Raw genomic sequence first — 101,640 nt, forward strand, 5'->3', positions numbered from 1 at the left:
AAATTCTTATTCTAGCTCTTTCCTGAGGCCTGAAGCATTGGGACCTAGGTCTCCTGAGACAGACTGCTCTCTCCCACATCCCTGTGGACATGGAGGATCTGGGATCTCAGAAACTGTCATGTCCCCATTGAGTACTCTCTGGGGATAAACTATGACACCTTAAAGGCCAGGCTATCTGAGGTCAGGGGCACTTAAATGAGAAAGCTCTGAAGCTGGCCTTGCAGCTCTGCCTACAACCTGAGCTTTGCCATTCTTGGAAGTTACATGAGGGATTTGTGGTCATTCTTAGATCATCTATCACTATTATGGCCTATAAACACTGAGGACTGTGAAAGCCTATGATCATTCCTTCTGAGATTTGTCTGTTAGTTGCCATGAGGCCACATCAGTGCCAGAGACTCAGATCCTGCAGGCCCAGACCCACTAGTGTTAAACATGGAACTCTTTCAAAGGTGGTATTTTAGTTAGTTCCAAATATTATTTTTAGGAAATTTTCTAAGAAAAATGGAAACTGAAATATAAGGCTGGGTACCCAGGCCATACTGAAAAAAGTTAAATCCCACAGATTTTCAGTCTGCTTCTGTAGCAGGTATTATTTCAGTTGGAGTGAGAGACTGTGCCTTATACTGGGTCAGAAAGGTTACTCCAAAGGCCCTAGTCTAGGGTGGAGAAGAAGGTTGTAAGAGTGAGAGCAAGGATTGAAGGTGGGCCTTATGTAAGGGGCTGGAAATAAAACAGGGTTCAGGACTGGGGAACCAGTGGGGAATATTTAGCCTGCATTTAAACTAGAGGGGGACAGAGAAGCGGGCATTAGAAATTCCACTGAATAAAACAAAAGGGGACCCCAGTGGGGAGCAACCACCAGAAACCAGGAAAGCAGCTACAAGGGATTCACTGTGCAGAGAGGGGAATCCCTAAAAAGTTGGCCCCATTTATGCTGCAAAAGGTCCTCCCAGGTTTGAGGATGTAAAGGAGCTGCTGAAGACTGCACAGTTGATTAGGTTTGTCATCAGTGTTCCATAGTGGTTAGGAGTGGGTGTCCTGTGTGTCAGCAAGTGACTCTAAACTAGTCCCAGAAGGGGACTTCCCTAGTGGTACAGTGGATAGGAACCTGTCTGCCAATGCCAGGGACATAGGTTTGATCCATGGTCCAGGAAGATTCCACATGCCACAGAGCAACTAACCCTGTGTGCCGCAATTATTGAGCCTATGCTCTAGAGCCCAGGAGCTGCAACTACTGAAGACCCCATTCTGTAATTACTGAAGCCGACACACCCTAGAGCCCTCATGCCACAGCTACTGAGCCAGCATGCTGCAATCACTGAAGCCCATGTGCCTAGAGCCTGCGCCCCACAACAAGAGATACCACTGCATGAGAAGCCCATGCACTGCAATGAAGAGTAGCCTCAGCTCGCTGCAAATAGAGAAAACCCATAAGAAGCAGCATAGACCCAATGCAACAAAAATAAATAAATAAAAAGAGTCACAGAGGATAAGCAAAGACTGGGAGACCTGAATTGCTGAAAGAAAAATCAGCAATTCTGAAGATAAGTCAATTGAGATTATCCCATGTGAGGAACAGAAAGAAAAAAAAAATGAAGAAAAATCAACAGCGCCTAGAAGACCTGTGGGACAACATCAACTATACCACACACAAAGAGTGGAAGTCCCAGAAAGAGAGGAGAGAGAGAAAGGGGAAGAAATAGTATCCAAAAAAATAATGACCCAAACTTTCCAAGTTAAATGAAATACTAGTCTACACATCCAAGAAGCTTAACAAGTTCTAGGTATGATAAACACAAAGAGGTCCACATTTAGACACACTAAACTGTCAGAATATGACAGACAATCTTGAAAAAGGCAAGAGAAAAGTGACTCATCATGTATAAGGGATAAGATTAACAGCTGATTTCTCATCAGAAATATGAAGGTCAGAAGGCATTGGATGACATACTCAAAGTTCTGAAAGAAAAATTCTATAATCAAATCACCAAAAATATCCACAAAAATGGGAGAAAAATTAAGGCCAGATAAACAAAACCCAAAAATCCATTGTTAGCAAATCTGCTCTACAACAAATACTAGTAGAGTCTTTTAGGGTGTATATATATTATAAGGAGATCCTCAGTTCAGTTCAGTTCAGTCCCTCAGTCATGTCCAACTCTTTGCGACCCCATGAATCGCAGCACGCCAGGCCTCCCTGTCCATCACCAACTCCCAGAGTTTACCCGAACTCATGTCCATAGAGTTGGTGATGCCATCGAGCCATCTCATCCTCTGTCATCCCCTTCTCCTCCTGTCTCCAGTCCCTCCCAGCATCAGAGGCATTTCCAATGAGTCAACTCTTTGCATGAGGTGGCCAAAGTATTGGAGTTTCAGCTTCAGCATCAGTCCTTTCAATGAACACCCAGGACTGATCTCCTTTAGGATGGACTGGTAGGAGATCCTAGACTCCTACTAATATGATCCTGATCCTAGATTATATATATATAGATAGATAGATAGATTTTATATATATATATATCATATATATATATCATAAATATATATCATATGTATATATATATCATATATAGATATAGATTCTATAATATATATATAGATTATATATATATCATATATATATGATGCATATATATATATATATATATATATATATATATATGGTGCATGCAAGCATGCTAAGTCACTCAGTCATGTCCAGCTCTTTGTGATCCTATGGACTGGAGCCTACCAGGCTCCTCCATCCATGGGATTCACCAGGCAAGAGTACTGGAGTGGGTTGCCATGCTTTCCTCTAGGGGATCTTCCCAACCCAAAGATTGAACCCATGTCCCTTATGTCTCCTACACTGACAGGCAGGTTCTTTACCACTAGTACCATCTGGAAAGCCCAAAGGAAAATCACCTAGAGGAGGGCATGGCAACCTACTCCATTCATTCAACAACTCATTCTTGCCTAGAGAATCCCATGGCCAGAGGAGTTTGGCAGGCTCCAATCCATGGGGTCACAAAAAGTCAGACATGACTGAAGAGACTTAGCACACACACATATGTTATATACATATATGCCAAAGCCTTCGACTGTGTGGATCACAGTAAACTGCGGAAAATTCTGAAAGAGATAGGAATACCAGACCACCTGACCTGCCTCTTGAGAAACGTATGCAGGTCAGGAAGCAACACTTAGAACTGGACATGGAACAACAGACTGGCTCCAAATAGGAAAAGGAGTATGTCAAGGCTGTATATTGTCACCCTGCTTATTTAACTTATATGCAGAGTACATCATGAGGCACGCTGGGCTAAAAGAAGCACAAGATGGAATCAAGATTGCCGGAAGAAATATCAATAACCTCAGATATGCAGATGACACCACCCTTATGGCAGAAAGTGAAGAGGAACTCAAAAGCCTCTTGATGAAAGTGAAAGAGGAGAGTGAAAAGGTTGGCTTGAAGCCCAACATTCAGAAAACAAAGATCATGGCATCTGGTCCCATCACTTCATGGGAAATAGATGGGGAAACAGTGGAAACAGTGTCACTTTATTTTTTTGGGCTCCAAAATCACTGCGGATGCTGATTGCAGCCATGAAATTAAAAGACACTTACTCCTTAGAAGGAAAGTTATGACCAACCTAGATAGTATAATAAAAAGCAGAGACATTACTTTGCCAACAAAGGTGCATCTAGTCAAGGCTATGGTTTTTCCCGTGGTCACGTATGGATGTGAGAGTTGGACTGTGAAGAAAGCTAATCGCCGAAGAACTGATGCATTTTAACTGTGGTGCTGGAGAAGACTCTTGGAGAGTCCCTTGGACTGCAAGGAGATCCAACCAGTCCATTCTAAGGGAGATCAGTCCTGGGTGTTCACTGAAAGGACTGATGCTAAAGCTGAAACTGCAATACTTTGGCCACCTCATGCAACGAGTTGACTCACTGGAAAAGACTCTGATGCTGGGAGGGATTAGGGGCGGGAGGAGACGGGGACAACAGAGAATGAGATGGCTGGACGGCATCACCAACTCGATGGACATGAGTTTGAGTGAACTCCGGGAGTTGGTGATGGACAGGGAGGCCTGGGGTCGCAGAGAGTCGAACACGACTGAGCGACTGAACTGAACTGATACAGAGAGAGACAGACAGACAGACAGAGACAGAGTCAACATAAGAAAATCAATCAATGTAAAACATCATATTGATAAAACAAACAGGGAAAAAAAACACAAGATCATCTCAGATGAATTTTTAATGCCAGAAACTCAGAAATAAGGAATAGCAGGAAAATTCCTCAACATGACAATGAATATTTATGTTTTTAAAAACCCATAGCTAGGACTTCCTTGATGGTCCAGTGGTGAGAACTCCACGTTTCCAATGCAGGGGGTGCAAATTTGATCCTTGATCAGGGAATTAAGATCCCACATGCTGCACAGTACTGCCAAAATAATAAATAAATATAAAATAATATTTTAAAACCCACAGCTAGCATCATACTCCATGGTGAAAGACTGAAAGCATTTCCCCTATGATTAGGAACAAAACAAAGATGTTCACTTTCACAACTGTCATTCAGCATTATATTGGAAGTTCTCCCTGATAAGAAAAAAAATAGAAGTCATTCAAATTGAAAAGGAAAGGTGAAACTATTTTCCCTTCACAGATGACATGATCTTATGCATAAAAAATCCCAAAGAATCCACAAGAAAGCTAGGAGAGCTGTAAATGAATTCAACAAAGTTGTAGTGTACAAGATTAACATAAAAAAATCAATTGTGTTTCTCTATACACTGCAAATAAACATTTTTTCCAAAAAGGAAATTAGCAAGCAATTCCATTTTTAATAGCATATACAGTATCAAATACATGGGAATAAATCTAACCAAGGAGGTTAATAACGTATATGCTGAAAACTACAAAACATGGCTGAAAGAAATTAAAGAACTATATAAACAGAATCCTGTGTCTATGGAACAGAAGACTTAACATTGTTAAGATGTCAGTATTGCCCAAAGTGATCTACAGATTCAGCATAATCTCTATTAAAATTCCAAATACCTTTCTCATAGAAATAGAAAGACCACCCTTAAAATCATATGGATTTTTGAAGAGTCTCAAATAGCCAAAACAGTCTTGAAAAAGAAGAATGAAGTTGAAGGACTCACACTTCTTGATTTCAAAACTTATCACAAAACTATTGTAATTTAAAGAGTATAGGGCTTCTCTGGTGAAACAGCGAAAGTGTTAGTTGCTCAGTCATGACCAACTCTTTGCATTCCCATTGACTACAGCCTGCCAGGCTCCTCTGTTCATGGAATTCTCCAGACAAGAATACTGGGATGGGTAGCCATTCCCTTCTCCAGAGGATCTTCTCGACCCAGGGATCAAACTCAGGTCTCCTGCATTGCAGGCAGATTCTTCACCATCTGAGCCTCAAATAACCAAAACAATCTTGAAAAAGAAGAATAAAGTTGGAGGACTCACACTTTCTGACTTCAAGACTTACCACAAAACTACATTAATTAAAATAGCATAGGGGTTCCCTGGTGGCTCAGTGATAAAGAATTTCCCTGCCAATGCAGGAGACACAGGTTTGATACTTGATCCTACATGTTGCAACTAAGCCCAGGTGCCTTGACTATGGAGTCTGTGCTCTAGAGTTCAGGACCTGCAACTACTGACCCACAAGCTGCAACAATAGAAGTCACTGCAATGAGAAGCCCACACACTGCAATTAGAGAGTAGCCCTTGCTCTCTGCAGCTAGAGAAAGCCTGAGCAGCCAAAAATAAATAGTAAAATAAAATTTTAAATAAGTAAAATTTTAAAGCCACAATGAGATACCACTTCTACCAAATAGGATGACTATAATAAAACTTTAAAAAAAGAAAATAAGAAATGTTTACAAGGATATGGAAAAATTGGAACCCTTGTGCATTACTGATGGGAACGTAATAGTGCAGCCACTGAGAAAAACAGTTTGGTAGTTTCTTAAAAAGTTAAAGGTGGGGACTTCCCTGGTGGTTCAGTGACTAAGACTCCATGCTCCCAATGCAGGGGGTCTGGGTTCGATCCCTGGTCAGGGAACTAGATCCCACATGCTGCAACTAAGACTCAGTGCAGTCAAATAAATAAATAAAAATAAATATTTTTAAAAAGCTAAAGTTGGAACTACCATATGACACAGCGATTTTATTCCTAGGTATATATCCAAAAGAATTAAAAGCAGGAACCCAAAGTTCATAGCAGCATTATTCACAATAGCCAAAAGTTGCAAACAAGACAAGTGTTCATCAACAGATGAATGAATAAACAAAATATAGTATATATACACACAATGGAATATAAGTCAACCAAAAGAGAAATTAAAATTTTCATATATGCTACCACATGGGTGAATCCTTAAAACATGTGACATTAACTAGACACAGAAGGGCAAATATTATATGAATCTACTTATAAGAGGTACCGAGAGTAGGCAAATTCACAGATAGAAAGTAGAATAAAGGCTACCAGAAGCTAGGGTTCTGAGAGGGCGAAGAAGAGAGAGTTATTATTTAATGGGTACATAGTTTATGTTGAGGAAGATGAAAAAGTTTTAGGAGTAGATGGTAGTGATCATTATACAGCACTGTGAGTGTATCTAATTCCTGAATCTGAATTGTACACTTACAAATGGTTAAAATTAGAAATACCATGTTATGTGTATTTTATTATAATAAAAACAATGAAGTCTACATCTAAAACTAATACAATGTTGGACTTCCCTGGTGGTTCAATTGTTAAGACTCCGCACTCCCAATGTAGCAGGCACAGGTTGGATCCCTGGTTGGTGAACACTACACAGTACAGCAAAATAAATAAACTAGTACAATATTATGTGTCAACTGTATCTCAATAAAAATTAACTAATTGACTTAAAAGAAACAACAACATTAAACATCAAATAACAATGAATCAAAGACCTAAGTGTAAGAATTAAAACCATAAAACTCTTAGAAAAACTCACAGGAGAAAATCTTCATAATTTTGGATTTGGCAATGGATTCTTAGATATGACACCAAATTTGTGAGCAACCAAAGGAAAAGTAGAAAAATTGGACTTCAACATAATTAAAAACTTTTATGCTTCCAAGGACACTATCAAGAGAGTGAACAGATAACTCAAAGAATGGGATAAAGTATTTGAAAATCATACATTTATAAGGGTTTAGTATCCAGAATATATAACATACTCTTAAATTCAACAACAAAAAGACAATCTACCCAATTTTAAAATAAGCAAAAGACTTGAATAGAAGTTTTGCCAAACTATAACATACTTATGTAGCCAACAATCACATGAGAAGTGTCAACATCATTGGTCAAGAGGAAACTCTTGCACATTGCTGGGAAATGCAAATATTTTGGTGGAATATTATTCAGCCATAAAAAAGAAATGAAGTAGTAGTACAAGCTACAACAAGGATAAACTTTCAAAATCTTATGTTATGTGAAAGAAGCTAGACACAAAATTTCAGTTATATAGTCCACTTATATGAAATATGTAGAACAGGCACATCCAGAGAGACTGAAAGTATATTAGTGATTGCCAGGGGCTGGGAGAAGGGAGGAATAAGCAATATGTCAATGGTATAACTCTTGTTGAAATGAAGAATTTGTTTTGGAATTAGTGGTGGTGATTGCACAACCTCAAGAATATAAAAAAAAACTACGAGTTGTACACTTCTTAGGGTGAATTCTATGCTATGGGAACTATATCTCAATTTTTAGAAATAATATTTTTAAAAATGAATAAGAGAGATTCATGTGTAAGAGGTTGATATCTTGAGTCAGGAGTCAGGTGAGGTAAAATAGTCCAGACACAAAGTCTAGCTAGAGAATAGGACCTGAGTGTGCTCTGAAGGAAGAGGGGAAAAGGCAAGTGTTAGAGGAGGGAGATAATCCAGTAAGAAAGTAGGAATCAGTGGCAAAAAGGTCTGGTGGCCAAAAGGTGGTGAGAGTAATGAAAAGACTGGTTATAAAAAGAGTCTCAGTCTTGAGAGTTTGAGGGGCATTAGGGTCTAGAAGCAGAGGTCCTGGAACAAAGATTAAAGTTAGGAGTGGAGTGAAAGAACGTTAAGTGAATAAAAAGGCAAGGAGGGTACCCAGTGGCCTGGAAAGCTCCACAGGAGGAAGAAATAAAGTTTCAGAGGATGAGAAAAATAGATCGGTGAAAATATGGGGGTAAATGTCAGAGTGACTTCTAATGACAGAAAGAAGGCCACTGATGTGAATTATAAGGGTGATGTAGGCCTGAGGTGATGTAGCCCAACATCGCAGTTGTAGCCTAACTGCGATGTTGGGCTACAATTAAAGGAAGGGAGACAATAAACTAAGGTGGGTACAGTGTGGGAAGATGTGTTTCTGTAGGTCCTCAGGCTGACAGAGGGATAAATAAGACAGTGTGAGAGGGCTCACTCAGAGGGGCTCTTAATTGGTTTTTAAAAGGGTCTGGTGAGAGTGGGGATGCTGGAGAAGGGGAGAGAAGTTGGCTCAGGCAGAAAACCAGGGGACATAGCCAAAGGGACACAGGAGACACAGCAGCTTCCTAACCTACTTAAGAATCAGAAGATCAGCTTCCATGGTCACCCTATCATGATCCTCTCAGCAGGGATCTTGCTACAAACTGCTCTCATCAAGAAGTTTTCCCAGATGGCTGCAGAAGACAGGATGCACAAACTGAATGGGGATAGAAGGACACAGCAAGCCTGGCAGAAGTCACATTCCCCATGTCACTGACTTGAAGATGCTTCTTTTATTCCTCAAGGAGGGGTTTCTCTCACATTCCCTTCCCTATAGGATTACCTTCTCATGTCAACCTCGGCTGCATGGGGGCCCTGCAACCACAAGAGACCATGCTAGGAAGAAGGGAACAGGAGAAAAGATTCATCAATACCTGCTTTCCCAAAGAGCAAGCAGGTCTCATGTCACATGCACACTTTCTGGCAAATTCTCCTAGGTAACCAGGAGACTTGGTCAAATGTAGTGAAGGTAGAAGCAAAGGATCTTATAGGAGGCTCAGCAAAACTATTCTCTGGGGGAGGCTCTTGGGAGACTAGACTCCAAGAGCCCCAAGTATTAGTACACAAGGTCAAAGAGTGACGACAGTAGACAGGCTCAAGTATGGAATAGTGTTTTGTACTTTATCCCATCTGATCCTCATAACCACGCTGTGAGCGATGAAGATCAAGTGTAACTCAAGGAGGAATCTGAGCCTTCAGTTCAGTTCAACTCAGATACTTAGTCGCATCCGACTCTTTGCGACCACATGAATCGTAGCATGCCAGGTTTCCCTGTCTATCACCAACTCCTAGAGTTTACCCAAACTCATGTCCATTGAGTCAGTGATGCCATCCAGCCATTTTATCCTCTGTTGTCCCCTTCTCCTCCTGCCCTCAACCCCTCCCACCATCAGGGTCTTTTCCAATGAGTCAACTCTTCACATGAGGTGACCAAAGTATTGGAGTTTCAGCTTCAGCATCAGTCCTTCCAATGAACACCCAGGAGTGATCTCCTTTAGAATGGACTGGTTGGATCTCCTTGCAGTCCAAGGGACTCTCAAGAGTCTTCTCCAACACCACAGTTCAAAAGCATCAATTCTTCGGCGCTCAGATTTCTTCACAGTCCAACTCTCACATCCATACATGACCACTGGAAAAACCATAGCCTTGACTAGACGGACCTTTGTTGGCAAAGTAATGTCTCTGCTTTTTAATATGCTATTTAGGTTGGTCATAACTTTCCTTCCAAGGAGTAAGCATTTTTTAATTTCATGGCTGCAATCAGCATCCACAGTGATTTTGGAGCCCAAGAAAATAAAATCTCTCACTGTTTCCAATGTTTCTCCATCTATTTGCCATAAAGTGATGGAACCATATGCCATGATCTTAGTTTTTTGAATGTGAGTTTTAAGACATCTTTTTCACTCTCCTTTTTCACCTTCATCAAGAGGCTCTTTAGTTCCTCTTTGCTTTCTGCCATAAAGGTGGTGTCATCTGCATATCTGAGGTTATTGATATTTCTCCCGGCAATCTTGATTTCAGCTTATGCTTCATCCAGCCTGCCTTTTTGCATGATGTACTCTGCATATAAATTAAATAAACAGGGTGACAATACACAGCCTTGATGTCCTCCTATCCCAATTTGGAACCAGTCCATTGTTCCATATTCCATTCTAACTGTTGCTTCTTGACCTGCATACAGATTTCTCAGGATGAAAGTAAGGTGGCAGGTAAAGCAGTCTATATAGGGTATACAAATTTGACAGCTAGCAGTATATATGCAGCAGCAAAAATCATAAAAAGGCTTAAAGATACATACACAAGTAATGTCTTTGCTGTTTAATATGCTATCTAGGTTGGTCATAACTTTCCTTCCAAGGAGTAAGCTCCTCTTAATTTCATGGCTGCAATCAGCATCCGCAGTGATTTTGGAGCCCCAAAAAATAAAGTCTGACACTGTTTCCACTGTTTCCCCATCTATTTCCCATGAAGTGATGGGACCAGATACCATGATCTTTGTTTTCTGAATGTTGAGCTTCAAGACAACTTTTTCACTCTCCTCATTCACTTTCATCAAGAGGCTTTTGAGTTCCTCTTCACTTTCTGCCATAAGGGTGGTATCATTTGCATGTCTGAGGTTATTGATATTTCTCCCTGCAATCTTGATTCCAGCTTGTGCTTCCTCCAGCTCAGCATTTCTCATGATGTACTCTGCATATAAGTTAAACAAGCAGGGTGACAATATACAGCCTTGACATACTCCTTTTCCTATTTGGAACCAGTCTGTTGTTCCATGTCCAGTTCTAACTGTTTCTTCCTGACCTGCATACGTTTCTCAAGAGGCAGGTGAGGTGGTCTGGAATTCCCATCTCTTTCAGAATTTTCTACAGTTTATGGTGATCCACACGGTCAAAGGCTTTGGCATAGTCAATGAAGCAGAAATAGATATTTTTCTGGAACTCTCTTGCTTTTTCAATGATCCAGCGGATGTTGGCAATTTGATCTCCGATTCCTCTGCCTTTTCTAAAACCAGCTTGAATATCTGGAAGTTCACGGTTCGTGTATTGCTGAAGCCTGGCTTGGAAAATTTTGAGCATGACTTTACTTGCGTGTGAGATGAGTGCAATTGTGCAGTAGTTTGAGCATTCTTTGGCATTGCCTTTCTTTGGGATTGGAATGAAGACTGACCTTTTCCAGTCCTGTGGCCACTGCCGAGTTTTCCAAATTTGCTGGCATTTGAGTGCAGCACATTCATAGCATCATCTTTCAGGATTTAAAATAGCTCAACTGTAATGCCATCACCTCCACTAGCTTTGTTCATTGTGATGTTTTCTAAGGCCCACTTGACTTCACATTCCAGGATGTCTGGCTCTAGATAAGTGATCACACCATCATGATTATCTTGGTCGTGAAGATCTTTTTTGTACAGTTCTTCTGTGTATTCTTGCCACCTCTTCTTAATATCTTCTGCTTCTGTTAGGTCCATACCATTTCTGTCCTTTATCGACTCCATCTTTGCATGAAATGTTCCCTTGGTATCTCTAATTTTCTTGAAGAGATCTCTAGTCTTTCCCATTCTGTTGTTATCCTCTATTTCCTTGCATTGATGGCTGAGGAAGACTTTTTTATCTCTCCTTGTTATTCTTTGGAACTCTGCATTCAGACGCTTATATCTTTCCTTTTCTCCTTTGCTTTTTGCTTCTCTTCTTTTCACGGCTATTTGTAAGGCCTCCTCAGACAGCCATTTTGCTCTTTTGCATTTCTTTTCCATAGGGATGGTCTTGATCCCTGTCTCCTGTACAGTGTCACGAACCTCCATCCACAGTTCATCAGACACTCTATCAGATCTAGTCCCTTAAATCTATTTCTCACTTCCACTGTATAATCACAAGGGATTTGATTTAGGTCATACCTGAATGGTCAAGTGGTTTTCCCTACTTTCTTCAATTTAAGTCTGAATTTGACAATAAGGAGTTCATGATCTGAGCCAAAGTCAGCTCCTGGTCTTTTTTTTGCTGACTATATAGGGCGTCTCCATCTTTGGCTGCAAAGAATATAATCAATATGATTTCGGTGTTGACCATCTGGTGATGTCCATGCATAGTCTTCTCTTGTGTTGTTGGAAAAGGGTGTTTGCTATGACCTTAGGAAAGTAAAACAATTTGTCCCAAACCAGGACCCAAAAGGCCTGCCTATAGATATCCATTCCACTGTGTCTCACACTGCCACCTGGTGGGCAAGACCCACTGGCCAGCTCCACCATTCTTCCCCTTCCAGGACGGACCTAGCAGGGAACCGACCAAGTGTGCTTGGTTCTAACTCCTTCCCATGACTCTCCCTGAGGAATGCTTTGTTTTCTAAGAGGGTTGAGCTCTAGCAGCTGACATCCTTAGAGACTATGGATGTGGACCTGGGTCATGAAAAGGAGAGATTAAGGTTAACCCTTGAGTGCTATGGACTGAACAGTCAGAACCTTACCTACCAAATGCTCCCTCTTTGTTCCTCTTCCTTCTGCACTGATGCTGAAAAACAAAAAGGAATGAGGGGCTTGGACTCAATTCTTATTCTCCTCTCTCTAGGCACATTGCAGACATTTATTATATATGAACAATATGATTTTCTACATTGAATTAATGAAATTCTGAGCTCTTATCCAGAAATCATTTTTTAAATGATTAAAGTATTTTCTGTTTTTCCTTTGAAAATCTCAAACAAATGTTTTTTGTATGTGATCCTCAGTTGATTTTTCAGTTAGTAGTCCTTAATGATGGAGAAGGAAATGACAACTCACTCCAGTATTCTTGCCTGAAAAATTCCATGGACAGAGCAGTCTGGTGGGCTACAGTCTATGGGGTCACAAAGACTTGGCCATGACTGAACACATCACTACAATCCTTAATGAAAAGGGTAATCTCAGATCAACAAGGCATGAATATTTCCATTCGATAGGATTTTACCCCCTGATAGAGCTTAGACTCTAGCGTCTCAGCACTGCTCTCCAGATCAGCTCAATCACAAAGGAAACATGTGAACCAGAGATATCTGAGGTGTGTGATGAATGTGTGTTGAAAGACTATTCTCCTATAAGTATCGTGAACTATCTTCATAATTTAACACTGTGTTATCACATACAGTAGCTGCTAGCCACAATGGCTGAAGCACTTTGAAATGTGGCTAGTCTGAACTAAGATGTGCTGTAAGTGTAAAATATACACTGGATTTTAAATACAGTACCAAATAAGGATGAAAGATGTCTCAGTAATAATTTTTTCATATTGCTTACATGTTGAAATGCTGTTGAAATTTCTGATCAAATTTTCTCTTTTTTTTTTGAAGATTTTTTGATGTGGACCATTTTTTAAAGTCTATTGAATTTGTTACAATACTGCTTCTGTTTTATGTTTTGGTTTTTTGGCCCTGAGGCCCCACGTGGGATCTTAGATCTCCTACCAGGGATTGAACTTGCACCCCTTGCATTGGAAGGTAAAGTCTTAACCACTGGAACACCTGGGAAGTCCCTCAAATTTGCTCTTAATGCCTCTTAATATTTGCTCAAATGTCTCTTAATATTGTCAATTGAAAATTTTGTATGTGACCACCAGCTTTTTCATTTTTCTCTGCTGTACAGCATTCTTTTAATGCTTATCACTCAGAAACACTCTTTCACAACAGAACTTTGCAGCACTGGTGATGACCCTCATTGAACCTTGGGTCTCTGTAGTCAATGTGAGGATTCATTTAAAAGTGAATTTCCTCTACACAATATAAAGGAAATCATTTATCAAAGGCAACTTCAGTGTACATTATTACACACAATATTATGGGGGCAATAATGGCATAATAACTATTAACATGCCAAAGAATACACAACAATTGTGTTTGTTGTTAAAAACTTGAGATTTCTATATAAATACTTTAAAATATTTATGAGAAAACGGATCATGTCCTACAGAAAAGAAAAAAAGATGTGAACAATGGAAAAAATAGCCAAAAGAACATATATTTGTTACCTCTGATAAGCAAAGCTTGAGGTAGAAGAAGGTGGGAAAAAAAAAGCATCTGTCTTTTCCCCCCAACTTGGCCACTCTGCTTGGCTTGTGGGATTTTAGATAACCAACCAGGGATTGAACCCAGGGCCCAGCAGTGAAAGCATCAAGTCATAACCACTGGACCACCAGGGAATTCCCAAGCCTGCTTTTTATTAAAAGAAATTACTATCTGACTTTTAAAACAAAATGCATACATTACTTTGATTAAAAACAACAACTAATTTAAAATCCAGGAATCAAACCCAGGTCTCCTGCATTGCAGGCAGATTCTTCACCTTCTGAGCCACCAGAACACAGATACTAAGGTTGCCCTAAAAATATGCCAGCCCAGAAATCTAAAGTTTTGTTGGTTATCAGCCCCAAAGAGGAATAATGTTTAGAACTGACAAAGTATGGGGAGCTGAATGTGAGAACTGCACATAAAACCAGGCAATCATAAGGGCTATATATTGAACATGTGAACAAATCTGCATGTTGGAAACCAGAGCCAATTTAAAAAAACCAATCTGTCTCTGGTGACACTAAGAATGTGAAACCAAGCAGGACCCTATGTGGCTCCTGGGCAAGGAAGTTTTTCTGTTTCCCATTTCCTGTTTGTAGGAAATAGGCTTCAGCCTCCATGACTTCTCCTGAGTTCCAAAGGGCAGGTTCAAACAGTTGCTAATCAGGAAAGGGAAGGGATGTAGAGACCAGAGAGAATCGGTGAAGAAACAATAGTGCAGCCTTGGGACAGGATCCAGGTTTTGCCTCAAGGGATACACATATAACTGTTTTTGAGCTCTTCTGCAAAACTAATGACATGTGTGTATGCTCAGTTCAGTTCAGTCGCTCAGCCGTGTCCAACTCTTTTCGACCCCATGGTCTGTAACCTGTGAGGCTCCTCTGTCCATGGGATGTTCCAGGCAAGAATACTGGAGTGGGTTGCCATTTCCTACTCCAGGGGATCTTCCCGATCCAGGGATCAAAGCTGCATTTCCTGCGTCTCTTGCATCGGCAGATGGATTCTTTACCACTGCTCCACCTGTGGAAGATGATAACTACCAGATGAAGCATTTTCATTCCAGAGAAGTCAGTTTGATAACCTCCAGAATCACAGAAGCTCATCAGAGAACACCTAAAGCCAGATCATAGGAATGTAGGTCCTGCACACACCCTGATCCTTTTCAACAACCCACCCTTGAACCATTGCATAAAGTTCTGTTTAGTTCAGTCCCTCAGTCCTGTCTGACTCTTTGTGACCCTGAGGACTGCAGCACAATGGGCTTGCCTGTCCATCACCAACTGCAGGAGCTTGCTGAAACTCATGTCCATTGACTCAGTGATGACATCTAACGTTCTCAACCTTTGTCGTCCCCTTCTCCTCCTGCCTTCAATCTTTCCCAGCATCAGGGTCATCAGGTGGCCAAAGTACTGCAGTTTCAGCTTTAGCATCAGTCCTTCCAATGAATATACAGGAGTGATTTCCTTTAGGATGACTGGTTTGATCTCCTTGCAGTCCAAGGGACTCTTAAGAGTCTTCTCCAACACCACAATGCATCAATTCTTCAGCACTCAGCTTTCTTTATGGTCCAACTCTCACATCCATACATGACTACTGAAAAAACCATAGCTTTGACTAGATGGACCTTTGTTGGTAAAGTAATGTCTCTGCTTTTTAATATGCTGTCTCAGTTCAGTTCAGTTCAGTCACTCAGTCGTGTCTGACTCTTTGCAACCCCATGAATCACAGCACGCCAGGCCTCCCTGTCCATCACCAACTCCTGGAATGCACTGAAACTCATGTCCATCGAATCGGTGATGCCATCCAGCCATCTCATTCTCTGTCATCCCCTTCTCCTCCTGCCCCCAATCCCTCCCAGCATCAGAGTCTTTTCCAGTGAGTCAACTCTTTGCATGAGGTGACCAAAGTATTGGAGTTTCAGTTTTAGCATCAGTCCTTCCAATGAACACAAGATTGATCTCCTTTAGAATGGACTGGATGGATCTCCTTGCAGTCCAAGGGACTCTCAAGAGTCTTCTCCAACACCACGGTTCAAAAGCATCAATTCTTCAGTGATCAGCTTTCTTCACAGTCCAACTCTCACATCCATACATGACCACGGGAAAAACCATAGTCTTGACTAGATGCACCTTTGTTGGCAAAGTAATGTCTCTGCTCTTTAACATGCTATCTAGGTTTGTCATAGCTTTCCTTCCAAGGGGTAAGCGTCTTTTAAGTTCATGGCTGCAATCAGCATCCGCAGTGATTTTGGAGCCCAAAAAAATAAAGTCTGACACTGTTTCCACTGTTTCTCCATCTATTTCCCATGAAGTGATGGGACCAGATGCCATGATCTTAGTTTTCTGAATGTTGAGCTTCAAGCCAAGACTTTTTCACTCTCCTCTTTCACTTTTTATGCTGTCTAGGTCATAGCTTTTCTTCCAAGGAGCATCTTTTAATTCATGGCTGCAGTCACCATCTGCAGTGATTTTGGAGCCCAAAAAAACTAAAGTATCTCACTGTTTCCATTGTTTCCCCATTTATTTGCCATGATCAATCCTGGGTGTTCATTGGAAGGACTGACGCTAAAGCTGAAACTCCAATACTTTGGCCACCTCATGCGACGAGTTGACTCACTGGAAAAGACTCTGATGCTGGGGAGGATTGGGGGCGGGAGGAGAAGGGGACAACAGAGAATGAGATGGCTGGATGGCATCACCGACTCGATGGACATGAGTTTGAGTGAACTCCGGGAGTTGGTGATGGACTAGGAGGCCTGGCATGCTGTGATTCATGGGGTCACAAAGAGTCAGACACGACTGAGCAACTGAACTGAACTGAAGTTTTTTGAATGTTGAGTTTCAAGCCAGCTTTTTCACTCTTCTCTTTCACTTTCATCAAGAGGCTCTTCAGTTCCTCTTTGTGTTCTGTCATAAGGGTAGTGTCAACTGCATATCTAAAGTTATTGATATTTCTCCCGGAAATCTTGATTCCAGTTTGTGCTTCATCTAGCCCGGCATTTCGCATGATATAATCTGCATATAAGTTAAATAAACAGGGTGACAATATACAGCCTTGACGTCCTCCTATCCCAATTTGGAACTAGTCCATTGTTCCATGTCTGGTTCTAACTGTTGCTTCTTGACCTGTATACAGATTTCTCAGGAGGCGGGTCAGATGGCCTGATATTCCCATGTCTTTAAGAATTTTCCATAGTTTGTTGTGATCCACACAGTCAAAGGCTTTGGCATAGTCAATAAAGCAGAAGTAGATGTTTTTTTGGAATTCTCTTGCTTTTTCGATGATCCAGTGGATGTTGGCAATTTGATCTCTGGTTCCTCTGACTTTTCTAAATCCAGCTTGAACATCTGGAAGTTCATGGTTCACATACTGTTGAAGCCTTACTTCAAGAATTTTGAGTATTACTTTGCTAGTGTGTGAGATGAGTGCCACTGTGTGGTAGTTTGAACATTCTTTGGCATTACCTTTCTTTGGGATTGAAATGAAAACTGACATTTTCCAGTCCTGTGGCCACTGCTGAGCACATGGAACTCAAATTTGCTGGCATATTGAGTGCAGCACTTTCACAGCATCATCTTTCAGGATTTGAAATAGCTCAACTGGAATTCCATCACCTCCACTAGCTTTGTTCATAGTGATGCTTCCTAAGGCCCACTTGACTTCACATTCCAGGATGTCTGGCTCTAGGTGAGTGATAACACCATCGTGGTTATCAGGGTCATTACTGGGGCGGGAGGAGAAGGGGACAACAGAGAATGAGATGGCTGGATGGCATCACCGACTCGATGGACATGAGTTTGAGTGAACTCCGGGAGTTGGTGATGGACAGGGAGGCCTGGCGTGCTGTGATTCATGGGGTCGCAAAGAGTTGAGCACTACTGAGAGACTGAACTGAACTGAAGAGCTTTTTTGTATAGTTCTTCTGTGTCTTGCCACCTCTTCTTAATATCTTCTGCTTCTGTTAGATTCATACCACTTCTGCCCATCTTTGCATGAAATGTTCCCTTGGTATCTCTAATTTTCTTGAAGAGATCTCTAGTCTCTCCCATTCTATTGTTTTTCTCTATTTCTTTGCGTTGATCACTAAGGAAGGCTTTCTTGTGTCTCCTTGCTATACTTTGGAACTCTGCATTCAAATGGGTATATCTTTCCTTTTTCTCCTTTGCCTTTAGCTTCTCTTCTTTCTTTTCTCAACTATTTGTAAGGCCTCCTCAGACAACCTTTTTGTCTTTTGGCATTTCTTTTTCTTGGAGTGGTCTTGATCATTACCTCCTGCACAATGTCACAAATCTCCATACAGAGTTCTCCAGGCATTGTGTCTATCAGATCTAATCCCCTGAATCTATTTGTCATTTCCACTGTATAATCATAAGGGATTCAATTTAGAATGGTCTAGTGGTTTTCCCTACTTTCTTCAATTTAAGTCTGAATTTGGCAATAAGGAGTTCAAGATCTGAGCCACTGTCAGTTTCTCATCTTGATTTATTGACTGTATAGAGCTTTTCCATCTTCAGCTGCAAAGAATATAATCAGTCTGATTTCGGTACTGACCATCTGGTGATGTCCATGTGTAGAGTCATCTCCTGTGTTGTTGGAAAAGGGTGTTCACTATGACCAGTGCGTTCTCTTGGCAAACTCTGTTAGCCTTTGCCCTGCTTCATTATGTACCATTGCCTAAAACTCCTCACCATTTCCCCCTGTGTTGGGACACACAGGTTTTGTTTTTGTCATGTAAATATATGTATTCCAAAAATAAATCAAATTCACATTTTAAAGACTTAGTCCTCTCTAACATCAACACTTTATCATGTCAACATTAGCTGAATCAAATACCACAAAATAAACACCAAAGTTCTCTCAAAAAAATCATATTTACCCAATGTTTTATAATATATGGAAATGCTTATTCTACAGTAAGTTTTCAAACACAAAATTTGATATGATATTGTATGTAAGAAATATGCAGGACTTCCCTCATGGTGCAGTGGATAGGATGCAGGGGACATGGGTTCAAACCCTGGTTAGGGAAGATACCACATTCCTCAGAGCCCAAAGGTGGTAACTACTAGAGCCCATGGTGTGCAATAAGAGAAGCCACTGCAATGAGAAGCTCACGAACCTCAACTAGACAGTGGCCCCTGCTATCGCAACTAGAGAAAGCCCACGTATCACGAAGACCCAACACAACCAAAAATAAGTGTCAGCTACAAAATTGGCTGATTTTTCCCTGTAGCTCAGATGGTAAGGAATCTGCCTGCAATGCAGGAGGCCCAGGTTTGATCCCTGGGTCAGAAAGATCCTCTGGATAAGGGAATGGCAATCCACTCCAGTAATCTTGCCTGGAGAATCCCATGGACAGAGGAGCCTGGCGGGCCACAGTCCATGGGGTCGTAAAGAGTCGGACACAACTGAGTGACTAACACTACTACTACTACAAAGTGGCACTTGCCAAGCTTTGCCAGTGACTTATGCAGAGTCCATCATGAGGAGCGTTGGGCTGGAAGAAGCACGAGCTGGAATCAAGATTGCCGGGAGAAATATCAATAACCTCAGATATGCAGATGACACCACCCTTATGGCAGAAAGTGAAGAGGAACTCAAAAGCCTCTTGATGAAAGTGAAAGAGGAGAGAGAAAAGGTTGGCTTGAAGCTCAACATTCAGAAAACAAAGATCATGGCATCTGGTCCCATCACTTCGTGGGAAATAGATGGGGAAACAGTGGAAACAGTGTCAGACTTTATTTTTTGGGCTCCAAAATCACTGCAGATGCTGATTGCAGCCATGAAATTAAAAGACATTCCTTGGAAGGAAAGTTATGACCAACCTAGATAGCATATTAAAAAGCAGAGACATTACTTTGCCAAGAAAAGTCCGTCTAGTCAAGGCTATGGTTTTTCCCGTGGTCATGTATGGATGTGAGAGTTGGACTGTGAAGAAATTTGATCACTGAAGAATTGATGCTTTTGAACTGTGGTGCTGGAGAAGACTCTTGAGAGTCCCTTGGACTGCAAGGAGATCCAACCAGTCCATTCTAAAGGAGATCACTCCTGGGTGTTCACTGGAAGGACTGATGCTAAAGCTGAAACTCCAATACTTTGGCCACCTCATGTGAAGAGTTGACTCACTGGAAAAGACTCTGATGCTGGCAGGGACAGGGGGTGGGAGGAGATGGGGACGACAGAGAATGAGATGGCTGGATGGCATCACCGACTCGATGGACATGAGTTTGAGTGAACTCTGGGAGTTGGTGATGGACAGGGAGGCCTGGCGTGCTGTGGTTCATGGGGTCGCAAAGAGTCGGACACGACTGAGCGACTGAACTGAACTGAACTGAACCAACTGAAACAACAACAAGGGCATTTGGCATCTCTCTGTGCTGCTGCATCTGCCAACCTTCAATGCCCCCTAAAGGGAATTCGGGGTGGAAAGTGAGGCACTCTGTGCTCCAAGGAAACTGATGGAATAGGTGTTTGGATAGTCAGGAACTTATTTCATGATCCCAATTCTTACATCTCTTCATATCTAGAAAAGTACTAAATCCCTTCACAGAGACCAGCAGAAAACCTTTTGTAAAGTAAGGACTTGATTACGTTAACTTTCCCTTCACCAAAATTCTATACACTGACCTTCCCCTACTGCCTCTTTGAATCAGTCTCTTAGAGATATCTGAGGTACTGCATGCTACACTGCAGTCCTCATTTTACCCCAAATAATATTTAATTCACAGCTCTCACGTTGTGCATCTTTTTAGTGGACATAAGTAAATAAATTCTTTTTTTTTTCAGTAACATTTCTGGGGACTTCCCTGGTGGTCCAGTGGTTGAGAGTTTGCCTTGCAAAGCAAGGGATGTGGGTTTGAACCCTGGTCAGTGAACTAAGATTCCACAAGACTGGGAGCAACTAAGCCCTGCACTCTGGAGTCACTCGGTGCACAATTAAGACCTGAGATAGCCAAAATTTTAAAAGTAACATTTCCTCCTATCTCTCATAGGACATAGCTAGTTCAGTTCAGTTCAGTTCAGTCACTCAGTCGTGTCTGACTCTTTGCAACCCCATGAATCACAGCATGCCAGGCCTCCCTATCCATCACCAACTCCCAGAGTTCAAACTCTTGTCCATCGAGTCGGTGATGCCATCCAGCCATCTCATTCTCTGTCATCCCCTTCTCTTCCCGCCCCCAATCCCTCCCAGCATCAGAGTCTTTTCCAGTGAGTCAATTTGTCGCATGAGGTGGCCAAAGTATTGGAGTTTCAGCTTTAGCATCAGTCCTTCCAATGAACACACAGGATTGATCTCCTTTAGAATGGACTGGTTGGATCTCCTTGCAGTCCAAGGGACTCTCAAGAGTCTTCTCCAGCACCACAGTTCAAAAGCATCAATTCTTTGGCGATCAGCTTTCTTCACAGTCCAACTCTCACATCCATACATGACCACGGGAAAAACCATAGCCTTGACTAGATGGACCTTTGTTGGCAAAGTAATGTCTCTGATTTTTAATATACTATCTAGGTTGGTCATAACCTTCCTTCCAAGGAGTAAGTGTCTTTTAATTTCATGGCTGCAATCAGCATCCGCAGTGATTTTGGAGCCCAAAAAATAAAGTCTGACACTGTTTCCACTGTTTCCCCATCTATTTCCCATGAAGTGATGGGACCAGATGCCATGATCTTTGTTTTCTGAATGTTGAGCTTCAAGCCAACCTTTTCACTCTCCTCTTTCACTTTCATCAAGAGGCTTTTGAGTTCCTCTTCACTTTCTGCCATAAGGGTGGTGTCATCTGCATAGCTGAGGTTATAGGACCTGACACATAGAAGTCCCCCCAAAAAATGCAGCAAGAGATTTGAAGGTAGTTGCTTCGGATTCCCCTCTAGAAGCCTGCCGTGCCAGTCCCTCAAGATGGGCCCTCACCTCTGCGTGCCCACACCTGTGTTAACGCCTGGGCTCCGCCCCGCCCTCTGCTCCCACTGCCCGCCGCCCCCGGGGCCTCCCCACTTCGTCCTCCTACCTGAAACAATCCTCCTGGACAGGAGCTTCACCCTCCCGAGGACGCCAGTCCCTCCCGGAGGGGCGGTTCCTTCAGGTTTCGCAGTTCAGACCAGTCCTGACATTTTTGGAACACTGGGCCCCTCAGGTGCTGCAGAATAGAACGTGTCGATCCCGCGGTGCTGCAACTGGAGCTGAGTTGCTGGCCCTTCACTCGACAAATCCTTCTGGATGAGATGGGAAGGGGGAAAGGGAGGAGGAAGAGGAAAGAGGGGTCTGGGAAAGGGAGCGGGAAGGAGGAGGGAAAGGGAGAAAAACGAGTTGGGCAGTGTTAAGACCCCAAAGCTACGGCTGCATGTCGATGCTGGCGCGCTCCGCGGCGGGACCTGGGCGCAGCCGCCGCACCCAGAGGCCTCGAGGATAAAGGAGTCCTGCCCCGGAATGGGCCCTGAGGCGTCCGAAAAGCCTTGCCCGAATCTTGGCTGTGAGCTCTGATCTCAAGCATGCTTACTTCAGCGTCCTGAACTGCTTGCTGTCTGCTGGTGGCCTCCAAGAAGCCTGAGGAGACAGTCCTGCGGCGGCCCCCGCCCGGCCCCGCCTCGAGCGGGCCCCGCCCTTGAGCAGGTCCTCTCCGGAAATCTCGCCTTTTCATTCATTCACCCTTAGGGTACTGAGCTCCAAATTTGTGCTAAGCGCCTGAAAGTGAAAGTCGCTCAGTCGTGTCCGACTCTTTGCAACCCTATGGACTGTAGTCCATGGAATTCTCCAGGCCAGAATACTGGAGTGGGTAGCCTTTCCCTTCTCCAGGGGATCTTCCAAACCCAGGGATCGAACCCAGGTCTCCTGCATTGCGGGCAGATTTTTTTACCAGCTGAGCCACAAGGGAAGCCTAAGCTAGGCGCCTGATACTGAGGTTAAAACAGTGAACTGTGTAGACAAGGTCCCTGCCCTCAGATAATTAAGACACAAGTTACAGCCTAGTGTGGAAAGTGCCTGTGGAGGAGAGGATGAGGGCACCCGTCCTAGCTTGGGGACGTCAAGGAAGGTCTCCCAGAAGAACACCTTTCGCTATAGCAGGAAGAAAGGAGATTGGAGGCAATTATTTGGGATGATGCAAAGTTCTCATAGGATAGCTCCTGGTTTCTCTGAAAAGTAGAGCTCTGCCATATATGTTAGGGGCTGGGAGAGAAAGAAGTGGGGAAAAGTAAAGAAGGTTTGAACTGATTTTGAGTAGAGTGGGAGAATTTACTAAGAAATAAATTACATAAGCACCATGGTCAAGAAGCTTTGCCTCCTGTTGTGTGTGTGTGTGCCACGTGATGGGGTTTGTGGGGATTTAGTTCCCCAATCAGGGATCAAACCCCCTCGGAGTCCTAATCACTGAACTGCCAGGGAAACTGCCTGTTTTGATCACCCATGTATCCCAAATACTTAGAACAGTGCCTAGCATATAGCAGGCCCTTATTAAATGGAATGCATGAATAAATGCATTTCAAGTAATGACGGATTTGACCATTAGTCATAGACCATGAATTTATGGTGGCACCAACTTACCTATATGTGTGATTTTATCCAATAATGCTGAGCTCTGCCTTCCTAGAGAGCAGCTCTGGCATCGAGTTGGGATTTTCCCAAATTGAATTGATGAATGTTGATTAGGTGATGAACCATGAAGTCTGTCTTGAAGAGGGAGGAAATAAGGCAAGAGGTTGTTTATGGACAAGGAGAAAGTGGAAAGATCAATGGACTAGATATCCTGAGAAGGTTGAAGAGTTGGTATTTCAGGATAAATCTGGAGGTTGAAATTAGAGGGTGATATAAGACTATATTATTTCAGAAAGTAGAGTGTTTCCTGGTGATGATGCTTCAGATATGGCCATAGTTGGATAGGAGCAGAGGTAAAGGACACTGAGATGAAAATGTCTGGGAATTGAGTCTAGGTCATTGAATAGGGCTATCCACGCTGATGTTTAGGTCTCCCATAGATTTCCCTCCTTCAAGATCTCTGCTCTATGCCCCATCCAACCCCTTCCCCAACCTCAGAGGATCTGCATTGCATTCATGTTTCAATTTAAGCCTCAGATCTCAAAAGATCTGGCATGACTCTTGGGCCAGCAAACAGAATGGGGTAGTTAGAGAGAGCTGTAGTGGGCATCTCTTTTATGCCATCTTGTTTTGGTGCCAGCAGGCATGCACCTTTCCAAAAACAGTATGTCTGTGTCTCCTGGAGGAATGACCATACACCTGCTCCTTTGGTCTCAGTCCACGTGCAGGTGGAGTGTTCTTCCCTCCACACCCTTGCTTCAAGAATGAGTGTATGATTCAGGCCTGTCAGATGAAGCATTCTATTTCCCTGTGTACAGTTCAGTGAGTAGTTCAAAGATGGATACGTGACCAATTGGAATCCGTAAGCACAATATTTTCACAGCAACACCACATTTTCAGCTTCACTTGAACTTGCTACCACACAACACCTGAAAATAGCACATACGACAGAGAGTCAAGAAATGGAAACAGGGGAATTCTCTGGTGGTCCAGTGGTTAGGACTCCGAGCTTCCACTACAGGGGCATGGGTTCGATCCCTAACCAGGGAACTAAGATCCTACAAGCCATGCAATGCAGCCAAAAAAAGAAAAAGAGAGGAAAGAAATGAAAATTGAATCCTGATGACATCAAATTGAATCCCTGTATCAGTCCTATTACCCAAAGCCACCCCTACCCCTGGATTGTTCAGATATGAATCATACATTCCCATTTATTTACACTGGTTGGATTTTAATTTCTGTCACATATACCCAAATGATTCCTCACAATACAAGGGGGTTCTCAATCTCTAACTCTGTCTTCTGGAATATCTATATACTATGGATACACAGAAATATAGATATAATAATAATATATATATGTTAATTTCTTTGTGTCACAGATTCTCCTATGTTGAAAGAATATAACAATACCTACTTTAAAGGGTTGTAAAGATTAAATGAGATAGTTATGTTAGGGTATAAATTTATCCCACAACTGAGGCACAAGAAACATTACATTACTTAATTTTTCTAAATTAAACTAAATCTGGCTCGAAACTCTTATTTATCAGGGTTGTAAGATATCTAATATTAATCATGATTCGTGTGGAAGCAGGGTTTTTCCCCCTCTTTAGTGTGGTATATACATTGACAAAACCAAACAAAAACATTTAGGAAGGAACCTCCGGTCTTGAGTCTGTCATGGTTGCCACTGGGATGTGCATTGTCTAAACCCATACAGTCCACACAAAAGCAAGTGACTCCACGGCATCTCTGCCAAGTGTGTACATCAGCATCTTTTGCTACAGTTCCCCAGGCTATGTACTAGATATTTAGTGCCCTAACCATTAAATCAGCTCTCCCTATAAGAAGTCCTGGTACCTCTTAACTGACTTTTTAAATTTATTTATTTATTTATTTTTTTGTTGTGCTGGGTCTTCCTTGCTGTCCTCAGGCTTTTTCTAGTTGCAGAGAGTGGGAGCTACTCTCTAGCTTTGGTGCACAGGCTTCTCATTGTGGCAGCTTCTCTTGTTGCAGAGCACAGGTTCTAGGCACAGGGGCTTCAGCAGTTATAGCACTGAGGCTTCAGTAGTTGCAGCTCCCAGGCTCTAAAGTGCAGGCTCAGTAATTGTGGGGCATGCGCTTAGTTGTTCCACAGCATGTGGAATCTTCCAGGCATGCCTGCTCAGTCAATCAGTCATGGACTCTTTGTGACACCATGGACTATGCCCATGAAGCTTCTCTGTCCGTCGGATTCTTTAGGCAAGAGTGCTGGAGTGGGTTGCCATTTCCTTCTCCAAGGGATCTTCCTGACCCAGGGGTCAAACTCAAGCCTCCTGCATTGGCAAGTGGATTCTTTACCACTCTACCACCAGGGAAGTCCAACCTCCTAATTGACTTCTGTCATTCATGGAGCCTATTGCAACATCTCTTTTCTCTATTCCCTGAACACATGGCTATCCTTGGGCAACTCCTCTTCTTTCAACCCAGCACTTCCTCCATCTTCTTCTTAAGAGCACCTTAAATTTTCATCCCACACAAGAACCTGGATAAGGTTGTAGAACAGGTGTATTGCAACTTTAATTTGGGACTAGAAAATTCAAAACCCATTAACTATTCCATAAGATAAGAAGCCTATAATTATTAGAAGAGAGGAGAACAAAGTTACCTTTTCTCCTACTGAGTGTCTCTTTTGACAATGAGTAACACACAGTACAAAAAAGATCTTCACAACCAAGATAATCATGATGGTGTGATCACTCACCTAGAGCCAAACATCCTGGAATGTGAAGTCAAGTGGGCCTTAGAAAGCATCACTATGAACAAAGCTAGTGGAGGTGATGGAATTCCAGTTGAGCTATTTCAAATCCTGAAAGATGATGATGTGAAAGTGCTGCACTCAATATGCCAGCAAATTTGGAGAACTCAGCAGTGGCCACAGGACTGGAAAAGGTCAGTCTTCATTCCAATTCCAAAGAAAGGCAATGCCAAAGAATGCTCAAACTACCACACAATTGCACTCATCTCACACGCTAGTAAAGTCACGCTCAAAATTCTCCAAGCCAGGCTTCAGCAATACACGAACCGTGAACTTCTAGATGTTCAAGCTGGTTTTAGAAAAGGCAGAGGCACCAGAGATCAAATTGCCAACATCCACTGGATCATGGAAAAAGCAAGAGAGTTTCAGAAAAACATCTGTTTCTGCTTTATTGACTATGCCAAAACCTTTATTTTGTGGATCACAATAAACTGTGGAAAATTCTGAAAGAGATGGGAATACCAGACCATCTGACCTGCCTCTTGAGAAACCTGTATGCAGGTCAGGAAGCAACACTTAGAACTGGACATGGAACAACAGACTGGTTCCAAATAGGAAAAGGAGTACGTCAAGGTTGTATATTGTCACCCTGCTTATTTAAGTTATATGCAGAGTACATCATGAGGAATGCTGGGCTGGAAGAAGCACAAGCTGGAATCAAGATTGCCAGGAGAAATATCAATAACCTCAGATATGCAGATGACACCGCCCTTATGGCAGAAAGTGAAGAGGAACTCAAAAGCCTCTTGATGAAAGTGAATGAGGAGAGTGAAAAAGTTGGCTTGAAGCTCAACATTCAGAAAACAAAGATCATGGCATCTGGTCCCATCACTTCATGGGAAATAGATGGGGAAACAGTGGAAACAGTGTCAGACTTTATTTTTTGGGGCTCCAAAATCACTGCGGATGCTGATAGCAGCCATGAAATTAAAAGACGCTTACTCCTGGGAAGGAAAGTTATGACCAACCTAGATAGCATATTAAAGAGCAAAGACATTACTTGTGTATGTATCTTTAAGCCTTTTTATGATTTTTGCTGCTGCATATATACTGCTAGCTGTCAAATTTGTATACCGTATATAGACTGCTTTACCTGCCACCTTACCTGCATCCTGAGAAATCTGTATGCAGGTCAAGAAGCAACAGTTAGAATGGGATATGGAATAATGCACTGGTTCCAAATTGGGATAGGAGGACATCAAGGCTGTATATTGTCACCCTGTTTATTTAACTTATATGCAGAGTACATCATGCAAAAAGGCAGGCTGGATGAAGCATAAGCTGAAATCAAGATTGCCGGGAGAAATATCAATAACCTCAGATATGCAGATGACACCACCTTTATGGCAGAAAGCAAAGAGGAACTAAAGAGCCTCTTGATGAAGGTGAAAAAGAGTGAAAAAGATGTCTTAAAACTCACATTCAAAAAACTAAGATCATGGCATATGGTCCCATCACTTTATGGCAAATAGATGGAGAAACAATGGAAACAGTGAGAGATTTTATTATCTTGGGCTCCAAAACCACTGCAGATGGTGATTGCAGCCATGAAATTAAAAGATAAGGTTGCTCCTTGGAAGAAAAGCTGTGACCAACCTAGACAGCATATTAAAAAGCAGAGATATTACTTTGCCAACAACGGTCCTTCTAGTCAAAGCTATGCTTTTTTCAGTAGTCATGTATGGATGTGAGAGTTGGACCATAAGGAAAGCTGAGTGTTGAAGAATTGATGCTTTTGAACTGTGGTGTTGGAGAATACTCTGGAGAGTCCCTTGGACTGCAAGATCAAACCAGTCAATCCTAAAGGAAATCAGTCCTGAATATACATTGGAAGGACTGATGCTGAAGCTCCAATACTTTGGCCACCTGATGCGAAGAACTGACTCATTTGAAAAGACCCTGATGCTGGGAAAGATTGAAGGCAGGAGAAGAAAGGGATGACAGAGGACGAGATGGTTAGATGGCATCACCGAGTCAATGGACATGAGTTTGAGCAAACTCTGGGAGTTGGTGATGGACAGGGAAACCTGGCATGCTGCACTCCATGAGATCGCAAAGAGTTGGACACACTGAGCGACTGAACTGGAATTGAATAGACTGCTTTCCCAAGCTTCATTGCATGTATCTAACTGCCTCCTGCCTAACAAACATATTTTTGTCACAAGAATCTCAAATGCAAACGTCTAAAATGGAACACATTGCCCCGTCATCCTAAATTGGTCACCAGGTTTGTGTTACTTATCTCAGTAAAATGGCACAAACGTATACACCCCGTCCCCCCCAAGTCAGAAACCCTGGAGTCATTCTCAACTCCTGTTAGGGAAATTAAATGAATAGTCTTGTTTAGGCTTCAGAGAAAAAGCAGAGCAAGGCTCTGACCTTGCTTCTAACCTGCCTGGACTGTCAGGGAATGTTTAACAGGAGGATTCCAACATGCTGTTTCTCACAAGTCCTTTGTTTCTTTTCAAGCGAAGCAGCAGGCTGCTCCCAGGAACTAAGGTCATTGTGTGAGACAGTCTTGAATCTCCTTTGTTAAACATTCTCTTTATGACAAAACTGCTTAGTCTCGATCCTCTTTCTTGAGATATGGATTGTCTCCTGACCTTGTGACCATTATTAACCCCTGGTTCCCTTGGTAACAGTTACTGTACATTTGGTTTTCTGATCTTTATCATTGTTGAAAGAAATTTCTTTACCACAGCCTTTATATACGCACAGAGAAATCATTAAAGCACCTTTGCTCCATCAGAGCTTGGGTCCCCGTGTCTTTCTTTCTTTCTCTCTCTCTCCCTCTCCTTGGCTGATTCCTTGGAACGTAGAGACCCAACTTGCTCACTCTCCTGCCCGGGCTTCTAAGACTCTCTTGAGAAGGCCCCTGTGCCTTCACCCGCCTCGAGAGGGCGCCTGGTGCCTTTGTGAGAAATGCAAGTCCTGTGTCAAGGACTTCAATGGTTTTCTGTGTAAACCAGGGAGTATCAGCCTCTTTCTCTCTTTCACTTTCTTATTGTCGCCTCTGGACCACCAGGTTCCGGTCCATTAAAGGACCTCAACACTGGACACTTCCCTGACTGTGATTGACTGTGAGTGACTACATGCTGTGTGTGCAAGCCTTGTAGCACCATAGATAAGATGAGGGAGAAATCTTGAGATTGATGAGACCCTGGAGAGGGCCTTGCCAACCAAGCCCCAGGCTTAACTATATTCCAAGTTTTACCCAACAAAACAAACAGCATTAATATGAAACCAGAACTGTGATTTGGTCGCAGATTGTCCTGGGATTATAAGTGGGAACTCGAACTTCAATCTTTGAAGTCTCACCCATTGAGTGGACCTGCTGCCTGGGACCCTTTCCCATTTGGGACTCCAGATGTACTGTGACATGGGAGGTCCCAATGCTGATTAAGTCTGCATGTTGGTCAAAACCCAATTTGGTGATGTATTCTCTGCTCTTTCTATTTCTCTTGTAATGTTAGTATGTTGAAAGTTAGCTAGATAATTCTCTAATAAATATCTGTATTATTCATTTGTATATAACAAGTGACTTATTTTGTTAACAAATCCTTTGAATCTGAGACGAAAGTGAAAACTTTCAGCAAAACAACTCCTCACTCCACTTTATCCCACTGGTAACCAAGTCTAATCAATTATAACTTTGGAATTCTACTTGACTGTCATTCTCCACACCCACCATCACTGCCTTGGTTCAGGCCTCATCTTTTGCCCAAACTAAAGCAAAGTTTCCCTAGCCAATCTCTTGCTTTCAATCTCTTTGCCCTCACTATAGCCAGAGTATCCTTTCCAAGACACAAACTTGATCTTGTCTCTTCCCTGCTCAAAATTTCTCAATTATTTCCCATCACCTTCAGGATAAAGTTCCAACTTCTTAGTCTGGTATTCAGGGCCCTTTATGATCTCGTCTACCCTACTGCTTCCCTTACCCCCACCTAATACAACAGATGCACTGAAACACCTTCAGTTTCCCTAGCGGGACATGCTTTCTCTGTCCCACCACTTTTACACAGGCTGTTCCCACTGCTTGGATTGTCCTCTTGCTTCCTACACTCTCATTTTCTTGACTCTTCAAACCAAGCACTGATCTCTTCTGGGAAGCACCCTCTGACAAGTCATCCTCTTCCCCAAGCTGGTTAGATGTCTTCCACCCCCTTAGTACCCTGTGCATATCTCTATTTAACTTCTATTATTTGACGATTTCCCTCACTGAAATGGGAACTACTTTAGCACAGAGACCCTATCATCTGCCTCCTCAAGACTGAGCACAATACCTGATCCACAGGAAGCATTTAATAAATATATGTGGATTGAGTGAATGAATAAATCTAGGCCAAATCATGGTACCAGTGGAGAATGCTTTCTTGTCCAAGATCACATGGCCAAACAGTGACAGAGGTAGAAAATCTGTCTCCTCAACTTCAACTCACAGTCTTTCTACCGGACTAAGCTGGCAGCTGATGGGGTAGGGTGAGAAGAGAGGCACTGAATTGTGTTGTAAAGGCAGGTATTGAAGTTTGATCCAAAAAAGAGGAGTTGAAATGGAACAGAGTGGTGGTTTTAGGGGAAAGAGGAACAAGTGGAAAAAAAAAAAAAAAGATCAAGCACAATTGATTTACTGTCATCCTTTAACATGAATGCTTGCAAAAAAGATCTCAGGCAACCTAAAGACATGAGATATAAAAGAGGAATCAGACTCTACCTATTAAAGATGGAATGAGGCTTATATTAATAATCAGGAACTTTAAAAGTGGTGAAAGATGACTTCTCTGGTTGTCCAGTGGTTAAGAATCTACTTGCCAATGTAGAGACACAGCTTTGATCCTTGGTCTGGGAAAATTCCACATGCTGCAGGGCAACTAAGCCCATGTGCCACAACTACTGACGCCCATGCACCCTAGAGCCTGTGCTCCACAACAAGAAAAGCCACAGCAACGAGAAGCCCACTCACCGCAACTAGAGAAAGCCTGCGCACAGCCTAAAATACATAAATAAATTTTTTAAAAAATAAAAGTGATGGAAGAAATTTTCACACATTGAGGTATGGGGAAGTCATTCTGGCTTATAAATTATTTGTCTTGAACTTTATACTAGCTACAAGCCTGTCTTGTAGTCTATCAAACACACATTGTACATCTGATTTAACCATTGAAGAAAAGGGTACATTGTCCAGAAGTAAAGAATATCTGTTTTGAAGTTAGAGATAAATACCTTCCTTCGTGGGAAGCCAATGCCAGTACTCCTTTGACAATAAGGCTCCCTCCACAGGTACCAAGGCCATACTGACTTGCTGTGTACCAGCTAATCTGTCTTTTTTGAAACATGGAAGAAATGGACCCTTGTTATGTTTGATGTCCTTTATTCTGACAAGATATAAAGCTGTGCTGGAAACCAGGCTTCTTGGGAGCAGTTCCTCAGAGCTATGAGAGGCTGTCTCCTGGTTTACAGTCTTCAGCCTGACTCAAATAAAACTGTTCTCTATTCTAATCTTACTTTAGATTGGTTATTGATCATTTATGGCAACAAAAGAAAATTTTAACACAGCATATACTATGTACTACTCCAAGCATATAAATGTTTTCATTTAATCTTCAAAACAACTCTATGTGCTAAGTAATAATATTATCCCTTTTACAGGTGAGAGAATTGAGGCACTGAAAGATTGAGTCTTTTGAGACTTCACAGGTAAGAAGTGGCAGAGCTAGGATTTGAATAAGGCAGCTTGATGCTAGGATCCATGTCCTCAACCACAATGCCTGAAGGTAATTCTGATCTTTGGAATCAAGACAAAAGGGGATCACTCAGTTTTCACTGAATGAAGTATGAGTTGTCTGGTGGGGGCCATTTTGTGGTCCTAAATTCAGACAGACTGTTAGGTGTGTAGGGGGATGGGAGTTCTCTGTTCTGTGATGCAGTGATGACCTCAGGGTAAACTGCCACTAGGCTGAGGAAAATGGAATGGCTGCCAGAGGACCTGCGTGGGTCTGAGGGGGTCTTGGGACTTCTCTGGAACCAGCTGACCTATGCCCTAGCCTGCAGACACTGTGGCAGCAGCTGCCTCCAGAGTCCAGGGAATCTGATAACACTGTTTTTGTTCATGGTTTGGCAGATCCAGAGATGGTGGCAGCTTGGGAGATGGCGGCAGCTTCAGCCCTGGTACTCTGGGAACAAGATGCGAGGCAAGGTGAGTGACACAGCAGTGCAGCTGGGTTAAACGATTCACCACATGTGACTTCAGGGGAGGAGTCATTGACATCAACGTGGGCCCAAAGAGGTGACTACATAAGCCTTAAGTGTGAGGCTGGGTGAGTTTTACCATTAACACAACATTTGAAGCCAGGTAAATCCAACCAGTCCATTCTAAGGGAGATCAATCCTGGGTGTTCATTGGAAGGACTGATGCTAAAGCTGAAGCTGCAATACTTTGGCCACCTCATGCGACGAGTAGACTCACTGGAAAAGACTCTGATGCTGGGAAAGGTTGGGGGCAGGAGGAGAAGGGGACGACCGAGAGTGAGATGGCTGGATGGCATCACCGACTCTGTGGACATGAGTTTGAGTGAACTCTGGGATTTGGTGATGGACAGGGAGGCCTGGCGTGCTGTGATTCATGGGGTCGCAAAGAGTCGGACACGACTGAGCGACTGAACTGAACTGAACTGAACTGAAATGCTCACTGACCCTAGATGTTGAGTTACGTAAGGGAAAGCTGGTCTCCATATGTGGCTGGGTAATGGCCATTAACACCAGATGGGTAAGGGACTATTGTCCCCAGACGTGGGCCCCAGTGAGTGACTGTCCACTCAGTGTAGACCAGAGACTGAGGGCTTCATGATACACTCTGTGTCTCTGGAAAGCCTTCACGCCTGACTGTATCTTTCTCCTCTCCCCAGGGCCTACCACTTCTGTATCATGTGGCTTTCCTTGATTGCCTGTGGAAGCAGAAGTCAGAGGAGGAAGAGGAGGCATTTCTGGATCCCCTGAAGACATGTTCTCTTCCTAAAGAAGCTCCTATTGGAGAGCAAGTCACTACAGCCCCATCTCAGCCATCTTGTAATTCTGAAGGCCTCCACAAGGCTGCAGGGACACTAGAGCAAGGACTCATGCAGACCCCAAACCCTCCCCGATGCTTCCCCACCTTTCAGATCTTGACCAACCTACCTGTGAGGCACACAACAGCATCAGGGAGCTGCCCACAGGAGAGAAAAAGCCAGTTCTTCTGGGGTCTGCCATCTCTGCACAGTGAGTCCTTGGAGGCCGTCTTCCTGAGCTCAGGTGGCCTCTCTCCCTTGAAGCTATCTGTTAGTCCCTCTGTCTTCTTTAACAAGCTTGCCTTCCTGCCTGGATCCCCAGTATTGCTGCTTCCCCGGTATTGCTTCCCAACCCCGCTTCCCACCCAGGAAGCCCATACTACAGAGGATCTGGAAAGGATGGCCTCTGATCCTCAGCAATCTCCCTCTCCATCTTCCCCTCCTGTCCCATCACTTCCCCTTCATCTTAACCCCTTTCCCATGGACCATAAGAGAGTCCTATCTGACACTGAGGCAAATACACAGTGGCTTACATGGCAGAGAGAGATCCCTTGGGTCTCCGGGGATCAAGCTATGCACCAACAGCCTAACGTTCAAAGAACCAGACCCTCCAAGCTCCTCTATTCATCTGAGGCCTGGTGGAAGGTGCCACGGGATCCTAGCCTCCAACAACACTTTCCAGACTCACTCTCTGCCTCCCTAGCAGAGAATCCCTCTAGTTTCCTGGGAGCCCTAACTAGGTCTGAGGAGGACCCCAAAATCCCTGAGCCAGCAATGCCAGCTACCAGCCTAACCCAAGCTTCTCTGCCAGAATGCCAGGGAGTCAGCCCTCTTGGAGGCCCTTCTGGATCTGAGGCCCTCTGGGAAACCATGAGGCAAAGAGAGAAGCCTCAGATCCCTGAGCCTGAAATCTCGGTCCCTTGCCAATCTGTAGCCCCCTTGATAGAGCCTCAAGGAACTAGCACCCTGGGAGTTCCACCTGCAGATAAGACTCAGTGGGGAACCACAGGACATAAAGAGAGTACTCAAGCCTTTCAGCCCCCAATGCCAGCCCTCTGCCAGCCCTCAGACCCTCTGTCAGAAGCCCAGGAAGTCAGCCCTGAAGGAGGACCTTCTGCAACCAAGGATTTCTGGGGATCCTTGGGACACAGAGTGAACCCTATGGCCTCTGGGTCTCCAGTGTCAGCCCTCTGCCCTCCCCCACATCCCCCGCCAGAACTCCTGGGAGGCAGACTCCTGGGAGAGTCATCAGGATATGAGCCCCAGTGGATATACAGAGAAAATTCAACAAAACCTTGGGCCTCTGAGCCTCCAGCCTTTGACCTAGACCCAGGACTCCATGAAACCAGATCTACTTGTGTTACATCAGAGTCTGAGACTCCAAGGAAGGGCATGGAGAGTAAAGAAAATCTTTGGGTCTCTGCAGACCCAGTTTCACCTCCCAGCTTCCCCTCAGCTTCTCTGGACTCCACAGGCACAGGTGTCCAGGCACTCTTGTCTGACTCCAACGCTTTGAGGGGGGCTGTGAGGCAGAGAGACAACCTCTGGACTTCAGAGTCCCCAGCCCCTGGCCACAGCCTATCTCTAGCTCCTGTTCTAGACCACCACAGAATCAGTCCTGTGGGAGGCCTCACTGGGTCAGAAACTGCATGGAAGGACACTGATCATTCCAGGAATTCCTGGGCTTTTGAATCCCCATCTCTGGCCTTCGGCACACCCCCAGTTCTTGTACTGGATTCCCTCAGAGCTAGCCCTATGGGGGTCCCGTTTGAATCTGAAGCTAGATGTGGGGACCTAGGAGGGAGAAAGGACTCCTGGACCTCAGAGCTCCCCGACTGCAGCTTACCCCAGGACCCACATGGAGCCAGCTCCTTGGGAGTCCAGCCTGACTCTGAGCCTATTAGCGGGGACGGGGAGCAGAAAGAAATCTGTTGGGTTCCTGCGTCCCCAGTGTGGGGCTCCAGCCCACTCCCAAACTCCATGTCCAAGTCTCACATGAGTGAACCTATTGGAGACAAACATGACTATAAGCCTGAGGTGGAAACAGTGAAACATACAGAGAACTGCAGGACAACTGAACTCCCAGCCACAACTCCCAGGTTCTCTGCTCTTCTACCAGATCCACACATTGACCTTGAGTTTGTGAGAAGGAATATGCAACATCTCAGAGGGATCCCCCAGGATCCCAACCCTCTAGCAGTGGATCCCCTACAGCCAATACCCTGGCCTCCCACCCAAGTTCAAGCTCTGACGATTGAGTCCAACCAACCTGGCCTACCCAAGGAAGGGTTATTAACAGGGGCTAATGCAGAGACTCCATCCTCCCAGGGTGAGGCTATCCCAAAGATACCCACCTACTCTGGGATCCAGGCCTGGCACTGGAGTAAGGAGTTGGAACTCAGGCTGGAGAAACTACAGCAGATCCCTGCTTCCAGATCTCTAAGTCAATCATTCAGCAGCTCCCTTACCCTGAGCTCCACAACTCAAGCCACCCGGAAACTCTCTTCTTGCCCACCACAGCAGACTCATCCCCCAAGTCTGTGGCCCCACTCTTCAAGCTGTCATCCCCCCAAAGCTCAGAGCACAGTAACTCAGCCTGTCCAGGTCCCCTACTGTTATCACTCCCACTTCTCTTTCCAACCTCAGACACAAACGTCTGGCAGGGCAGAACAAGGATCTTGGAAAGAGCAAAGAAAGAAAGCAAAGACAATATACCAGATCTCACCCCAGGAGTCATGTGTTCACATGGAGGCTGCTGAGAACTGCCTGGGCCAGGAAGAGCCCTCAAACCCTGCGGTTCCAGCCTCAGGCAAGAGACAAGACAAAGCTTCAGCCCTATCTTCAGCCAAAACGAGAGCCAGCCCCAGGAAACCCAAAGAAGGAGACTATGGAGAAGCGGATGCAAGTTTGTGGTCATCCACAGTTACAGGGGAAAGCCACCCAGCTCAGGCCAGAAGATTAACAGAGAACCCTGTCAGCAGACTTTCACGAAGACCTCAGCACAGTGACCAGTGCTCTCCACACACTGCTTTCTCCCCCCAGCCTCACTCCAAGTATGTAAGTTCCCAAGGTCAGAGAGGGGCAAGGCTGGGAACTCCTGACATTCTGGCCCCTAGGCACTGTAAGCCCTGCCCTTGGGCACGGAAGCATCTTTCCTCCTCACCTTCCGCTCCCCTTACCAGCAGTCTTCAAAGGATATTAGCCAAGTTTCTGGGTACCCATGGACCCATGCCCACCAAATCCATCAGCAGAGGAAAGCCTGGTAGCACTGGCACCCAATATAAGTATCCCAAGAAATGAAGCCAAACCAGTTGGGGGACGGGGAGACAAAGGAAATCCTAATAAACTAGCTGAATTAGAAATATCCCACTCAGGTCTCTTTTTGGGGTACTGGGAATGTCAATTCCCTATGCTGCTGCAGCTGTTATATCCTCAGGATCAGGGTCCCACAAGTAGAGAGCTTGGAATTCTATAGGCTTAACTTTCTTTTCGAGCTATTCACATAGGATCAACCTGGAGTCCCCTACGGGGTGAGGCTCCTAAGGCCAAGAAAGCACAGACCAGTGCTGCCCTTGAGAAAAACTCTGCAGGAAGTCAACAGAAGAAAAATATACCCATTCACAGGAGCACAACTGATCTGAGGCTAGGCAGATGTTATTGGTCCTGGGCATGATCTCCTTCTTTACTTGATGCACAAATCTATCTTTCTAGCCAGTTCTTGTCAGCCCTCTGCTCTCTTTCTCAGGCTTAGCTCATGCATCCCAGGGTCACAAAAGTTTAGTCCCTTTTCCAATGTTTAGTGTTCATCTGGATACCCGTTTTTCGACTGCAGGTTATAATACTGTTATTACTTTTCTACTGCTGCCATAACAAATTACCACAAAACAACACAAAGTTTGTTAAGTCTGATATGTCTCACAGGGCTAAAATCAAGAGGTTGGTAGGGCCATATTTCTTTCTGTGGGCACTGGGTAGGGTTTATTCGTTGTCTTTCCCAGCTTCTAGAGGCTGCCCTCATTGCTCAGCTATTGGCCCTCCTCCTCTTCCATCTTCAAAGCTAGGAAAAGAAAGTTAACTTCTCATGTCACTTTTTCTTCCCTCTGCCATTTTTAAGGGTACTTTTAATTAAATTGGGCCCATCTTGATAGTCCAAGACACTCTTCCTATCTTAGAGTCAGTTGCTTAGCAATCTTAATTCCATCTACAACGTTCTCTTTGGCCATATAGCATAAATATTGATAGGCGAAAAGGATTAGGATGTGGACACTGGGGGTGGGGGGGCAGGCGGGTTTGGGAATGGCATTATCCTGCCTATCACAGGTATTAATTCAACCTGTTACATTTGCTGCAAATATTTTCACCTAATTTATATAGCTTATTTGCTAATTTTAAGGTGATTTTTACCATGCCAGACTTTAAATGTACCAACATTTTTCTTTATGGCCTCTAAAACACTTTATTCTAGCACTTTCATGGATGTATACTTGTTTACTTATTTACTTATGGCTGTGCCTTGCAGCATGCGTAATTTTAGTTCCCCAACCAGAGATCAAACCTGTACCCTCCTCAGGGAAAGGGTGCAGTCCTAACCACTGGACCACCAAGGAATTCCCACAGATGTACATTTAGGTTATTAATATTAATGTAACATTTGAGTCGGAGAAGGCAATGGCAAGCCACTCCAGTATTCTTGCCTAGAAAATCCCATGGATGGAGGAGCCTGGTAGGCTGCAGTCCGTGGGGTCGCTAAGGGTCGGACACGACTGAGCGACTTCACTTTCACTTTTCACTTTCACACATTGGAGAAGGAAATGGCAACCCACTCCAGTGTTCTTGCCTGGAGAATCCCAGGGACGGGGGAGCCTGGTGGGCTTCTGTCTATGGGGTCACACAGAGTCGGACACGACTGAAGTGACTTAGCAGCAGCAGCAGCAACATTTGAGTAGGGTATGGAGAGAATCTGATTCCCCCAGCCCTGCAAAAAGATGTCCAATTTTATCAACAGCATTAAAAAAATTTCTTCAACCCATCCCATTAGGTGCTATATTTCAAAGTATGGGTCATTTTAAAACCCATCTCTAGGCTTCAGATCTGCATATCTAACCATTTACTAGTATCGTCTCATATTCAACTTGTCCAAAACCTATTCTTTTTCCCTTTAATCTTTTCTTTCAGTGTGCGTTCCTATTGAAGGGGTGTACCATGTCCACCCCAATACAAAGCCAGACGCCTGCCATCCTTGATTCCTCCTTTATCCTCAAAAAATAAAATAAAAAGATGACTATATCGTTATTCTATTTGGGCGGGGTGGGGGGGCAAGTTGCAGATCTTAGTTCCTCAATCAGGGATCAAACCCAGGCCCACAGCAGTAAACGCACCAAGTCCTAACCATTGGGCCACCAGGAAATTCCCCAAGTTTTTTTGTAAGTGATTTATCAGGAAATCCCTGGTGGTCCAGTGGATAGGCCTCAGTGCTTTCACTGTAGGAACCTAGGTTTGATTCTTGGTCAAGGAACTGAGTGGAGAAGGCAATGGCACCCCACTCCAGTACTCTTGCCTGGAAAATCCCATGGGAGGAGTCTGGTAGGCTACAGTCCATGGGGTCGCTTAGAGTCAGACACGACTAAGCGGCTTCACTTTCACTTTTCACTTTCATGCATTGGAGAAGGAAATAGCAACCCACTCGTGTTCTTGCCTGGAGAATCCCAGGGACGGGGGAGCCTGGTGGGCTGCCATCCTTGGGGTTGCACAGTCGGACACGACTGAAGTGATTTAGCAGTAGCAGCAGCAGCAGCAAGGAACTGAGATCCCACAAGCCGCACCAGGCAGAGGCAGAAGGGGCGTTAGTGAATTGTCTACATAAAACAATGTACACACCTGTACTGTACACTGGAAATTGTTGAGGGAAATTTATTATGCCACAACAAAAAAAAAGGGGGGAAATGTGAATTGTCTAGAAATCTGATGGCTACTTTCTGCCTAAACCCCCCGAGGACTCATGACATCTTTAAAATAAAAGTTCACACTTGGCATTTAAGGTTCTTCATGTGGTTTGGACTCTCAGAATTCACTTCCTTGCTAGTCAACCTAATGCTTCTTAAGCTCTGACTCCGTCAAGCCTCCTACCTTTCTTTAACATCCAGCTCAGACTACCTCCAGAGGCTTCTGAGATTCCCTTATCTTGGTATGGTTTCCCCTTCCTTGCTGCCCTAACAATTTATGCCTTGTTGATAGCACTGGTTTTGTGGCCATCAAGCTCTTCAACAAGTGAGGTTCTGTGAGGTCAAGTCCACACTCCCACGCCAGTGCTTTTTTCACTCTGTGTATCTGGCTGACAAAAACAGCCAGTCGGAAGTCACATGCAGCTTCTTCTGCCTTCTTTCATTAATGTTACTATTCTGTTCCAAAGCTTTATTTAGCCCAAACTTGCACATACAGGCTGAGCTACGGGTAGAACTGAAGGTACTTTCCTTCTCACCTGTCCACCCCTAGAAAGTCTCATAGTCTCAAAGACAATGCAATTTTAATTTCCACTTGCCTTTGGGCCATTTAATGAGCCTATGCATCTCTCAACAGCTTTATGGAAAAATCCACGTCCTATGTTCTTAAATCTTTATAAGCCCTCAGTAGTTTGTAGGGGTGGGCAAGATTAACAAACTATTTAAGATCCCCTGGAGAAGGAAACAGCTACCCACTCCAGGATTCTGGCCTGGAGAATTCCATGGATTGTATAGTCCACGGGGTCGCAGAGTGACACAACTGAGAGGCTTTCACTTCACTTAACATTTGCTCAGCTCAAAGCAATGATCGAACCCGTGTTCCTCCTGGGTATTATGTAACCACTAGACTCAAGGTTACTTGCAGGATCAGTATCTTGGACCCCAATATATCTCCAAATGTTAGATTTATAGTTCCATCTTTGCTTTTGCCTCTGTGGTAAACTGTTGGTTCTCTATGATCTAATTTGATGCCATATTCTTGGTTAGAAACCAATCTTCTAATCATAGAACTTGATCTGCTATAATCAGACTACATTCCAATTTCTTCCCGAGAAACTTGTGGGGAAAAAGAGGAACTTGCTTTACAGTTCACCTATTGGTTTAAGTATACAGGATTCTGCAGGTGCATGTTGACAATAAACCGTCCCTCACATTGCCTTCTACAGTTTACGAAGCACTGTCAATCATTTTATCAGACTAAGAAATCTTGAGGCCCCAGAAGAGCTAAGTGCCTTGTTTGATGCTACACTGCTATGAGCACACATGACAGAAGCAAAACCAGGCCTCTCACAAGTCTGTTCTTGTTTTTCCCTAAAGAGTCTACAGAGTTCCAACCACCTTTCCAATAGGTATACTTTGTGTTATAAGTGAGTGCAATCATTCTAACATAAATTTCTGTAACGTATTAATTATTAGTACCCTCCATGTATTTTGTGGGATCTTGCCTTCCGCTCTATCCCCACAGCTTGATGCAGAGGTACCAAAAGTCTTTTCTCCAAAAGACCTTGCCTTTGGTCTCACTGAGGTTAGGCTGTCACAGGGATAAGATGGTGCAACAATGTAAGAGTAAGAAGACTGAAAGCTGAGCCATCAGGATACCTAAATGGTGTGAAAGAAAACCAAAGGAGGAGCAAAGACAAGATCTGGTAGAGAAAAGTGTCACAGTTAACAGTCAATGCAAATCACAAAAATGTAAGAACACCTATTTCATAGCACATGAGTTCAAGATCCCCCAATTTAATCAGCCTATGTAACTATCTTAGTTCTTGCAGATTACCTACCTATAAAGGTCAAACTGGAGGTTGGTGTAAATACTAGAATGACTAGCTTGATTCAGCAGATTATTTTTTCTGCATCATATTCCTCTTCAGTAAGGCATCACGATACCGATCCCAGAAACACCAAGTGATTACGCTGGTACATGTTGAACAAAGAGGACACACTATACCTGGACAAAACTATGCAAGCAATCATCTGAAAAACTAGAAGCAGGGGAGGATGTTTAGTTTAGAAAGAAACACATCCAAAACTAGAATTTTATATTAGAAAAAATGCTATGTTTTTATAATACAAATTACATAAAGGTGGACATAATTGTAAGTGATCCTCAACCAGAACATGAATATATGAAAATTTTTAGATGCATCAAGAGAACATCCATCTCCAAAGACTATACCCCAACCCAGCCTTGGTCAGGAAAAGGGGACTCTACAGGCCTAGTCTCACCATTCCCATCAAATATAGGTAAAGGATGCCACATTCACCACTTCTGAAGTTCCATCAGTCTGCGCCCTGCCGTCCACTGCAGTACTATCCAGTGAAACCGCAGACACTGGGCGAGGCAGCAGTACACCAATGTTAATCAGGAGGGGAAGAGGGTGCAACCTCACTTATCGTATTTCACATTTGGAAGAGTGCCTTGGCAGTGAGGAGCAGCCCAAGGCCCTTCCCAGGAAAGAAGCAGGCACAGGGGCCAGGATTCAGGCTCCATTTTGACCCAACGTTTATTGTCCTTTTACAATATGTCGTTTTTGGTTTAGAAACTGCTTGTGATTAGTTTTCCAACATTAACTCAAAAGCATGTAAAATAAAAATCAACCTACTCTCTATATAAACACCCAGCAACTGTAGCCCTTCACCTTCCTGCCCAGGTTGGGTAGGGGAAAGGGAGGGCTTGGGCAGCATTGAGTGAAGTGCAGATGCTTTGCTGTGGTGATAATGCCTTTGTTCACACCCACAGAGGTTCCCTGCACTGCTCTAAACTACAACAGAAATGGTGTAGGCCCCAGGCCCAATTCCTTGTTGGTAATTCACTCTCCGCCTCCCAAATGAAAATCGCTTTTATTTTATCGCTTTTGTATTTTTTTTTTTTTGCAACAGTAACCCCCTGTCCAGAGTCTGACTGTAGCTGAACTGTTCAGACTGAGGAATGGAGCAGGCTGTGGGCGCACGCCTGGTCCCTCCTGGGCGAGCGCCCCCACCCTCAGGGAACAAGGTCCAGCCAGGCCAGCTCACTGCTTGCTGGCCACCACCACTTAGCCATACAGGTCATCATCATTATCTTCCGTGTACACACTGCCACCTGTGCCACCGCCACTGCCCTGACTGGGGCCAGCTCCACCCTGGTTTCCTGAAGGGAATCTGTAGTAAGAACAGAGGCAAAAAAGAGGGTTAGGATAGGGCTTGTGTAGGATTTTCACAATTACCCCTTCTAGCATCCTTAGGGCTCCCACTACCTTGGTTGTATAGTTCCCCAAGACGACTTAAAGATAACCCACTGAAACCTAGTTACCTGAAGCTGCCAAAGCCCCGACTCTGCTGAAGGGTCTGAGCAAACATTTCATACTTCCGGATGTCATTATCACTGACAGAACGGCGGGCAAAGCGCATGGCTTCCTCAAAGTGATCTCGACGGATCTCAGGCACTGGATCATCCTCTTCTACTTCCTGCAGGATGGGTAAACACAGACCACCAGGGCTGGTTAAGGCTCTGCCTGGATTTGTTGCCTAGCCTTCCTGACCCCATTACTGCAGCAGCAGATTGGGCCTCTCCTAGTCAACTTGAATATGCTGCCAGGCCAATATTCCTAAAACTGAGTCACTGCCTTGCTTAAAAACCTCCCAATGTATTCTGGAAATGGTAAAACTGACTACCAAGAGCTTATGGTGGGAATAAAAAGCTGATTAAAGTGACATGAGAGGGAATTCCATGGTAGTCCAGGGGTTGACACTCCGGGCATCCAGTGCAGGGGCATGGGTTTGATCTCTGATCTGGAAACTAAGATTCTGCACGCTGCAGCCAAAGAAAGGGGGAAAAGTGGCATGAGGGAACTTTTTGGGATGACAGAAATTTGTCTCTCTCAACTGTGGCAGTAGTTACAGAACTTATTTGTGAAAAAGCATGGAAATAGTATACTAAAAATAGTGAATTTTACAATATGTAAATTATACCTCATAAGCCTATATTTTCAAAAAGAAAATGTCAATGGCTCTCAGTGCTTATCACAACTGGGCCTCACTTCCAGTAACACACGACCTCTTTAATGTATGCAGGTTCTCCCAATTCCTGCAGTTCTATTCCTCAAGCAATTTACTTGGGTGACTTACTTCCTTTACCCAACACCTCTATTCTCTTTACAGCCCAGGCTCACACCCTATCTCTTCTACTAAGAAGCCACTCAACGGCTGTGACTTTGGATCACTGCAGTGTATAAGCTTTTATGAGAGGGAGAGAAACATCACTAATGGTAAAGAAAGCCAATTACTTATTTGCTCATTAAGTCAGTTTCCAACACTGTGCCATGATACAGTGGGAAACAAGTGAGATAACAAGAGTCCCTATCTTTATTGAGATTATATACACATACATATCAAATTCTGCATGTAATTCAGGGGGTCCATGGAACACCGGGAATAGGTTCATAGATGCTAGCTTCTCAGCCCCACTCTATTTGTTTCTATGCTCATTTCTTCTCAGCCTTTGTAATTCCTGATTGACGTGGTTATCTACTCAGCATTTTCTCTTCCGTGGCATGCTAAACATCTGACAGATGAACTTTCCAAAACCTTACACTCTAGGGCACTGTGGAGACTGTCCCCTGGCTCCCTACGACGGGCACATCCGGGTTAAGGATGCAGACTCACCATTGCTGATGGGTTGGTCTGCCGCTCCCGTTCTCGCCTGATTTCACTCTCTATCGATTCACGAATGGCCAACTTGCAAGCACGCTGGCAAATCTCTGTCAAGTCAGCTCCAGAGAAGCCATTAGTCATTTTAGCCAGGAACTCTAAATCCACATCCTAAAAGAAGCAACAGAGCAACCTTAGCTTTTAGCCTCTCTTCCACTGAGATACACTGATCTTTGAGCCACCAAAGCACTCCCAATTCCACTTTGTTCCATCTTCCACCACCAGTTTTATTCCTTATTCTAGATCATCTTACTACCTTCAAATCTTCCATCTTCCCTTTTCAACCATAACCCCAGGAATCCCCAGTGGAACCTTGTCCAGGAACCAAGGAGCATTCCACACAGCCTACATATTCACGACCCTGCTACCCAAGACCTTGCACCTGCCTTGGCAACTGGGGACTTGCGCAGGTTGGCCTTGAGAATGGCAACACGGGACTTCTCATCGGGAAGCGGGATATAGATGAGCTGATCAAGGCGGCCAGGTCGCAGGATGGCAGGATCAATGATGTCAGGTCGATTGGTAGCGCCAATGATAAATACATTTTTCTTTGTGGACATGCCATCCATTTCTGTCAGGATCTGGTTGATGACTCGGTCGGCAGCCCCACCACCATCTCCAATGTTGCCACCACGGGCCTTGGCAATCGAATCCAGCTCATCAAAGAACAGTACACAGGGGGCAGCTTGGCGTGCCTGTGAGAGGGACAGATGGACTCAAGCATTAGCACAACTGGGTCTCTCAGACCTGAGAAAAAATGGAAAATAAAGTGACCTTCACTGCCCTAACTGAGCTGCCAGAATGGGATGGTCTTAACTCTCCCAAAGAATAGCCTCTACCCCTAACTTGTTCCCAAGCAAGTGAACTGATAGCCCAGCCACTTGTAGCTCACCTTGTCGAAGATTTCCCTCACGTTGGCCTCAGACTCCCCAAACCACATGGTGAGCAGCTCAGGACCCTTGATGGAGATGAAGTTGGCCTGGCACTCATTAGCAATGGCTTTGGCCAGCAAGGTTTTCCCACAGCCAGGAGGTCCATAGAATAGTACTCCCTTGGAGGGTGTCATGCCAAACTTGAGGAATTTGTCTGGGTGCTCCACAGGATACTGGAAGGAAAAAGAAAGAGGATTCAGGGATATCACCCCCAGTTTGAGAGAAACCCAACCTAACAGAGGCATCCTCCCACACCATCTCATGGTGTACAGCGACAGGCTTCTTGGTGCTTCCAACCTCAGAACAGCAGGTTCCTGAATCATGCTCATAATTTCTGCAATGAAAGGGCCTACACCTGAATACCACCAGCTCAATGACAATGTGCTGAGCCAGTGACCCACCCTGGACCAAGCACCCTACCTGGACCAGCTCCTGAAGCTCACGTTTGACATCCTCCAACCCTCCAATGTCCTCCCAGGTCACCTGTGGCACCTCTACCACAGTTTCCCGCAGTGCTGATGGGTTGCTCTGGCTCAGGGCCCACTAAAAAGGGAAGAAAAACTGGGGATGAGAATTGCCAGGAAGAGATCAAAGTGCATGTGCATGTACCTGAAAGGGAGAGCGGCCCTTACGCGGAAGTCATCCATAGTAACTGCCAAGGAGTTCATGACCTCAGCATCAATGGTCTCGTCTTCTAGATCTATGAGGTCCATCTTCTTGCGGATGGCTTGCAGAGCAGCCTCAGAGCACAGGGCTGCTAAGTCAGCTCCCACATGCCCATGAGTCTCATTGGCTACCTGCAGAGAGAAGATCCACTTACTCTCCTGTTTCTGAGACCTAGCTTAGACGTCTCTATTCTGCCTTAGATTACATAACCCTGCCCTCTTCCTCTGACTTCTATCTCTGGGTCCTCCATTTCCCTAAACACATACCAGCAGCCCTTTCATTAGCTGGACTTTTAAGTATTCCGGCCTGCACTTGGGGCCTGGAAATAAAGCTGCCCCCAATATTCTGGTTCACCCTAATTCAGTGTAAACCAAGCAAAATGCCAACCCTAGTTTCCTGGATTCAATCTCAGACCATTTCCCTTTCCCTGCTCAGGAATTAAATCAATCGCCTCACATCTGAAGCTTCTGTCCCTAGTCAGTTCCCTTCAACTGTCTGGAAGCAAGACATCTGAACTTCTGGCCAGCCCTCATCAACATGACACCTGTTCAAGGTCCACATCATCTGCCAGCTTCATGTTCTTGGTGTGGATCTGAAGAATTTCCAAGCGTCCTGTAGCATCAGGGATTCCAATATCCACTTCTCTGTCAAAGCGACCTGTGAAACGATGCATAGACAGGGATCATTTCTGGTGCATAGGGAAGAAGGGCCCAGGCCTAAGGCGTCCAACCATCCCACTGTGACCAAGAAATGTCTGGTGTTAGCACTGAAAGCCCCATATCTTGGGAAATCCCTCAGTCTCAGGCAAACCAGAATGGGTGGTTACCCTGGACATGACATGGAATAATGGAAAGGACCTTAATCTTTGCCTAACTGCAAAGGGTTTCAAGAAGTCCTCAGAAAAAAAAAAAAGAAATCCACAGGATTAGGTGACTTAAGATGAAGGACAGATATGGGATCAACAGGATTAAGCCCACTGGAGACATAATCTCCCCATGAGCAAAGACAGCAAAAAGAGTTATTTGGGGTTCTTACCAAATCGCCGTAGGGCTGGGTCAATGCTGTTGGGTCTGTTGGTTGCTGCCATAACAATGACATGAGCTCTCTGCTTTAGGCCATCCATGAGGGTCAACAACTGTGATACAATACGCCGCTCCACCTCCCCATGGGTCTGTCAGGACACAATGTCTGGTCAGAAGTGAAGTCAGGACCTTTTAAAACCCTACTATCCCCTTGGTTAAGTTCCTACTTTCTCTCTTTTGGGAGCAATGGCATCCAACTCATCAATGAAAATGATAGCAGGAGCATTCTTCTCAGCCTCTTCAAAGGCTTTACGAAGGTTGCTCTCAGACTCACCAGCCAACTTGCTCATGATCTCAGGACCTGAAAGCAAACAGAATGCATGCAGTGACAAAAATACATCCTCCCTCAATCTCAAAAGTATTTAGATATCCTGTCTGTCTAGCTCAGAGACAGGTCCTGGGTGAGAATGTGGTAACATCTGCCTACTTTCTCATAGTCCCTATCAGCAATTATCCCAGGGTAGCCACCAAGCCAAGATAAAAGGACGTCAAGGGGCTCAATACACTTATCTCAATTGAGCTGACAGGTATGAAGATGGTGACAGCAGATGCTGTGGAACCTCTAGCCAGAGCAGAAACAGCACCAGTTGGACCCCTACCAGTGAAATATCATTCTCAAAGAGATAGTTGATCTCAGTCAGTCTTCCCCCAAACCCTCTCAAATAAGCAAGCATAGACATTTTGAGTTCTCATTCTAACTTACTCCTCTTTAATGTCTTCAGCCTGTTAATGCTCTTGCTCAAGGTTGGCTAGATCAAGGGACACCAGAGTAGCACACCCTCCCCTTGCTGCTTATCTGTCTGCAATGGACTTTAAAATACAAACACTGAAGTATACCTGAGGCTATGTATACAAATAAGCATGTCCATGATTTCTCCTGCTCATGAGACTGGGTCATGCTCAGCTCAGAGTGAAGTCTAGCCAAACACAAAGTGAACCAAGTCTCCTACCATTGATCAAAAAGAAGAAGGCGCCAGTCTCATTTGCCACAGCTCGAGCAATCAAGGTCTTCCCAGTCCCAGGAGGTCCATAGAGAAGGATTCCCCGAGGAGGCTGAGAACCAGTACACAGGGTTGATTAGGTTCAGACTCTCATCTTCTCCCAACCCCAGGTACCCTAAAATGGCCTAAGAAGGGCTCTATTTAAACAGGATGAGAATTAGAGCTCAACTCTGAATGAGCCCTCAAATAGCAGTTGCTAGGAAGACACTTTACTTCAGACCATACTCACTCCTCTTTGCAGCAGAGATAATAATGCCAGAAAGCTGACAATATTTATGAATGCATAGGAGACAAAGAGCAGAGAAACCACACTAAGAAACTCTTAGTGTGAATGAGTCTGAAGATCCTGGATCTAGGAAAAGTATGAGGGCATTAGGTCAAGGGCATGACTTTAGACAGGTAAGAGCCAAGGACTAGGTCAGCCATTTAAGAGTGTTGGCCAGAGGCTCACTCACTGCTATAATCACAACCCTCCAGGATTTAATATCATGTTGGAATGCCTTCCCCTACCAACAGCCACAAGTTTCCCTCTTTGAAACTGTCTTTTCTCTGGCTTCATCCACTGGAAGGATATGGAAAAGTACCCCCAGAAAAGATAGATTTATTTACACAATGTATACTAGGGAAAGGGATAGATGGAAACTTCATCTTTAGGGTGTCCTATGAGATAGGAACAATTGGGATGTTACATTTTAGACCAGCAGTTCTCAAATATTCTGGACTCAGGATCCTTCACACTGTAAATTTCCTTTACTGCTTTTGGGCAACTATTCTAGACAAGTTGGCAAACTATGGTGAGATTTTAAATAATAAATATTTAAAACAGACTATTTATATATTTATAGGGTCCATTAGATCCATTTATAGGGTCCATTAGATAAGAATGGTCTTTACATTTTGAAGGTTGCAATTAAGAAAAAAAATTCAACAGAAAACTTAACTGGCCTATTCTGTTCTAGACCATCAGTATCTTTAACGAATTTAGAGTGTTTTATAAACCTGAATATAGTACTTCCTCTTGAATCCAAGGCAATGAAACACAGATATGAAAACAGGTCCGAGGATTAGACAGTGAGTAATTGTTAATCACCACCCTAGGCTAACAGAGCCCAAATACTCACCTTCACACCAATGGCCTTAAAGAGGGCAGGATGTCTCAGAGGCAACTCCACCATCTCCTTTATCTGAGCTAACTGCTTTCTGCAGCCACCAATGTCATCGTAGCCCACTTCATTCAAGGACTCTTCCTCATCCTGAAGATGGAAGAGAAACAGAAAAGGAGAAGGCAAGAATGCTACGCAGCAAAAGCTGAGTTTCTCTAAAGCTGGTGTAGAGAATCTGCTGTATGAGAAGATTCTCCTCTAAGGGGATCATGTCTCAAAGAACAATTCAAAAAACCCTAGGGCAAGAATTTATTTATATGGCCGTGCTGCGCAGCTTGTGGGATCTTAGTTCCCCAACAGGGATCAAAACCACACCCTAAGCAGCAAGAGTGCAGAGTCCTAACAACCGGACTGCCAGGGAATTTCCAATCTTTGCTTTTACTTTATATTTGTTTATTTATTCCATGGCAAAGATTTCTAGCATAGCCTTTCCTTACTTATTACATTGTCCTTAGTGCGGTGGGCTCCCCTAAGACCTGAAGCTAGAAACTGTGGGAAGTGGGCAGGGGTCTAGATGTCATCATCAGCATCACTTCTTCAAAAATTATTTCAACCACTAGACTCATTAGGCTCAATCTAGATTTTAAAAATTATTGATACCAGATACTTCTAAAGAATACCTAGGTCCAGAAATGAATAGCTATGCTTTCCACCTCTGTGAAGTAGCTTAACCATCAAGCCTGAAGATTCTTTGGAACTACCACACTACAGCCCCACTGAGCACTCACAAAGTAGGGTACCGGAATCAGGAACTCACCTCTCGTTTGATAGGCTCCCCTTCACAGTGGATCACTGTGTCTGGAGCAACAATGCAATAAGGACTGGGATCTGTCTCCACTACTTTGAACTCTACAGCGCGCATTCCACCCCGGACAAGGAAAATGTCTCCTGTGAGAGCAATCAGCACAAGAGCAATCAGAGGTGTCTCTCACCAGACCAAGCTAAGAATTCCCCATCAGAACCTGGGATCTAGAATGCTAAGAAGTCCTTTCTCCTTCCCATTCACATCTTAATAAGCATCAGGCAAAAAGAGAAAGCTAAATTGTGAAAAGTCTCTCTGCCCCTCAAAAGACAGTGAATAAAACCTGATGTGCTAGGAAGAAACCAATAAGATTTTTGACTTCTGGGGTATAGATAACCCAAGCTTGCACAACAACCACCAACAGCAGAACTGTGCTAAGTATTAAAAAAATATTCTGTGGACTGTGATACACCCCAAAATGGCCTACCTCTTCCTTCAGAGATACAAGAGAAGATAGCTTACTGTACTGGAGCAAGGAGGGGGAATGGGAAAAAGTGGAAGTGCAAGGAAGCAGGGAAGGAGAGGGTACACATGTGCAGAATGTGCATGTATGCACACATGTATGAGAATAGACAAAGATGGACCAAGGTTTACTTTTGGGTATCCCTACAACAATAGCCCTTGAGTTCAGTCCTTAGAATTATCTCTCACCTTTCCGGATGGGTCGATAAGCTTCCAGGAAGTACGGCTTAAGGTAAACCTCAAAGAGATTGCCAGTGATGCCTTCCACCGTGTCATCGATGGGTAGTACATGGATGCGTTTGCCATACTTCACATCAGGGCATGGCTGGATGCTGAGGATGAAAAGCAGACGCCACATTACCAACCATACTGCAGCCTCAAGCACTGGGTGTCCAAAAGGGCCTGGCACAGAGAGCTGATGGCGAGCGAAAGAGAAAAGGCAGGGATGGCTTTAGGTGAAGAGAGGCAAGAGGGTAGGGTGGGAGTGAGGGCAAAGCAACAGCCAAGCAGAACAGGTCATACGCAGGGTAGAGTGATAGGGGGAGCCTCTGGAAGAAGCTGCTGGGACTGCCCACTCACAATCAGTGAGGCAAAAGAAAGACCCACACATCTGGAATCCCCACGAAGACACAGGATGGAAGGTCTTCAATGAGCCATATCCAAGGATGACCCATTCTGATTACTACTGGTAACCCAACATCACAAAAGGGGACCTTAGGCTGACAAGTGTCAGGGTCAGAGAAATACAAGTGAAAAAATCATCTTGGTCAGGTGGTCAGAGCACTTTGAGAAAGTGACTAAGCACTTCCAGGAAGAAGGCTCCATAAAATCCCCCCAAAACAATCAGAAGCCTGAGATGTTCCTGGCCGGGTGACAAGATGGTTGGGTAGCAGTGGCCAGTGATGACTTCAAGATGGAGAAACCTCTTGCCTAAAGTCTAAAATCACTCAGACTGGAACTATCCTAGGCCTGGCTCAAACTATGCCTCTCACCTCAATTAGCTTGGATCTTTATACAAACCTGCTAGGAGTCTACCTTCCATGCCCACACTCCCATCTCATTCTAGCCCCGACAAAAGCCATTAATGCAAGGCTATAAGCTTATTTGGCAGATATAGCCCTCAAATGGCATCCTAAACCAAGGTCTATGGTGTGACCCCTGGTAGAAAAAAATAAAGGTACCAAGAAAGTCAAGAAATGCCAACCTGTCCCAAGGGTCATGCAGAGGCAGATTTTGAAGTCCCAGAGGCAGACCCAAAACCTAAAGACAACCTAGAAACCTAAGTCTTCCCAGGGCCTGAAAGCTCCCAATATCTGCAGTTGCCAAGGCCTTTGTGGGGGTACTGCCTGTAAAGCAGGCAGTCTCTGGCCTCCCATCCCTGAGGGGCCAAGAACTCCACACACACCTGATAACATCCCCCAGGTGTACGCGAAGGTTATTCCGAACAACTCTATTCATTCGAATCTTCTCATCAGAACATGTGTCATCAGAAAGCACAATGCACACAGCTTCCCGCCTCTTCTTTCCTTTCAGCAACACTGTGTCACCTCGGAACAACTGCAGTTCATCCATCTTGGGCTGAGGAAAGAAGGTTAAGGCCTTTGGGTCACTGGGCCAGGGGATAAGCAGCAGCCCTGGAGGTTGGGATTCCCAGTAAACCCCACTCTATCTGTGGTCACTGCAAGAAAAATGAGAAAAGAAACCTGGGAAAAGCCCTCAGGTTAAGTGCAATAAGCAAAGATTGGACTGTGGACCCAACTTACCTGGGACAAGGATACCACACTGTTGTCCTCATTGATGGCTTCATCAACAATTAACCGATTGGGACGGTTTTTCTGTTTAAGAATGGCTGTTGATAAATCATCACCTTTTGAACTAAAAAGAGAAGAAGAAGTCAGTTCCAAAACAAATTCCAGTAATGTCCCCACCAGTCTCTAAAACTCACACTTAGGAAAGAAACAGTGCACTGACGAAGTTGTCCCCACACAGAGCTCAAAAAAAGAGAAAGTCAGACAAGATCAAGAATGCTTATCAAGTACATATTACAATTCCTGTTTCAGCAACTCTTGGTATTCCAAGTACTGGTATCCCAGCTGTAAGGCCCCAGGTGATCCTGCCTAGGGTCAGTAAACTAAGAAAACAAAATAAAAGTGGAGGCTGAGCAGTAATTAGAGAAATGGAAATAGTCTTAGACAGTATAGAATAGTGATTAAGAGAAGGGGCTCTGCAGTCAGACCTGTTGGGTCTGAATTCCAACCCTGCCACTTAGCTGTGATCTTGGGCAAGTGATCTGACCTCTCTGGAGGCTGATATAAAATGGGGACTACAGTAGCACTCATCTCAGAGGATTACTATCTTAAGATAGTGAGATGCTGAATGCAAAATGAACTGTCTTAAGTGAGATATGAATGTCTGGCACATGGTATCTGACGTTTAGTATGATTAGCATTGCAGAACATAGCACAAGCTCTTTCTCTGCTGACCTTCTTGCAGTGAGTAAGACATCCCATGGGGCTTGGAGAGGCCCCAAGCCCCACAGAGTAAGCCTAGAAACTATGAAGAAGAATCATTAGAATTACCCTTCCTACTGGCTACCCTTTCCTTCCTTTCTGCTGAACGCCAGAGCATTCTGTGTACCACAGGAATACAAAGCATAAGGACCATCATATTTGAAAAAAGCAAACACAAAACACTATCAGATCTGGAATCTTCACCAGAAAGAAGAAGCTCAAGCTCAAATGGAGTTTCAAGGTTATCTCTGCAAAGACACACACTCCATGGAGTTGGTTCAAAAGTTAAAACCAAGAAATGCTGAGACATGGAACAAATCCAAATCCCTCTTGTCTAAATCAAGGTTGCCTGAGTCTGAACTCAGTTTAACCTACCTAGATAAACTACCTAAACCACTTCCATCACTTCGTGGGAAATAGATGGGGAAACAGTGGAAATAGTGTCAGACTTTATTTTTTTGGGCTCCAAAATCACTGCAGATGGTGACTGCAGCCATGAAATTAAGACACTTACTCCTTGGAAGGAAAGTTATGACCAACCTAGACAGCATATTAAAAAGCAGAGACATTACTTTGCCAACAAAGGTCCGTCTAGTCAAGGCTATGGTTTTTCCAGTGGTCATGTATGGATGTGAGAGTTGGACTGTGAAGAAAGCTGATTGCTGAAGAATTGATGCTTTTGAACTGTGGTGTTGGAGAAGACTCTTGAGAGTCCCCTGGACTGCAAGGAGATCCAACCAGTCCACTCTAAAGGAGATCAGTCCTGGGTGTTCATTGGAAGGACTGAGGCTGAAGCTGAAACTCCAATACTTTGGTCACCTCATGCGACAAGTTGACTCACTGGCAAAGACCCTGATGCTGGGAGGGATTGGGGGCAGGAGGAAAAGGGGACAAGAGGATGAGATGGCTGGATGGCATCACCAACTTGATGGACATGACTCTGGGTAAACTCCAGGAGTTGGTGATGGACAGGGAGGACTGGTGTGCTGCGATTCATAGTGTTGCAAAGAGTTGGACACAACTGAGCGACTGAACTGAACTGAAACCACTTCCCAACACCAATTTCTCTGCGGGCTCTCCCTTTGAAGAGGTCTTACCTTCTCTTAATAAGGCTCAGGAAAACATGGGCATTAACAAAAATAAGGAGGCCAGACAATGGAAGACACCAAGGAATAAATAAGAAACATTTCCCATGGATTATTTCTTCACTCAGCAACTTAACAAGGGGTGTGTTTGTGTGTGTGTGAGCTTCCTGGCACTAGAGATACAGAATCTGTCTGCCAATGCAGGAGACTTGGGTTGATCTCTGGGTCAGGAAGATCCCCTGGAGGAGGACATGGCCACCTACTCTTTAGTATTCTTGCCTGCAGAATTCCATGGACAGAGCAGTTTGGCAGGCTATGGTCCATAAGGTTGCACAGAGTTGGACATGATTGAAGCAATTTAGCATGCACGCATATATATGTTTTTCCCTGGTGGCTCAGATGGTAAAGAACCTGCCTGCAATGTGGGAGACCTGGGTTTGATCCGAGTTGGTAAGATCCCCTGGAGAAGCAACTGGCTACCCACTCCAGTTTTTCACCAGGCACCATTCTAGGATCTGGGAATTATCAGCCAACAAAAGACAAAATAGTATTCCTACTGGAAATATCTTCACAATTTGCAAGAAAAAAAGATGTCTATACTCTAGAATAACAGCTAGGAAGTTAACAGGATTTTTTTTTTTACATCTTTTGGTCCTGATATATTCAAAAGTAATATTACACAAATCCCACTCATCTAAAAATGTTATAAGTTTTCTGCTGACCCTCTCACATAACCTGGATCTTTATTTATTCCCTTTAAACTAATTTCCAAGAGTGGAGTTTCCTTAGCTCAAGTTTGCCTCCCTCAACCCAAAAGTCCCCTGGAGAAGGAAATGGCAACCCACTCCAGTATTCTTGCCTGGAGAATTCTATGGACCGAGGAGCCTGGTGGGCTACAGTCCATGGGGTCACAAAGAGATGAACGTGACTGAGTGACTAACTTTTTAACCCAAAAGTGGTGATCACAATGCTGCAGAGACATACACTTCCAATGTTTATAAACATCCTGGAAAGCAACCATGGTCAATATGAGAGGGCAATTTAAATTCATCAATTCTCCCTCTCTCCCATGCATCAAAATATCCTTCAAGGGCTGCCCACCTTCCTGTCTGATGTATAGGACTAAGGCTAGAAAAAAATAAAATATCAGGTGCCTCTAGCCATCACTTTGTATTTTAACCCCAAAGCTGCATTTTAGGAAAATCTCCATTCTGCCTACGTTCCTGACCCTGGCACTGGAGAAGAGTGGGATGCTCTTAAACGACCTTTAATTCCACATCTATCTACTGAGATCAAAGAAGTAACCTCTACATGACGGAATTCAGTTTGATCCCGGGCAAACAGTCCTGGAGAACTGTTTTGGGGGACATCCTCTTGGTCTTTGGCATGATTCAGGCCCTTTTCAGAACCCCAACGGGCCACAGAAGACTTGGACAGAGTTCAGGTAAGAGTCATCAAGATGACCCAGAGATCAGAAACTGTCTTATGAGGCCAGGTTCCAAGAATTCTGGACTTTTACTTTCAGTCTTGGAAACTAAAGACTAAGCGACTACTTTAATTATTAAGTAGTTCTTTTAAATAGGCACCTGAGTAATACTTCATCTAAATTCAGAAACTTGAAAATAAGGAACACCTCTCAAAAAAAAAAAAAAAACACCTAAACTCTCAAGTCAGTAAAGTGATTTGTACAGAAGGGTTTCCACAGGATAGCAGTGTCTCCCCCTATACTCCTAGTATTTAAAGGTCTTGACTCTAAAATGGGCAGAGGTGGTCAGGTTTTATCTGATGCTTTCCTGAGCAGAGTGCCCAGGATTTCTCAACATAGCTGCTTTGGGAAAGGAATGGGAGTTTAAGGGAACTCTAACCTTCACACCACGAAGGCTGAAATCTAGAAAGGCCGACAAAAACCGAACTGAGATTTGAATTTTAGCAAGAACCTAAAGAATCCCATTTCACAACATCAAGGAAAACTGAGGAAAGCCTTCTCGTATGAATAACAAGCCTCAAGTAGTAATATGAAGGCGGCCAGAACCGAACGGCTGGGCCCGCCCTCTCAACACTCAGGTCTTCAACTACTGGCCACGCCGACCCAGCTCTAAAAGGGCTTTCGTGAGCTTCCCTGAGCTCCCAGGCCTTTCCCAGCTCCGGCCTCCGCCTCGGTCTCCGGGCTAAGGCCTTCACGTGGCTCAAAGTCCACGCCCACCGGGCCCAGTTAGGCGTTGGGCCCGCCGTGGAGCCTGCGCTCTCCTGGGACCAAAGGCCCAAAGCGGGTGGCAGGATCAGATGGCAGGTGGGCGCCGCAAGGCCCCGGGGCTCTGCGCAGTCAGTGTGAGCCCGCAGACCTCACTAGGCCGGGACGGCCCTTCCGAAGGAGCCAATCAGGCCGGCCGGGCCTGCATGACACAGCACGATCTGGCCCAGGCCCCGACCCAGGCCCAACGCAAGCCCCGCCTAGGGGGCGCGCGGGTGCGCAGCTGGGCCCGGTGGGGTCCGCGGCTCCTCATTCGCCCCCTTCCTCTTCTTCCCTCTCCCTCGTTCCCTGTCTCCACCTCCAAGGCGCGCCCACAGCCAGGCCCGGCCGGGCCTACCCAGCGCGGTGGGTCTCCCGGTGCGCGCACCCACAGGGGGCGGACGGGCGCGCGCACACACTCACTCAGCTCCGGAGGCCATGGCGCGCGCTTCTCCCAGCCGGCGGCTGTGGCGGACCGCGGGTAACGGCTCTGAGGGGTGGCAGGCGACCGACTGGGCCGGGACTCGGCTCTCCCGGAGGGGTGGCGAGTGGCGGCGACAAACCCGCAGGCCTCCCTCTCGTTTTCTCCCAGCGGCACTCGGGCGGTGGACGAGCGAGCGGGCGACGCTGGCGCCTGATCCGCGAGGGGGTAGCGGCAGCGACGACTCAAACGACGGCAGCAGACGCTTCGCTAAGACTGAGCGGAGAAGAGCCGAATCATCGGAAGGAGAGGTGCTCTCACCCCAGCCAATCAGCGTCTGCTCTGGCGACTCCCGCCCGCCTCTCCGTGCCTCTCCCCAGCAACCCGCGGATCGGAGCCAATCAGGAAATTCGTTTGTGGCCTGGCTCCCGCCTCAGGGGCGCAACACGCCTAGTAACGCCACGTCAATTGGCCGCAAAGCTACGCTTCCTCGACGGATTGGGATTTCCGACCAATCAACGAAAAGAATAGGGCCAGATCGACTGGCGAAAGGAGAACCTTTATCCCTGGGAGACAGACGCTCCCACTTGGCTCCAGTTCATTGGCTCCTGAGTTTACCCTACTAGAAAAACCTGGCACAATGGATTGAACCCTTATATTAGTCTAGTCCAGTTGTATTGATAAACTACACACCCGTCTTCTACCAAAACCTGAGTATCCACTCTAACCCCTCTCCTTGCTCCTTCAGGACGCCGGCTCCAGCCACCTTTATTCTGGACTCTGACTAGCACCCCAGCTCTAAATCCACTCTACTCTATCGTCTTTACACCCTTTGGTAATCGTAATCCCATAGGCTTTACAGTTTCTCGGGGCTTGGGGATACATGTTTCCTTTCCACTGGTTATTAATATTCATGGCTAAAGGAGGGAGTGGACGCAAGTCCAGAAAGGAGTCAAAACGCAGCTACAGAACACACAGCAGATTCAACAGAGCCCAAGGCAGCAAGAAAATTGTACACTGAGACTTGGAAGTCCTTGGGCCCAAAATATCAGGTTGTTGCTGTTAAGTCGCTAAGTCGTGTCCAACTCTGCAACCCCAAGACTGCAGTGTGCCTGTCTTTCCTGTCTTTCACTATCTCCCAGAGTTTGCTCAAATTCATGTCCAAATCGCCAGGTAGCCCTAACTATATTTAGTATGCAGCTTTGGGGGCCCGTTGACTGAATTAACCCTTCAACCCCTATTGACATAGGCATATTTGACTATAACAGTGGAAATCCAAATTTGGGATTAGGGTCGGGATGGGAAATCTGAGACTCAGAGGTCTGCTTGTTTCTCTCCTCTAAGAAATTTTGCTTTCAGGTAACAAGGATTAAAAGCACTGCTTCTTGAGTAAGGATTCCCTTAGCTCTTTCTCAAGGCTCATAAGGCAGATGATATTGGGAGAGGGTATCATGGACAACCGGCACTCATCTGAATCAGAAAGCTTTGAGCCTTCCCACTCAAGTATATGTAGTAGGCAGACAACAGATAGATAAGAAATTTTACTCAACACATGAAAAGGGAAACAGGATAAAAGGTGCTATGAGCAAGTCAATGCCTTGTTGGTGGAAGCAGGGCTTCTCTGGAATCAGAACAGCAGTAACCAAACCAAATTTTGCAGGACTACCACCAACCTCTCCAATGCCAGACATATACTGGAATGGTCAGCTCCAGCCACATTTCCCAAGGATGGGATAGCAGAAAGCCCTCCCACAGATGGCCCACTGAGGCCCCAGTTCTGGTTCTTTGAAACATGGCAGCTACAGGTCACAAGTCTCCAGATGTCTGAAATTCCTCACGAAGGGTTTCACGGTCAGGGGGACGGATCCAGCCCAAACAGGTTTCTAAGTATAGGGGGAGGGACCTGAAAGCAAAAAGGGTGATGTCTAAGGGAGGATAGGCAGAAGACTGAATAGCCATTCACTCCCTTAATTCACCAACACCCCCAATAGGCTTAGGACTCTAGAAGCAGGCTGCCCCCTTAACCTCACCATGCAGTATTTTCCTGTGGCAACTCAGTTTGGGCCTCCAGCCTCCGCCAGAGAGCAGTGGCCTCATCCCTCCGATCCAGCCTCCTCAGAGTCTGAAGCAGGTGATAGGAAGCATCTTGATTACCTGTAGCCCCACCCCAGAGCACAGGGCCTTAGAACTTGACACAGACTTAACATCATTTTCTAAGGGGAAACTAAGGCCTAGAGCAGGGATGTATTTTGCCTACATGGAATCAGGGTATATCACTGTCAACAATGCCTAACCCTGGGTACTCCCTGCCCAGAACAAAGGGCTCAGCTGACCCTGCTCATGCCCAACATACTCTCAGCACAAGTATGGTCTTTGTGTCTGAAGACATTAGGAAGCCTAGAGCCTTCACACGTGCTTGTATGTCTTGCATGTGTCTGCACAACTGTTATGTATCCCTATATACAGGCACAACCCCATTCACCCCGCCTATCAAGGAACATCACTCTTACACTAATTCCCAAGTACCTCCCCCATGGCCCTCTGTCCTCACACATCTGTGCATAGCTGATGGCCTGCATATGTACTTACCTGGGCACATCTGCACACTGAGAAGGAAGTCCTGTAGGGCTTTGGTATCCTGGCCAAGGGCCACCCATTCCAGTCCACGACTAATCAGGGCAGCTGTCTGAAGCTGTTGTAGTGCCATATCTGACGTACACTCCTGCTCACAGCTGGAAGCAGGCCCTGGGGACCTCTCCAAAAATCAAGACATTTGTTTCCAACCAGACCGTCCCCAAAGCCTCAATGCCGTATCTCTTGTGTTTGGAGTCCCTTTCTCTTAAATCTCTTGGTGGGCTAGGACACATGGAAGGAAACCACCACCACCACAGAGGAAAACTAAGTCTAGCTCACCTTGTTCTTTATCCTTAGGTGTGGCCCGGAAGAGCAGCTCAAGACACCTGAAGTGGGACAGAGAGCAGGGTTAAAGAAGGGTTAACCTCAGAAACTCTGGGGTGAGTAGAGTAAGAATAGAGCTCACCAACTCAGGTCCCAATTACTCAATTATCCCTCCACATTTCCCCTAGGGTCCTGGTTGGCTTCCTGGACTCACCGGCTATATTCACTAATTGCCTCCTTTTGGGCCCCCAGTTGCGCCCAAGCTTGGCCCTGAAGCAGATGGGTAGCAGAGACCCAGGGTGAGCAGTGTGGTGACTCTTTGGTTCTTCTTCTGGCATCTTCCCACAGCCGAGGCCTCTTGGGAAGCAGAAATGATGTGCGGCTAAGCAGCTCCTCACATACGGTCAAAGCATCCTGGGCTCGGCCTGCCTGGATTAATGCTGCTGCTGCCTCCAAAAATAACTCAGGCACACAGGGCCCTCGGGGGCAAGGTGGTGGGGAGAACTGGGGTGGGAAGAGAATGCAATGCAGTGTCCTGAGGAGACATAAACCACTACCTCCACCACCATCACCAGGCTCTAGTATCATGCAGGGACCATCCACTGCTTGCTGCCCTGGATCTCCCTTGCTCTGGGAACCTTCCCAATCTGGTCTCCCAGAATGGACAAAAAGAAGAGCAGAGGAAAAGTCGGAAAAAAGCACTCCTGCTCTTCTCCAAAGGAAACTCCAACTCTCCCACCCCACTACATAGAAATGTGGCATACCCACCTTTGGCTCTGAGCCATCCAGCAACAGGGCGAGCAGGTCCAGATAATGTTCTGCAGCGTCCACTGCCCTGAAGAGTCACAACCCAAGAGCCTCACCTTAGGCTATAGCAGGGCCCTCCAAAAGCTCTTAGCTAAGGGCCCTGGGGTGAGGGAAGGGTGAGGTGTGGGACTCCAACATTGGTTCAGTATGGATCTACACTATTTACAGACTGGATCTGGGAGAAAACTTTATAGAGTTTTCAAGATACAGGAGGTTAGTGACAGGGTAAAGAGTCCTCGGCTCAGGTCCAGTAGCAAGGCAGGAAGCTGATAATGGGGACCCATGTCCCACCCCTGACTTATTTATCCTCTCAACTTGCAAGAACAGAAGCAGAGTCACACCACAGGGGAGGCATCAGAAGTGGGAAGAGGAGCTCAGGTGAGCAAGATGGACCTCACCTTCCTGTCTGTAGGCATCGGCTTGCTAGCAGGTACTTGGCCTGGCTCTGTGTGCCACAGTGAAGGGGTGAGGTTGGGTCAGGTCGTGGGAGTAATAACTCTACCTCAATAAGAAGCTGACGGGCCTCAGGGATACAAGTGATACTCAAAGCCTAACAAAAAGAAGAAAGTATCTATAATCTCCGGGAACTATACATCCTTCTACTTAAACCTTGACTAGTCACACCAACACAAGCATCTCAGCATTTCCCGCATCTTTGCCTGGCATAGTTCCTTACCTCAACCAGCAGCTCCAGACTCTCAATTTCCGCTGCTATGTTCCCCAGTTGCTGATATAGCCTGGAGGCCTCCAGAAGCGGGGGACCCCAGGTTGATCCCTCTTTCAGGGCTGCAACCAAGTAGAGCAGAGCTCTCTGTGGACTGCCCTAGAGGGGTGAAAGGACACAAAGGACACAAGCCTCAGCTACCCTCACAAAGTAGAAAGCTGTGGTTTCTCCAACTCATCCTAGGACGGTCTTTACCATCTTACGAAGACAGGTCCCCAGGGCTGTGTATACCTGGACCAACAGAGACCGTGGGCACAGACCTGAGGCCGCTTCATGTAGGCTGCTCAGTGCCTTGGGCAAGTTCCCTGTGATCAGCTCCTGGAGGCCTGTGGGCAAGCAGGGTGTGAGCTTAGAGATGCCAACAGGGCAAGCAGGCCTGATGGGGAAGAAGAGCACAGAGAAGTTCCACCAAGTTGAATCGTACAGGACAGAAAAGACATGAGCCCAGAGGACTTCTTAAGACAGGAAATGGAGAGGAAGGGACAAGTCACATTGCTAACTGGCCTTGACGATAGGCAAATGCTGTCAGAAGGACATCCCTCAAGCCTCGGGCATCCTGCAGGGTCAGCGGAGCATCTGACTCCTCAGCTGGGGGTCTCCAAGTTTTCAGAAGAAGCAGCATATCCTCAGAGGCCCTGCTCTGGGGAAGAAGGATAATGAGAAGTTCCAGGTTTGTAACTAACCCTTCTCTATCTCAGTCTGCCCTGACTGGACTTTAAACTCAAGGATCCTCTTGATTCTTGTTCCTTCATTTCTAAGAGATTAATAGCTGTGGGGAAAGGATACAGGTAGGAAGAAAAATCTGGGGCAGTGATGATCTTAATGAGTCTTCTCACTCAGGATAAGTCCACGAGGATACAGAGCAGGGACCATGTTTGGGTTACTGATGCGAAGACTGAAGCACGGAATTGACTTCAGCAAGGTCACAAGAGCCCTAATTCTACCCAAGATAATCAAGCTCCCAAGAAAATCCCTCCAGTGAGGAATAAGTCAGAGCAAGGTCACCTAAGAGTCCTGAGAGAACCGGGATCTTCTGAACACCAACCCAGCAGCCTTTCCAGCACATAATGATGATACTGCAGCTAGGAAGGGTGGGAGGAGGAAAGAGACCCTCAGATCCAGATCACTATCTGAATTACCTGGCCAACAGTCAGGGTCTGCAGCAGCAAGGTCAGGTCCCCAAGACAGTTCGTGGTCAGCCAAAGGGCAGCCTGCAGGCCGGCAAGGTGGTGAAGGACAGGGAGCAGCTCCGGCAGAAGGGAGGAAACACGGAGGGCGGAGTCCCACAGCCCCCTGAGCCCATGTTCCAGCCTGGCTTCCAGCTGCCCCTGTGTCTCCAGCACTGTAGAGCATACACACACATAGAGCTGAGGTGCAACCTCATCTCTGGCTTTCCTTCTCTGCAGGAGCCCAAAAGTCATAAAGGTGCTCCTGGTCTGAGGAACACATGGAGGATCAAAGAAGGGCGTCTCTGCAGAGGTGATAGATTATGTTGTTCCTCCTCTCCCCCCTGCAAGAACTTAAGCCCAGACTGAGGCTGGCAGGGGCATGGAAGGCAATCTCTGGCCCTCACCTCTCTCTAGGCCCTGCTGGATATCCTGTGCCAGGTCCTCACTGAAACCCTGGGCCAGGTTTGCCCTCAGGGTAATAAAGTTGCAGATGACAGTCAGTTCCAAAGGGAGAACAGAAACAGTCGCAGGGAGCCCTGGAGCAACAAATGCTGATCTCGCAGACCACTCTCAGGTGAAAGAGATCACCCCACCCCAACCAAAATGGCCTCAATAAAGAACCCACTCTGGCAGATTATAGAACAGCCAGAATGTTTTCCAAATAGACCATCTTGGAAACCACTTCTTCAAACGCTTCTGTGTGTGTACGTGTTTGTGTGTGTGTCTAAGGAAGAGAGATTCACCTGTACAAAGATGATTCCATTCCAGTCTGTGTCTTAAACAGGACCCCTTCAGTTCAGTTCAGTTCAGTCGCTCAGTCGTGTCCGACTCTCCGCGACCCCATGAATCACAGCACGCCAGGCCTCCCTGTCCATCACCAACTCCCGGAGTACACTCAAACTCTTGTCCACAGAGTCGGTGATGCCATCCAGCCATCTCATTCTCCGTCGTCCCCTTCTCCTCCCGCCCCCAACCTTTCCCAGCATCAGAGTCTTTTCCAGTGAGTCAACTCGTCGCCCCTTACCCCCTGAATAATCACCTCAATTCTAGACATGCAGAAGAGGAAATGGTCTTTGGATGTGGAGGGCAGGAGTGACCATCCTGGGGAGGGCCCTACTTACCCCGCAGACTACAGAGGAGTTCCTTGAGCCCTTCCAGTGCATCCTGAGCCAACTGCTGTCGCCTCAGAGGCAGGCTTGAGTCCTGAGCAACCTGTCAAATGTGGGATGGGGTAATAGTACTTTCCTTACAGCTGTGGCAAGGGGTGTCATTCTCCAGCCATTTCTGGTTCTTTAGGGGAGGTCAAGCTCAGACCCTCCCCACTGGCCAGAGTAAATCCACTGCATACCCTTTTCCTGGTATCTGGGGGTTGCAAAGCAAGGGTCCCAGCAACCACGTTACCTTGGCCTGTCGAACTAGCTGGTCATTCTTTTCCCTCCACAGGTCCAGGCAGCTGACGTGCGAGGCTGAAGAGCCCAGAGTCGTCTTGTGAGCCATGATAGCCAAGGCTGGGCCCAGACACCTGAAGGGGGCTGCTGAAGGGCAAGCCTGAAGCCCCCACTAAGCAAGGAAGAAAGGGTTCGTGCACTTCTGCCCCGGGCTAAGAATCCTTTGCTGTTCGCGGGGTTCCAGTCAGGACGGCCTACCTTTTCCGGAGAAACGGACTCTCCCCTGCTTGGCGGAGATTCCACCTCCGCCTTTTCTACCCGCGCTTCTGGTTGGCCCGGTTGGCAAAATGCTAGGCGGCGGTTGGTCGTCTTCAAGGGTTACTTACTCCTCGCGGGAAATTGGAAGAAGAAACAAGAAGGGGCCAGACCAGAGAGGGAGGCAGAGACGGGCCAGAGACCGGAGGCGTGACTGAGTGGGCAGGTCGGAGGGCTCGCCGTCCCGCTGTTCAGTCATCGAGGTTGCCAAAGCCTTGGGAAATTGATCTCAACACCCGGAACCCGCGGCGTAGCCCTTCCCTCCCAGCTAAAGGTCCACATCGGCAGGGAACTCCCCCGCCGCGGCAGGCTGGCCCGCCCTATGCATGCTGGGAGTTGTAGTACCAGTGGGAGCCGCCAGGAAAAGTCCAGCCCCAGAAGTCTGTTCGAAAAGAACTGACCAGGACTTCCTGGTGGTCCAATGGTTGAGATCCCCAAAGCAGGGATCACGGTTCGATCCCTGATGGAGGAGGGCCCCACATGCCTCAGGGCAACTGAGCCCAGGAGCCACAATTACTGATTCTAACAGCTGCAACAAGAGAAGTCACCCAAGGAGAAGCCCGCCCACCACAAGGAAGAGTAGTAGCCCCTGCTCCTGGCAACTAGAGAAATTTTAGGTGCAGCACGAAAGACCTAGCATAGCCATCAGTTCAGCTCAGTTCAGTGCAGTCGCTCAGTCGTGTCCGACTCTTTGCGACCCCATGAATCATAGCACGCCAGGCCTCCCTGTCCATCACCAACTCCCGGAGTTCACTCAAACTCATGTCCATCGAGTCGGTGATGCCATCCAGCCATCTCATTCTCTGTCGTCCCCTTCTCCTCCCACCCCCAATCCCTCCCAGCATCAGTCTTTTCCAATGAGTCAACTCGTCGCATGAGGTGGCCAAAGTATTGGAGTTTCAGATTTAGCATCAGTCCTTCCAATGAACACCCAGGATTGATCTCCTTTAGAATGGACTGGTTGGATCTCCTTGCAGTCCAAGGGACTCTCAAGAGTCTTCTCCAGCACCACAGTTCAAAAGCATCAATTCTTCGGCGATCAGCTTTAAGTTAAATAAATAATAACTGACTGGAGACGGAGACCCTTGGTAATCAGCACATCCTATGACCATGAAGCACTAACATGCTCACCAGTCTGTTCAACCGCATGCAGTCCCACTAGCTGGCTGTGCAGCCCCATGCTTGTGCACCCTGCTCAAATGTACCTGCCCAATCCTTTCAACAAATGGAGGGAAAAGAACTGGACCTCCATATGCAAAGAAGAAACAAACTGCAACCCTTGCTATCTACAAAGTCAACTCAAAATGGATAAACTGGACTCGATTAAAATTAAAACCTCTTTTGCCACAAAGACACCATCAAAGATGTAAGTCAAACCATTATGCTGTACACCTTAAACAGTGATGTCAATTATATCTCAATAAAACTGGGGGGGAAATTCAGAGATGATTTCTCAATAGAAAATAAATACAAGAAAATTCAAAGAAGAGTCACAAAGTGGGGGAAATTATTTGCAAATCATATACCTCATCTCTTCAAGTGGTCTCATCTCTTCCTGTTCTGAGCACCCTCAAACCTCAAACCCCAGTCCTGACCCTTCTCTTCAGAAACTGCTTCCCATTTTTTTGGTGGACTTTTCCATGAGGATTTCATGCAAGCACTTCAACACAACATAGAGGGGCACCGGAGACATCTGAGGATCTTCAGATTCATACGGTTTTGGCCCAAAGTCAGGAATAATCAATGGGACAAGGTGTGTTAGATGGGCAAGTAGGTCTGATCCAGGGAGGCCTCCACAGGAGAGAAGGGCAACGAGTGTTCTGAAGTGAGAGCACACACCGAGGAGGAGACACAGCACTACTGGGGCTGCAGAGGAAAGCCGGCGCCCCATGATGCGGCTCTGTTATCGGCCAAAGCAAAAGAATTTAGTAAAATACATCCCATGGCAAAGGGAAATGGCAAGTGGAATAACAGCAGTGATTTGCAAAGAGCTGGGAGAAGTGAATTCAGACAACTCCAACCACTTCTCAAAGGGTCTTAGATGCAGCCAGGTCTCCGTAAGACAGCTGATCCCATCTGTGCCTGGATAAAGGAGACAGAACTTCCTCATATCCCCTATAGGACAGTCAGGGCTTCCCCACACCTCAGACACATATATTTACATTATTATTTTATTCCACTTTGGAGACAGCCCCTCAGTCCCTCAGATGTATCCAATGCAGGAGTTAGGAATTAGGCTCTACTATGATCTTGAATTATAAAATAATGAAGTCCCAGATGCCAGTAAGTCCTGGCTGCATGGTGGTAAGAGGTGTGGCTGAGCCTCTCTTGCAGATGATCCAGCACCCGTATAGACCAGGCTAGATTGTTCTCCAGCTTTCTCCTGGGTCAGAACTAACTGCCTGAACCAGGAGCTCACAGCAACATCTACTCGCATCACCAAAGCTATGCCTAGACAAAGTCCCACGCTGCTCACAATGAAGCCCATGGCCTCAAAAACGAACCTGCAAAGAAAGGTAGAGAATCTCAAAGGACACAAACAGTAGATCTAGAGTCTCTTCCCCACTGAGGCAAAACCTTGTCCATCCGGATGTTCACTGTTTAATCCAAGGTTCACCCTCCCCACAGAAACATTTCTCAAGCAAATCCACTCACTTGGGGGCAAACACCTTCCAGACTAAGAGATGCCTGCGGAGGATGTAGGCTGCCAAGACACAGGCCAAAATCTGAGGGAAGAGAGGAGGGGTTAAGTTATTTGGGAAGGGGAGGAGGAAGTAGGTCAAGTAGAGTTGCTGTAGACCCCTGTGAAGAAAGGAAGGGGAAGGAGAGCAGTACCTATCAGTGGAGAGAACTCTGGGCTAAGAGTTAGGAAACTTAACTCTTTTCTTGGCGCTACTATGACTTGCAGTGTGACCGTGGACAAGCACTATTCATCTGTGTCTCTGAACACTCAGGCTCGGCCTCTCAGGGTGGAGGGAATGTCAGAGTCACACACTCTGCCTCTGAAGGAAAGGAAGATTAATTATCACAGCTTGGGAAGGAATCCCTGACTATCACCTCAGCTTTTCCAGTCTGTCCAGTGGAATGATCCCCAAATGCAACCATCAAGTCCAGATCTAGCCTGAAGAGAGGAAACAATCCAAGACTAGGTTGGAGACCCAGGTTCAAGTCTCAGTATTGCCATTTGAGGTCACTGGCCTTTGGGCAATCACTTCACTTATCTAAGCCTCAATCAAGGCTCTCTCCTAGGGTTTTGGCAAAGTGTGAAAAGAAGGTGATGTCCACGCATGTGAAAAGATCACTAACTCCATGATCTGTCCTTGCACCCACCTGAATACCAAGGACAAAGAGGTACTTGAGGCCCAGCTGCAGCAGCGCTGCACTGAAGTGCTGAGGTGCATCCCGGAGCCGCATCTCCATCAGTGGCTCCTGCTCCTCCTCAGGCCTGACTCTGGCCTCAGCTTCATTTCCTGGGGGCTGCCGCCTCTTCCGGGATCCTTGATTCTCACACAGAAAGGGCCAGAGCAGGAGCAACGGGCAACCTACTGCCTCAGAGAAAGGCAGGGCTAGAATCAAGGGAAGACCCATGGACCAGGTCACCCTGTCCCCCAAGTACTCTAGCTGGCTCAGCCTCCAATCAGCACAGGCCAAGGGGTGCCGAAGATCTAACAAAATGATCTTTCCCTACTAAATTTCAGGGGCTTCCTTTCCTTCCACACAGCCACAGTGGAAACAAGGGAAGAATGAGGAGGTACCTGCAAAGAGAATATGGGAGGCAAAAGTGTTGGCTCCCACCAGGAAAGCATACAGCCAGGTAAAGTTACGACTCTCTGAGATTCCCACGAACGCTGCATGCCATTGGATAGCTGAAAAGGCAGTCTGATGGCCGGTGGTATAGAAGGTCTGTGTGGCCATGAGGGCCCATGCAAAGACTGCATGCCACGGCACAGTAAAAGGACCTGGGGGAACAGATATGCCTCTTCACAGTCATGTCCCACTCCCTACCCCACAGCCCACTGCCCCGAGATCACACACAACTACTACCTCAGTGCTAAGTCTCCTACACACACGAATCCCCAACACCCTCATCGTCTAATAATCAACACTCTGATATGCTAATTCCCTCCCTGGCACAAAGCCCCACTGCTCTAATCTGTGGTCAACTTCTTTTTCTCATATACACACAGTTCACTATCTCTCATCACTGGAAAATCAGGAAATGCACTCATGAGGATGCAGCATTTCCATAAAAACTGAGTCTTAGAGTACTGTGTGTCCATCTTCTCCATGAATTCTGCTGGCCCTGAAAGTCAATGGGAGGCTTCAGTTAGCTTGGCCACAGCAGATAAGAGAGAGGACATCAGGAAGACCCTCTTGACTGGGGGGTGTGAGACCTTGTATCAAGGTGAAGATCCTGAGGAGCAACACCTCCCTAAAGATAAGAGGGGCCGAACTTACATCCCTACTATCCATGGGTGAATCAGGGCTGAGACATGTATTTACCAGGGGTGGTGATGGGTATCCCGGCAGCAAGCAGATGCAGGAGAAGGAAGCTCTGCAGAAACAGAAGCAGGAACACAAGGCTAATGCGCTCTACATGCAATAGCAGAAGTGGGAAGGCCAAGAGGGTGAGGGCCGTGACCACAGCAGCTGAGTAGACGCTCCCCAACTGATAGGCAGCCACGGTCAGCTGACCCTGAGATTTGGTCCTCTCTAGCCGGCCCCGGAACTCCTCTTGTATGTGTCGGTAGATTTGAGGAACCACATAATCCAGGTCAGCCTGAGAAGTGGGGGGACCTGAGAAGGGAGTGAGGACAGTCCTGGTCCTTGGAGCACCTGTTGTGGCCTTCACCAGCACTGTCACAGGTCTCCAGAGCAGCAGCATGAGCCCTGAAGCAGCCAACCCTACCACAGCCCGAGGCAGCATAACTGAGGCCCCAGAGACCAAGGCCCGGAGACGTGGGGGTGCTTCATCTGCCCCTGATGCCAATGCCCAGTAGGCAGCAGTGCCCAGTCCCATTAGGGGCAGCCCCCAGCGCACAAAGAGCACAGGGGGCTCAGGGCTCTTGAGATTACCATAGCAGCGAAGCCACAGCCGCACAGAGGCTAACAGGGCCACCAGCGCCCCAACACAAGCTCCATACCACAAATTCTTGGCTCGACTACCCACTGTGGATCGCAAGGGACTCAGCAAGGGAGAGGAGTTGCAAACAGGTGTCTCTTCATGGCAGCGATAAAAAAGTCCAGCTAGCCTTATACATAAAAGCAACCCAACTCCAAGTTCCACGGCATGCGTGGCACTGTATTGCGGGGAGCCTGTGGGAGTGAAAAAGCCAAGGCGAGGTATCGAGAGTAGCTTAGGTGGCATCAGCTTGCCCTCCCAGTGAAGTCGGGCAACCAGGAGCAAGACGAGTGAGATCAAAAGGAAGGCGGCAACGCTGGCCTCAGTTATAACATAGCTATCGGAGAAGAAACCAGCAAAGCGAATGAGCAGGAGTAACAGGACTGGCCTGGGCATGGAAAGGAGAGATGCCAGGGGCCTTTTTGATCCCCAACTCGCCCAAGCTTTCCACAGAAAAGGCAGGAGTGAGCCCACTGCAGCCATGGCCCCTAGAACCATGGAATCCAGCTTCAGCCCAGTAGATGCCAGGAGTCCAGCACATACCATGGCCCCACTCAGACCCAAGGCCATGGGTTTTAGGAGAGGGCCTAAATAGAAGGCTGGGGATGCTGCCCACTGGGATACCAGTAGGCAAAGAAAGCAGGTAGCAGCCAAAAGAGCAGCACCCCCTGCCATGCGGACCAGAGAAAAACGAGCCCAAGACTCAATGCACATGGCCCGAACTCCCCGCAGGAACTGCTGCAGCTCAAGAATCACAGTCTGGAGCGCTGCCTCAGCCCCCTGGGGGCTCTGCAGAAGTCGCTGGTAGTCCGCAGAAGCCTTGGAGAAGAGCTTCTGCAATCGATGCAGCTCCTGAACTTGAAGGTCCTGAGCAGTGGCTGAGTAGGTGTGAAGAAATCGGGACACCTGGCAAAAAAAGATCAGAGGCCAAGGGGAGAAGCTCAGAGACATATATTGGGACACGGGCAAAGATAGGTACTACCTAAGAGGGTACCTGGAAATCAGGAACCCAAAATCTCTCTAGGACAGAGGGAGAGGGAGGATATGGCTATGGAATGTGTGACTATGATTGAACAAGGGATAATCAAGTGGGTCATTATGCTTCTCCCATGCCGAACCTAACTCTGTCACCTGGAAGCCCAGCCCATTACTTACCTGCTGGGCATTGAGATGCAGAGCTGAGGCTTGGGCCAGAGCAGAGGAACGAGGCTGGGAGTCTTCGATCTCTGAGAACACCTCAGCTATCACCTCCCCGATGTTTCCAAATGGGATGGGCAGGCCCAGCAGCAGGGCCAGTGTAGGCACAAGGCTGATTTGAGGAATTATCTCTGGCTCCTAGAGAACAAGGACAGGGGTCAACGGGTTCACCAAAGAGGTGAAGTCTGGGGACTTCCTGGTCCAGTGGTTAAGACTCTGTGATTCTACTGCACGGAGAATAGGTTCAATCCTTGGTCAGTGAACTAAGATCCCTCATGCCATGTAGAGCAGCCAAAAAAAAAAAGAGGTAAGATCAGTGTTTGGGGTGGAAGATATAGGGGACTTAGGCAGGAAACAAGAGTGGAGGATGCCCAGGGTCCTGAATTTGGGAGATTAAAATGGAGGGATCCACAAGAACGCTATGATCATGATGTAACTTGAATAGCAGGAAACCACACAAAGCACATCTCAGGACTTACCTCTGCAGGAGCGCTGGGGAAGAGAGCTCTGGGACTATACAGAAAAAGTGCAGTTGAGGTTTCCAGCTTACTCTCTCCTCCATGGTTCCCACTGATGGTCATCCCATGGTCCCCAGTCACCACCAGCAGTGTGTCATTCTTCAGACGCTTCACAAGTCCCCTGGGGGGATCAAGAAATGTGTCAGGAGGTAGGGAGAGATAAATATTTTTTTCAGGGGCCCATTTACCCCCAGCCATAACTTCCATTAGTGGGACCTAGACATCTGGCAAAAAGACACCTCTTCAGTCACAACCCTACTGCCCAAAACCACACACTGAGTTACTCAAAATGGATGAGACCCCTAGCGTCAGAGAAAGGCCTAAAGACAGAATTCAACCAAGAAAGGGACCCCAAATAAGGATTTTTTTCTTTTGGGACCACATATCATCTCAGACACAAACCCACTCCCCCAGTCAAAATCCCACACTCACTGGATCATTTTATCCATTTGGGTAAGTTTCTTAGCCATGTCAGGATGGTAAGGGTCATGCTTGTGGCCACAGTGATCCACACCCAGGAAGTGAGTAATCAGCACGTCCCATTTGTCACTGTCCACTGTGAAGGAGAGAACCTAAGCACATAGGATTAAGGCTCATTCTTCCACCCCAGCCAGGCTCTGATGTTCCTATGTCCAGGGACACAGGCCCAGGCCACTGCACCCATGGTAGCTTCAGAATCTGTAACTGACACAGCCCTCCCCACCTCCCAGTTTTGGTCTCCCAGGCCTGCCTCGGACCCCGTGCTCACTGGTTGGGTAGAGGTGTTCCATGATGCCATTGTCCACTGTGTCTAGGTCTCTGACATTGAAGGATGGGAAGAATAAAGCTTGGGAAAAAACTCCAGGGAAAAGATCATTCCAGGTTTCATCTCCCATGAAGACCACACGTCTTCCTGCAGGGACACAGGAGTCAGGGGAGGAGGAAGAGGAGAGGCCTTTCAAAGATCTATCGGAATTCCCAACCATGCACTCTAAGGCACAGCAGTTCATTTAACAACTCTTTATATCCTTCGAGGCCTACCATTTTCTACCAGGAAGCTTTCCCTGACAACAATACTCCACCCAGATCTCTTACTACTTGTTCCTATAAAAGGCTCTGCTAGTCCTCAGACCCTGGCTCTATCTTGGCTGCTCTGTTTTTCATGGGTGCATCTTGCTTTTCCCCAGTCAATGGTGGACAGGGCCTGGATCCTCTGCTTTCTCCTCCACACTTTATGAGGATACCAGACCCACAACTCTTCATCTCTCCCATGCCCCTTGACCAAGAGCTCCCCAAAAGTAAAACCAATACCCCATGCAGATTAGAAACTCCAGGACACAGCCTGCACCTGTGCTACCTGCATGCAGGGCTGTGGTCTCTTTCTCCTTACTGTACTAACTAGTCAAATATGCAGCTGGGCACCCAAAGTTCTGATTCTCTGACTTCGTCTTTGCCAAGGTACTCCTGGCCTCTGAAGAGGACTAACCTGTACTGGAAAGCTGCTTAATGAGATTATCTTCCACTATGGCGCTGCTGGCAAAATTACTGCCAGCATCAATAAAGGTAGGCAGTGAGCCGGTGGTTAAGGCCTTGAGGCGCTGCACGGTGGTGGTCGGGGGGTCAGCCTTGGCTTGGTAGAGCCTGGCATGGTGGGGCTGACTTTCCAGGAGCCTCTGCAAGAAGCCCATTTTACCCAGGAAAGGCAGGGAGACAGGAGGCTCCCCAGAAACAGGTGCACGCTGGGGCTGGGCAAAGTCAAATCGCAGAGCATCTATCACCACCAACACGAGCCGAGAGAATCGGGAAGCCATCCAGCAGGCCCCAGGTTCCCCTCGGCCCCCCAGTGGCAGGGCTCCAGGGCCTGGGGGTTCTTGACAGCTGCTATGGTTGGTGAGCTCCCAACGGGTGAGCAGGAAGCCACTGGTGAAGAGAGCAATGCCGGCGTAGAAGAGGAAGCTCACCCAGGCCAGGAAAAGCAGCACTGAGATCTTCTGCATCCTGGTAGTAGCAGGAGAGGGAATTCATAACTGTGAGGCAAAAAACCAGTAGATATTCTAGTCTCTCAGTACAAAGCCCTGTTAGAATCACTTCCTCTTGGAAGCTCTCCTGAAGATAAACAGTCCCATAACCAACCCAATGCAGTGTTCCCCTCCATCAGTTATATGAGAGTTTCTGAAAGTGAGGTGTGCAGACTCCTGGCATCAACCTGGAGTGGGTGTTTTTAAAATGCTGACTTTCAGACTTCCTTGATGGTCCAGTGTTAAGAATCCACGTGCCAACACAGGGGACACGGGTGGGATCCCTGGTCGGGGGAGATTCCACATGCCCCTGCACCACAGCTCCTGAGCCTGAACTCTAGAGCCCAGTGCTCCATAACAAGAGAAGCCAACACAATGACACCAGGCACTGCAAGGAAGAGCAGCCCCCACTCACTCCAAGGAGAGAAAGCCCACGCAAAGCAAGGAAGACCCAGGGCAGCCAAAAGTAAAAATAAATAAAAAACGTCACCCGAGATCCCCGGAATCAGGATCTTTGAGGGTGGAGCATAAGAATTTGTATATGTACTTCAGGAGATCCTAACGATGGAAAACACAATCCAGGGGGAATCATTCCAAGTGGTAGACTGCTTTCCGACAGCCCGCTTCTCCTCTCTGCTCGCCAATTTCAACACGCCTGGGGTGGCCAAGGCTCGCAGCCACAGGGGAATCCTGGCCAGGCTGACGGCGCCGCCTGGCGGGGACTTAGGAGTCGTACTCGGCTTCCGGACACCCAGGATAACCAGACGAGAAGCGCGACCTCCCCGGCTCAGCAGGGCAGAGGCGCGAGGTGGTAAGGCGGTTGGACCTCGCTGGGACCCAGACGTCCAGATGGCTTTGCCTCCTCCGATGGCTGTCCAGCCTTAGGCTGGACACCTTGACCGGCTACTGGGCCCGCCAGACTGCAAGCTCTGTGAGTGGGGTAGGGAGGGTCCCTAATTTCTGGGAAAAGCAAAAGTAAGGGGATTTGGGGAGCCCCTGCCTCACCTTGAATGGCGCCCGGAAGTGCAGCGACGGCGCCTGCGGCCCGGCACCACAGAGGTGCGTGCGACGGATAGCGCGACCCGCAGGGGTCTTCGTCGCCATCTGCTGGCATCTCCGGGGAAATTCGCCAAGGCTGGCCTGAGGAGTTTAATGGGAGATTATAGTAATTTCGAGAAGGGGGCGACAGAGAATGAGATGGCTGGATGGCATCACCGACTCGATGGACATGAGTCTGAGTGAACTCCGGGAGTTGGTGATGGACAGGGAGGCCTGGCGTGCTGTGGTTCATGGGGTCACAAAGAGTCGGACACGACTGAGCGACTGAACTGAACTGAAATGATAGTAATTTCGAATCGGGGGCAAGCTGGAAGAGTTGAGGGAACCACTGTCCATTGTTGGTTAAGACTAAGATCTAGGCTTATGAAACCAAACTTATCTTGAATCCTAGCTCTGCCACTGACTGTCATTATTGGGCATTATCTCGTCTGTAAAATAGGGATAATATTTATTTCCCCTCTTTTGCCAAGCTGACTCAGAATGATAGCTTTTATTATTCATCCTTCCCAAGTTTTTCACTGAATCTTACAATTCAGTAATAAAAAGACAATCAATTCAAAACTGAGCAAAGGATCTGAATAGATATTTCTCCAAAGAAGATACATGAATGACCAATTAACGCATTAGAAGATGCTCAATATTATTAGCCATCAGCAAAATATTGGAGATATCACTTCAAACCCAGGAGGATAGCTATAACAAGTATTGGTATGGGCATGAAGAAAGTTCAGTTCAGTTCAGCCGCTCAGTCGTGTCCAACTCTTTGTGACCCCGTGAACCGCAGCATGCCAGGCCTCCCTGTTCATCACCAACTCCTGGGGTTTACCCAAACTCATGTCCATTGAATCCGTGAAGCCATCCAACCATCTCATCCTCTGTTGTCCCCTTCTCCTCCTGCTTTCAATATTTGCCAGCATCAGGGTCTTTTCAAATGAGTCAGCTCTTCCCATCAGGTGGCCAAAATATTGGAGTTTCAGCTTCAACATCAGTCCTTCCAATGAATACCCAGGACTGATCTCCTTTAGGATGGACTGGTTAGATCTCCTTGCAGTCCAAGGGACTCTCAAGAGTCTTCTGCGATACCACAGTTCAAAAGCATCAATTCTTTGACACTCAGCTTTCTTTATAGTCCAACTCTCACATCCATACATGACTACTGGGAAAACCATAGCCTTGGCTAGACGGATCTTTGTTGACAAAGTAAGGAGTGAGTGAAGTCACTCAGTCGTGTCCAACTCTTTGTGATCCCATGGACTGTAGTCTACCAGGCTTCTCTATCCATGGGATTTTCCAGGCAAGAGTACTGGTGTGGGTTGCAATTTCCTTCTCCAGGGGATCTTCCTGACCCAGGGGATCGAACCCAGGTCTCCTGCATTGCAGGCAGACGCTTTACCCTCTGAGCCACCAGGGAAAGGCCTGACAAGTAATGTCTCTGCTTTTTAATATGCTGTCTAGGTTGGTCATAACTTTCCTTCCCAGGAGTAAGCATCTTTTAATTTCATGGCTGCAATCACCATCTGCAGTGATTTTGGAACCCAAAAAAATAGTCAGCCACTGTTTCCACTGTTTCCCCATGTATTTCCCATGAAGTGATGGGACCGGATGCCATGATCTTAGTTTTCTGAATGTTGAGCTTTAAGCCAACTTTTTCAATCTCCTCTTTCACTTTCATCAAGAGGTTCTTTAGTTCCTCTTCACTTTCTGCCATAAGGGTGGTATCATCTGCATATCTGAGGTTATTGATATTTCTCCTGGCAATCTTGATTCCAGCTTGTGCTTCCTCCAGCCCAGCGTTTCCCATGATGTACTCTGCATATAAGTTAAATAAGCAGGGTGACAATATACAGCCTTGACGTACTCCTTTTCCTATTTGGAACCAGTCTGTTGTTCCATGTACAGTTCTAACTGTTGCTTCCTGACCTGCATACATGTTTCTCAAGAGGCAGGTCAGGTGGTCTGGTATTCCCATCTCTTTCAGAATTTTCCACAGTTTATTGTGATCCACACAGTCAAAGGCTTTGGCATAGTCAATGAAGCAGAAATAGATGTTTTTCTGGAACTCTCTTGCTTTTTCGATGATCCAGCGGATGTTGGCAATTTGATCTCTGGTTCCTTTGCCTTTTCTAAAACCAGCTTGAACATCTGGAAGTTCACGGTTCACATACTGCTGAAGCCTGGCTTGGAGAATTTTGAGCATGACTTGTGGCCACTGCTGAGTTTTCCAAATTTGCTGACCTATTGAGTGCAGCACTTTCACAGCATCATCTTTTAGGACTTGAAATAATTCAACTGGAATTCCATCACCTCCACAAGTTTTGTTGGTAGTGATACTTCCTAAGGCCTACTGGACTTCACATTCCAGGATGTCTGGTTCTAGGTGAGTGATCACAGCATTGTAATTATCTGGGTAGTGAAGATCTTTTTTGTACAGTTCTTCTGTGTATTATTGCTACCTCTTAATATCTTCTGCTTCTGTTAGGTCCATATCATTTATGTCCCTTATTGAGCCCATCTTTGCATGAAATGTTCCCTTGGTATCTCTGTTTCTTGAAGAGATCTCTAGTCTTTCCTATTCTATTGTTTTCCTCTATTTCTTTGCATCGATCGCTGAGGAAGGCTTTCTTATCTCTCGTTGCTATTCTTTGGAACTCTGCATTTAAATGGGTATCTCTTTCCTTTTCTCCTTTACTTTTCACTTCTCTTCTTTTCACAGCTATTTGTAAGGCCTCCTCAGACAGTCATTTTGCTTTTTTGCATTTTTTTTTCTTGGGGATGGTCTTGGTTCCTGTCTCCTTTACAGTGTCACGAACCTCCGTCCATAGTTCACCAGGTACTCTATCAGATCTAGTCCCCTAAATCTATTTCTCACTTCCACTGTATAATCATAAGGGATTTGATTTAGGTAATACCTGAATGGTCCAACTGCTGTTGGAATTGTAAAATGATACATCAGCTTTTGAAATTTTGGCAGTTCTTCAGAAGGTTAAACAGAGTTACCATTTAACCCAACAATTCCACTTGTAGGTACATTTCCACCCAAGGGAAATGAAAAACGTGTGGCCACACAAAAACTGGCACATGAAGGTTCACAGTAGCCTTATCATAATAGCCAAAAGGTGAAAACAACCCAAATGGCCTTCACTGATGAATGGATGAACAAAATATGTTATATCTATACAATAGAATATTGTTTGCCAATTTAAAAAAAAGATAAAGTATTACAAGTAGCTATACGCTGCTACATGAGTGAACCTTAAAAACATGCTATGTAGAAAAAACCGATCACAAAATAGCACATATTATTCCATTTATAAGAATACATAAACCTACAGACACAGAAAGTAAATCAGTGGTTGTCTAGGGCTGAGGGGAGAGAGGAATGACTACTAGTGGATACCGGGTTTTTGTGGCAGGGTGGGAATGGGAGGGCAGGGATGAAAATGTTCTAGATTGTGAGAGTTGCACTATGTGTGAATATATTACAAATTATTGAATTTACACTTGAAGCAGGTGAATTGCAGCACACGTGAATTATCTCAGAAAAACTACCATTTAAAACAAAACAGAAAACCTCTCCAGTGGTTTCTCATCAGAGTTGAGCTCAAATTATTGTAGTGGCCCTACCAATCTACATACCATCTCCCCACCTCCTTATCTGATTCATCTAGCTGCCCTTTATTTCCCGAACTCTGTTTCATCCACTGTAGCTCTTTAGCTCTCCCCAATAAGGCAGCCATTTTCTGCCTTAGGTGTGTCTGCAATCTCCTGTTAGCTTTACTCCCAGATGGCCAAGTGTGTCTTCCCCTCATCTCCATATCTAAGCTTAAATGCACCATCAGTGAGGCTTCCTGCAACACTCTACTTAATATTACAGCCCCATCTCCCTTCCTTTAATTTCCTCTGTAGCACAACTCATCAGCATCTTATTAACGATTTGTCCCTTCCAAATAGAATGTATGTTCATTGAGAGTAGGAAATTTTATTACTGTATCCTGTTCCTGGCATATAGTTGGGATTCAATAAGTAGTTATTAAATGGATAAATTCTAACTCAGAAATATGTTGAAATATCCCTTTGCCTTCATCCCCAAAGCCCCTTATCTCTGTTCACCCTCTAGGACCACTGAGGCAGCCCTCTTACTGTCCTTTCAGCCTCCCATCTCTCCTTCAGATCCCCTGACCACATAGCAGCAGGACAGCTCTATCTAAAACACTGGTTACCTTAACCTTCTTAAAATTCTTCATGGGAAGGGGAAAAAACCCTTCATGCCCCTGTATCAGCCTCCCCTCAATAAGGTCCAAACTTTCAGGACCCTATCTCCCTGAGATTTGGCCTTTGCCACCCAGTCACATCCCCTAACACCCCACCCTTCAGCCACAACAAGCAACTCTGAATGTTCCAACTTCTCTGGAGCCATGGGTCTTTGCATATCTTAGTCCCAAACCATCATCTGATGAATCCATCAGTTTTTCCAGCCTGAGCCCAGTGGCAGGGTTAGTAACCTTGCTGCCCACAGTGACATGCTCCTCCCCACAGGATCCCTCAGCCAGAACTTTCCTCCACCTCAGCATGCATCACTTTGTACCTCAGTCTGCTTCCTGTGAAAACAGGGATGACTGGGTTTGGGTTCTTCTGTAACCTATGTATCCCTGAGCTTGGCACATGGTAGATATGATTCAATGTTTTTGAATGAACGAATGAGTGTCCTCAGTCCCTGAGGACCCAATGAGCATTCAGCAGCACTACTCTACCAGGGCAGTCCTCTTTCCCTTTAATAAAACCCCAACACTTGCTCAAATTCACAGCCCCACACTTAGCTAGAGGGGGGACTACGCTCCCCAGCTGGCAGTTTGGTAGACGTATGGCTTAATCCTTCCACTGTATCCCACAGCTTCTCCTGAAGACAGGCAGAATGACTGAACAAAGGTTCATTCTTATTCACGGAGGAATCGGTTCCCAAGACCTGACAGGACTGGAGGTTGGTTGGCAGAAGTCATCCAAGGAAAACACTGGTGACTTTCCCAACTTCATTCCCCAAGCAAAGAGGACAGTTTCAGTTTGCCGTTGGCCAGTTTATTACATGATTAAAGTTCAAATAAAAAAATAATAACCAAAATCTTGGCAGGGAGGCTAGAGCTGCTGCCAGTGGTGCTCCCCTGTCCCCCACCTCCCTGCCCAAGCCCAGCTCCATTAACTCAGCTTGACTCGATCAAGTTCCTCATCAAGACTCGCATCTGTGCTCCGGACATCTCTGCTGCTCCTGCTGGAGACTGAGTCCTGGACTTCCGGTACTGGGGCTTTGGTGAGGGCCCCATACACACCCATGGCCTGAGGAGAGGGACAGAGAGACAGCCATGAAGACACATGGCAGGAGGCATAGCCCAACACACCAGTGGCTCAAAGGAAGAAGGGAAAGCTGGAGCCAGTAAACTTGTTTTTCCTTTCTCTCTCTTAAGCCTCAGTCTTAAAAGTTTTGGAGTCTGTTCTAGGAATGTTACACACTCCCAGCACAGGGTCACCCTCAAAATGCTAATACAGGTATCTGGAAAAAAAAAAAAGGATGTCTCAAGGGGTTCCTTTCCATCAGAGATGAGTGGAGTGTCTCATTCAGGGGATGAAGAGAGGTGTAGGTTTCAGAACACTCTAAAAGTCTCTATGGTAAAAGTGATGATGGTGGCGGGTGGGGGGGTCTTGGTCTCTGGCATTGGTGCTGTGCTGGGTCCTCCGGGCACTCTAACCTGAGCCACCATACTGGTGACGTCGCCGGGGTTGGAGGGCAGCAGGATGGTGTTGGAGTCCTTGGCCAGTTTAGAGAACGCGCTGACGTACTGCTCGGCCACAGTCAGTGAAGCTGCTGCATCTCCATTCTGTGGCCACAGGGAGGATAAAAATCAGAGATCACAGACTTGGAGAGGAAGGAGGGAAGAAAGTGGAGAGAAATCAGGTTCCTAGAAAGAGGACATGCAAAACACAATACAAGAGATCACGGAATGCGGCTCAATGGAACCAAAAAGGCAGGAATTTCCCCCAGGGTAGAAGAGAGAACCCCTTCTATTGCCAAATCCCGTCCCCACTCCCACCCAGGGGCCTCTCACATGTTGTGTCAGAGCTGCAGCCAGGATGCGAATAGCTTCAGCTTTAGCCTTGGCCTTGGCCAGAACTGCACTGGCCTCTCCTGAAAGAAAAAGAGAGACAGAACTTGATCTATGAGGGCAGGGTACCCCAAAGCTTCTGTCCTTACCAACCTTCAAAGACCCATACCCTGTTCATCCCTCAGCCTCTACCCTCTGCTGACCTGCTGCCTGATTTATTTGTTCAGCCTTTTCTGCCTCGGAGGCCAGGATCTGTGCCTGCTTCTTTCCCTCTGCCACGTTGATGGCTGACTCTCGAGTCCCCTCAGACTCTAGAACTGTGGCCCGTTTCCGCCGCTCTGCCTCCACCTAGAAGCCCCAAGCAGCGAGAAACCAGAGTTAAAGAAAGACCTGACACCAATCTGCAGTTGGACCCACTTCAGTAGGGAAGAGGGTCCAGGTTTCCCATGCAACTGGAGCCTCCTGAAGTACTCTTCCCCACTCCCCCCGGTCTCCACCTGCATCTGCATGGACTCCTTCACCCGGGGTGGTACATGGATATCCTTGATCTCATAACGGAGGCAGCGGATGCCCCAGCAGTCGGCAGCCTGGTTGATGGCATCCACGATGCTAGCATTGAGGGACTCCCGCTCCTGGAGGATGAGAGGTGGAAGCTCCAAGGCCTCAACTCACCTATCAGGAGGCTAGGTGAAGAACGTCCCAAGACTGATCCCAGAAAGGACTGGGTGCCAGGTATGAGTCTTCAAACCCTAACTCTGGCTCAGATCCCCTTACCCGGAAGACTTTGTCCAGAGAGAGTTTGCCGAGCTCTGATCTCATGGTTGTCTGAGCTAGCTGGGTGACAGCATATTCAGGGTCTTCCACACCATAGCTTGCCTGAAAGGCGCATGGAGACTGTAAGTGGCTTGGGGCAGGATTTTAGGAAGGAGAGCAACTCAGGAGCTGCAAAGGTAGATACCTTGTAGGGGTCCATGATGCGCAGGTAAAGGACTCCATCGATTTGCAGAGTTACATTGTCTGTATGTGCAGGAGCAGGAGAGAAAGAAGGTCAGGCCCCTAAGTTCCAATGAGCTCTTTCTCCTGCCACCATGGCCTAACGGCCTCAGAGAACCCGTGTCACCCTGCACCCCTCACCAAGTGTCACAGCAGACTGCTCAGGCACGTTGATGACAATTTCCTTGAGACTCTGCACATATCGGATCCGGTCTAACACAGGGATGAGAATATTCAAGCCCTGGGAAGAGGAGTCACAGGTCTTCAGAAGGATGTGGGACTGTAGGGTTGGAATCCAAGCTAGGCCTGGAGTGGGTAGGCAATCAATATAGATTCTGCCCAGAAAACAGAAGACTTGGGATGACACTGATAGATAGAAAGGTAAGGGTAGGAATGTCAGGCTGGATCTCTGAATGGAAGGGAGAATCAAGGGAACAGGAGCCAGCAGAGTAGCCTTCTCCATGCAGACAAGTGGAACTGAGAGGGTAAACAGAAGAGACTCCCAACATGGGGCCTGTGGGATGCTAGGGCAATAGGAAAAGGTGGTAAGATGGGTATGATCGTCAACAGTCTGGGCCCTGCTGGGTTTGGCCTAGGGTGTCAGAAGCCAAAGGCGAAGGCAGGCCCCACCAAGGTCTCACCCCATCCCCCCATGTCGTGAGGGAATTGGGATTCAGGCTGGCCCGTGGTGGGCAGAAGAGGTTCTCACAGGCTCCAAGATCCGGTGGAATCGGCCCATTCGCTCCACCACCCAGGCCTCCTGCTGTGGCACAAACAAGACCACGGTGTTTCGGGGCAATCCAGAGGAGGCGCGGCGCGGAGCGCGGGCAGAAGCCTGGACGGAGCCCTGAAGGGAAGAAGAGGATTTGCAGAGGCCCAGCCAGCCAGGCACCCCGCCCCTCTCGGCGCCCGTCCGGGAGTCAAGTCCCTAAACCACGACCCTAAAGTGTTCTCGGAGAGGGACTCATGTGAGTACAACCTCCGACCTCAGTTCTCTCCCCAAACTTAGAATCTGGCCAGTTCCCAGTTGAAGACCCAGGTGATCTCTGGCCTGATCCTTAGAAAAGGATGCCTCGCACTCACCTTCAGCAAAAGGGCCCCAGTCCCCCGCGCCGCGCGCGCCAGCATTTCCCACGGCCACAGGGACCTCCGGAACCAACGAGACGCGTAGCAGAGCGGTCGCTCTAGATGTCCGGACCTGAGCCTTTCCTCCCGTATACCACTCCTCCGGATGTGCTTCCGGTCTTCCTCTTTCCCCTCCCCCTCCCATACTCAGCCAATCAGCGTTACTCGGCAGAAGCGTGGGTCAAGTTGCTCCCGGTGAGGCCCCCAGATCTTCCAGAGAGCGCCGAAGGCCAGAGGTTCTTGTTCTCTCTGAACAAGCCCAAGCTCCCCAATACTGTGACCAACTGGAGGCTATTTTCCATGTGTCGGTGTCCCAGAAAAGCCTCCCAGAGTTCTTTACCCCCACTGGAGACTCAGTTTACCCTTCTGAGCGTATAATCGCTCCATCTGTCACCATAGCTACCAGGAGACTGGCGCTGTCTCAGAGCCAAGGTTGCCATAGTGACATTCTCTGGTAGTCCTGCCGTGTTGTACCCAGCCCTCCCACTGGGGACTGACCCCATTCCCGTTGCCATGGTGATTGGGGCCTAACATTGCCCAGTGATTGGACTGAGATTTCTCCCTCCCCTCTCTTCCCAAGGCACCATAGCCTTTTCTACCTCTACCCCGTCAGGGTCTATTAGGCCAGGTTCCTTTACACACATAGTCCAGCACACAGCCCCCACATTCAGCGTTCTCTGGAGCATGTCACCCTGCGCACATCTCTGATGCTCTGGCACATAGGACTTGCATAGTCATCCTCATTTTATGTATCAGAGTGCTGAAACTCAGAGGAGCTAAAATCAATAGAACCTGTATAAGAATCCAGATTTACATTCAAAGTTCAGCTTCTATGGCAGAACCTTCCCTATCACGCCACCCCATTATGTGAAAAGAGCTAGACCAGACCCTAAGAATCATGGGGGTCTCCCCTAGACCTCCTGGCCTCACACCTTTTCCCTGGGAAAGGGCAGGGTCCCAGCTCCAGTTAGGTCCTCCTATCCCCATTCCCATGCTGTCCCCAACAGAATAAGTAAGGCTTAGTTCAAGTTTCCAAATCAAGAATTTATTCTTTCTTTCTTTTAAAAAAAAAAGTACCAGGTGAGATTTCTTTTTTCCTGGGTTGTTTTTTTTTCAAGTTTCAGCAAATGCTTGTTCCCCTCAGCCCAGCCCCAGGCATCGGAGCTAAGGCTGGGTCAGAGTCTAGGCTGGGGAATGGGGTAGTTGGTGACTACATGACTGAGTTTGAGGGGTGCCCCTCACCCCAACTGAGGTAGGTGGGTCAGAATCTGGCCAAGAGGGAGGAGGCACCCTAGTCCTTGGCCCTGACTCTGTACCCTGAACACCTTCCTCAGTCAGGACCCCAAAGCAAAGAGACACAGGCAGAAGAAGGAGAGGGACAACCAGAGTCTGGAGTCCTAGATGTGTGCGCAACTGCATGCACACACTCTCTCTCACATACATGCCACACACACACAAAACACACACATACACACACACACAAGTTGGCTTTCAGGAGGGGTGAGGTCAGGGAAGGATAGGGGAAGCTGAGTCTTTGGCTGAAACTCAGTTCTTCTGGGATAACTTCTCTGCTCTCAGCTGAGGGAGAACACTTCTCCCACAGCCCCCACATCAGCCTCTTCAACTCCTGAGGTTGGAGCAATATCTGAGAGTGGGAAAGGAGGGGGGGCAATGCCAATTATCAGGTTTGGGAGGTTACCAAGGCAATCCAATTTGAATAAGTTATAAATTAAAAATAAATAAAATAATAAATGGCCCCTGCCCAGGACAGGGAGGCAATGCTGGCATGACTTGCCTGGGAACTTAGGATAACCTTGGGGTAGCTCCAGTTCCTCCCCACCGTCGCAGCCAGCCTGGGAAATCCCAAGGGAGGGGCCGGCACATGGAGGACACAGAACAGGGCAGAGTGTGGTAAGGTCAGAAGCTTTAAACACCCAAATGGTCAATTTGGGCATGAGCATGGCGAGGGCTTTAATTCAAGCCTGAAGGGTCTCTCGCCACCTCTCCAGGTGTTCACTCTGTCCAGGATGGAGCAGGATGGGCAGGTCCTTGACCCACAGGGGTTCAGGGCATTGACAGTCAGGGCAAAGGTGAGTAACGTGGATTGTGAGGGGCCTCGGTCACAGCCTGCAGTTCGTAGGGGAGCCCTGTGTCCAGTTCCAGGCTCCGGCGGGAAAAAAGCAGGCGGATGTCGCCATGCAGGCTTAAGCGGCCTGAGCGGGAGCTCCGGAACCTGGGGGAGGACAGGGTGATCACAGTAAGACTCCATACTGATGAGAAGTGAGGGGAGATCCTATTCAGGGAGGACATACCTGGGTTGTGAAAAAGATACCTGGGCCTCCTGCCCAGTGGCCCCGGGGCCCTGTCCTCACCTGAGGTGCAATAAGTAGCAGAGGAGGCGGCGGGTGGGGCCAGCATTCCCCTCCTCACCCACAGGCACCAAAAAGAGGCGGTGGCGCAGGAAGGTCATGTGGGCAGCAGGCATGTCCGAAAAGTCAAAGGTCACGAGGAACATCTTCACCACAGTCTGGTTGGGGTTAAATAAGGTCTGGGGACAGGACAGACAAGGTTGGTAGGGTTGAGGGGATGATTTCCACTCCCCACTCCCATTCCCCCTCAGGGAAAACTCACCACTTGGATGGTGCCCACCTTGGGCACGCTGTAACCCTTCCTCCCCAGGGGACTCAGGTCCACGACGCCCTGGGAAAGCCAAGGAGTTATCAGTTAAGTAGGGTGTGGGAGATCCCAGACCACTCATCCATCTCCACAGTCTCTCATCCCGGGACTTGGTCCCTGCCCCATACAAGAGTTCTTTCCCGCTAGGCCCTGACTCTTGGGTAAGAACACCTCAAGAATCCCTCCAGAGCAGTTCAACTACTGCTCTCCACCTGAGTGCCTTTTCCTAATAAAGTCTTTTGCATTGTCAATTAAAAAAAAAAAGAATACCTCCTGCCTCTAACCCCTCATGCCCTTTAGGTTGAGGTCAGGTCATACCAGGAAGGGAGCCGGGGCATTTTGCTCAGAAACGTCAAAGAAGGTGACAGTGACGGGCAGCGTGACATGCTGAGGGCAGTAGGATCCACTAGCTCCGATCTCTGCTGTAAAGCCCTCAATGTGGCCGGACGGTGCAAAGCGTCCTCGCAGCAATGATTCCTGGGGTTAGGGTAGGAAAACACGTGAGAAAGATGCTATCTGTTCTCCTTATCTATCCAAGCCACATACCACCATCCCTTCCTGCAAGACCCACCAATCAAGGAATCCAAGGGGAACTACCTCAAAGTTGCCCAACAGGGTACGGCTGACAGCAGGGGTAGGAACAGGGGAGGCACTGGGAGGGCTCAGCAGGCCTGGTCCCTTCCGGAGGCTTCGAAGGGAGCTCCTGGTAGGGGAGAGGACACATGAGTGGGTTGGTTGGCTTGAGATGTTCTGGGATGTTTGCTATTGTCCTTGGGCCCCACCTAAGGCCCGTTCCCTGAGGTCCCCTTGCCTGGGGTTGGAAAGAGAATTACAGACTTCTTCCCCATTTTCAGGGAGAAGCAGGGCACTTACAGCTTCAGACGACGGGCACCTTTCAGCCTCCGCCCCATGGGACTACAGTCTGTTGGGTCCTGTGGAGAGGAAAGATTAGGTAAGGAGGCTGGATGGAAGCCAGGCTCATCACAAGCTCTCACAGGAACATACCCCAAGCCATCAACTTTCCCCACACAGATATCCACGTAAGAGCAGACCACTTCCTCTCCTGGCTTACCAGCACAGGCTCCTTGGGCCCAGGCAGCAGGTGGTTCCAGAAGGGTGTGGCTTTGGCATCAGAACTGTTGGCAGCAGGAGGGTGGCCCAGGGTTCCCCGGCGCCTCCGAGGAGCTGGCCCCTCATCCTCAAAGCTGACATCCAGGGCTTCTCCAGCAGGAAGCAGCCTTCGCTTGGTGGGGCAGGGGCCTGGAGGTCCGGGGCCAGGGGGTGTGTGCTCGGGGCTGCACCCATTGGCAGTGCCAGGGGACTCCCTAGGCCAGGGGCTGCCCCCATTGCCCACCCCAGACACTAGGCTCTTACCCCCTATTTGTGCAAGACTGTGCAAATCAGTGTCAAGTGTGTGCAGCTGGCCTGGGGGGGCTGATCCCAGGGACGTCCCCAGGGACCCCTGTCCCCTTGGATCTGGGGAAGCCCAGTCTCTGGTGTGCAAAGTACTGCAGGAAGCATTTGGTGGGGGCAAGGGAAAACTTCGGGCCCCCGAAGTCCGAGGTGAGGTGGAGCTACCTCCTTGTTCCACAACACAGAGGCCGTGATGGCAGAAATGTTGGCTGGCCACGCCCAGTTTCAGCCCCAGTCCCTCTGGGCCCAAGAGCCCCACAGTAGGTGGCTCTTCAGGGGATAGTCCCTCTCTGGCCCCTAGTCCGGGGCCTCTCTTCAGCTCCCTGGGACCCTCGGTAGGTGGGGCTGGCCGTTTCAGGGCCCTAGGAGGCTCAGAGGCACCAGCTGGAGGGGAAAAGACGGATACCTGGTAGACCCCGGGGGATGTCGCCCCCCCCGTTGGGCTGTAGCCCATGAGCAGGCCACCCTGGAGGGCCCCCTGCCTGACTGCAGGCTGCGAAGGGCCAGCCTCTGGCTCTGAGGATGGAGATGTCTCCGCCTGCACGTGGCGCATGAAGCCCCGCCTTCGGTCAGGGGGGACCCCCCCCACAGCCTTTATGCTGGGCTTGGGCTGGGGGGCCTGGGGACATCTGTGCAAGAGAAGAAAAGAAAAGATGGTGAGAGGAATCCATGAATTGTCTCCCTCCCAGATGAAATTCAGATCCTCCCCTGGACTACAGAGGTGACCTTGTGAGGTTCCAGGGGGGTGAAGATAACCAAACGCCCCAGACGGACTGACAAAATACAGAGGAAACCCTCAAAACTGGTGACCAATTTCGCTCAGGTTTCCAACTGAATCTGCTCCCCCTCCCTCTCTCTGGCACTCACCCCGATGAAGAGGCCTTAAGCCTAGCTGTGTGTTCCCTCTTCCTGGCTGATGTCTCGCTCTCCTAGCTTGCAGTCTGGTCCATGCCTGCTGCACTGGCAAGGTGACTGCCACCATTCCGTGCAGCTCCTAGGCTCAGCTGGACCCTGAGGAGAGAAAATGGGATAAGCCTGGCATAAGCCAGGATCTCTGGAGCCAGTGGGAAGGCTGCGCTCACAGAGTATACCCTAGGACAGCCTCCTCCAGCTGATAGAGGGCATACTCCTTCACAGTACCCCTGCAGAGACGGAAGCAGTAGTCTTGGGATCCAGAGCCCAGAGGGCAGAACTGGGTTATACAAAGAGTCACAGAGTGGCAGGTCTTAGCTCACTGTAATAGGATGTGACAAGTAAGTTGAGGGAGGAAAACTACTTGTCAGGGCCACCAGCTGGGGGACTCCTGCCCTGAATGAGATGGGGGATGAGAAACCCCAAGATCCAAGAGACCATGACAACTGAAAGGTGGCCAAGGCAAGAATTCAACTCTTCCAGTCAAGGCCACTGAGTTGCACAACTCCTTCCCATCTATGTATCTCTAAAGGAACAAATGCCACTCCATAATTCTCAGGGCAGAGGTCTTACAAAAATATACCCCCAGTCAGGGCTCCTTGGAAGTACAAACCTCAGGCTAGCTCAAAGTGGGTCTTTCAGAGTTAAACTCCCAATTGTCCCCAGCAGTCTGTCCCTTTAACAGGAAGCAACAAATCTAACCAAAAACAAGTCTAGAGGGGGCAGGGTGTGGAGGAAGCACTGCTAGAAGACACTCTCCAGGGCCTGCCCCTCCCCCAGGCTCTGCAAACTAGAGATAAAGCAGTGACAGCCAGACAGCTGGATTGCCTCGCTACTCCTCCCCAACACATCCAACACCCCAAAACTCAAACCACTGCTTTTCTGCCAGGGTACAAAATGGTCTTCACTAACGTCCACCCTCAAGAGCCCATATTGGGTGAGGGGATGTCAAATCAAAGGCTGTCTTCCTTCACGGGAGAAAACACTGCACACAGGATCAAATTTATGCTTTGGTCAGTAGCCTTTGCTGCCTGCTATCCACAAAACACTTTCCCTTTCAGGGGGGATGTCCCCTTATGCCTATCCAAGTCTTATCCTTCCTCCTTGGCTAGGCCAAATGCCATTCTCTCCATAAAACTTCCTCTGGCCATCCTGGACCATAAATAACTGTCTCTTCTGAGACCTCACCTATGGCAGTGTCATTGTCTCCTGGAACCCTGCGACAGTTTTTCTTGCTCTTGTAGGTAAGACTGACCATAGGGTTCTTAAACATAGGTTTTATTTGAATCCTCTGCCCGAATCCAGGCACGGAGTAGGCACATAGCAGGGCTCAGAAAAGTAGAATGCAAGCCCCAGAGATCTGGGCAGTAGACAGTGCAGAGAACTCCCAACATGAGAGAAGCAGGGAGATTAATTGTATGGGGACAACAGAAACGGGGGCAGGAGGCAGGGAAAAAGGGAAGTTTTGCATCCAGGGACTGAAAAGCTTTCCTACACCAAGTTCCCATCACTGCACCCTAGACTATCCTGTTTCACCAAGTTCTCATTAGAACTAGAAGCCCTAAGAAAATTCTGGTTCCCTGTGGTGGCTGGGGTGTCTGGAAAGGGCAGGATGCCAACGGCAGCACTGTCAGAGGGTACAACCTGTACTCAACTCTTACCTCCTTGTCTCTACCCACGCTGTACAGATTCAGGAAGGGCCTTTTCCTTAGCACTCCCACCCCTAGGTCATCCCAGTTGACCTCTTCAGCCCTTGCCCTGGGGAAGCATCATGATGACATGATGCCCTACTTGACCCCAGGATGACTGGCATCTGCTCATTACCCCAGAGCCCTCTCAGTTCCTGCCCTGTCAATGAAAAGCTCTAAGACTCACTTCCCTGCCACCCAGCCAGTCTGGCTCTAGTCCATGGCTTCAAGCTGACTCATGGGGCAGGACTTGGGGAGGGGGAGGGGCAGGATAGGCCAAATCTCACTCTGGGAAGGGGTGGGCAGCAGCTGGCATCAAACAGCTGTGCCAGGCTGTGGCTGGCAAGGACTACAGCTCCCAACATGCCAAGGGAGCAAGGCCAGCAAAAACAACAAGTCCCAGAATACCATGGGGTCTGTACCTTCAGACACCTGCTAGGCCTGGGAGGTGGGATAGGTGGGTGTTGAGCTCCCAGGCTTACCCTCCCTTTCCTTTCAGTATTAAAGATATCCATTTCTACCCTGATCAAGGAAGGTGGCAAGAATTCCTCTCCATGTGCTTTCCACCTTCACCCAGTTCAGAAAGAACTGCTACCAGCTGCTCTACATTCTGTCCCCACAGGCGTCTACACTAACTAGGGAGGCCATTCCCAAGGACCACTACTGTTGGTAGGTAGGTTACCCTCTGCTATCTCACCAACCCCTTGCCTCTGGCCTAGAGCCCTGCACCCTTCCTGGAGAGGAAGCAAATCTTAGCACCTCCTCCAAAATGAGTCCAGGAGACTCACCACAGCACCCGGGCTCTAGGACTCCTTGTTCTGACCGATCCCCCACCTCCTGTTTAGCCTCCCAGGTCCTGCCTCACCTTTCTCCTCCTCACAACCTGGAACAGGCCCCATTCCCTACTGGAGCTTCGGAGATTTGCTATTTCCCCCTACCACAAACTCACCCCGTTCCCAAATTGGCTCCGCCGCGGCGCCGCTGCTCCGGGGCCCTTCCGTCCAGTCCCGGTCCCTCCCCGCCTCGGGCCCCCAACCCAGACAAAGGGTGGCTCAGGCTGAGTCCTGCTCTGCTAGGTTCTTCTCTGTTCAGTTTCGTGTGCAACACTAGCGGGCCCTGGCGCCCGCAGCCCCCAAGCCGCTGCCGCGCCCCTCCCCGCGACTGTCCCTCCCCGTGGCCGCCCCGGCTCCGCGATGCCGACTCCGCTGCCCCTCTGACTCACAGGCCATTTCCTACCAGCTGATGGGGCAGCCCGCCCCGCCCAGCTCCCCTCACACCCCCGCGGCCGTCTTCGCGGCCGCCACGCCCCCCTCAAGCTACGCCCCCATCCCAGCGACCATGCTCATTGGCCTAAAGGAGGCCAGCCTCCACACGACCTCAAGCGTGAGGAACGCCCCCTTCAAAAGATGCCTGTCCATTGGCCCATAAGGGGGCAGGCCTACCTAGGGTTGCCCCGCCCACTTTAACCCCTCAACTGCCCGAGTCCAAAGCAGCTCTCCGCCCTGCCTTTTAACCCTTTCAAAGACGTAGGCCTCCCACTTCTCACCGCGCCCTTCCTCTTCAGAGGAGGGTTAATAGGACGGCCTAGGGCGTTCATAGACAAAGTTCGAAATCCCCAAAGTCAGCTTGCTCTTCCAACACTAGATTCCAAATATCCCCACTCCCATCATCTCTCCGTGCCTTGCAAACCAGAGACCACAGGGCTGTTGAAGCTCAGGAAGCTTCCTTCCTGCCAGGATAAAAGGGTCTCGAAGTGGGATCTCATCTCCTTCCATTGAGAAATGGTATTCTTCCTTCTTTTATTCTATATTGATGTTGTTTTGCCTACATTAGAGGGCTTCAAGGACTCCTGAGATTTTAATTTTAATACATTTTAATTCAGGAACCGAGACATCATTCTTTATGTATTTAAACTTTCATTCTGAGATCAGACCGCTTCAGTCTTTCTGCCAGTACTCTTTCTATTCATAAGCCCCTTTCAAGGAGGCAGAGCACCCAGGGAAAGTGGGATCAGAAGGCTTCTGCCCAGAGTAGGGGGAAATATGCCCAAATCTTGTGACAGAGCTCACCCCCATGACTCACAACTCCCTTGAAACTCCCCACCCTCCTCCTGAGTCACTGGGCCCCAAGCCCAGCTTAGACCCAACCAAATTAAGTGGCAGCAGAACCAGCATTCCTAATTCTTATTCTCTTATTACTTTAGCTCACCAGGCTCCTCTGTCCATTGGATTCTCCAGGCAAGAATACTGGAGTGGATTACCATGCTCTCCTCCAAGGTATCTTCCCGACCCAGGGATCAAACCTGCATCTCTTAAGTCTCTCCTGCATGGGCTGCTGCTACTGCTAAGTCACTTCAGTCATGTCCAACTCTGTGTGACCCCATAGACGGAAGCCCACCAGGCTCCCCCGTCCCTGGGATTCTCCAGGCAACAACACTGGAGTGGGTTGCCATTTCCTTCTCCAATGTGTGAAAGTGAAAAGTGAAAGTGAAGTCGCTCAGTCGTGTCTGACCCATAGTGACCCCAAGGACTGCAGCCTACCAGGCTCCTCCATCCATGGGATTTTCTAGGCAAGAGTACTGGAGTGGCTTGCCTGCATTGGCAGGTGGGTTCTTTACCACTAGCACCACCTGGGAAGCCCTATTCTTTAAATGACCAGGATGGAAACCTTTGCAAGGATTAGACATTAAAAGATACTTTTTAGAGGGGCTGATCTATGGGCAAGCTAAGAAAAGAAACAGTCCTGTCTACTTTTCCCTCTGCACTTGTGAAGTCAGACAATTTGGAACTTAAGAGGTTGCTACGACTGGGGTCTTCCATGGAAAAAAGAGGCAAACACCAGAGCCAAAAAAGGGAAGACCCAAACTGAGGCCTTGGAGAACTGCCATCAGGCAGGGCATGCTCCCTGGCCGTACCTTTGGAAGAGTGGAGTGAATTCTTTTGTAGTTCAGAAGCCACCAAAGCCCCAGCAACAAGACTCCTTGTTTCTACCTTGCCTGGAGTGCAGGCCCTAAGGGCCCTGAAGTTGTCATTGGACAGTAGAATGAGGCTCTCCTCCCCTACTTCCTCCCTGTGCCCTAGACTTAGGAAGGACAAACGAGTAACAGTTCCTCTAGCTTCCTTTCTCTTCACCTCAGACCAGGGGGGAAACCCTGAAAAAGAAGTTGCCATGGACTTACTTCCTTGCTGGTTCCCTAATGCTAAGGAACAGGATTTAGGAAATTTTCAACACCCTGAACAAAGTTGCAGAGTACCAATCTAAGAGCCTACCTACCTTAGTAAAAGCTTACTGGGAAGACAGATAGACAGACACACAACACTGTAGGAAAGAAATAATCCCTTGGTGACCCCACCTTGTTCTATCTAACTGCCAAGACCATAGGCCCAGACCTTCCGTTCCATTCCGACACTCAGTCGTGTCCGACTCTATGCGACCCCATGGACTGTAGCCTACCAGGCTTCTCCATCCATGGGATTCTCCAGGCAAGAATACTGGAGTGGGTTACCGTTTCCTTCTCCAGGGGATCTTCCCGACCCAGGGATCGAACCCGGGTCTCCCGCATTGGAGGCAGACGCTTTAACCTCTGAGCACCAGGGGGCCCAGACCTTAGTCAACTGCAAAAGTCTAGGGGCAATAGTTCAGGGGGAAGGGTCAAAGACGTTCTAGAGCAAGCAAGCAGCATTGTACAGTCAAGAGGCTTTACCTGCTGCTGCTGCTAAGTCACTTCAGTCATGTCCGACTCTGTGTGACCCCATAGACGGAAGCCCACCAGGCTGTCCCGTCCCTGGGATTCTCCAGGCAAGAACACTGGAGTGGGTTGCCATTTCCTTCTCCAATGTGTGAAAGTGAAAAGTGAAAGTGAAGTCGCTCAGTCGTGTCCGACCCTTAGCCACCCCACGGACCACAGCCAACCAGGCTCCTCCATCCATGGGATTTTCTAGGCAAGAGTACTGGAGTGGCTTGCCATTGCCTTCTCCGAGGCTTTACCTAGCTGCCCTAAATTCTTACTCTGCTTTATTTTTTTCATAGCAGTTATCACCAGCTGGCACTTCTCTTCCTCTTTCCCCCTCCCTCTCCTTTCTCTCCCGCTGCAGCCACACACACATTTCTTTCTCCCTGGGTTAGAATACAAGCTCCATGAGAGCTGCAACTCTGTGGTATTCATGCTAGTACTCCCAGAATCAGTATCAGCGGCTGGAACATAATAAAGTGAAGTTGCTCAGTCGTGTCTGACTCTTTGTGATCCCATGGACTGTAGCCTACCAGGCTCCTCAGTCCATGGAATTTTCCAGGCAAGAGTACTGGAGTGGGTTGCCATTTCCTTCTCCAGGGGCTCTTCCCAACCCAGGGATCGAACCCAAGTCTCCCACATTGCAGGCAGATGCTTTACCGTCTGAGCCAGCAGGGAAACCTCAATAGGCACATAATAGGTGCTCAATAAATGTTGGCTCAAAGAAACATTGACCCCTGGGCTGAGTGAAGAGCAATCAGAAGACCTGGGTCCTAATGCCTGGTCTTTTTCACTATGAGACCTGGAGAAAATATCAGTCTCTTCTTTCTTAATTTCCAAATCTGTAAAATGAGTTTGTATAAACAATGACCACTGAAGGCCTCTAGAACTCTGACCTTATACTGCTATCATCCTAATGGCTATTGTTCACTCTTACCCATTTTCAGAGGCTGGGTCCAAGCATCTGGATGCTCTGCTGCTTGTAATGAAGCAGAAAGTCTATATACTGCAGCCCCTGCATAGCAAACCAGTGCCCTTTCTCTTCAAGCCCCACCTACTCAAACAAATGCCTCAGTCTTGAGGAAGCTGGAGTGACTCTGCCCTAAGCCCGCCTCTTTGAGAGACAATCTGGGAAGCTGTGTTGCCATAGCAATCAGCTCCTCCTCAAAAGGCTTCAGCCTGCCCTTCTTTACCCCACCCTACCCCACGGCTTTGTCTGGCTTTGGCACCCTCTCCCTCCCCAGCCAGTCTCTCAGCCAGAGAAGACTGGCTTGGGGCCCCTTTCAGCAACACTGTCACTCTCATTCAGCCACTGTGTGGAAAGCAGGGCTTTCTCACCCTCTTGCAGCCTGCCCAGGGGCAAAAAGAACTCTGGCACTACATCAAGTCCCCTCAGGGAATCAGAGACTAGGCCCTAGTCTGGTTCAGATAGTCAGATTCCAAGCCAGGAGGGTGGGGAGCCATTCCCTGTCCCTCCCCCAGTGGAGACTGGAACCTCCCTTCCCAGTTCAGCCAACAATAGTGGCTCACCTCTCAAAGCATGCATCGCAGACCCTCAGTACTTCTCACCATTTCCCTCTCCCACAGAAGCCCAGAATTTTTGAGGGAATTAGTGTTCCCTACCCAGGAGGAGGAAAAGTGTGCAGAAATCAATTTGTGGCAAATGGTAAAAATGTGTCTACCACTCACTTGGGGGGCTGCTGGGAGAGACCTTGGTAGTAGTGAGGGTGAGCTCTGGGCCTTGCTGCTGGTTATCTAGGTCTCTGGCCACTGAGTACAAAGTCTGGGGCAGGGCACAGCTCCTAGACAGGCAAGGACCAGGCCAGGCCCCAGGCGAGGAAGGAAGTGGGAAATGAGCACACCCAGAACATAAGGGCAGGGCAAAGTGGGGGAGGAGGGGAAAGACAGGGACTAAGGCGAGCTTCTAGGAGGAACAGGAACTACAGTGAGGGGTTACCCAGAACCTAAAGGGGGAAGGGTCCCCAGGGACACCAGCTAAGGGAAAAACATCCCAGTCTCAGCCAGACAGATCCAAAGCCGACTGAGACAGTCACACAAGCTCTAGTAGCAAGTGAGGCCTGCATCCTCTCTGAGTGCTCAGGCCTGAAGGTGGAGTTAGGAGCTGAGGAGCCAGGAACACTGCAGACTGGCTTCCTCACCTCACTAATCCCATCACTCTCATCCCTGAGACACAGTACAAAAACCTCTTCCTGGAGTCTACAAAGCCTCCAGACTTTCTCAAGGCACTAGGGTTCTTCCCTCCTCAGCTGGGGCCTGCAACCCCTTCCCCTCACACAGCGCCCACAGCCCCCATACCTTCTTCCTCCACACAGTCCCCCCCACACTCTGGACCACTAGCCCGTTTCCATCACACAACGCCCCCTCCACTTTCCCCTAAAGCGCCTTCCTATCCCCTCCCCCTCAAGTATCATCTGCAACCCTTCACTTCACCTCACCCTCACACTGTACTTCCCAGCCTCACAAAGCACTCCCGCCCTTCCCCCACAAGGGGTACCAGAGAATGCACCTCTGAGCCCAAACACTGAGCCCCCTCCTCCTCCCCCAGCTGTTTTACTCCACCCCCCCCCCAGCATTTCTCCAGATCTTTTCCTTCCCTGACGTGATCCTCCCGCCTCATGTCTACCCAAGCGCACCCCCGTACTTGTCCATTCTTTCACGCGCACCCGCCCCACACCTGTAGTTCCGTGAGTCCCGTTGCAACTGGGGAGGTAGTGGATTGGAGCAGTTACAGAGCTGCCCTAGCTGCAGCCTCGGCCTGCAAACCTCGCCCCTTTGGTCCGAGCCCCGCCCCCGCAACGACACGACCCACCCTCTCCGTTGTCCCACCTCCCACTGGCTCGTCCCCTTTCCTAGTTTCTTTAATTCCTGGGGCTCCTCCCCTGTAATTCAGGTCCTGCCCCTTTCTGGCTCCGCCCCTTCTCATCTTCTTGGCGTCTCCACATTGAACCTCTGAGGGTCTTTCGTCCCACCCCGGTCCCCGCCCCACCCTTGATCCCCGCCCCCTTCTGGTCTTCGCGTTTCACTAGGATCCGCCCCCTCGGATTCCAGGCTGGCAGAACCGGTGCCAGGCTCGCTTCCACTGCTAGCCCCCTCCCATTTCAGAGCCTCTCCTCCCCCCGCCCCTTCTCTGGCTGGCCTCACCGCGGCTCTGGCGCTGCAGCCTGGAACCGCTGGTTTTGATTGGCGGCTGTGGCCCCAGTGGATGGCGGAGGAGACAAAGTGATGGCTGCAGGTCGCCCGAGGGCCCACCCCGGCCACGTGCGGCTTCTGTGATGACAGGTCTAAAGGGGCGGGGCCTCAGCCCGATGTGTGCGGCCTGGGCTGACCGGATCCGGCAGGAGGAGGGGAGCCAGAACCTGCGCCAAAGCGCTAGCTTGCGGGCGCCGGAACCTAGTTGGAGCCCTCCCAGGCTTTCGAGCCTGGTGTGAGCTGCCTGCGGAACTTGAGCCTCTTAGTGAAAGCGTCTGGTTTAGCGCGCGTATTTGCTCTAATATGGGGGAGATCTGTAGGGTTTGCAAAATAGTGCAAAGAGCTTCAGAATTCTGTGAAAATGCGGGAATCTGTTTAGCGGGGGTCTCAAGTCTGTGAGGAAGAGCAGTTTCTGTAGCCTACGGTGTGCAGGAGACAGGCAGTAAAGAGTTAGGTCTGTAGCTGTGGAGGTAGGTCAGCGAGAAATCTGGATTTTATGAGCCAAAGTAGAGCCTTTGCTTTCTTTAAGTGTCGACTGAACTATGTGACTGTTACACACGTTCTGTAATTTAATTAGCGCTTGAGTCTTCAACTTCCCGGGAGCCCCACAAGTTCCCAAGATATGTCCATGGGAGGGCGACGCTTACGAGCTACCGGTAGATGGCAGCCCAGGTCCCTTGCAGAGCTGAGTGGCTCTGAACCCAGAGCCTAGTGAGCTTCTCCATGGAGCCGGAGGTATTGATGGCTGTGTGATGGACTGGACCTGGTAAAATTCTCTCAAAGTCTCGGATTCTTTAGATCTCTGTGACTTTCTTTCTGTAAGTAGTTAACAGGCGACTTTACTAAACACCAGTGGTGCGCTAGGAAAAATGAAAAAAGGAAAAGAAAAAAATGTTCTGAGCTTACGGAACTGCTCAGATTGTCTTTCTAATACTTCTGTAATGCTCAGTTCAGTTCAGTCGCTCAGTCGTGTCCGACTCTTTGCGACCCCATGAATCGTAGCACGCCAGGCCTCCCTGTCCGTCACCAACCCCCGGAGTTCACCCAAACTCATGTGCGTTGAGTCAGTGATGCCATCCAACCGTCTCATCCTCTGTCGTCCCCTTATAGAGGGTAAAATTGGAAGGGTTTTGTGTAGTGGAAAAAGCTCAAATTTGAAGTCATTTGGTTTGGTAAGAACTCTACTAGCTGTATTGGGCAAACTATTTGATTACTAGCAAAATTTGGGTAAATTACTTGATTTAAAAAAATAAACTTTTAAAAAGGATCAGGATCATTTTTAAAGTCTTTATTGAATTTGTTATACTATTGTTATTGTTTTTATGTTTTTGATGTTTTGCTGGGAGGAATTGGAATCTTAGCTCCCCACCAGGGATCCAACCCACACCCCTTGCATTGAAAGGCTAACCGCAACCCCTGGACCACCAGGAAAATCCCTAAAAATAAACTGTGGAACATTCTGAAAGAGATGGGAATACCAGACCACCTGACCTGCCTCTTGAGAAACATGTATGCAGGTCAGGAAGCAACAGTCAGAACTGTACATGGAACAACAGACTGGTTCCAAATAGGAAAAGGAGTATGTCAAGGCTGTATATTGTCACCTTGCTTATTTAACTTATATGCAGAGTACATCATGAAGAACGCTGGGCTGGAAGAAGCACAAGCTGGAATCAAGATTGCTGGGAGAAATATCAATAACCTCAGATATGCAGATGACACTACCCTTATGGCAGAAAGTGAAGAGGAACTCAAAAGCCTCTTGATGAAAGTGAAAGAGGAGAGTGAAAAGGTTGGCTTGAAGCTCAACATTCAGAAAACAAAGATCATGGCATCTGGTCCCATCACTTCATGGGAAATAGATGGAAAAACAGTGGAAACAGTGTCAGACTATTTTTTGGGGCTCCAAAATCACTGCAGATACTGATTGCAGCCATGAAATTAAAAGACGCTTACTCCTTGGAAGGAAAGTTATGACCAACCTTGATAGTATATTAAAAAGCAGAGACATTACTTTGCCAACCAAGGTCCGTCTAGTCAAGGCTATGGTTTTTCCCGTGGTCATGTATGGATGTGAGAGTTGGACTGTGAAGAAAGCTGATCGCCAAAGAATTGATGCTTTTGAACTGTGGTGTTGGAGAAGACTCTTGAGAGTCCCTTGGACTGCAAGGAGATCCAACCAGTCCATTCTAAAGGAGATCAGTCCTGGGTGTTCATTGGAAGGACTGATGCTAAAGCTGAAACTGCAATACTTTGGCCACCTCATGCGACGAGTTGACTCACTGGAAAAGACTCTGATGCTGGGAAAGGTTGGGGGCGGGAGGAGAAGGGGACGACAGAGAATGAGATGGCTGGATGGCATCACCGACTCGATGGACATGAGTTTGAGTGAACTCCGGGAGTTGGTGATGGACAGGGAGGCCTGACGTGCTGTGATTCATGGGGTCGCAAAGAGTCGGACACGACTGAGCGACTGAACTGAACTGATTTCTTTTTAAAAAATTTATTATTGGAGCTTTACAACGTTGTGCTTCTGCTGTACACAAAGTGAATCAACTGTATGTATACGTGTATCTCCTTCCTTTTGAGCCTCCCTCCCACCTCGCCTCCCCTCTCGCCCCTCTAGGTCATCACAGAGCACCAAACAGCTCCCTGTGCTATATAACAGCTTCCCACTAGCTGCCTATTTTATACATGGTAGTACACAGAGTTAGCCTTTAATTAATAATAGATAATGAGTAAAGCAAAAGTTTGTTGCCTGGGTAATCTTTGGCTGCCTCTGCTGTCTTTTCTTTGCAGCATTTCTAAGTTTTGGATGATTTTTATTAACAAAACAATCCTTTCCCCCTTTTCTATGCTTTTCCCCCTTTTTTATGTTTTTCATAAAACACATGTTCATAATATATGATATGTTCCTGTCCTTCCTTGCACCATTGTCTCACTGTCGTAATTACTGTGTTGATATGTGGTGGTGCATATCCTCCAACTTTAAGATCATAAGATTATATTGACTATTCTCGGCCCATTCCATTTCTATATAAATTTTAGGATCAGCTGACCAGTTTTCATAGACACACATACACATGCCTATCTTCTAGGATTTTTATTAAGATTGCATTTAATGTACAGATAAAATAGGTTTTTTGTAATTCTTTGTTGTTCCAAATAATGTCAACATTCCCTTATTTAGTAAGAGTTGTGAAACTTTACAAGAATCTTTGCACTTTAGGACCAACGGAAAAATAATAATTTGGTGACTCTAAGCACACTGATCTTTTAAAACAGAACAAGGAGATTTTATTTTGCCAAGTAGACTTTCTGGGTCAAGAAGTAGAATATATATTTTAAGGCATTCCAGTGGTTTTAAATTTTCACATACTGAGTTTGAGCAACAGAGTGATATTCAAGTAGAGAAACCTCGTGGGTTATTAGACATATAGGTCTGAAGCTGAGGAGAGCAGTCTGAACTAAAGATTAAGATTCGGAACCTACTGACATATATAGATAGCTATGGGCAAGGTTTAGAGTTTGAGGAGGAAGAAAAACAAAGGCCACACGTGGAGACTTGAGGTTCTACTTCACATCTATATTACATAGTTTGAAGAAGAAAATGAGTCAGAAATAGTAAATTAAGGAGGAAGGGGGCTCTAGATCTTATGTATGCGTGTGTGTTGGACATGCCAGCAGGTCTTGGTTTGTGCCAGAGAGCTCCTCATGGTGCTCATGACCACTGGGCAGATCTTTGTCAGTCCTGAGTTCCTTCTCCCCACCACCTGCCCTTTCCAACTCTGCTCGCCCCCACCCACTTACTCCCCCTCTCCCCAGTATTACTAAAATCTTTGTGTGTTTTGGCTCTTGGAATTGGTAACTGTTCTCTTTTTCCAGATGGGGTTGATTATCTCCAGATGATGAGTTTGCCCATCTGTTCAGGTTCATAAAGATGTGAATTGAATTTCGACTTTCTTTTCGGATTTTCTCCTACCATACCCTGTGTGCTTGGCAGCATTCTGCCGTGTGGATTAGCCTTCAGCCCCTGACAGCCATTCCTTCTTCTGCCACATGGCTAGGCCCTGGGAGCCCTTGGCTCAACAGACAGATGTTTTGGGAATTATCTGGCAGTCCAGTGGTTAGGACTCTGTCCTTCCACTGCAGGAAGCCTGGTCGGGGACCTAAGATCCCTGCAGCTGTGCATGTGGGGAAAAAAAAAAAGACAGATGTTTTGTATAGTGTATTTGCAGCTTGTTCCTTTAGCAACAAATTGTGTAAACTTTTGTCTATGCACAGGGCCTATTCAAATAGTCTTTCTGCTTTTATAGATAAAATCTCAGTGATGAAAGAAACTTTCCCTATTTCAGTTGAAACTGAGATGGTAGTTGGGGTTACCCTTTCCTTTGAGATTAAATAAAATTGCATCTAGCCTTTTACTCCATATTCAGTGGTAAGTCTAGTGCCATCCTGGAGCCTTCTGTGAATTCCAGGAGTGGGCAGGACGCTGACTTCTCATAACCATCCCTGGCCCTTGCTGAATTTGTAATTCACTAGTGTTTCACCTCCCTCAGCGGATCTTTCTTTTGGTTTTTTTCTAACCTAGACAGAATTCTTTTTCTCCCGCAAACCCCTTATGGGAAGCATTTGTAAATGGCAGGCTTTACTGAAGCTTTGGGGGTGATGTAAGGGGTAGAAAGATATCTACCTAAATAATTTAAAATTGAATATTTGAACCTCCAAGTTTCTTAAATATTCTTAAAGACCTTCAATCATCTAAGGATTTTTTTTTTGACCCTCTCTCATATTCCCTTGCACATCTCTCTATCCACAATGCTTTATTAAGCCAAACCGTTTTTCTATACCCATCTGTTCTGGGAGTTTATATTTGTATATCAAAAGGTTTATTGTTATAGAAGACAAAATCCTTAAAGAAAACCTTAGGCCCTCTGACCCTAATTCTGAAGGAATGTGTTCTTTTTTGGTAATGAAAATACATTAATAGATCATTGGAGCATTATTCTCTGTTTTAAAGCAAGTTACTTTAAGTTCTGTGTTCCTCCTTTCTCAGAAGATAGGTCATATATTCTAATAACAAAAAAGAACATTTAATATTTACAAATTGTTGGAAGTCCTCTGTTTTGCGATAATGCCTATTTGACTTTTATCTTTCTGTTAAAGAATAGTTTCCCAAATGAAATATGAGAATTGTAAGTGTATGTCAGTAAGGAGACCCCAGTTTTGCCTCAGGAGATACTGTAAAGGCCTGACAACAGTTGACATCTGCCTTGCTGTCCTATCCCCCTGATTTGTAGTAGAGACCGCTAGTCTGCAAGCATACTCTTGTAGAGGTCATTTGCCTCCAAACCGCAGAAAACATCAATTTAGGATTCAAAATGGTTTGGACAATTAACGAATCCTTTAGTGTTCCCTGGTACTTTCACTGCTCCCTGGTATTTCCACTGCAAAGAAATGTTTGATTGTAGTAGCTTAAGAAATAAGTCCAAGAAAAGAAAATTGCATCTGTTCACTTTAAAAAATTTATTTGGCTGCACTGGGTCTTAGTTGTGGCACTTGGGGTCTTCACTGTGGCAAATGGACTCTCAAGTTGTGTTGTATGGGCTTAGTTGCCCTGTGGCATGTGGGATCTTAGTTCCCTGACCAGTGATCAAACCTGCATCCCCTGAATTGCAAGGTGGATTCTTAACCACTGGACCCTCAGGGGAGTCCCTCTGGTTCCCTCTAATCACCTTTTGGTGAGAACATTTGCTTGGAGAGTTGAGGTCTTTGAAAGTATTAAGGATAAATCAAAATTATTTTCTCCATTTATTAAGGGCAAAGGAACTGTTTACCCTCTCCCCAATTCTTAGAGTGTTTTATTGGAGACATGGTAAATCTGAGTCCTTATTCTAACATTGGGAATAAAGATAAATCTCTCTAGGGAGAGAAGGCAATGGCAAGCTACTCCAGTACTCTTGCCTAGAAAATCCCAGGGATGGAGGAGCCTGGTAGGCTGCAGTCCCTGGGGTCGCTAAGGGTTGGACACGACTGAGTGACTTCACTTTCACTTTTCACTTTCACACATTGGAGAAGGAAATGGCAACCCACTCCAGTGTTGTTGCC

At 47.1% G+C, this 101,640-nt stretch overlaps 6 protein-coding genes and 2 long non-coding RNA genes across 15 annotated transcripts; 2 read left to right on the forward strand and 6 right to left on the reverse strand.

The window, feature by feature from the left end:
- Window positions 1–4,255: 4,255 nt before the first annotated feature.
- On the reverse strand, window positions 4,256–36,148 carry LOC148777344 (uncharacterized). Its single transcript, XR_016037850.1, has 5 exons — window positions 35,304–36,148; window positions 33,588–33,615; window positions 22,095–22,348; window positions 12,521–12,560; window positions 4,256–4,435 (listed from the first exon to the last, which is right to left on the reverse strand). It is a non-coding gene; the product is annotated as an uncharacterized LOC148777344 (long non-coding RNA).
- SPATA31G1 (SPATA31 subfamily G member 1) lies at window positions 32,380–36,757 on the forward strand. The gene is made up of 2 exons (XM_088837951.1): window positions 32,380–32,610; window positions 33,320–36,757. Exons 1-2 carry the CDS (start codon window positions 32,380–32,382, stop codon window positions 36,755–36,757), a joined length of 3,669 nt encoding a protein of 1,222 aa, XP_088694077.1.
- A 5,185-nt stretch (window positions 36,758–41,942) lies between these two features.
- On the reverse strand, window positions 41,943–56,807 carry VCP (valosin containing protein). The gene is made up of 17 exons (XM_055426952.2): window positions 56,502–56,807; window positions 52,017–52,128; window positions 51,659–51,831; window positions 50,443–50,585; window positions 49,747–49,877; window positions 48,948–49,079; window positions 47,776–47,878; window positions 46,993–47,126; window positions 46,779–46,914; window positions 46,288–46,400; window positions 45,710–45,874; window positions 45,498–45,620; window positions 45,038–45,250; window positions 44,532–44,840; window positions 44,101–44,256; window positions 42,749–42,903; window positions 41,943–42,597 (listed from the first exon to the last, which is right to left on the reverse strand). Exons 1-17 carry the CDS (start codon window positions 56,516–56,518, stop codon window positions 42,492–42,494), a joined length of 2,421 nt encoding a protein of 806 aa, XP_055282927.1. The 5' UTR covers window positions 56,519–56,807; the 3' UTR covers window positions 41,943–42,491.
- A 1,220-nt stretch (window positions 56,808–58,027) lies between these two features.
- On the reverse strand, window positions 58,028–64,559 carry FANCG (FA complementation group G). Its single transcript, XM_055426963.2, is given in 15 exon segments — window positions 58,028–58,320; window positions 58,322–58,402; window positions 58,530–58,653; window positions 59,089–59,244; window positions 59,413–59,459; window positions 59,612–59,901; window positions 60,166–60,232; window positions 60,603–60,754; window positions 60,881–61,027; window positions 61,124–61,254; window positions 61,433–61,568; window positions 62,068–62,270; window positions 62,502–62,633; window positions 63,219–63,309; window positions 63,499–64,559. Coding segments are annotated over 15 exon segments (1,875 nt in total). The 5' UTR covers window positions 63,595–64,559; the 3' UTR covers window positions 58,028–58,298.
- A 1,394-nt stretch (window positions 64,560–65,953) lies between these two features.
- On the reverse strand, window positions 65,954–73,693 carry PIGO (phosphatidylinositol glycan anchor biosynthesis class O). 7 transcript variants are annotated; one of them, XM_055426955.2, is made up of 11 exons: window positions 73,640–73,693; window positions 72,103–72,643; window positions 71,386–71,529; window positions 71,070–71,193; window positions 70,599–70,758; window positions 70,078–70,257; window positions 68,304–69,828; window positions 67,556–67,759; window positions 67,131–67,345; window positions 66,456–66,526; window positions 65,954–66,304 (listed from the first exon to the last, which is right to left on the reverse strand). In XM_055426955.2, exons 2-11 carry the CDS (start codon window positions 72,611–72,613, stop codon window positions 66,043–66,045), a joined length of 3,396 nt encoding a protein of 1,131 aa, XP_055282930.1. In that variant the 5' UTR covers window positions 72,614–72,643; window positions 73,640–73,693; the 3' UTR covers window positions 65,954–66,042. The 7 variants fall into 7 exon arrangements, with proteins under 7 accessions (XP_055282930.1, XP_055282932.1, XP_055282931.1 ...); XM_055426957.2 differs by having other exon boundaries at window positions 72,103–72,614; window positions 73,640–73,689; XM_055426956.2 differs by lacking the exon at window positions 73,640–73,693 and adding an exon at window positions 73,125–73,431 and having other exon boundaries at window positions 72,103–72,614.
- On the forward strand, window positions 73,445–78,720 carry LOC129556780 (uncharacterized). The gene is made up of 3 exons (XR_016037849.1): window positions 73,445–73,565; window positions 75,827–76,070; window positions 78,585–78,720. It is a non-coding gene; the product is annotated as an uncharacterized LOC129556780 (long non-coding RNA).
- A 24-nt stretch (window positions 78,721–78,744) lies between these two features.
- Window positions 78,745–81,992, reverse strand: STOML2 (stomatin like 2). The gene is made up of 10 exons (XM_055426968.1): window positions 81,862–81,992; window positions 81,488–81,625; window positions 80,920–81,019; window positions 80,744–80,802; window positions 80,560–80,661; window positions 80,283–80,417; window positions 79,989–80,133; window positions 79,789–79,868; window positions 79,432–79,560; window positions 78,745–79,021 (listed from the first exon to the last, which is right to left on the reverse strand). The coding sequence occupies exons 1-10, from the start codon at window positions 81,904–81,906 to the stop codon at window positions 78,884–78,886; spliced, it is 1,071 nt and encodes a 356-aa protein (XP_055282943.1). The 5' UTR covers window positions 81,907–81,992; the 3' UTR covers window positions 78,745–78,883.
- Window positions 81,993–82,924: 932 nt separating this feature from the next.
- On the reverse strand, window positions 82,925–95,148 carry ATOSB (atos homolog B). Of its 2 annotated transcripts, none has more exons than XM_055426970.2 (9): window positions 95,018–95,148; window positions 86,860–87,003; window positions 85,652–86,621; window positions 85,453–85,511; window positions 85,177–85,282; window positions 84,898–85,056; window positions 84,535–84,603; window positions 84,276–84,451; window positions 82,925–84,136 (listed from the first exon to the last, which is right to left on the reverse strand). In XM_055426970.2, exons 3-9 carry the CDS (start codon window positions 86,543–86,545, stop codon window positions 83,983–83,985), a joined length of 1,617 nt encoding a protein of 538 aa, XP_055282945.1. In that variant the 5' UTR covers window positions 86,546–86,621; window positions 86,860–87,003; window positions 95,018–95,148; the 3' UTR covers window positions 82,925–83,982. The 2 variants fall into 2 exon arrangements, with proteins under 2 accessions (XP_055282945.1, XP_055282944.1); XM_055426969.2 differs by lacking the exon at window positions 95,018–95,148 and adding an exon at window positions 89,542–89,810.
- Window positions 95,149–101,640: the final 6,492 nt, after the last annotated feature.

This window comes from Moschus berezovskii, chromosome 7 (assembly GCF_049115385.1).
Source record: "Moschus berezovskii isolate FMDL1 chromosome 7, NW_MosBer_1.0, whole genome shotgun sequence".
Classification (NCBI taxonomy): domain Eukaryota; kingdom Metazoa; phylum Chordata; class Mammalia; order Artiodactyla; family Moschidae; genus Moschus; species Moschus berezovskii.

Bases quoted from the DNA above. Each gene is read 5' to 3' on its own strand.
- SPATA31G1 (XM_088837951.1), top strand. From the start codon at position 32,380: ATGGAATGGCTGCCAGAGGACCTGCGTGGGTCTGAGGGGGTCTTGGGA. The intron at 32,611-33,319 runs GTGAGTGACACA...TCCTCTCCCCAG, and splicing joins GGAACAAGATGCGAGGCAAG to GGCCTACCACTTCTGTATCA.
- VCP (XM_055426952.2), bottom strand. The intron at 50,586-51,658 runs GTGTGTGTGGAG...TTTCATCCTCAG, and splicing joins CACCTGGGGGATGTTATCAG to CATCCAGCCATGCCCTGATG. The intron at 49,878-50,442 runs GTGAGAGATAAT...TTGCTCTCACAG, and splicing joins TTATCGACCCATCCGGAAAG to GAGACATTTTCCTTGTCCGG.
- PIGO (XM_055426955.2), bottom strand. From the start codon at position 72,613: ATGCAGAAGATCTCAGTGCTGCTTTTCCTGGCCTGGGTGAGCTTCCTC. The intron at 70,759-71,069 runs GTGAGTGTGGGA...TGATCCCCCCAG, and splicing joins CAAATGGATAAAATGATCCA to GGGACTTGTGAAGCGTCTGA. The intron at 67,760-68,303 runs GTAAATACATGT...CTGTTCCCCCAG, and splicing joins GATACCCATCACCACCCCTG to GTCCTTTTACTGTGCCGTGG.
- STOML2 (XM_055426968.1), bottom strand. From the start codon at position 81,906: ATGCTGGCGCGCGCGGCGCGGGGGACTGGGGCCCTTTTGCTGAAG. The intron at 80,662-80,743 runs GTATCTACCTTT...TGCGCCTTTCAG, and splicing joins GCATCATGGACCCCTACAAG to GCAAGCTATGGTGTGGAAGA. The intron at 79,022-79,431 runs GTTAGAGTGCCC...CCCTCTCCTCAG, and splicing joins TCACCAGTATGGTGGCTCAG to GCCATGGGTGTGTATGGGGC.
- ATOSB (XM_055426970.2), bottom strand. From the start codon at position 86,545: ATGCGCCACGTGCAGGCGGAGACATCTCCATCCTCAGAGCCAGAGGCT. The intron at 85,283-85,452 runs GTAAGTGCCCTG...CTCCCCTACCAG, and splicing joins GGTGCCCGTCGTCTGAAGCT to GAGCTCCCTTCGAAGCCTCC. The intron at 84,452-84,534 runs GTGAGTTTTCCC...TCCTGTCCCCAG, and splicing joins AGGTGGGCACCATCCAAGTG to ACCTTATTTAACCCCAACCA.